Raw genomic sequence first — 144,179 nt, 5'->3', positions numbered from 1 at the left:
GCCCAGAGACTCGAGATCTTTGGGCCCAGAGCTCGGAAAAACCGACGTAACGGACTTTTAACATAGTAAACCAGTGAGTTGTTTGTTATGTCTCCCCTCTTACTATGAAACAGAGGCACCTCTTTCTCCCTTATTAGGAAGAGAGCGAGCCTGTGGTATGTCGAATGCCGGGTGAACAACGTAGTCTTCGGAGTAACTGCAAATCTGTGTCTTTACTGTTGCTTTGCTCACACTTGAGTGCTCGGTGGTGGGTGCCAATGTTTCTTTTTTGCTGATAGGGGGAGGGGGGGATTGTTGTTTCCTGCCACTTGCATATGGTAGGGAGGGGAGCTGGGGGGGACTTTGGGGTTCTAACATTTAACTGTCATTCATTCTTTGTAGCACTCCTCTGTTTTCATGGATGATTGCGAAGAAAAAGCATTTCAGGATGTATATTGTATACATTTCTCTGACATTAAATATACCTTTGAAACCTTTGAAAATACAAGGAAAAGTCCAATTAATGATGGACATCATTAGATTCTTTCCATCAGAAATATTTGACCATTTAATCCAGTTAAATTTGAGCATTTACACTTGCAATAAATTCTAAATTAGGCTACGAACCAAAGACTTGAAGATTCCAAAGTGTCGAGATAATTTGAGTTCCAGTCATCTGCACTAAGTATAAAAGATCAATAATGACAACAGCCACCTGGTTCCTTAATTAATTAGTTGCTCATTTTTAATGAATGATCTTTTGCAGGAGGCATGAAAACTGAACATCTGGTTTAATTTGCCTGAAAGTTCGGTGACAGACCATCTGTTATACATTGTAAGAATCAATCGAAAAATGTACTGCTAAGCCTGTCTACGAGTGTGTATCATATCACTAACTATATTCTATAGCAATGGCATGGCACAGGAATGAAAGATTAAACAAGTTGTTAAATAAAGATCTTAATGTCAGGAAATGTTGAGGCTTGGGCTAAAAGCAGAGCAGCAGAGATGATTAAATGATATTTTACTAATAAACTGCAAATTAACAAGCCACAAGAGGCCAATAAACAAGATACTTAACATGACAAGGCAACGACGTAATTGAAAGCTAAGAGCAACTGGCTGAGGCTGGCTGGTTCGATGAGTGAAGCAAGGACTGTGGATCAGAGCTGGGTTTAAATTGGCTGCAGGTGATGAGTTAGAAACGAGTGATAGGTGACTCCTTTAGCTGAGTGGGGACTGGCTGGTGTCTGCCTGACACTTAGTCTAAAAGTCCAAATAATCAGTACCGAGAAAAGGCAAATATCTAAAACGGTCTACTGTTAAATAGACTTGTGCCCTGTACTCCCCACTCATTGCTTTCAGCTCAAATCATTTTTAACAGTCTGCTCAACAAAGTGCAGTGAAAGAACCAAGAAGTGGAACCTCTATGTACAGTGTGACAGTAGTGTGTCTATTTAACCAAATAAGCTTGTTGAAAATAACCAAGCAAAGGGATATTTTGCTAGTAAACCTGTTCTACATTTCCAACTGGATCATTACTAGAACCCATCTCCATTGTCTGGAAAGTGATTGGCACCTAGAAATACACATCAGCCAGTTGTTTTTTTTTTGTGTGGACAATCAGACATTTTGTTCATTTTGTTTGCGGACCTGCTGCTCGGAAACTCAATGAAACTTGAAATCTGATTATATCCATTGATGTATTTTCATTGATTCTTTCAGCAATGTTTTAAGTGTTAACTATTATTGTATCATTTGAAGATCCTGGATATTTGGCCTTTTCTATTGTCAGGAGATGTAGAGGAGGCATGATCCTAAAGCAGAGCAGTGGGGATGGTATAGCGGTGAGTGATAACTTTAATAATAAACCACAAAATATCAAGACACAGGGGCCACAAAACAAGAGAGAACAGATACTTAACACAACAAGGCAACAAGTTAATCAAAGCAGTAACTGGTAGAGGTTAGCTGGTTTGATGAGTGAACAAGGTCTGTGGATGAGAGCTGGGTTTAAGTAGACTGCTGGTGATGAGTTGGAAATGAGTGGCAGGTAATCCCTGTTAGCTGGGTAGAGACTGGGAAGTGCCTGCCTATGTAGGCCTGGCAGGACCCCTCTCCTTTGGCTGAGCAATACAGTTGGATCTGGTGAAACTCTGATGAGTGATGGATCCAAGGTGCAACTGGATGGCACACAAGACCTCTCCTTCAGGCTGTGCCCTTCCCAGTTAAACAGTTACTGCATGCCTTGTCCACAATGATGTGAATCTATCAACCAGTGAACAGTTTACACTGGACCACCTTCCACTATCCTTGGATCTGGAGGTCCAGGCTCAGGTGGGTTGAGTGGTCCATGGGCAATGGGCTTGAGTCAGTACACGTGGACGGTAGACATAATCTTGAGGGATGGTGGCAACTGGAAATGGTAAGTAACTGGGGTGATGTGATGGGTAATCTTGAAGGAACCGATGAACTGGAACGAGAGCCTGTGGGAGTTGGTGCTCAGGGCCTGGTCTGACACAATGTCCTGAGGGAAGCCGTGGAGGTGAATTTCATGGTGGAGAACCAGGTCCGCTGTCTCAGTAGGTAATGGAAGTTTGGGGAGGGCAATGAAGAAGGCCACCTTGGAGAACGTGTCCAGCACTGTCATGATCACTGTTGCCCCGACCTGTGACGAAATCCATGGCATTGTGGGAACCACAGTCATTGAGGGACCAGTAGGGGCCACAAGAGTCCAGAGGGCTGCTAGTTGAAGGGATTGAACTTGGCACACTGAGGGCAGACAGCAATGAACTGATGTACATCTGCTATCATGTTGGGACACCAGAACCTGATATCGCAGAAAATCCAGAGTCTGTCATGCACCTGGATGGCCGGAGAGTGGTGAGGAGTGGGTCCACTGGACAGCCTCAGACCACACGGCTGCTGGAACATACATGCAGTTGTCAGGTGTGTTGGCCAGAGCAGGCTCATGCTGTAGAGCCTGGCAGATCTGGTTCTCATGGTCCCACATAATCAGGAAGGGGATTTGCAAGGATGGAATGATGGGCTGAGGGTCAGTCTCGGTTTCAACTGGATTGAACTGCTTTGATAGGGTGTCTGCCTTAGTGTTCTTGGAGCTGGGTTGAATTGCTTGAAGAAGATGGTGCCATGTATGGGAGCCGTGTTGCGAGCTCCATTCCAAACCTACAGTATACTACTAATTTCGACAATTTTCTTAGCATTTTCTGTTCAAGTAGCTCATGGTCACATCAGATATGATAGACTGGCCCTTCTGAACATCGGAAAGATGGCATTTACCCACTATGTGCCACCTTTCCCACACTGGGAACCCCTGTTTGCGCGATCCATGGGAGACTCATCTCTTACACCACCACTGCCTCGGATGAAGCACCGGAGGTGAGGGAGAAGGGCCAGCCTCCTGGTGAGGCTAAGACGGCGTGCAAATCAGCCGCCGCTCCCTAGCATACTCCTGGCTAACATTCAGTCCCTGGACAACAAGCTTTGTGAACTGAGAGTCAGACTCTCCTATCAGCAGGGAACAAAGGAATGTAATGTTTTGTGCTACGTGGAGACCTGGCTGACAGAGGAGATACTGAATCCTGCCATCGAGCCCTCTGGGTTCTCCCTGTTCTGGGCAGACAGGTCAAGAAACCTCGCTGGGAAGAGTAAAGGAGGAGGGGTATGCCTCATGGTCAACAATGCTTGGTGCATGTGCATGCCCTCAAATCCTTTTGTTCCCCAGACCTGGAATACCTGGTGCTGCTGTGCAGACCCTACTGGCTGCCTAGGGAGTTCACGGCTGTTATCACCACAGAGGTGTACATTCTGCCTTAGGCTGATACTGACCTGGCTCTCAAGGAACTGTACGAGGCCATCAACACGCTGGAGACTGCACATCCAGAGGCTGCCTCCATCATTGCTGATGACTTTACTTGAGTGTTGCTGACGAAAGTCTCGCTGAAGTTTTGTCAGCACATCCAGGTGAGCACTCATGGAGATAACACACCTGACCACTGCTACACTCCCTTCGGCAACGCTTACAAAGCTCTCCTTCGCCCAGCTTTCGGAAAATCAGATCACTCTTTGATTCTGCTTCGCCCAACGCCCACCAGGCAGAAGGTGAAACAAGAGGCGGCCATAGTTAAAACCATCCACTGTTGGTCCGACCAATCGGACTCCATGCAGCAGGACTGCTTCGATGACGTCGACTGGGATGTCTTCCATGATGAGGATGTGTCTGAGTTCACGGATGGAATCACATGCTTCATCTGGAAGTGCCTCGATGATGTTGTCCCCCAGAAGTCGGTCAGGGTCTTCCTGAACCAGAAACCCTGGATCAATAGTTCCGTGCGAGCAGCACTTACTGTGTGACACAGAGCTTACACTGTCAGCAATCAGCAGGAGCTCAGGAAAAGCAGCTATGATCTGCGCAAAGCTATCGAGGCTGTGAAACAATACAGGGCCAAGATTGAGTCAAGATTCACAACAAATAGCACACATGACTTGTGGCGAAGGTTGCATACCGTCGCAGACTTCAAAGCAAAACGTCGTTGTGCTGCCAACATCTCCTCCTCTCTCCCAAATGAGCTCAATTGCTTTTACGCTTGGTTCGATATCACTAACTGTGAGCCTCCGAGGAAAGCCACCGCTACAACCTGGTCATCTCTGAGGCTGAGGTACACAGGTGTTTCCAACGAGTGGACAGTCGCAAGGCTGCAGGACCAGATGGCATCCCAGGGCAGGTACTCAGGATGTACGCAGCACAACTGGCAGGTGTGTTTACAGGCATTTTTAATCTCTCCCTCTCTCAGTGCAGAGTGCCCTCCTGCTTCACCATTGTCCCTGTACCAAAAAAGACCAAGGTAACATAACTGAATGACTGCTGTCCTGTTGCACACACCTCAATGATAAGCAAATACTTTGAGAGGCTGGTCAAGGACTATACCTACAGCATGCTACCACCCAAACCGGACCCCCTACAATCCACTCACCGACACAACCAATCGACAGATGATGCAATAGTCACTGCTCTACATAACATCCTTACACACCTGGAGAAGCAGGACGCTTAAGTGAGAATGCTGTTCTTGGACAACAGTTCAGCATTCAACACCATAATTCCATCCAGGCTTGACAGGAAGCTGAGACCTCGGCCTTCACCCTACCTTGTGCAGCTGGATCCTGGACTTCCTGTCAGATCACTGGCAGGTGGAAAGAATGGTCTCCCTTACCTCTGCTTCTCATATCCTCAACACAGGAGTCCCTCAGGGCTGTGTACTGAGTCCCCTCCTTTACTCTCTGTATACCCATGACTGTGTCGCCATCCATAGCTCTAATCTGCTAATTAACTTTGTCAACGACACAACATTGATTAGCCTAATCTCAAAACAATAACAAGGTGGTTTACAAGGAAGAAGTTATCTCTCTGACACAGTGGTGTCAAGAAAGCAACCTCTCCCTTAATGTCGCAAAAACAAAGGAGCTGGTTATAGATTATAGGAGGAATGGAGATGGGCTGACCCTATTGACATCAATGGATCTGGGGTTCAGAGGGTAAACAGCTTTAAGTTCCCTGGCATCCACATCACCGAGGACAGCTCATGGTCTGTACATGTCAGCTGTGTGGTGAAAAAGGCACAACAGCGCCTCTTTCACCTCAGACGGTTGAGGAAGTTTGGTATGGACCCCAAAATCCAAGAACTTTCTACAGGGGCACAATTGACAGCATTCTGACTGGTTGCATCACTGCCTGGTTTGGGAACTGTACCTTCCTTAATTGCAGGACTCTGCAGTGAGAGTTGCGGACAGCCCAGCGCGTCTGCACTTGTGAACTTCCCATGATTCAGGACATTTACAAAGACAGATATGCAAAAAGGGCCTGAAGGATCATTGGGGACCTGAGTCACCCAACCACAGTCTATTCCAGCTGCTACTATCTGGGAAACAGTACCACAGCATAAAAGCCAGCACCAAAAGGCTCTGGGACAGCTTCCTCCGCCAGGCCATCAGACGTTTAACTCACGCTGAGTTGAGTGTATTTCTGTCACATTGACTGTTCTATTTATTATAAATTACTACGATTGCACGTTGCACATTTTTACTCCTCAAATATGTGAAGGATGTAAGAAATAAAGTCAATTCAAGAGGGCCCAGCAAGCTTGATGTGGGTTGAGTTGGGTGGGTAGGTATGTTATATGGATATGAGTTCTGGTGATCAGTCCAGATCAGGAAGAGCTCGGCATTTCCCATCAGCCAATGCCTCCATTCCTCCAAAGCCCATTTGAGGGCATGTAGCTCCCTGTATCCTCCTCCATAATGGCACAGTTTACTCATCCTACTGGTGGATGCAGATCAGGTTGTATGAGATCCATAGTTCCAGTTTGCTGAAGAGCTAGACCCTTCTCAGTGCTTCAAATGTGCTATCCATCAAGAGGACACACATACAAAAAATGCCTCCCCCCTCCAGATGACTGGTGGACCACTTAGTCTGGCCTCTACCCTTTGACCTGTTTGGCATGGGTGATACTACCAAGAACAAAGCTGCCAGCATAGCTCTCCAGGCCTTTGAGGCACGCAAGCCTCCAAATCACGACAAGGTTGTGGTCTTCCTGGAGGTTATCTCTACTTGGTGGTGCCATTTCCCCCCAAAACAGTAGGCATTTGATCCTTGGGTGATCAGCAGCTCCACCATAAGTGTTCCTCCACTGGCACTCATCCTGTTGGAGGGTTAAGGATGCTCTCCCTAACTGCCTGGGTTCTGGAGGCATTGCTGATTGAAATGCTTCTGGGAATGGAACTGGGGTTCTGCCTGATGATCTGGAGGGTTTTCCCTAAGACACTTCTCAATTCAGAGGGCCAGAGTGATGAGGCTTTCAGGTCTGGGCATCTCCCGGATAGACAGTTCACCTTTCAAGTGCTCTGAGAGGCCATGAAGTGCTTCTGTATTCCAACTGTAAGGGTCCTGAATTCCACTGCACTGACTATGAGCCTTGATGCAGGTGAAGTACCCAATCCACTGCCTCCCACCCACTTTCCAGATGGTTGAAATCCCAGCACATCTCTGCAGGAAAATCTTCATTTTTATTGCAATTGGTGGTTTTATTGTCCCAGTTAGTGGTGGTCCAGGTCAGAACTCATACAGTCAAAGGAGAGGTGACGTAGACAATCTTGGCTCGGTCTGCAGAATACAGAGATGGCTCAGCCTCGAAGTGTAAGATGCACTGGGTCAGGAAGTTGTGACATCAGGGTGGGGATCTATTGATGCATTCTGGCACTGGAATCCAGGGCTCCAAGGGAGGTTGACTGTAATGAGATGGAGAGTTGGTTGAGAGTGGTGAGCATATAGTCAATTGCTTCCTGCTGCTTTTGAATCATGTACCCATGTCAGTGGACGACTTCCTTAAGGCAAACGAACTCTGCTGGGTCAATTGCTGGTTCACCCATGCTGTCAGGAATGTAGAAGAGGCTTGACCCAAACACAGATCAGCAGAGACAATTTAGCAGTGAGCAATAAGCTTAATAATAAACTGCAAAATAACAAGCCACAAAACAAGAGAGAACAGATACTTAAAATAGCAAGGTAATTGAAAGCTAGGAACAACTGGTTGAGGCTACCTGGTTTGTATGAGTGAACCAGGATTGTGGATGAGAGCTGGGTTTAAATAGGCTTCAGGTGACGAGTTGGAAATGAGTGGCAGGTGACTCCTGTTAGCTGGGTGAAGATTGGGAGACACCTGTCCGTGCAGGCCTGCTATCGTTTCCATCCTTTATAAATGCAGTAAGCTGTTATGGCTCCAAAAGGGAACTTTACATGAAATAGCTAAACACATTATGCTGGTCAAAGTACCTGGCTTTATCTCTACTCCCCATGTCAGACAATTTCCTAACCAGGTCATGTTTGTATTTTCAAATCCAACAGCTTTCACTTCAGCTATAACAATCTCTTATTAAGTGCCCTCTGGGAGGGTAGATAAATTACATTCATAGACATCTAATTTAATCAGCTCTTCATAAATTAATGATTGGATTTTTCAGGCATGACCCAGCCTTTACAAATACAAATTGGCCTCTCTGCTGCATGGAAACTTCCAAGGTGTCCAGTCACCCTATTTTTAAATGCAGACTATGTACTTTCTTGACAATAAATTCCTTTGCTTCTGTTGCTCACTACACATAAATATTTTGTAATGTAGCAAATAGCTCTGTAAATCAGCAGCACTTCAAAAATTATGGTTAAGGCATGACACATAACTCCCACCAACTTGGTAGAGCCCTGGAATGAAGGGCATTTGACCTCGGTATATCAACCATAGGTCTCAAAGTTATTTTCTACAGTTAATTTGTTGAGCCCCATCACTGATACACTCTTTATTTCCTTGGCATTCTTACCTTTTCTCTACTGGAAATACTACTGCAAAGTAATTATTCAACATATCAGACGTTTCCTTCTTTATATCTACTGTATAATATGTTTTCAAACCACATCTAGTATTGCTGAATCATTTTGTTGATTTAAATTGCAAATTCCTTTCAAAACAAAATTTTGCAGTTTTTCCAGCTACCTTGCCTACTTCAATTAGTTAGTGTATCTATAATACTTTACCCTTTTAAAAAATTTTCTTTTGCAGTTTCATAATAAAAATCATAAACATTGAAAATACACCAGGTGGTCAAAACCTCAAGGATGCATGCTTAGCCCACTGCCAGACTCCCTTTACACTCATGACTATATGGCTAGGCACAGCTCAAACACTAACTATAAATTTGCTGATGACACCACTGTTGTTGGCAGAGTCTCTGATGGCAATGAGGAACTGTACAGGAGTGAGATAGATCAGATAGTTGAGTGTTATCACAACAACACCCTTGCACTCAATGCCATCAAGACCAAGGTATTTAATATGGACTTCTGGAAAGGGAGGTCAGGAGAGCACACACTAGTCCTAGTTGAGGGGTCAGCAATGGAAAGGGTGAGCAGCTTTAAGTTTCTATCTGTCAACATTTCAAAGGATCTATTCTGGACCTAACACATTGATGCAATCAGGAAGAAGACACACCAGTGGCTAAATCTCATTTGGAGTTTGAGGAAACTTGTTATGTCACCAAAGACTCTCGCAAATTTTTACAGATGTACTGTGGAGAGCATCTTGACTGGTTGCATCACTGGCTGGTGTGGAAGCTCCAATGCACAGGATCGAAAGAGGCTGCAGAAGGCCAATGACTCAGCCAGTTCCGTTATGGGCACAACCCCATCATCAAGGGCATCTTCAAGGCGTGGTTCCTCAAGAAGGCAGTATCCATTATTAAGGACACTTAGCATCTGGGACGTGCCATCTTTTCATTACTAGCATCAGAGGTACAAGAGCCTGAAGACCCTCAATCAATATTATAGGAACAGCTTCTTCCCCTCTACGATCAGATTTGTTTATGATCCATGAACACTATCACACTATTCCTCTTTTGCACTATTTATTGACTTATTGATTTATTTATTATTGCAACTTATTTATTTATTTAGAGATACAGCATGAAACAAGCCCTTCTGGCCCTTTGAGCCACACCACCCAGCAATCCCCCAATTTAACCCTAGCTTAATCATGGGACAATTTACAATGACCAACCAGTATGTCTTTGGGCTGTGAGAGGAAACCGGAGCACCTGGAGAAAACCAACGTGGTCACGGGGAGAACATACAAACTCCTTACAGGCAGGAACGGGAATTGAACCCAGGTCACCTGTACTATAAAGCGTTGTGCTAGCCACTACCCTATCACGCTGCCCCTTATAGTAATTTTTTTTTATGCCTTTCACTGTACTCCTGCCACAAAACACCAAATTTCACAACATACGTCAATGATAATAAACATGATTCTGATTTCAATAGAGCACACAAGAAAACAATTTCAGTTGGGATCTATCCAGGGAGAAAGAAACAGAGTCAACAGGTCAATGGTCTTGCATCATAAATGAGAAAAGTTAAAGAAAACTCCTTTTAAGGTGGAACCCAAGTGGGAAGGGCAGGAGAGAAGTATTGATTTGTGATAGGCTGGAAGGTGAGAGAGAGGGAAGAGCATTTAACTACTTTAACTACTTTACTGATCTCCTGTGCTTTTGACTATCTGCAGAAAGAAGAAAGAAAGAATAGCTTTATTTGTCAAATGCGCATTGAAGCATCCAGTGAACTGTGTCACGCTTCCGCTGTTAACATAGCATGCACGCAACTCACTAACCCAGGAGTTCCCAACCTGGGGTCCACGGGCCCCTCGGTTAATGGTAAGGCTCCCTGCACTAACCCGAACTGTGCACCTTTGGAATGTGGGAGGAAACCAGAACACCCCGAGGAAACCTAAGTGGTAGGTTTGGGGAGAATGCACAAACTCCGAACAGACAGTGGGGGGGGGGGGGGGGGGGGGGGAATCTAATCTCATTCGGTGATCGGAGGTGCTGTAAAGGAATTATGCTAACCACAACACCACCATGCCGCCTCAGGGCTATAATGTTCACAATTCTGCCAGTAAACAGAGACTCCATGCTTCAAGTTCTGTTCAAGAGCTTTCACTAATACTGAGTGAAACTTTGTGCTAACTAAAACCTTGTAGTAACCATTGGCAATACTTATAATAGGCACCGCCTCAAGAAGCAAATATCTATCATCAAAGATTCCCACCATCCAGACCATGCCATGTTTTCATGGCGATCATTTGGCAGAAGGTACAGAAGCTTTAAAGTCCCACATCACCAGATTCAAGAATGGCTACTGCCCTTCAACCACTCGCTTGTTTTTGTTCAATTTGTGCCATTTTTTGGAAAAATTGAGTCGTGTTTATATTTAATTTACATTTTTCGTGTGAACGCTGTGTATGCAGTGTGATGTGCCTGTGATGCTGTTGCAAGTATGTTTTCTCCAGTCTTGTGAGAACAAAATAGTTGTTCTCCAATCTTGGCAATCCATTTGCAAATGTTTCATCACCAAACGAGGAGACACCATCAGTCTCTTCCCTTTTCGGTTATTTATGGTCCTTTGTTTGCAAGTAGATTCTTTGCTTCTTTAGGGTATAAATTTGTTCTTATTAAATTCTTTTTGAATACCTTTCTCAGATCTGTCATTTTCCAATATGCTCTGGTTTATTGCACCAAAGATGACCTTGTCCAAATCTAGACTCTTAATAGCTGTTTCATGTTTTCTATTGAACTTAATCCAGCTATTCCATTGCACCATGTATACCTGTACTTTTGCATATGGCAATAAACTGGATTTTCACTGTGACTTTAGAAAGAATGCTGAAAGTCATGTTTATTTTCATGTGGCATTTCATGTCAATACGTGGTTAGCTAAATTTGAACAGAAAGGAGTGCTAGAAAATTCTAATTTTTTTTCCTCACCTGACAAATAGCCCTACTGTAAATGTGCAATTACATCAGAATTGCTTTCTCACTTGCTCCAGTGAAGCTGAGGAACTCCATACTGAAATTGTGTTTGATCGCCTGAGGTACAATTCAGAATTTACTTTGTAAAATATTCTAACTTGTACAAAATCAATACAGGCACACAGACAAGTGCATGAATAGAAACAATTTACAACAGGGGGTTCTCAACCACTTTTATGCCATGGACCAATACCATCAAGCAAGGGGTCCATGAATCCCAAGTTGGGAACCCATTTGTTCCATATTTCTCTAAACTTTAGAGAAATATAGAACCAAGGCAAGCAAATGAGGCTACTTCAGGAAAGCACCTTGGTCATCATGGACAGTTTGGCTGAAGGGCCTGTTTCTGTGTTGTATAATTCTATGACTCTAAAGATACCAAGCAGGGGAGAAGAGATTAGATTAGATTAGATTCAACTTTATTGTCATTGTGCCGAGTACAGATACAAAGCCAATGAAATGCAGTTAGCATCTAACCAGAAATGCAAAGAATAGTGTTATTTACAAAATAACTGCAAATAAAAAGTAAGTGCTACAGCACACAAATATAAAAGTACTGAGACAGTACAATATGGGTGCAATACTGCTTAGCGCTGTGATGTGAGGTTCAGCAGGGTCACAGCCTCAGGGAAGAAGCTCTTCCTGTGCCTGCTGGTGCGGGAGCGGAGGCTCCTGTAGCACCTACCGGATGGGAGGAGAGTAAAAGGTCCATGGTTAGGGTGAGATGTATCTTTGATAATGGTTTTCGCCCTGCCCAGGCAGTGTTTATGGTAGATGTTCTTAATAGGGGGCAATTGGATGCCGATAATTCACTGGGCAGTTTTCACCACACGCTGGAGTGCTTTGCGGTCTGACATGGGACAATTGCCATAACACACTGAGATGCAGTTGGTGAGTATGCTCTCAATGGTACAGCAGTAAAAGTCCGTCAGTATCTTGTGACAGAGGTGAGCTTTCTTGATGCTCCACAGGAAATAAAGGTGCTGTTGCACCTTTTTGATCAGGATGGAGGAGTTCAGGGACCAGGTGAGATCCTCGGAAATGTGGACACCAAGGAATTTGAAGCTTGATACACACTCCACTACAGCTCCATTGATGTAGATGGGGATGTGACTGTGTCTCCTAGCATGCCTGGAGCCCACAATGATCTCCTTGGTCTTCTGGGTGTTAAGAGCCAGGTTGTTGTCAGCACACCACATGGCCAGGTGCTGGATCTCGTCCCTGAGTCAAGTCCAATTTGCTCAGACCAAGAAGAGAGGAGAAATGTTTCAAACTAAGCTAGATCAAACGGAAAGCTACAATTTTAATTGTTTATGTCTCCGGTGTTTTACTTTAAAGCTGAGGCTACTCAGCCAATATGGTTCTGGGAATTGTGGCCTGGTCAGTCACCAGAAATCATTCCTCATTGATGCAGTGGATTAACCATTGCATCATCACAAGTACATGGAGGAATCAGTTCCAATTAAAGAGAGGTAATGAGAAAGGGAATCATCTCCTGATGTCAGCTGTTGCATTGATTTCAATCTAAAAAATAACAGGTATTTCACCCCAAAATAGAGATTTTTGTTTTTGAGACATTTAGTAAACATTTCTAAACAGGACTTCTGTACAATTGACAGTAATATCTTCACTGACCCATTATTAAGGACAGTGGGAGACAACAGTCCTTCACAAAATTTGAAATTAAAATACTAGATTCTGATTAATTGAACCCTAGAAATACTTTGGAAAATGTATAGCTCAAGTGGTTGATTGTTGGGTTGAGTTGATCTCCAATCTTGGCAATCCATTTGCAAATGTTTCGTCACCAAACATGGACACATCATCAGCCTCTTCCCTCTTATTTATGGTTCTTTTTGGCAAGTAGATACCTTGCTTCTTTGAGGTATAAATTTGTTCTTATTAAGTTCTTTTTGAATACCTTTCTCAGATCTGTCATTTTCCAATATGCCCTGGGCATGCTATGTTTTATTGCACCAAAGATGGCTTTGTCCAAATCTAGACTCTTAATAGCTGTTTCATGTTTTCTTTTAAACATTATGTTGGACTTAATCCAACTATGATCGTAATTAGACAAATGTTCACACATTGTTAAACCATTAACTAAATCTGATGCCTTACTCACCATTAAGCTCACCCCAACCACAATCTGTTCCAGCTGTTACCATCCGGGAAACAGTACCGCAGCATAAAAGCCAGGACCAACAGGCTCCGGGTCAGCTTCTTCCTCCAGGCCATCAGACTGATTAACTCATGTTAATCAGAGTGTATTTCTATGTTACATTGACTGTTCTATTTATTATAAATTATTATAAATTACTATGATTGCACGTTGCACATTTAGATGGAGATGTAATTTAAAGATTTTTACTCCTCATGTATGTGAAGGATGTAAGAAATAGTCAATTCAATTTACATCTAACATGACCTGCCACATTGTTGTTCTGGAATGTACTGTCGTAGAAAATTAGGCCGAACCATGTCCAAAAACATCATCAGGTTTGTGAAACAATCTGGTCTGCTTATCTCAAATAAAATGGAAACAACTTTACCAGAACTATACGACAAAACTACAAACATCAGTTTTTAGAAGCAAAAAACTAGGGTAATTCCTGTTTGTTTCAATGACTAGCAATAATATTGATAGCAACAGAACAGAAACTTATTTCAAGTGCACCTGTGAAATATGCAGTATGGTAATAGTATTTTACATACGTAAATTCTTTTCCTTTGACTATAGGGAAAAAAAGTCAAATTTGGAGGCTGAAACAATGTGCAGAGAATTCCAATGTGTTGTTGTAAGAATAATTTTAACAAAAATACTTCTGTATGGTACATAGTAAATATCTTAAGTAGTTCAATTTACAAAGGAAAACAAAATGTTCAACATTAATTGTCATGAATGCTACACTGACAGAAGATTTCATCCAAGATTACGGTAGATGCTTGGAAACAGATGTAAGGAACACTATTAAGGAAAGCGTAGCTGTCTTGAAAAACACTTTTTGCAGGCATTTGTTCATTGGAAAAGGTGAAGAAACTCATTCTGACTCAAAGGCAATTTGAGCAGATTCTTATAGGAATTGCAATAGCAGCAGAACAACTCATTTGTAGGTTATAGATGTTACTGTCAATAATTCAGTCGGGTGTGCTTGATGCTGTAAGAATAATGAATAGGAATCATAAGGTTGTGTTACCTAGTGCAGAATTCTAAGATTCCTCAGAAATGTCTATCTGCACACTAATAAATTTTAAAGAGCTATTTGTTTACACTTCACAAAACCTGCACCTCCAATGGCATAAGTTTAGAGATGAGCTTTCTGAGAGTAATGATGGTTTGCAGCTTTTGATGAATCAAATGAATTTAATCAAAACTGCACATGAATCTAAACTCTTATTGTCACATGATGTGTTATTTTTAATCTTGTTCCAGAAATAAATAAATTTTGATCCAATTCTATCTCATTTTTCAAATTACATAAGACTGAAATGAGTTCAAATATTAAAATGGGTGCACGTGATTTTCCAGTGTAGCTTCAATCAGGCAGATATACCCAGATCAGGCATAAAACTGGTTATCTGGTGAGAAACTAGATCGCATGAATACCATGTTAAATTTTACTGGTGAGTTAAACAAACAAAAAAAAATGAAGGATTTTAAGCGTGAAGTGTGAATTCCCATTTCACATATCTGAGTGTAGTTGTCATGCAACTTGTTTAATTGTAAAAGTATTTCTTGTCATGCGTTCACTTGGCGGATACATAACCTAACAATAATACAGAGAGGGAATAAAGATCTATTAAAGTGAGATTGAAGACCAAATGAATTGGCCATCATCCAATAAATATTTTGGTTTAATGATGATCCTGAACTTTAATTTTGCCAGCATTAAAGGCTGCCGAGGTCTCAACCTCGAGAATTTTTTCCCTATATTTATCACCTCTCTTTCCTCTTTAAATACATTCCTTAATACCTACAAATTCTGCCAAATTCATAACCATCTCATTTAATGTATTTTGTTTTATAATACTTGGCAGGTTGAAGAGTAGGGTTGGTGAGCTGGCTAATTTTAGACATGCTAATTTGTTTACGGTGATGATAATTTAAAAAAAATACAGATTTTTTGAAAAGCTAGGTTTAAATGGTTATCCTTTTAAATTCATTCAAAGATATAAAGAGTTTAAAATCAGTTTCAGTTAAACAAACATGAAACCAATGTCCTAGTCAAATTGGATAGAAGCATTGTGAGGACAGTTCTAATGGGTTTCAGAACTGTATGCCGGAGATTAGAAATCAATATACTTCTGCATAAAGGCCAAGTAATTTTTCAGATGCTTGTATGACAGCCAATTATTTTTAAATTTGAGCTACAAATATGATAATTCGGAGAATCCATGGCAACCCAACAAAACACTAACTAAATATTGAACCTGCTTATTAACCAAGAATGCTGGAAAATAGTCAAATCATTTGGAATCTTATTTTTCTCAGTTGGAATGAATTACAAGTAGCAGAAGTATAAAATACATGACAACTCTGTCTAGGTCTTTCAATATTCGATAGGGTTCGATGAGATATCCCTCATTCTTCTAAACTCCAGTGAGTACAGGTCCAGAGCCTTCAAATGCATAAAAATAGATTATTAGCTTGAGTGTTTATATTTTCTATTCAGAATGAGATAATAGGTTTTCTACTACATCTGTGCATAATTGTTACATTATGTTTCTGGATGTTGGTTTTATATGCCATGTATTGTTTCCAAGGTCAGCTTAATCCCACAGTAGCACCAGGGAAATTCTATACCAAACATTAATTTTCAGGTAACGTGCTATTCATTAACCTGAGCAAGTCATTGAGAGTTTAATGGGATGTCACGACAAGGATAGGCATTACAGATGGTACAATGAACTGAGACACCAATAAGAAATGAGACAAAAATAATAATGCATTATATCAGAAAAGAAACCTAATATATAACAAATGCCACATTAGAAATTACTCATAAGAACATAAGACCATAAGACATAGGAGCAGAACTAGTCCATTTAGCCCATCGAGTCTGCTCTGGCATTCTATCATGGCTGATTTATTTTCCCTCTCGACACCATTCTCCTGCTTTCTCCCCGTAACCTTTCACACCTTTAATAATCAAGAAATTATCAATCTCTGCTTTAAGTTTACCCAGTGGCTCGCCTCCACAGCCATCATTGGCAAGGAATTCCTCAGATTCACCACACTCTAGCTCAAGAATTTCTCCTCATCTCTCTTCTAAAGGGATATCCTTCTGTTCTGAGGCTGTTCCCTCTGGTCCCTCTGGGTCTTTCAATATTCGATAGTGTTCAATGAGATCCCCCTCATTCTTCTAAACTCCAGCAAGTACAGGTCCAGAGCTGTCAAACACTCCTATTACGTTAACCCTTTCATTCCTGAGATCATTCTCATAAGCCTCCTCTGGACCCTCTCCAATGCCAGAAAATCCTTTCATAGATATAGGGCCCAAAACTGCTCACAATACTCTAAGTGTGGTTTGACCAATGCCTTATTCAGATTCAGATTCAGATTCAGTTTATTTGTCATTTAGAAACCACAAATGCAATGCAGTTAAAAAATGAGACCACGTTCCTCCAGAATGATATCACAAAAGCATATGACAAAACAGACTACACCAGAAAATCCACATAACGTTTGGCAATCCCCAATCCAGAGTCCGGAGAGGCTGCTGCGTATTAATATCGCACTACCGTCTTAGTGCGTTCCCTGGAAAGGAGCTCCAAATCCATCAGACAAAACAAGACCAAAAACTAAAGCTACAAGACCCACACAAAACCACATAGTTACAACATATAGTTACAACAGTGCAAATAATAGCATAATTGATAAAAAACAAACCACGGGCACAGTAAAAATAGTCCAAAGATGTTAAAAGACTATAAGTTCAAAAGAAATCACCATAAAGCATTATATCCTTGCATTTTGATTCTAGTCCTCTCAGAGGTAATGCTATCATTGCATTTGCCTTCCTTACTAACAACTCAACCTTCATGTTAACCTTCGGGGAATCCTGCACAAGGACTCCTAAGTCCCTTTAAAACTCTGATTGCTGAATTTGTTCCCTCTATAGAAGATGGTGTATGCCTTTATCCCTTCTACCAAAATGCATGACCATACACTTCCCTACACTGTATTTTATCTCCCATCTCTTTGTCCATTGTCTTAGTCTGTCCAAGTTCTTCTGCAGATTCCATGCTTCCTCAACACTATCTGCCCCTCTACTTTTCTTTGTATCATCCGCAAGCTTGGCCAAAAAACCATCAATTCTGTCATCTAGATCATTAACATATAATGTTAAGGAGCAGACCCAACATCAACCCCTGCGGAATAACACTGGTCACCGGCAGCCAACCAGAATAGGTTCCCTTTATTTCCACACTTTGTCTTCCACCAGTTAACCAATCTTCCATCCATGCTAGCATTTTTCCTGTAAACCATGGGCTCTTATCTTGTTTGGAAGCCTCATGTGTGGCATCTTCCAACAGATTTGTCAGGCCCTCTCCTTAGTAATAGCATCTACACTCACTTCTGTCCCCTTGTGGATTTCTGGCATGGTGCCTCCAACAGAAAAGACTGACACAAAATACTTATTCAGTGTGACCGCCATTTCTTTGTCACCCATTGACAAAACTTGTCAGGCAAGATATCCCCTGACTTGTCACTTTATCTCAATGTGTAGAACTTCAAGAAAACAGCAGGGGAATGGGCTAGACAGGGGTACTCTAATAGGAGCCAATGAAAGCTCAATGTCCTCCTTCGATGTCATAAATAGTCTGAGATTCAATAAAGTTTGAAAATGAGGATGAAATACCTTGCACTCATTGCAGTCTAAGTTAGTCAGATTTTGCTCTCCATCTTTGAATATTGTGATTTATAATTCAGAATCTGCTGTATAGAGATTAATCCTAAAAAGTATACATCTTTTGAAGGGACTGATTTGATAAATCATTCTTTGAAGGTACAATATCCTGGTGTTTCAAAAAAATTATTCTGTTTTGAGCAAAGAAAAAGCAATTAGGCAATGAAAACAAAATATTACAAGAATAACTCCTAGTAAATTGATTACTTCATTGAATGATTCTAATCTCTTTGTTGAAAATTTATTCTCCCCATGCTAGCTATGCATTCAATATTTGCTTCAAAACAGAAAGAAACTTACTTTTTAAGGAAAATCTCCAAACAAGAAACATCTTCCAGATGCTATCCTGGTTGACATCTCCAGATGCCATTGAGGATAATGTCAATGTATCGCTTTTTTCCCTCATATTTCTGCTAGTGACCTTGAATTTTTCCCTGATTTATTATTTATGCAGCTTCATCATTATTTCCCAGAATTAAAGATCTGATCAGAATTCTGATAATGTATATTTTCTGTTTTATTTTCACTGTTAATTTTTTTTTGCATGATCAAAACAGGCCAGGGAAAGGAAGAAAGATTTTCTATCACAAAAAAAACCTACCGTACTTTAAAATGCTGTTCTGGTATAACATGCACATTTACTCAGTAAAGATTTCTTTCTGGTGAGCTCTACAAACATAACCAAATTTAATTCACTACAACATGCAGAACCTATGTATGCTCAGATGCCATCTGTTGAATTGCTGTGCTAAGTTTTACACAAGAGAAAAAGTTTTACCCAAGAAAAGGATATCTTTCTCTCTGATCTGATCTAGGAGATAAAGGAACTAAGCCTATTCTTCATGAAGGCCCACTTTTGATGGCACTTATTTATTTGACTTTCTACTTTTTGATGTGTAAGAAAACCACCCAGCCCAGTGAGTCCAAGGTGGTTCTCAAGAAACAATCTATTCACTTTAATGAATTCAATCTACTTCACTTTTTCCCTTCACTTTTACTCCTCATTTTCAGTCTGTGGACAATTTGCTGCTGGGAACATTTTCTCTCTGCTTGCTCTATTTAAACTCACCATGACCTTGTACATGCTATCTGCTCGAAGTAGAACAAACTCAGCTTCTACAGAGTAAGTTTTTCACTGAAATCCCTCATCCTGGAAACATTCTCGCAAAGCTCATCTACTTCCTCCCCAGAATTTTCACATCCCCTTCTAAGTGTGATCAGCAGAGTTCGACACAGTATTCTAGTTCTGCCTTGAAATTAATTCATTACATTCTCTCTGCTTTATTCTTTATGTCTCTTTTTAGAATTCCCAGGAACCCACATGCTTTGATTAACCACTCTCATTAATTCTTCTGCTACTTGGAAAGAAATCTGAACCTGCACTTTTCGGTCCCAGTCCATGCACACCCTTTAGTGAGTAGCTATAATTATCATTCCTCATTTTCACTCTGCCAAAATACTACAACATTAAATTTATCTGCCTTGCCATTTTTCAAACTGATAGTGTAAGTGATTTTTTTTAACCTGTATTGTATTACAATAATAATAAAGGCATCTTTCCTTAGCTAATCTGTTGCAAGAATTATTACCTTTACCCTTTCCTCACTCTAGACTTCACAATCCCAATACACTCCTATCCTACTTCCCTTAGTTCACTCTCTATAAAGACAAGGTCAGTCAATGATTTACTGCCTGTACCCTAACTTTCATCAGATCACCTTTTCAAACTATAGCGCTCACATTCTCAAACGACATAGTCTCTAACATAGGCAACACCTCAAAACTTTGTTTTGAACCCACCATGTGCACACTCACATGACCTTACATCTCTATAGCTTCCTCCAGCTCAAAACCTGTGTCTTCCTTCAATTCCAAGCACCTGTCCTTCATCACAATGGCAGAAATATTAAAACTTTAACCCCTCTCCTAACTTCATTGCCTTTCTTTCTTCTTTTAAGCTTGTTTTTAGAAACTACCTTACTGAATAGGCATTTGCTCATTTGCCTGTTTGTTTCCTCTGTATGTTAGTGTGAAACAACTTCGATGATAGTCCTGTGCAGAGCCTTGAAATGTTTTGGTCCGTTGCTTCTTTAAATCTGCCAGATAACAAGTTTCTGTTGCTTTTTCATAACCAATTAAAGCCAATGACTTGATGTTCAGGCTTGTACTCATTCTATCACTCATTTCTTCTACTTCTACAGTAAATCCGGGCTGAGGTCCCATTTTTCATTTGTTACAATCAAAGTAGCAATGATTCATGAAATAGCTTTATACCTCTTTCTGATGAAGCAACTGATCTAGTTGGTGCATTGGTCTGAAGAGAGCTACAACACTGAAAATGCCAAGAGTGCTTCGCTGCTACTGGAACCATGTGATTAACAAAGGATGGTAACCAAACTCCGGTAACTATTCATATGGCTCATGTCGAATATAATTGTAAAAGGTTAATTCCAATAATAGTTCTTGAATTGAATTGATTTGAATTGACTTTATTTCTTACATCCTTCACATACATGAGGAGTAAAAATGTTTACATTACGTCTCCATCTAAATGTGCAATGTGCAATCATAATAATTTATAATAAATAGAACAGTCAATGTAACATAGAAATTAAATTCAAATCAGTGTGAGCTAATCAGTCTGATGGCCTGGTGGAAGAAGCTGTCCCGGAGCCTGTTGGTCCTGGCTTTTATGATGCGGTACCACTTCCCGGATGGTAGCAGCTGGTTGGGGTGACTCAGGTCCTTTTCTCACACCTGTCTTTGTAAATGTCCTGAATCATGGGAAGTTCACAACTACAGATATGCTGGGCTGTCTGCACCACCCTCTGCAGAATTAAGGGAGGTACAGTTCCATACCAGGCAGTGATGCGGCCAGTCAGAATGCTCTCAATTGTGCCCCTGTAGAAAGTTCTGAGGATAGAGTAATCAATGAAATACAGTCTACTTTTCCTAAAGGATGTTATTTTTATATTTCAATGGAACAATTAGACTGGGAAATGCTTATAAAGTGACACTTTTGAATGGTAATGCAAAACTGATAGCACATTTTCACACTTGTGTGTGTACACTGTGTACTATGTGAAATGGCTTGACTTGCTTCCATCGGTGTGACACCCACGTGCACAGGCCCAAGCAGCAGCAATGTCAATCTGTATACAACAGCATTTTTCATGGTGCTAGGCCACATAAACATGCTGAAGAAATGATGTGGGCCTTGATGATGAAAGCAGGCCATAACAAACAGACTAGGATCTAATTGAGCACAAAGTAAAGCCTTGTCCTTACTGGACATGCAATTAGGGAAGTCACTAGAAAATTCTTCTTTGGTGGATCAGATAAGTATCAGGTAGCCACTTTGCAGGAGACTTAGATCATCTTTATGCCTCCATAAGATATCCATTACACAACCATGATACTTGAATTCTTGTCAGACCATGCTAACACAAAGTTTGGTCCTTATCACTCTTGTTTGGGTCACAGATTTGACCCAGTGCTTGAAAAAACAATTGTCATAAGATCTTATGATAAGATTTCTCTGTAACTTCCACCATCTCCAATGGGATCTCCCCACCAAGCACATCTTTCCCTCCCCTCCCCCCAACTTTCCGCTTTCCACAGGGATCGCTGCCTATGCAACTCCCTTGTCCATTCGTCCCTCCCTACTGATCTCCCTCTTGGTACTTATCCTTGCAAGCAGAACAAGTGCCATACCTGCCCCCACACCTCTTCCCTCACTACCATTCAGGGCCCCAAACAGTTCATCCAGGTGAGGTGACATTTCACCTTTGAGTCTGATGGGGTCATCTACTGTCTCCGGTGCTCCCAGTGCGGCCTCTTGTATATCAGAGAGACCAAACATAGATTGGTAGACCACTTCGCTGAGCACCTACACTCGGTCTGCCAGAAAAAATGGGTTCTCCCGTGGCCATCCATTTCAATTCTACTTCTCATTCCCATTCTGACGTGTTTTCTACTGTCACGAAGAGACCACACTCAGGTTGGAAGAGCAACACCTTATATTCTGTCTGGGTAGCCTCCAACTTGATGTTATGAACATTGATTTCTCAAACTTCTGGTAATTGCACCTTCCCCTTCACAATTACCCCATTCCCAATTCCCTCTCTCACTGTATCTCCTTACCTGCCTATCACCTCCCTCTGGTGCTCCTCCCCTTCCCTTTCTTCCATCATCTTCTACCCTCTCCTATCAGATTTCCCCTTCTCCAGCCCTTTATCTCTTTCACTAATGGACTTCCCAGCTCTTTACTTCACCCCTGCCCCTCCCCGTTTCACCTATCACCTGCCACCTTGTACTTCTTCCTCCCCTCCTCCCACCTTCTTGCTCTGACTTTGCATCTTCTTTTCCAGTCCTGATGAAGGGTCTTGGCCCAAAATGTCAACAGTTTACTCTTTTCTATAGATGCTGCCTGACTTGCCTCCAGAATTTTGTGTGTTTTGCTTGAATTTTCAACATCTACAGATACTTTCATACCATAAAATCATATTTGTTCATTCAGGCTTCCATTTTATTTCTTTGAAATTGTGCATAGTTTCCCATGTGCAATAGTGAAGAAATTTGGAACTCACATTGCCCGCGTGCACGGCTCTTTGCATGTTGTGCTTCTATGAAATCCTTCTGAGGCTGCAAAGAAAGAACTAATAGTGGCCGACAGCACAATACATTCCTACCTGCCTTTCAACACACATTGGAATTTACAGCCCTTGATCTCAAGTTTGTGCATAACCATTTATTGCTGTGAAGGATGAATTAAAATTCTTATCTTTAATATACTTTTTAGAATATCAACTTGAGTTCATAAAGTAGCAGACATATTATGTTCCAATACAGGCAAACAGATTAGTGCAAGCACAAATGTACTATCAGGTAAAACCATCCTGTAGTCCTCAAGGCCAGAGATACATAAGAGGAATGAAGATTAAAAGATACAATGATAGCACTCTAAAGTAAATCTATGTATCCCATGCTTCCAACGTTGCAAGGGAAAAGATTAAACTGTGTATTGATCTGCTTTCAAAACCACCCCCTCAGCAAGTGTATGGGATCACTGACTTACCTTAGAGTGCTTTTCTCTGAGCTCTGTGCCATTTAAATGTATCCTCCTGCTGAGAGACTAATTATCGAATTTGTGTTTGAAGCTGCCAGTTTCTCAATACTTTCCAGAACCTCGTATGGTAAATGCATGTGGCAGTAAATTGTGGCGCATTAGTGCGATAACAGAAGTCCACAGTACACAGGGCATGAATATTTTAAGAATAAAATTCAGGCAGTATCCTTTCAGTTTATGTGTTACAGGCAGTTTATCAAAATGGTATCAGATGAAAGAAATTAAAAATTTCTTGATTAATTTAGCAACATTAAAATCTCTTTTTAGAGAAGAAGCTTTCTTTGTTTGTGTTCATTTTCTTTGTCTATTAGCTGTGCATTGGTCATCAGAAACCACCCCAAAATAAATACAAAGACCATTACAAAGAGAGCAATTCATTTTATTACAAATAACAGCCCAAGAGCAGAGAAAAATGAAATGTTTAACATAACATTTACCTGAGATGGACCATAACACTGGAATGTTACTTCAAATGTCAAAATGTCATTAATTAACACCCTACTTAACTAATCCTGCTAGGTTTGAACTGTTGATAGAACAATGACGGTAAAATGCTCTTGTAATCCTACTTAGCCCACAAAGGCCATAAAGTTAGCTTTCAATTCACTGAGTTATGTGGTCACTCATTATTCTGGGAAATTCTTTCCAGTCAGCAAGCACATAAAAGAATACAGAATCCTGTTAAAAAACAGCAATGCAAGAAGGCACATGGAGAGAAACCAATTCAAAAACAATTGAGATTCATTTATATAACTATCTGAGTTGTCTCAAGTAATAATAGCTTAATAGGTTATCACCAGTCATAGACTGAAGCTTTCAACAGACTGGTGCCCAGTTACATCTGACAGCATTGTCCAGGAATAGGTTACTTAGTCAGTCACTATATTTTGATGGCTGTCAATATTTTCACCACAACTACAGAAAACACAAGTTAATTCCTTTCTAAATTTGTCCCTGTTGCAAATTGCAAGGTCTGCAGTGCAAAGTCAACTCTAAAGAATAAATTATGTGAAGCCTCTAATTGTAGAACAGCTGGAGCTGAACATAATCAATATCTTGAACATGACACTTCAAAACAGCCTATGCAGTTAAATAAAACTCCAATCCTATTAGCTAATGATGCTTCCATAGTTAATAAAACAATACGATGAACAGTAAACAGATGAGGCAGCAAGAAAACCAGTAAAGGAGTGCAAATCATTTTGAAGATTAACCCATCAAAAGTGCTATCTGACAGATGTTAAAAAAGTTTAAGAGCAGGCTGCGTTTAACTTAAAAATGACTGTAGTTCACATCTTGGTCAAGCTTGGTAACAGTATTGGCAAGATTGATTTTAGAATTTATTTTTCACTCAATGAATTTACTTCTCTGAAAAAATTCCCTTGCTTTTATTGGACAAAGTTGTTAGTTCTGATTTTTCTGATCTTTTAGCAAACTATATTTTCTGAATAAATTGACCTCTATTTGCTTTTCAATAGACACTTTCCTGACAGGTCAAAACAAAAAAAAAACATACTGATAAAGAAGCCAAACTGTGTAACCTTTATAAAAATCAATAATCTCTTCTCACCATTTAGGATACCCAAAAAGCATTCTTTAATCTGGTCACCCTTCATCTATAGGGAGGCATGTAGATATCCAGACCACCTAATCTTCTTCATCTGCCTATTGATTTGGTTGACATCTTATCTCCAATTTAACAGTTCATATGGCACAATCATTGTTGGCTTTGAAATGAGAATTGTACTCTGTTTGAACACTTTGCCTTTAGTTCATACTGATGAGAGTGGATTCAGGCAAGTACGCATCTGTAGAACAAACCACCTTCCACATATTATACTGACATACATAACAGTACTGGTCATTTACAAGATAGGTTTTACTGGTCTAATTAGCTGGAGAAATAATTTCCCTTGACTGCGTGGAGTCTTATAGTTAATTATTTCTGAATAGTGTCATAGAGCACTACAGCACAGAAAGAGGCCCTTCAGCCCATCTAGTCTGTGTTGAATTTTTAATCTACCTAGTCCCATTGTCCTGCACCAGGACTATAGCCTTCCATACCTCTCCCATCCAATAATCTACCTTAAATGTTAAAATTGAGTTTGCATACACCACTTGTGCTGGCAGCTCATTCCACTCTCTCACAACCCTCTGAGTGAAGAAGTTCCCCCTCATGTTCCCCTTAAACATTTCACATTTCACCCTTAACCCATGACCTCTGGTCCTCCCACATGAGGTCCTGTGAAGTAATAATGCCCAGGAACCTTAACCCAACCTCAATGGAAAAACACGAGGAAATCTGCAGATGCTGGAAATTCAAACAACACACACAAAACGCTGGTGGAACGCAGCAGGCCAGGCAGCATCTATAGGGAGAAGCACTGTCGATGTTTCAGGCCGAGACCCTTCGTCAGGACTTGACGAATGGAAAAAGCCTGCTTTCAATTATCCTATCTATATGCCTCATAATTTTGTATACCTCTATCAAATCCCCCCTCATTCCCCTACGCTCCAGGGAATAAAGTCCTAACCTATTTAACCTTTTCCTATAATTCAGATCCTCAAGTCCCAGCAACATCCTTGTAAACTTTCTCTGCACTCTTTCAATCTTATTGATAGCTTTCCTGCTGGTAATTGTGTATACTTGGTAGGGTGTGAAGGCAATTTCATTGGCAGCACAGTGTAATGCTGCATCCTACAACTCTGGTGAACCAGGCACAGTCCTGAAATTGGATGCTGTCTTTATGGAGTTTGCTTGCACTTTCTGTAATTGTGTATGTTTCTTCTCTGATTTACTCCCGTTCTTAAAGACATAGATTGGTAGCTTAAATGGCAATTACAACTTACGTGCCAGGTCCCATCTGCAGGTTGATCGCAAGCTTCCTCTGTGACAGGAGGCAGGATGTGAGACTGAGCATGTCTCCACATTCCGCTCAGCCAGCTTTCTCCCCTCTCCTATTTTTGCTGCACACCAATCAGTGTCTCTCTAGTGATCCATCAGTTAAACTGATGAGGCTTGTGGACGACACCACTGACATTGGACTCCAGATGTGATGAATCCAAGTACCACCAGGAAGTAAACAAGCTAGTGTCCTGCTGCAGTCACTATAACTTGGAGCTGAATGCCTTTAAAACCATGGACATGTATATTAACTTCAGGAGAAAAGTGTCTCCTCTCAGACTATATAAAAATGACAGCAAACTGTCAGGTGAACTGTAAAGGTTACTGCAGTCTACCATCACTGCAGGACTCGTATGTGCCTGGGAAAAAGAGGTGGGTGGGAAAGAGCATCATGGACACTACCCAACCTGCAAACTGTCTTCTCCAAAAGTTCCCTTCGGAAAGCACTATCGGGTGATTGACACAGAAACTTCATCTTAAAAGTTCCTTGCCCTGGTAGTTAATCTGATCAACCAGCCTAGTCAGCCCGTCCCCACCCCTGTCTCTGCACTACATCATAAACACTTTAAACCACTTTTTATAATGTTTACATTGCAAATACATGTTGGTATTTATGTATTTATGCACATTTTATTCCACATCCATACTTTAACTTCTAACTTTATATTTTATACAATTCTTTACTCTTTATGATTGTTGAATGCTGTTTTTTGTTGTGTGTCACACCAACACAGCACAGCAAATTCCTAATATATGTAAATGTACTGTATATGGCGAATAAAGTTGATCCCTGATCCTTACTTCTGGTTCAGGGTAATCAGGGTGCAGTTGGTGGTAACAGGAGAGATATACTGCAGGTTACAGGCAGATAATTTAGGAGATGGGATCAGTGGGAGTATACTAATTGCTTTCACAGACTTAATGGGCCGTTCAACATCCTATTGAGCACTGGATATTGGAGCTTGTTTTTACACTTCCAGGACCTACTTTCTCCTTTCCTCCTTTGGAACAGAGTTCCAGAGGGCTTCCTGACTCCCTGTAGATACTGCAAAACAGAACAAATAATTATCTGAAGTATAGCATGAGGTTAAAAAACACCAGTCCCAACTTTGTTGATTTACAATTTACAGTACATATTATTCCAGGAGTTTGTCCAAAAATGCTAAAGAGAGGACCCAGGGTTTGCTTTGGAGAGAGGACTCTGACATATGAGGCAATGTGAAGGTCAAGGTGACACATGTGAATGTGGAATGTGATTTATGATCCATTGATATTGTTAATCGACAGATGAACTGAATGGATTAATGAAGCTGTATCATAGACTAGCTCTGTGATTTGTAGAACATGGCATATTAGGATACATACGGTGACCTTGACTACATGTGATTAAATTTATTTTTACAGCACTGAATTCTGGATATTGGGGCTTGATTTTGCACTTGCTGGAGCTACTTTCTCTTTTTCTCCTTTTGAATAGAGTTCTCTTGGGATTCCTGACTCCCTGTAGAGAGAGGGTAACTCTTCCGCATTATACACCTAAAAAAATGCTCCAGAACAACCTTGAATCTTGTCCTTTTCATATTGTGTCACATTTCATTTTTTCTAAGGTCATGTTCATTTTCAGCATCTCTGCTACAGCCATTGTCCATTGTCTCTTTAAAAGGTCTGGGCTGACTGTAAATGGCACTAGCAAGCTATGATTTTCTTCCTCATGGGTTGATCCTCGCTGAACACAGAAATCAATATATTTAACAGTCAGCATCAAGCTGGTCTGCTGGCTGCATTGCAATTAACAGGCACAATGAAACGAGGCTTACAGGTCCTCGTGTCGATTTCAAGGGGCTTTCCAATATAGCCAAAGCTTTGTACAATGGACGGGCAGAAGATTTCTTCTTAGTTAAGTGTTGTGTGGCTCTTCTTGCTGCAACATCAGTATTTGTTTACTTTACAGGAAATTGCTTTATATCCAGCTTTGCTTCACATTTGACAGACTCTTTGTTGATGTTGATAAACCACATAGGTACACCTTGCACTAGTGAAGGATCAGATAGCACCAGTTACATGTTTTGTTAACTTTTTGCAGTGTCCTGATCAATAAGCTATTGTTTTGGCCATTAAAAGGCAACTTTAATTTAAACCAGAGGTTTATCAGAACATGCTCATGAAAGAATCTACTCTAAACGATTTGGTTAAAGATGCTTGTTTCAGATGAATGAACTGGAACTAACATCTGTGCAAACAATTCCACCTCTTTGAACTAAAATTGTCCTTTGAAAGTTATGGATTTCTGAAACAACGTGTGCAAGTAGGTTCAATTACATGGGACTGATTTTCACAGGGATTACAGGAGCACGGTGGATGACTACTTCATTTGCCTAATTTTTCATTTTCACAATATTGCAGGTGATAAAGTTTATCTGTTCATCTTTCAGCAAGAATTAAAATGAAATTAAGTGTTTTGCGCGTGATAGATATTCAGTTTCCAGGGTCCGTAAGGCTTGTTGCTAATCTCAGCTTTCTAGCACAGCAGCATGACCTTTCCAAAAGGTTAGAGTTGTTTGCGACAAAGTTAAACTTCTAACTGATATTCCTTGTTCAGCTTCTTTTTATAAACAAGAACCTGTCTCCAGTTCTTAATGTAAATTACAAGCAGCAACCAGTTTGAAGTTAAAAGAACATCTTTGCAAACAGCATTGTTAGAGAGCACAAGCTGCTGGTCTACATCAGGAGGCTGGCTGCTCAAAAGATGTGGCTTGCAAAGAGAAGTGACCGTGATAATTCTTGGACTGCATTAGCTAAACACAAGACAATGGGGGTTATGTCACTTTGCACGTCCCACATGATCATGGATATGATCTATCAATGGTTAGGATATTTGTGTACTCATAGAGTCAGCCCTCATTAATATAATAATATAAGGCATTATATTAATATAATATAAGGCATTAATATAAGGTATTTGGGCTCTCTGTCCCAAGAAGTTTTTAGACGAGTGGTTCCCAACCTGGGGTCCACAGACCCCTTGGTTAATGGTATTGGTCCATGGCAAAAAAAAAATTGGGAACCCCTGTTTTTGACCATCTGTGTGAATTACTTTGTCCCAGTAAAGGTATCAAAGAAACATCACATGCAAATAATGTCAACCAGCAGCAAAATGTTAGAAAGCATTGGGATTGTTAGGAATGACAAGGACAATGACAGAGAGACAGTATGACAGAAGAAAGAACTAGAATTCATTCCACAACCTTCAGTTTCTGTGGCGGATGGCTCATTCATCTGCAACTCATTGGTATGTTCCTTTTGTTCATAAGAGTTTAACCTGTGTTTGGAAATCCTTTGTAGTTTATAAATCTTTTGTAATTTGGAAATCTTTTATAAATCAGAAAACCTCTGTGACTGTTAAATGTGTGTTAAGAACGATTTGCCTAAATTTAAAGGTGTATCATTAAAAATAAAATAAACTGTGTTTAAACAATTTCGTTAGCTAGAAGTATCGCTTCCTTGATAGGGAGGGGGGACCCACCACACAACCAGTGGATATTGGATGCTAGACCTGCCACAGAGACTAGACAGAGAACTAAGCTGGTCTTTGAAGAGAAGCTGGGTGCAGTATAATGTCCCTATAGTGAGGCTACCTGTAAATATCTATATCGGATAGAGCTTAAAATTTTCTTTTGAAGGTAGAGCTTTGCAGAGTGAACACAATAACATCACAGCAGCTTGTATGCAAATATCAAAAGTCAATATGAGTTCATCATCAAGCAATCAGCCTTTATCAGTAAATGGATTTATTATATTGCAAAATGGGATAATTGTGCAAGAAAATATTACCAGATTGAAATTGAGAACGTAGGAATGACAGAAAACTGTTTAGCCCCTTGAATTTCAGAATGTGATTTTGGCTGATCTGTGACTTGCCCATATCTTGATATCTTTGGTGAATGAATATCCTTCAGTCTCAGATTTAAAAGTAAGTTCTGATTTCACATCAAATGCAGAGTACAGAGGAGATTTACAAGGATGTTGCCTGGATTGGAGGGCATACCTTATGAGAATAGGTTGAGTGTAATTGGCCTTTTCTCCTTGGAGTGACGAAGGATGAGAGGTGACCTGATAGAGGTGAAATAGATGATGAGGGGCATTGATCATGTGGATAGTCAGAGGCTTTTTCCCAGGTCTGAAATCACTAACACGGGGCGGGGGGGGGGGGGGGTATATAGTTTTAAGGTGCTTGGAAATGGGTACTGAGGGGATGTCAGGAGTAAGCTTTTCACACGGGGAGTGGTGAGTGCGTGCCAGCAGCGGTGGTGGAAGTGGATACAATAGGGTCTTTTAAGAGCCTCTTAGATAGGTACATGGAGCTTAGAAAAATAGAGGGCTATGCACTAGGGAAATTCTGGCAGTCTCTAGAGTAGGTTACATGGTTGGCACAACATAATGGGCCGAAGGGCCTGTAATGTGTTATAAATTTCTATGTTCTCTGTAAGTTCTTAAATGCCATTTGGGATGAGGATTTCTACCACTGTCTGCATGTAGAAATAGTTCCTAACTGATTCCTGAAATTTTTACTGGTAATTTATTAGTCCATACCCACTAGGCCTGGAGTCCCAAATGAGCAGAAATAATTTCTTCTCATCTGCCTCTTTTACCCTTTAGCTTTCCAAAAAATTTTGAGAAAATTACACTTTAATCTCCAAAAATCCACTAAATGCAACTTAATATATTTAGGGCACAGGAACAGGCCTGTTGGCCTAATTGTTTTGCTGAACTAATTAAACTAATAATTAAATGCCTAACTAAACTACTGCCTGTAGAATACCCATATCCCTCCTTACCCTGCATATTCGCGCTGATCTAAGAGCCTCTTGTGTCTTTATTATACTTGCCCCCACTACCACTCCCGCACATTCCGGATACCTGTCACCAAAAAAGAACTTGTCCTGCAAATCTTCTTTGAACTTACTCTCCTCACCTTAAATGCATGACCTCTAGTATTAGACATTTCAACTCAGAGTAACAGCTAACGGCTATCTGCTTTATCAATGCCTCACATAATTATATAAACTGCTATCAAGTTTACCCTCATTAAGCTTATCTTTGCAATTTAGCAAGGCATCATTCCAGTAAATCTATGCTGCTTGGGAGGAAGCTTAATTAGCATGACAATTGCATAATACTAGCTATGATTTTATAGATATTAACATTTTGGATTCTTTGAAAGGTTAGGTAGAGTTACTCATGCTAATGTAAAGATAGCCATTCATTCACTCCTTGTTGAATGGAATGCCGAGTATTTACATCAAAGGTATAAAGGTTTACTTGGAACTGACATATGGGATTGTTCATTGATACATGAATTTGACATATCCTCTAATTTGTACAGGATCAAATCAGAATCAGATTTAATATCACTGGTACAAGTTGAAATTCATTGTATGGTGACAGCAGTACAATGTAATAATAAATCAATAAATGTACTGTAGCCCCTCCACACCAGATGTTGATGCAACCAGATAGAACGTTCTCCATGGTACATCTGTAGAAATTGGTCTTTGGTGACATACCAATTCTCCTCTCTGTAACACAACCTTCTTGAAGGTTTAGCATATTAATAGGGATGTCTTTTGCAACTGAGCTCTTGTTGTTTTTCACTTGCAATTTGCCTTTACTGACACCATCAACTGAAGGGGACTCTGAACCATCTTCTCAAATTTGACTCCCAGTAGAAACCCGCCTCACAATGGCTTGTAACTCATGATCTTAACCAACACAGCTGGACAAAAGATCAGAAGATCCAATCTTAGTGCAGATTGGCATTAAGCAAGGCAGCTTGATTGCTTAATTCACAATCTCTCTTGCTATACTTCTAAATCACTTCCTGCTGTAATGGAAAAGATTAACATGAAACTATTCTATCTCTGATACTTCCACTCCAGAATCAAGATCATTGCAACCCCAGTTATTGAGGTGAATTGCACAAATACACTTGTCCATTGAAACATCCACAGAATAATGGGCCTCTACTCAGTACGTCCTCATGAAGAAACACTGCTCACTGACAATAAAAGGTCCACTCTGATCTCATGAAAAACATAGGCTGCTTCCCATATCTTGGGAGCTAACTATGAAGGAATGTACAATTGATATCATTGATGAAACTCACTGTCACCTTTTAGCACAGTAGAGGGCCTGTGGCTTTCTGAGAAGAAGAGTGAAGATGAATAGCTCAAACCTAGAATAAAGTTTATGTCCTGTTGGGCTGTGGTGATCCCTTTCTTGCTGTGTTCCTCAGAGATATGGATACACACAGTAGTTAGTTCAAGCACTAGAGATGTACCACCAATGAAATCACTGCAAAATTCCTCAATTTTGGGTATTGTTATGTCAAGAGACCAATGGAAAGATAGAGTAAAAGATTCAAAGATATTCCCAACTACTATTGGATATGATTCCTATTAGTATTCATGATTGTTAAAAATGGAGAGAAAACAATTCCATTAGCATTGAGAACCTGACACGCACTCATTGGGTTCACAGAGAAGATGAGCGACAACCACAGGAGGATGTCAGTTCCCAAACCATTGCCATTCCATTCATATCCATTACCACCTGGCCCAAAGTCTGCACGTTTCATATTGATCTCATCTGCTATCTTAAATCCACAGAACTAGAATGGAAAAATAGTCATCCTCAATCTTGGGAAGAGAGGATTACCATCAAATTATTGCCTTTACTATAGACTCACATAAATACTTTGAAGCAATGGAGAATGAAGGGAAATCTGGTAGATGTATACAAAATTATGAGGGGTATAGATAGGGTGAATGCATGCAGGCTTTTCCCCTTCACATTGGGCAAGGTTAGAGCTAGAGGTCAAAGGTTTAGGGTGAAAGGTGAAATATTTAAGGGGAATCTGAGGGGGAACTTCGTCACTTAGAGGGCGGTGCAAGTGTGAAATGAGCTCCAGTGGAAGTGATAGATGCGGATTTGATTGTTACATTTAAGAGAAATTTGGATAGGTACATAGATAGGAGAGGTATGGAAGACTATGGGCTGGGTGCAGGTAAATAGGACTTGGTAGAAAACTAGGTCAGCACAAACTAGATGGGTGAAGGGACTATTTCTCTGTTGTAATGCTCTATAATTAAATTATTTTTATGAACTAAACAACTTGAAAGCAGAGTGAAGTCAAATCTGTCATGGTCCAGCTGATTTGTTGTCAAAAGCTCTCACAAACAATAGCCAGATTGTCAATTTTATTGATGTTGATTGAGAGTTGAATATTAGCTAGGACACTATTCGGACTTTCTTCAAAACACAGCGCCAAGTCGATACTGTAATGGAGTGTCAGAATGGATTGCAGCTCTATGCAGATCTCCTGAATTAGATGAACACACAGCATCTTCAATTGCTAGTGCCCACTGCCACTGGTCGAGCAATCAAAATTCAGAATGGAACAGGTAGGTAGTATTTCAAGAAAGAAGCCTGCCTCTATGGTTTTGCAATAACATCCAAGCAGGAAATTAGATTTGATTAATTCAAACCAGCTAATTACCACCCCATCAGTGTACACTTAGTCATTAGCAAAATGAAGGATGGTGTCATCAAATGTGCTAACGTTAAGAATGAATTTTAAAAAGCTAGTTTCATTAGCTGTTATTGATCCAAATCTTTTAAGAGAGCTTTAATTGCCTTTTATTCTTCCAGAATTTTATTCTGACAATGTTCCATTTATTTTGAAAATTATGTTATTTTTCTACCTGGTCTACAAAGTTCTTTCCTCAAGATAACTTGTGTGAATGCTGGATAAATTATTTCGAATTATTTTGGATTATATTGTGCTCCTTAATTAATACCGACACCAGCAGTACCATATGCCAAACACAGACTTATTAAATTGTGAATATTTCTTAATAATTTCATTGAAATTCCAACACGTTCACAGAATAGGGACAGGGTCACAGCCCCAAGAGCTGGTATTGCCCTACAATAAGATTATGGCTGATCTGTTAACTAATTCCACATGCATACAGTAGCTCTGCGCCCTCTGGCTTGCAGCAGTCAAACAATATCAGATCTAAAGTTAATTGAGTTATCATCTGCAGTGGGTGAAAGGTTCTAATGTGATCCATCATTAGCATGAATTATGTGCTTCTTAAGTTTTGTCCAGAATGACTCTGATTTTATCTGTTAATCTTCCATTCTCCTACATGTTGACGATGATTTTCACCAGCGACAATGCCAATTAATTTCTAGGTCATCAAAACATGCTTAAATTTTTTATCCTTAATTATACATGCTCAGATTGTAAAGTTTTTCCTCATAATTGAACTCTGCATCCCATGGCATATCTCCATTACACACTTCAAGGCCAATGTCACTTCTATAAATCCAATGAGTTCTTTTGAAGGTGCAGTCTCCATACATGAGCTGACTAAGCTTTGGTATAGCTATAGTAAACCTTTTCCCCACCGTCTGCCGCTTCAGTTCTCTAGATGTGAAACCGAACATCACAATAGTATTTTTTATTCTCTTTATTCACTCGGCCACCATACTTTAGTGATTAGCAGATAACTTCTCTCTCCACAAATGATGCCTGAGTCTTCCTAGCATCTGCAATTGTACATTTTAATGATCTTTTCTCATGGCCTCTAACTCTGTTTGAAACTTTACAATTCCAAACTTCAAAATAAAATCATTACAAGAATGATTAAGCTGCAAACTCAATATCTTCAAGGACAATTTCAGTTGAGAGGAATTTGCCTGTCCCAAAATCCAAAGATTTGAGTTTACCAGATTATTTCTTAATTTTTTCTTTAAAACTCATTCTCTGAAAATAAAATGACCAGATTTCACACAATGAAGACAGCTTTAGACAAAATTATGTTATGTTTACTCCAGATATATATTAAAATTTTAATAAGCTAGAATAAGTAGCAAAGCAAAAGATTAATCTTCAATCTGCATTTAAAAAATCTATTGGTTAAAAATTGGAAGCTATAATCTGATTAATGTGGTTTCATTTACGTGGTACAGATCCAATCAAATGTTTATGAGGTTTTCCCTGGTACTAATGCAGTTGATAGCTGGCCCTAATCAGAGGGATGACAGAGAGAAAGATATTTCAGTGATAACAAATACATACAGGTAAGGTGATAATGGAATGTGATATGGGCAAATCTGCAATGGTGCACTCTGAAGTAAATTTGGCAGCATGGACATAGTTCTGTATGTTTACCGCACTGTATTAATTGTTTAATTTACTAAAGGCCATTATTGTAGTTGTTGACACTTTCTAATGTTTTGTCCATGAACAGGAGCATATTTTATCAAATCTTAACAGAGGGAGAATGGCCTGATGAAGCAGTTAAGACCATAAGAGCACAAGACTTGGGAACAGAATTAGGCTATTCGGCCCTTTGAGTCTGCTCCGTCATTCCATCGTGGCTGATTTATTATCCCTTTCAGCCTCATTCTCCTGCCTTCACCCCATAACATTTGATGCCTTGAGTAATCAAGATCTTCCTATTTAAATACACCCAGTGATTAGGCCTCCATAACCATCTGTGGCAATGAATTCCAAAGATTCCCCACCTTCAGGCTAAAGAAGTTCCTCCACAACTTTGTTCTAAATGATGTCCCTCTGGTCCTAAACTCTCCCACTGTACAAAACACCCTCTCCATATCCATTCTATCTAGGCCTTTCAATATTCAATAGGTTTCAATGAGATTCTCCATTCATCCGCCAGGACTTAAGAACTTTTTAAAAGCTATTATTAATGCTTTTTGGGATAGTGATTTAGATGCATATCATATTTTTTTTACTGAGTTAAGTATTGTATGTAAGTAGTTTTGCTACAACAAGTGTATGGGACATTGGAAAAAAAGTTGAATTTCCCCATTGGGATGAATAAAGTATCTATCTATCTATCTATCTATCTATCTAAACTCTAGTGTGCATAGGCCCAGAGCCATCAAATGCTCCTCATATGTTAACCCTTTCATTCCCAGGGTTATTTTTGTGAACATCCTCTGTACCTTCTCCAATTCCAGCACATCTTCCCTTAGATAAGGAGCCCAAAACTGTCCGCAGTACTCAAGTGCGGTCTGACCAATGCCTTATAAAGCCTCAGCATCATATCCTTGCTCTTAAATTCTATTCCTCTCGAAATGAATGCTAACATTGCTTTTGCCTTCTTTACCATTGACTCAGCCTGCAAGTTAACCTTGAGGGAATCTTGCACAAGGAATCCCAAGACCCTTTGCACCTCTGATTTTTGAATTTTCTCCCAATTTAGAAAATTGTGTACACCTTTATTCCTTCTACCAAAATGCATGACCATATACTTCCCTACACTATATTCCACCTGCCACTTTCTTGCCTATTCTCCCAATCTGTCTCAGTATTTCTGCAAACTCCCTGCTTCCTAAACACTACCCTTTATCTATCTTACTATCATCTGCAAACTTGGCCACAGAGCCATCATCCAAATCATTGACATATAATGTGAAAAGAAGCAGTCCATTACCAACACCTGCAGAACACTACTAGTCACTGGCAGGCAATCACAATAGGCCCTCTTTTAACCCACATTTCACCTTCTGCCAGTCAGCCAGTCTTCTACCCATGCTCATATCTTTCCTGTAATACCATGGGCTCTTACCTTGTTAAGCAGCCTCATGTGTGACACCTTATCAAAGGCCTTCTGTAAATCCAAGTAAACAACATCCCCTGACTCTCCTTTGACTATCCTACCTGTTACTTCCTCAAAGAATTGCAACAGATTGTCAGACAAGAGTTCCCCTTAAGGAAACCATGCTGACTTTGGCCTACTTTATCATATGGCTCCAAGTATCCTGTAACCTTGTCCTTGTGGAATATATTCAATCTGGCCCAGGTGACTTATCTACCTTCAGACATTTCAGCAACTATCTCATTAGTAATAGCAACTTCTGTCCCCTGACGCTCTTGAATTTCTGGCATATTGTTAGTGTCTTCCACAGTGAAGATTAATGCAAAATACTTATTAAGTTTGCTGCCAGTTCTCTGTGGCCCACTGGCACCTCGCCAGTGTCATTTTCCAATGGTTCAATATCTGCTCTCGCCTCCCTTTTACTCTTTATATGCAGTATCTGTATATCACTGGAGTTTCTGGGGGCAACTGGGAAGATGAAATGTGCAGGTATATTTTTGGCTAGCTTACCTGCACATTTCCTTTTTTCTCTCTTTATGGGTTTTTTAAGTTGCCCTCTGTTGGTTTTTAAAAGCTTCCCAATCCTCTAACTTCCCACTAATTTTTGCTATATTATACACCCCCTCTTTTGCTTTTATGCTGTCTTTGACTTCCTTTGTCAGCCACAGTTGCCTCATCTTACCTTTAGAATACTTCTTCAACTTTGGGATGTGTCTATCCTGCATCTTCCCAGTTGCCTCCAGAAACTCCAGCTATTGCTGTTCTGCCACCATCCCTGAGAGTGTCCCCTTCCAATCAACTTTGGGCAGCTTGTCTCTCATGCCTCTGTTACTCCACTGTAATACTGATACATCTGACTTTATCTTCTCCCTCTCAAACTATAGTGTGGATTCTTTCATATTAGGACCACTGTCTCTGAGTGGTTCCTTTACCCTAAACTCCCTAATCAAATCTGGTTCAGTACTCAACACCTAATCCAGAATTCCCTTTTCCCCTAGTGGTCTTAACCACAATTTGCGCTAAAAAGCCATCGCATATGCATTCTACCAGTTCCCTCACTTGGGATCCAGCACCAACCTGATTTCCCCAATCTGCTTGCATATTGAAAACAGGTTTGGCAATTGCACTCATGAGTATGCACACCAGCTAATTAGTGTTTCAATTATAGGGGGTATTTAACTCCCTTCTTTTCATTCTAACCTTGTAGGAACTTGATCAAAAGCACAGTAACATTTATGCTTCCTGCTTACCCTTGGCCTTGTTCAAGAAAGAGGACTGTTATTTTGGCTGATGCTGGAAAGGAGCAGTATTCATTTAGTTATTGCTTTCAGCTGTGGTGTTAGCATTTAACTTTCAGTTTGAGAATTTTAGTTAACTGCCCTGTTGGACTAGTGTTTATTGCTTTTCTTTTCCTTTAAAGTCTGCAACAGTTCTTATTAAACTCAGTGAACTGTTGACCTGCTCAGTGTCTCTCTCTCTCTCTGTGCACTTGGCCATATCTGAACACTTTGATGTCTGACTTGCTGAGTTCCTCTAGCATCTTGTGTGTGTTACACACACCTCCCAAATCTGATGTTCTACTTGGCAGTATTGATCTCTACTCTCCTTTGTCTCTGAGGCTTGCTATACTTGCATCAAGGCCACAAAGTACTGGAGAGTGAAGCAACTACCAGCTGTGCTATTGTGCCACTCTTTATTTTGAATCTGAACTAGGTTAATAAAATGTCTGGAGTTGAGGTGGACCATTCATCCCTTCAGCTGTGCCCTAGGTTTCAACTCAATTATATTGCTCAGCTTTATTAATTCACCTTTGCTTCTTGCTGTTAGATACTGTTACCCAAAGTAATTACAAGATTCCTGACAAAAAAGGTTATTACAATCATGTACTAATCTTACATTTTAATAAATGTATACTAATGAAAGTAATGACATTTGTAAAGTAACCAAAATATTCTCATTGCTTCACTGATCGTATCTGTCTCATGAATCCACTTTTCCAGTTATCTCTTATCCAGTGGAGTTAACCCCAACTCCACTGAGGTTTTGGAAGGTAATCAGGTTCAAATCATTCCCCAGTGAAAGAAAGGTATGGTGCACCATTGAAGGATATTCCCCAAGTCCCTGTCTGCTGCCTGCCAAAGGGAAAAGTGGCATTTCTCATGGGAGCGGATTTGATTTTAAGTCAGCCAACCATCAGACAGTCAAACGAGAACAATCCCAGGCTACCAAATGTTGCAATGACAATCATTTTAACCCTCCCCTCCCCCACATAGTCTTGTACAATCTACTAAATGAAATAATAAAGCATCAAGATGTATATTTTATTTATTTCCTTGGTTCACTCTCATTCTGAATGTATTAATTCCTCCAGCGCTGTTTCATTTTTACATAATGTGTATAATTATGTCCATATAAAATCAGTTACACATGGTGCTCATTGTCACTGAAGATTACTATGCAATTTTATGACTCTAGTACCAAATGTCTTTAAAAATTAATGATGAAGCTGAGCTACAGTTAGGGGAAATGCAGGAGAGGAGGTTTATATTCAAAAGGCATATTCTGATGGATATGGTATTGGTCATAAAAGGTTAATTGCTGTCACAAGGTTCTGAGGATTGATGGAACTCTGGATTGAAAAATTATAAATGCTTTTAGGTGCAATCTGGAGGAGCCATACAAATTCATCAAAACTGTTGGAGCTCTTGAGATTTGAGTTGATTCGTTGACCGATGGCCAGAGGACCTAGATAGTACGAACACAAAAGAACAATCACACGTAATATTCCAATCTGTCCTGTTGCTCCTTTGTTACTGGACCATCATTTGGACACTTTAATCACTTGATTTAAGCATGTGATTAAAAGGGACATTGAAGAGCAAATAAGTAGGCAGACTTTGGAAAGGTGTAAAAATGTTCTATGTTTTAACAGTGCCTTTTATCTTCAGTGTAAACAGCAGTTGGGCAAGCGTCATGTTGTGAGAAAGCGATTAAGGTGTTCTTGAGATTATATTATGATGGAAAATTCTGAAAATATCCTGGCTTTTAATATTAACAAAGATTAATGGAGTTGAATGAGGAGATGTTTGAGCTAGAAACTACATGTGCTGGAAATCTGAGCCCAAAACATGCAAGTATAGAAGTTCAGTTCAAGGGATATTGAAAGATGGATGTGATGTTTCAGAGTGAGGACCTTCCATCAGAACTGAGGAGTATTGGGGGATATCAGGTGGGGGGATTGGTGATTGGCTGGGTGGGATCTGATGAGGCTTTCAGAAATACTTGGTTGATACCAATGAAGAAGAAATAGTTGGCTTGGATAGGTGGTCAAGACAGAGTCAAGTATGTAAATAACTTAAAGAGGACTGACCCAAGCTGGAGTCTCAGCATTAGCTTGGGACCTGTTAAGGGAGATATCTTTTAAGAGAGGTGAAATAGCCCTCATACCCACCAATGAAAGCCATCTTGAACAGTTGTGCACAAACTGAATTGTGTAGACATAACTGAAAGTTACAGAAGGGGCCTTCAGAAGCAGATTCCACATCCATGTCCATATCTAATGTCCTCAGAGCATTAAGTAACAGCGGATCTTGAATGAGAAATCAAAGATTTTTTTTTAAGAAAAATTCCTATTAAGTCCCTGATTTTCAATCACATTTCAATCACATTTTTCTTTTGAGAAATTCACACAGTCTGGGAGAGGACAGGTAACATCAATTATCTACTTCAGTTATGGAAAAAAAATTAGTCAAACTATTCATTTCCTTATGCTAAATTATGGCTGTCTATAATTGTCTGAACTCTGCATTGTGGCCGTGCTGTTTTATTTCAGTATAGAACCATCAACAAAGAGCATTTGGGTCAAACAATTTCTGTTGAATTTGCAATCAGGGCACAGAAATAAAGGAATAATATTCCAGCCTACAACGCAATGGAAATACTTAACAAGAAATATCTTCAAACCAGTAATTTTCATCACAAATGCATGTCTAAGGATGAAAAATGGTAACTCAAAATGTTGCTAAAACAGATCATAGTAAGTCTCCTTGTTTGATGCAAAAGGCAAGTCTGCTCATCCAAGAAAGGAGAGAACAAAGATCTTTTGACATAACTGTGCCTGGGGACAGCACATATCAGAAGTAGCAGTAATGATAATTATGGCAATCAGTAGTTAAAAAACATTAACTTAATTACATGTCAATTTTATAAATCAGAATATTTCTACTGGGTGTTGGAGGAAGGTACCCGCCAAATTTTTCTTTGGTTATGGATGTCTACAGCAGATGGGTATAGAATTGAGCTGATTCTTTGTTTGTGCTGTGAATTTGCAAGGCAACTTTTAATGTATAGATGTGTTATTGACTTTGATGGTAGAAGTCAACTGGGAACAAAAGGAACTAGCATTTGTTTAGGGTGGCTTTCCAAATGGGCAAATATGACATAAATTTCAAGGCACAAGAGATGGCCAGTTACCCACGCAGCTAACCAACAGCCCATCCAAGATGGACAACCATGCAGAAATGGGAAAAATCCTTCAGAATAAATCTTGAATAAAATGGATGAGGGAAAGTTTGCAGTCTCCTTTCCATCCTTCCTGTTATTTCTTCCTGAGGTTGCTAATATTGATCGAATACGATCATCTACCACTGTTGCTGCTACAGCAACATTGAACTTTTGTAACACATTTAATCCTCTTCTGTAACAATTTTAATATTGGAATATGTGGTTGAAGTGTATCATCAAACAAAATCTGACATTATACCGAGAGAGAGAAAGAACAAGTGCTACAATGTTAGTGAGGGCAGCATTATGGTTTCACAAATATAAGAATTTTCTAGACCAGGAAGCAGCAATGAGAATTTTACAACGGAGACATGTTGAACCAAAAGATAATACTGCCAAACAGTGACATATAAAAGGGAACTGCAAGACTGATGAAGTGGAGGCAGTTTTTGATTACATTTTCCTAAAATAGTGTAGAAATACGGAGTAGATTCAAGAGATAGGTAGGAACACATCAGACTTTTTTGTCTGTGTATTTTGAAGTTGTCACCTGCAGCTGAGAAAGGCAGCAACAAAGTCTTCTTAGCAGATAAAGACAAGAAGGCAAGATCCATCCCATTTAGCTTATGGAAAAGATAGTTTGAAAACTAAAGAGAAATACAGCAATTACTTTTGTGAGCTTTTGGTCTGAATTTTGACATTAAAGTGTTATATGCTGTGAAATACAGCAGATAGAAGTAAATCAGTTTAATATGGGCTATTGTTTACTTACAAAGTTGTCATTTAAATGTACTTTTATGCAGAAATAGAGTACCAAAATTGAAATAATAGTGAATAAAGAACATATTGCAACAGCCTTCCTGATACTTTGAAAATGTAATCTTGGGGCTGTGGAAAATAATGAGTTTACTACCAAAGTGATGTGCCAAAGTTGTTAATATCTGTCAGTTTTGGCAGAAAAAGTCACTCATTGAAAGCTATTTATTTTGTTCAGGATCCCTCAGGTTTTAAATCAAATACTCAGGCAGCTGCTCTGACTGGTTCAGTTGCGAGAAAAGTGTTTTATTGTGGCAGTTTGCTCATTAAGATTTCATTGTTTCAGTGTCAATGCTAATTAAACTTTTAAACATCTTGCAGTGGGTTTCTAGGGGAAACAGACCTGTGAAGTCAGTGACTGCATTTAATCAAAGCAGTTTATCAATCCATGAGGAAGGAGTGGGTGGACAGCAAAATAAAGTCATGCAGAACATCCAGGAGCACTTGCCTTCGGGAATTTTATTCAGCAACAATCAAGCTCCTGAAGGAAATTAGTGGGTTGTGGAGGGTCCAGATGCAGGGCATCTACCTGAAATGCTGACAATTCTTTTCATCCCTCAAATGCTGCTCGGCCCATTGAATTCCTTCAGCAGATTGTTGGTTGCTTCAGATTACAACATTTGCAGTCTTGCACGTGTCCAGGAAATACTTTTAATAAATTGTTACCATTTAGACTGAGATTCCTTTGATGTAATCCCATCCTGAAAGATTAAAACATACAAAAGATTGGGAAGAGAACTAGAGCAATAATATAGCCTTTCTTTACTCCTGTTTGCAATGAGATTGTGTCAGTGTTCAAGATCAAAGCTTGTATATGTAGAATGATAACGCCTTCCTGATAAGAGTCAAATTTGTGAAGGATTCTCCACAATGTCACTTGGCTAATGGAGTCCAAGGCTCCTGAGAAGTCAAGAAAATACCTGCATGGCAATTGGTTCTACATTTCTCTCCACATATTGTACATTGGAATAGTCAACTCCAGAGACACAGGCACAGGTGAAGGGAAACCCATCTCTGTAGTTCTTTCCAGAATGTCCATTCTCTCACAAACAAGATTCCTGCCATCTCTGTCCTTACTTAGATGACGTCATTCACAATTGACTTTGGCTGAGACATGCCTCACCACTGAATAGTATTTGTCTGTAGCAACTCCTTAGCTACAAAGTTAAAATCAGCATGACTTAATATTATCTTAGATTCGGTTCACATGCCTCTATTCTCCCCCTAGTCCTAACTCCCTTCTGAACCCTCTAATCCTCTAACTTTGAGCATATTATCTAGTATGAAATACTCAGAATTCATTTTCTCCCAGAAAGTTCAGTGCTTAAGCAGGAAAAAAAACTACAGATGGTAGTAATCTGAAACAAAAACAGAAACAGAAAATGCTGGAAGTACTCAACAGGTCAGAGAACATCTGTGGAAAGGGAAGGAGAAATATTTAAATGTCAGGATCATTCCCTGCATGGTTTTGAAGCAGCTTTGATGTACCTCCTTTTGAAGAAATACAGCTTTTCATAAAGTGTTGTTGGGCTAGCTGAAATGGAACTTACCACTTAGAATAAGGAAAGGTATGTGAGCAAGACTTGATATGTTTACTGCAAATCAATAATCTGGTAGTCAGGGGGTGCATCCTAGATTGCTGAGAGAAATGTGAAGAAAATGATCATAATTGTCCACTAGGTGTAGGGAGGTCCAAGGACTGGAAAATGACAACCGTCACACCCTTATTCAACATGAGGTATAAGGACATCACTGATAATTATAGATCTACACAAAATGCTGGAGGACCTCAGCAGGTCAGGCAGCATCTATGGAAAGCAATAAAGAGTTGATATTTCAGGCTGAGACCCTTCATCAGACTGAGTCCTTACTGTGCTGCACTGGTTTTCCTGCATCCACAGAACCTCTTGTGCTTTTCAAGTACAAATCCAATACTTTAATTGTGATGGTAAGAAAGCTTCAAGAAACCATAATGAAAAAGTAGTTAATTTAAACATTTTGAGTTAATACAGAAGAGCCATGATGGATATGTTATAAAGAAATTGTGCTTGATGTCATTTATTTGGATTTTCAGAAGGCATTTGATGAAGTCCCAGAAAAGACAACTTAATAATATTGAGGAGATAGCAGACAGAATTAAAAGAAAAATACTTAAGACAGAAAGCAGAAAGCCACAGTGGATATTTCAACAAGTACAAACAAGCTGGATGAATTCAGCAGGTCGGGCAGCATCCGTGGAAATGAGCAGTCAACATTTCGGGCCGAGACCCTTTGTCAGGACTGAAGAGGGAGGGGGCAGGGGCCCCATAAAGAAGGTGGGGGGAGGATGGAAAACCAATCAGAGGAAAGATCAAGGGGTGGGGGAGGGGAAGCAGGGAGGGGATAGGCAGGAGAGGTGAAGAAGGAATCTAAGGGGAAAGCACTATGGGTAGTAGAAGAAGGCAGAATCATGAGAGAGGTGATAGGCAGCTAGAAGAGGAGACAGAGTGAAGGTGGGATGGTGGAAGGGAGAGGGAGGGAATTACCGGAAGTTGGAGAATTCGATGTTCATACCAAGGGGCTGGAGACTACCCAGACGGTATATGAGGTGTTGCTCCTCCAACCTGAGTTTGGCCTCATCATGGCAGTAGAGGACGCCATGTATGGACATATCCAAATGGGAATGTGAAGCAGAGTTGAAGTGGGTGGTAACCAGGAGATCCTGTCTGTTGTGGTGGACGGAGTGGAGGTGCTCGACGAAGCGGTCCCCCAATCTGCGTCGGGTCTCGCCGATGTAGAGGAGGCCGCACCGGGAGCACCGGATGCAATAGATTACCCCTCACAAGTGAAGTGTTTCCTCACCTGAAAGAACTGTTTGGGGCCCTGAATGGTGGTAAGAGAGGAGGTGTAGGGACAGGTGTAGCACTTGTGCTTGCAGGGATAAGTGCCAGGTGGGAGATCTGTGGGGAGGGACATGTGGACCAGGCAGTCGTGGAGGGAACGATCCCTGCGAAAAGCAGAGAGGGGTAGAGAGGGAAATATGTCCTTAGTGGTGGGGTCCTGTTGAAGGTGGCGGAAGTTGTGGAGGATAATGTGCTGGATCCGGAGGCTGGTGGGATGGTAGGTGAGGACAAGGGGGACACGGTCCCTGTTGTGGTGACGGGAGGATGGGGTGAGGGCTGAAGTGCGGGAAATGGAGGAGATGCGGGTGAGGGCATCGTTGATGATGGCAGAAGGGAAACCATGATACTTAAAGAAAGAAGACATTTGGGATGTCCTGGAATGGAAAGCCTCATCCTGGGAACAGATACGGTGGAGACGGAGGGACTGGGAATAGGGAACAGCATTTTTACATTTGGCAGGGTGTGACAAGGTATAATCAGGGTAGTTATGGGAGTCAGTGGGTTTATAGAAGATGTCAGTGGACAGTCTATTTCCAGAGATGGAGACCAAGAGATCGAGAAAGGGGAGAGAAGTGTCCGAGATGAACCAAGTGAATTTGAGGGCTGGGTGAAAGTTAGAGGCAAAGTCGATGAAATTGACAAGCTCAGCATGGGTGCAGGAAGCAGCACCAATGTAGTCATCAATGTAGCGAAGGAAAAGTTGGGGAGCAGTACCAGTATAGATTTGGAGCATAGACTGTTCCACATAACCCACAAAGAGGCAGGCATAGCTGGGGCCCATGCAAGTGCCCATAGCTATACCCTTTGTTCTGAAGAAAGTGGGAAGAGCCAAAAGAGAAGTTATTAAGTGTGAGTACCAGTTCTGCCAACCGGAGGAGTGTGGTGGTGTTGGGGAACTGGTGAGGTCTATTGTCAAGAAAGTAGTGGAGGGCTTTGAGGCCTTCTTGATGAGGAATTGAAGTGTATAAGGATTGGACATCCATGGTGAAAATGAAGCGGTCGGTTCCGGGGAACTGGAAGTTGTTGATGAGGTGGAGGGCATGGGATGTATCCTGGATGTAGGTAGGGAGTGACTGAACTATGGGTGACAAAATGGAGTCCAGGTAGGCAGATACAAGTTTGGTGGGGCAGGAGCAGGACAAAACTATGGGCCTACCAGGACAGTCAGGCTTATGAATCTTGGGGAGGAGGTAAAACCGAGCAGTGCAGGGTGTGGGAATTATGAGTTTTTTGGCTGAGGTTGGAAGCTCTCCGGAGTTGATAAGGGCAGTGATGGTACGGGAGACAATGGTTTGATGTGTGGCCTCCTCTACATCGGCGAGACCCGACGTAGATTGGGGGGACCACTTCGTCGAGCACCTCCACTCCGTCCGCAACAACAGACAGGATCTCCCGGTTACCACCCACTTCAACTCTGCTTCACATTCTCATTCAGATATGTCCATACATGGCCTTCTCTACTGTCATGATGAGGCTAAACTCAGGTTGGAGGAGCAACACCTCATATACCGTCTGGGTAGTCTCCAGCCCCTTGGTATTAACATCGAATTCTCCAACTTCCGGTAATTCCCTCCCTCTCCCTTCCACCATCCCACCTTCACTCTGTCTCCTCTTCTAGTTGCCTATCACCTCCCTCATGACTCTGCCTTCTTCTGCTACCCATAGTGCTTTCCCCTTAGATTCCTTCTTCACCTCTCCTGCCTATCCCCTCCCTGCTTCCCCTCCCCCACCCCTTGATCTTTCCTCTGATTGGTTTTCCACCCTCCCCCCACCTTCTTTATGGGGCCCTTGCCCCTTCCTTCTTCAGTCCTGATGAAGGGTCTTGGCCTGAAACGTTGACTGCTCCTTTCAACGGATGCTGCCCGACCTGCTGAGTTCATCCAGCTTGTTTGTACGTGTTGATTTGACCACAGCATCTGCAGTGTACTTTGTGTTCACAGTGGATATTTGTTTCTTGAGACTGGTGGCTAATAGACAGTGATATTTCCCAAAAGTCAGTGATTTTTAATATGTCATGTTGGGTAATATTTTGAACTTTGCTAATGATACCGAACATGGAAGTGGTTGTGAACAGTGACGAGGGTAGTCATAGACTGCAGGAGAACATACATTGACTGGCAAAATGGGCAAACACGTGAGTACAGGGCATTAAAGTTAAGTTATTGGACAAACAACTAGCTTGGACTTATTTATTTCAAACTTCAGTCGATGAGCATATTTTTCATGCCTCATTATTGTTACTAATAGCTTGCCCCTCACAGAATTAAACTATAGGGCCTGTAGTTGGCAAATATGACTCAATGTTCCCTTATGCATAAGGTTATGACCTTTGCCATTTTCCAGTCATTGGGCACTTCCTTTGCATCAAGTGTGGATTAGAAGATTAAGATAAGCCCCTCTACAACCTCTGAACCATTGATACAGGAGTATGAATCTGAATCCCAATGAGGCAGTGGGGCAATTTAAGTTCAAGTAACTAAATAAATCTATAGTTTAAAAAAGTTGGTTCCAATAACAGTAACCATGGCACTACCAAATTCTTGATTAAATCATCTCTCCTCAGCTCGTCTAATGTACATGTTGACTCTTAACTGACTCCCCACTCAAAAGGTAATTAGAGACGGTCAATAAATGGCAAGATACTTGAAACCTCCACATCCTATGGATAAATAGAACAAATATGGAACTTATTACAAAGAATTTTGGAGTGATTTTGTTAGAAAGGAGAGATGAGAGAGATTTAGTGAGATAATTCTAAATGGCGTGCAAAAACAGAGAGCTCTGAATACATTGAAGGTGCCATGACACTTTGAGAGACTATAAGGAGGTTGTTGTACATATTGTCGCGTCACATCTTTCTGAGCCATGATGAAGCTATAATTCCAGGTTCACCTTTTCACTAAATGCAGCACAACACTGAGTTTGCCCTGTGGATATGAATTAACTAAATAGTAATTGCCAGTAGTACATTAATAAGTGGCTGCTGTGTGTAATTCAAAACAGAAAAAAAACTGGATTTTTCCAGTAAGTAAATAACTTTTTATTATTTTTTTCCATGCATTGATACATTAGAGAGCAACAATTTTGTCACACTACAGGTTAGAGTGCGCATATATTCTGTTTAAATGATTTCCCAGTGATCTTAAATTGGACAAAGCACGAATATGCAATCAGAACAACACAACTATTTCATAGATAGTGGCAGGAAAATTCAAGTGCAGGGAAGTGGCATTTCTAATGCAAGTTTTGGTGTGCAAAGTATATTTGAAGAATAGTGGAGTCACTTCTTCAAGGTTTGAATATTTCTGCAAAAAGCTTTGAGATCATTTCTTGAAGCATTCAAATCGCTGTTCTGTTTGCTCGCCAATTTCCTGTATCACAAAAGTCATTGCATTTTAATATGTATAAATTAAATTTATTCAGTTTTATATGAAACCCAAAATTCCAGTTAAACTTCTTATTTAAATATAATTTTCTTCTGGTTTGTTGTTGCACTTCTCCTTATTTCTCCCCATTTTCTCCTCACAGCATTGGTTGAAGCTCCAAATTTTAATAAGATTTCCAATGATATCATTGCAATAGTACTGAACAAATCTGATGATTCTCCTATCCCTCAAGGACATAAAATAGTTACAGGTGATTTTTGTTTTGTTTTGTTATAAAAGACAGGGTAACTGAACAGTATACAGGCATCAAAACACAAATATGTTCCAATGATGATGGGTAGCAGTTGGTGTATTAACAGATTTGGGAAAGAATATCTGTTTCTATATTTGACAGATTCTCAAGATCAGAGCATCCATTGGCCTAAGTTTCAATTATTCTTCTGAAAATTATTTTTTAAAGTAATTTATAAGTTGCATATTTCTAAAGGCTCACTGAGATTGGAGGCATGCTAATTGGAACAGTTTTAAGGAAAGTTGATAAAAGAAGATTTTTTTTGTAGTCTAAGTTCCTAATCCTCTCATTTACTCATTTTCAGAGGTTTTACTCAAGATTCTTTATTTTAAAAACATGAGTTAGAAGTGATATTGCCCGGAAATTCAATAGTTACTCTAGGTCAGGGGTGGCCAACCTTTTACATTCCATGCATCAATTGTTTTCACGCAGGAGTTCAGATGCGCCATACAACTCTTGTACTCCCATTCAATTCTTGTAAAAATATGTTAATATAGACATATTTTGCATTTTACATGATATATTGATTTAATATAAAAATGAGATAAACATTACTTACCTGAATGAGACTTTTAAGAAATATATTTTATCTTCTTTTGATTTGTTCCTTTTTCTTAATCACATATTCTTTCTGTAACTCAGACCCAAGCACTAGCTTCAGTTTTCCTTCTATTTCAGTCTGATGTTGTGTTTTATAGTGTCTATTAAGATCATGTCTTCTATTATGTGAGAAAGTGTTTTCACAAACAATGCACAACGGTTTTCCTGACGGACCCGCCATTAATAAGAGCTCATTTTCCCACTGTTCATTGCGCCACTTCCAATCATCCAATGCGCCATAGGTTGGCCAGCCCTGTTCTAGGTGGTTATTTTTTTCAGAACCAGAGTGTACATGCAATGAATTCCAAATTGAACGATGCCAATCCAGAACCTCAACCAGGCACGTCACCAACACTGAATACATTTGAACAAATGAGATACATGTGTATAACTCACTGCCATTCTCTGGGCAATACTCATTTAGAACATTACCACTAAATAGTAATCCTTGTGGTTTGATATACACCATTATTTGAGCAGTTTTATATTAAGCAGGGTTTTATAGCATTGCTCGTGGGTTAAAGGGTCCTCCCCGACCAGATCCAAACCTAGCACTGTGAACTTAAAACAGCAAGGATCCAATCAATTTACTTACTTACCTGATCTCTTCCAGACCTTCCCAATCACCAATCATCTCTTCATGGTACCCAGTTTTCATAAACCTGTTACCCTTATCCTATACATATTGATTTTGAAACCTCTTCTGAACATGTGCCTCTAAATCATCAGCCTCCCCCAACTCACATCATTCACATCAATCCCCCGTCTGCCTGAAAACAAATCCCCCATCGCCACAGATGGCTAGCAACAAGGCCTTGCTCTAATCCCCCGTTACACTCCCTCTCTGCTCTTGCCACTTCACATTTAGCTATGGTCTTGGACTTATTCAAGCCCCCTTTGAAGAACTTACATAATACTCTATTCAATCATACTAAACAACTTAAGGACTGAGTGGTACTGAACTTACAAGCAGAGAGCCCACATCCAAACTGATCCTTGGTGTATGGTTTGGTTGTGCATTATCCCATTATAGGCTCCAGTGAATTGCTAGGCCTGTATTCTTCTGATACACTCAGAAAAATAAACCCGGTCAATTTTCCAACATCAGCCCTGACAAGAATTTTGGACCAAAGCTCACCTGTCTAAGACTGTATCTAAACTGAAATGTACATAATGTCCTCAAGGCTTCTATAAATCTGTTAAGGGCAAAAGGATAACTTGGGGGAAATTTGGTCCCCCAATGGTCAGTGTGATCATCTCTGTGTGGTGAAGCGCAGCCTTAAATGAATACTTAATGTCTGTATTTACCATGAAGAAGGACATGGAAGACAGTGAGTTCAGGAGAAGGAGCAATGATAAGCTGGAGCACATCAACATTATGAAGGAGGTGGTGTTGGTGGTCTTGAAGTGCATGAAAGCAGGGCTTGGCCAGGTTTATCCTAGGGTGTTATTGGTAGCAAGGTTGGGGCTTTGGCAAAATTTTTTATATTTTTGTTAGCTACAGTTGAGGTTCAAGAAGACTGGATTATAGCTAATATTGTGTTTTTATAAAGAAAGGGAACATGAATAAACAGGCATGCCAGTGAGCCTTATATCACTGTTGGGAAAGTTAATGGAAAGGATTCTAAGGGAAGGGATTTATTTGCAGGAAAAGTAATGACTGATTATGGAATAGTTATCAAGGTTCTGTGCATGGGAAATCATGTGTGGTGACCAAGGTGATTAGCAAGGCCTTTGAGAAGGTCCATCATGGTAGGTTTGTCCAGAAGGTTAGGACACATGGAATCCAAGGTGAACTAGGAAATTAAAGTCAAAGTCGAGTTTATTGTCGTATTCATAAGTACAAGTATGCACAGGTGCCATGATAAACTTACTTGCAGCAGCACCACAGGCACATAGTATCATGTAAGCAGCATTCACAAAGCATAAACATAAATTAAGCACGATTTTACAAGAGAAATCACAATTAGAACTACATCCATTTTAGTGCAAAGTGATCAAAACATTCATGGTGTTGCTAAAGTCCAGTGATCCAGGTGTGATTGAAGGAAAGTAGCTGTTCTTGAACCTGCTGATTTAAGACTTTGGGCTTCTGTACTTATTGCCCAATGGTAGCTATGAGAAGATGGTGGTGATCTTTGATGATAGATGTTGCCTTCTTGAAGCAGCACCTCCTGTAGATACTACTGATGGTGGCACCGGTATAGTCAGCAGAGGCCACTCCTGGATTAAATTCAATACAAAATTGTCTTGGTGCTATGAGGCAGAAGGTGGTGGTGTTGGAGAGTTGTTTTTCAGATTGGAAGCTATAATGAGTGGTGTGCTACCTGGATTGATGCTGTGTCTTTTGGTTATTTGTCATGTATGTTAATAATTTAGATGACAGATTTTTAAATGATTTATTGAGATACAGTGTAGAATAGGCCCTTCAACTTCTCCAGTATTATGTTTATGAATATTTATTTGCTTCATTTCCTCCAGTACAAAACTACTTTGTACATGGCTTTGAAATTACTTTTTTGAATACATAATGTTCCAGATCCTCAGATCCTACAACTCGGAGTACTGCAAATTTCCCAGCAGTTATACTGCGCCCACTTGTACCAGTCCCAGGTTATGCCCACAACAACCGAGCAAATTCATTCATCTGAAATCCCAGAAACGTTGCAAGCGAGGGGAGCAGGACAGCTTACCTTTATACTTTTTGAATTTCATTGTTAGGTGTACCTCACTGAGTTCCTTTTAGTACATGCAATTGTTTTCAAACATTTCTTATGGTTTAGCTTTTTTACCATTAAAAACATTGTGTTTGGTATTGAATACCTTCAAATATTGTTAAACGTTGTGGAAAAAGCCATTCTGTGGTGAGGTTTACCTCTTCTGATAGGAAAGGCTCCGTACTGCACCAGGCTGAGACAATCATCAGACTGGCGTCTGAAGACTGACTCCAAATAGGAGCAAAGAAGACAACCTATTAGGGATTTTGCATGAATTTCTATAAGATGAAAGATTTCTTTAAAAATTAATTTATCTTCTAAGGTCTAGGCATTTGTGATAAAACTGGTATTTCTTACCCATCCCTAAATGCTCTAGAGAAACAGAAGTGAAGATACTTCCAGAGTGCTGTTGTGTTTGGGTCACTGTTTTAATCAATTTGAACACTTCACTAAGCATACACATAAATGAAATATTGCTCTAAAGACATGAGTAAATTCAGTAGAATAAATTAATGTACATTTTCTTTTGAAAATATTGCTTTAATCCATTTAATTTCCTGTAAAACTAATACTGGCTTCAATGACAACCTGAGGCACTGCCTAATGGATATCATCAGCCTGTAGCTTCACTCCAATTATTGCTTCTATTCAAATATAAGAAGAAGAAAGCCCTTAACTCTGAGTGGAGTCATCGGGACGCTGTCGTGATGGCGTTTGTTAGCAGGCTTTCTTGTTTTTACGAGGCCGAGTTGCTAGCTCGACGCTTAACCCAGCACGGATGGAAAGCATGCAAGGGAGCCGGATGGATTCGAACTCAGGAGCCTTCGCTCTGAAGTCCGGCGCTGATGCCACTACGCCACCAGCCGGCATTCAAATATAATGCAGGCAAATATTTCTGATGAGTGTTCAAGTATTCACCATTTGTGAAAAAAAATCATTTGGTTTTCTTTGCTAACGCTCACAGAGAAGTCTTCCAATTGATGAATTTGGTGTTTGATACTCTTCCTAGTTTCCCTCTTTGCTTTAGAATATACTGCAAGTCATAGAAACAGAGACCAGAAAATCCCTGGAGTGTGCTCTGATGTTCAAAAAGTTGATGGCTAATTACCTCAAGACCACTTTCTTTTCTGAACACATGCTTCCTTGTCTAAAATTTAATCCATCTTAGCCTTGACACTCAACAATAAAATACCACATCACTCAGAGATGTAGAAATACAATAACTTACAAATCTTTGCAAAAATAGTATTTTCCTCATCTTGGCCCTAAATGGCTAACACATTATCCAGATCTGTGCCCTTGGTTTTGGGTTGTCCACCTAGAGGAAATAACTTCTGAACTTCTTTGCGGTCAATTCTCCTCAGACTCTTTTATGATTAATGAGATAGCCTCTCATTTTCTCAACTACAGTGAGTATAGAGCAAATTGAATCAATGCTTAAGCACGGAGATCAAAACTGTACACTATGTTCCAAATAAGGTTTTATCAAAGCTGCGTAAGATCTCAACAAGACATTTGGAGTTTTGTAATCCAGCTTTCTTGCAGTAAATGCCAACAAATTACTTGCCTCCCTAATTGTTTGAAGAAGCTGATTGTTTACTTGCAGCACTTCCAAGAACCTGCACAGTCATAGTCGATTATAAATTAATAATTATTAGTCTCTTATCATTTAAAAAGAGTTCTATTTTTCTCAACTCTATGATAATTAATTTCCTTGAAACTCAATTCCATAACATTATTTTTTCAATGCGATGCAAATAAGCATCATTTTGTTTCAGTGAAATACAATAATCAACATTTCTGAGATGTTTCAGCTCACTCTAGAAATGTGATCAGGCATCCCCTGTTGGGAGTTCTGTGTTTTTGGAAATTTGGAGAGGAACTTAACCTGTTATTATTCCAAGGCCAAGCATTAATGGGCTCTCCAGACACAGCCATGCCCTAGTGTTGCAGAGGTGTATTGTGAATTGACTTAACCAAATGCATTATTCACTTTTCCTCCTTGTGCTGTCCCCATAAAACACAGCATTCAATGTCATCTACCAGTCTTGTCCCTGATTCCTCACTATTCACTTTCACAACCTGAAATTCCAATCCTTCTGTCCTTTTCTGACCTCTTGGCCCTCTGAACCACAACTATCCGATCTTGTCAACCCCTGACTCCACCCCCCTGAACCATTAACCCAATGATCCTCTCGACCTCTCATCCATAAACCGCCATTTCCTGATTACGTAGTGTTCACGTCCACTCAAAACCTGACTCCCATGAACACCAACCCCTCCCCCCCCCACCATATGCACCAGGGATCTTGATGGAAGCCCAGATAGCCACCTCCCAACCAATGCCCTTATGCAGGCTTGGTTAACGGATGCAGGGTTTTAACCCCATATTTCAATGATGCATTCCCCCCACCCTCAGAGATGCTGCTTGACCCACTGTTTTCCTCCAGTAAGTTGCCCTGTTGCTTTGGATCAGTTCAGACCCTTGATACCCACATTAATCACTGCAGAACCCCCCTGGCTCCAGGCCAATCACCCATTTATTTCTTTATAATTGGATGGAGTCCGGTATTTCCAGCAGCAGGAGGAACTCACTCAGTCCCTTGACATTGCTCCATCATTTAATAAGAATATGGCTCCTCCAATTGTAACTTCAACTCCATGTCCCCATTTATTTTTGTTAACCTTGCATCCCCTTTGTTATCAAGGATCAATCAATTTTACCCTTAAAAAGTTTCAAATCCTCTGCTTCTAACTCTCCTTCAGGAAGCAAGGTCCAAAGATTCATGATTCTCTGAGAGAAAAGCTTTTCTTCATGTTAAATTGACTTATTTGGCTGCAACAATAGGGTAGTGATTAGCTCGGGGCATCAGAGTTTGGAGTTCAATTCCGGCATGCTCCTTAAGAAAGCTTGCATGTTCTTCCTGTGAGTGAGTGGGTTTGCTCCAGGTGCTCTGGCTTCCTCCCACATTCCAAAGACACACCGGTTAGTAGGTTAATTGGTCATTATAAGTTCTCCTGTGATTAGGCTAGTGTTAAGTAGGTGTGCTGCTGGGCGGTGCAGCTCGTTAGGTCGGAAGGGCCTGTTCCACGCTGTATCTCTAAGTTAATAAATAACGATGCATGTATTTGGATTTAGTTTCTTCCACAAGAGTAAGCATCTTCTCCAGATCAAAACTATCAGCAAGCTGTTATATTGAAGGATTTTTGCATTGAATATATGAAACTATCAAAGATAGTTTCACGGTTTCCATCTTTACCTTATTCACAAATGATTTTTTTTTGTTATTAAGGGGTTCTCCTCTTCTCCCTTTCCACTATAAGCCAAGCTTTGGAGTAGGAAGGAGCGTCAATTAGAGTGGGCCAACAAAGTGACCTCACTTCTGTTGCTGCTGACTGACTCTCGCTGCTTCCACCTCTTAGTTTCTTGCAGTTTAGTAAAGGAAAGGTACAAGTGGGAAGATGAAAGAGGGAAAAGATAGAAATAAATGTAGAAGGAAAGAAACAATTGTTGAAGGACACGACAGGAAAACTTTTTTAAAAAACAGGATAAAAAAGAAGTGGGAGGTACTGGTAAAAGGGAAAGGGATAAACTGAAGAGGACAAAGTATAACAGTTACAGTCAAATTGAAAGAAATAGGATTTGAGTCTGTGTGTTGGCCAGTGATTTTATATTGATATCAATGGCAATTTAATCAGATATTGATTGTAGCAAAATATACAAAGCTCTGCTTTGAAGGGTTATACTCATTAACAGTAATATATTTTCTTCTGAGGTAAGCACTGATGAAGTTTTAATGCAGTTTTTATGAACAGTATGTTTGATGCAAACATTGGGTCTTCAATATGGGAGGAGCATTAGGAGCACAGAAATGTGTGGCATTGTATTGGCTAATCATGTCCACAGTAGTCTGACAAAGAGATAATGAGCCAAACCCACATGCCAGCTCTTGGTCCTCAGCCATACAGATGAAAACTCAAAATACTTTTCAATTATGGTGAGGAATTCTGCCTTTGTCACCTTACAGGCACTGAATTCCCCACTGCTCACACTTCTGGAGTGAAAATAATATACCTCAAATTCTATCAGTTATTCATTATACTAATATACACTCTACTCTAATAATTCTCACTGCTGATGGTATGAAGTCCCTTCTTTCCACTCCACCACTGCACTTTTGTTTACTAGATCTAAACCTAGTGTCTAAGTTTCCATGGATAGCAAGCCCAGCCTGTCTAATCTACCCTTATAACATTTGTTACACCTTCACAACTATTGTCTGCACTCTCTTTGGTGCTAACATCCCGAATATAGTAACCAAAATATTCCTCAGTCCATAGTTCCTATATGACTTCCGTGCTCTTAAAATTTCAGTTTAAGCAAACAAAACTCTCCTGAGTTTTACTAATTACACTTTTTACCTCTCCAGTAACCTTCTGGAATCAATGAACACACATTCCAAAGCCTCTATGTTTGCCTGAACATCTTGATATACTATCAGTTATGTGTATTATCTCGTACCTTCCCAGTTTGAAGTCATACATCACATTTCATCCCACTGACCAATCCATTGATACCTTCCTGCATTGTACAACTTATTTCCCCATCATCAGCCTTGGCAGAAATTTGATCATCTTGAATCTGCATTCAAAACTAGACCATTGATACATACGACAGAATGGATGCAATCTAGCAGTAAACAATTCAGAAAATATTGCAAAAATCTTCTAGTCATTTAAACAACCCTCAACCTCTACCAATTTCTGAAACAATTTTGTATCCAGCATTCCAAGGATCCCACGGGATTTTATTTTTCTGACTAATTTATCATATGGGATCTTAGCAAAACCATACTAAAACCCTTGTAGATTACATCAACAGCACAATATTCAACTCTTTGTTACCTTCTCGATCAATAATTCATTAGTTAGACATGACCTTCCTTCACCAATCCATGCTGACATTCATGGTCAATCTATGCCTACCTAAACAATGAAGTCATCCGAGATATTTACCAGAGCACTACACATTCAAGATATTTAGCATTGTCAATGTGTCTTCCCGTCCATCTAACAATCTCTTTGACCCCCTACCATCAGGTAGGAGGTACTGTAGCAATAGCACAAGAACTGTTATAATGGGAAATAGCTACTGAACTACCACCACCACCTAGGTCTCACTACCTATGAAGCACCAGTAGTGTTATACTCTTTACTTTTTTAACTTGTGTTGTAAATGCACCTTATTATTTGTTAATTTATTTGTGGTAATATTACTTTATGTGTTGTGTGTGAGTTGTATGTACTGTGTTTTGCACCTTGGTCTAGAGGAATATTGTTTTGTTTGGCGGTGTACATGTTCTGTATACAGATGAAATGCCAATAAACTTACACTTGAACTTGAACTTGAATGTTTTCTTTTCCACATTTTGAAACATTTTACCCAGAAATAATATTAGGCTGATTGTGTTAGGGTGCAGAGGAGATTTACAAGGATGTTGCCTGGATTGGGGAGCATGCCTTATGAGAATAGATTAAGTGAACTCGACCTTTTCTCCTTGGAGCGACGGAGGATGAGAGGTGACCTGATAGAGGTGTATAAGATGATGAGAGGCATTGATCGTGTGGATAGTCAGAGGCTTTTCCCCAGGGCTGAAATGGCTAGCATGAGAGGGCACAGTTTTAAGGTGCTTGGAAGCAGGTACAGAGGAGATGTCAGGGGTAAGTTTTTTTACGCAGAGCGTGGTGAGTGCATGGAATGGGCTGCCGGCGACGGTGGTGGAGGCAGATACGATAGGGTCTTTTAAGAGGCTCCTGGACAGGTACATGGAGCTCAGAAAAATAGAGGGCTATTTCTAAGTAATTTCTAAGGTAAGGACATGTTCGGCACAACTTTGTGGGCTGAAGGGCCTGTATTGTGCGGTCAGTTTTCTATGTTTCTAATAGCAAACATTTTCTTATTTTTTTAAATGATGGTACTACATTAACATTATGTAACTTCACAGCTGGACTCAGAGAGGATTGAAAAATGATAGTCATATCGTTCTTCTTTGCTTCTCTTAACATTATATCTGGGCTTGGAATTATGCACTTTTAAAGACATTAAACTCTTAGTATTCCCCCTCTGTCCACATTTATTCTGCTTATTGACCTCTTTAAATATTTGCATTGCTCTTTCTTTTTGAAGACAAACACAATGTATTTAGTGAGAGCCATGCCTATGTCTCCACAGGTTTTCTTTTTAGTCTCAAGTCAATGCCTTTCTTCATTTTGTATTCTTTCATGGGGGTGGCTGCTCATTATGTGCTGTGTTGTATGACGTGGGTGATTATGGTCTTCCATCTGTTCATGACCATGATTGTTCTTGACAATTTTTTTCTACAGAAGTTGTTTGGCATTGCTTTCATCTAGACAGTGTCTTTACAAGATGGGAGGCCCTGGCTATTGTCAATACTGTTCATAGATCGTCTGCCTGGCGTCAGTTGTCACATAACCAGGACGTGATGTGCTCCAGTTGCTCATACGACCATCCACCACCTATCCAATGGCTTCACATGACCCTGATTAGGGGGTGGCGGGGGGTCTAAGCAGGTGCTACACCTTGCCTAAGGGTGACCTGCAGGGTAGCAGAGGGAAGGAGTGCCTTACACCTCCTTTGGTGGAGACGTATCTCCACCCCGCCATTCAATTCTCCTCATGAAATATCTTCCACTGACAAGACACTTTCAATGGATCACATCTTGTTCCAGATGAGATGGCTTTATTTTCCCAGTTTTGGGTGAACAATTCAATCTATTTGAACTCTCCTGTTCTCATAACCTCCATCATTTCTCATTACTGCTATGAGGGAGGAGGTACAGGAGCCTGAAGATCAACACTCAATGTTTTAAGAACAGCTTCTTCCACTTCACCATCAGATTTCTGAATGATTCATCAACACTCTCTAAATATTCCTCTTTTGCACTATTTATTTATATATTTTATTGTAACTTATAGTAATTTTTTATGTCTTGCACTGTACTGATGCCACAGAACAACATATTTCACAACATATACCGCTGTTAATAATAATAATGATGATGATGATAATAATAATAATAATAACAACAACAATAATAAAAGTTATTATTTAGAAATGTTATTCTACTTTCTGATTAGAAAGTGGAATGTGCTGCCTGAAGAGGTGGTGGAGGCAGATACTTTCAAACTCTTTAAGAAACATTTGGGTAAGTACATGAGGCATGTACTGAGGCATAGATAGCTGTAGACCTATTGTGGATAAATGGGATTGGTGCAGATAGGTTCAACAGACAGCATAGTCATGTTAGGCCAATGGGCCTGTTTCTGTGTTGTAAGATTCTATGACTACATCAAGCATTATCATACATTGTAAGCGCTTTCCATATTGTGCCTTACATGAGGAATAGTTACCAGTAGGTTCTGTCACTATTAAAATCAGGAGCATTATCACAAATGACTGAAGCTGAACTTGAATGACCATTAATTCCTTCACATACACACTGGTCAATTTTGCTGCACGGGGCTTCATATGGTTACAAGTCCAATTTAATTTAAATAAACATATTCTAGGCAACTACAAACTGGTGGACAGCTTTGCTTTGTCTTTTTTTTTGCTTTTCATTGATGGAAATGCCACAGGTACAATCAACCCCATTGAAAGATTGAAGAATGAAACCAATATGGATTCAGTTTCAAATTAATACAGTAAAACTAATCCAAACTCTTGCATTGTATAACTATGGATTTGTTTTTATTTCAGTAAAGACCTTTAAAAATATTTTATTTTTCTCTCTTACAATATTGATTTACAGCTCAGTGGAGCTGCCATTGGTTAACTTGGCTACCCTGGATGGAAAAATCTCTTTAGTGAATTCTGCCCTGTAATTTGCTCAGGCTACAGCAGAGCCACCCCTTTTTGGATCACTTGTCAAATTGATGAGTATCAATAGAGCCATTCATCTCAATGCAACCTCATTATCTCCTATACTAAGCCCTAGCTTGTGTCCTTTCTCCAATTCTTCTTTCAAAATTGGAATTAAATCTGCCTGTTCAGCTCTTTCTGGCATCACATTCCATGGAGTGAGAAAAAAGCAATACATTAAGAAAAATGTTTTCCTTAAATCATCGCTGGTTTCTGGTCAGGATGGCACCAGCATACAACGATTCCTCTGGCGACATCTTACAGATAGCCAATCTTTTCAATTATTTCACTTTTTATATGCCTTCTGCTTGCTCTTTTTGTTTGATGGTGTTTTGGAGACTGTTGGAGCCTGTGACATGCATTTTGGAGTTTGATCAAGTGATCTGCTGTCCTTGGATAGGATCGTGGGCACAGGCAGCCTTGTGCAGAAGACCAGAGACCAAGGCCAGTATTGGCTCCATTTTGAAGTGTCGAAGAAGACTGAAGCATCGAGGTGAATGCAGAGGAGATCAGCGGTCACTCTCCATGGGTACGCTATGGGTAGGAGGTGTTTGAAGACTGCAGATCAGCTGTGTGACAGTCACTCTTTGCAGAAGGACTGAGTTTGAACGACTGCTCTCCTCATTTCTGGCAGGAGGATGTTTTTGAATTTCTGAGATTTATGTGATTGTTGGACTGCAGTTTATATCGCTTTTGTTCAGTTTTCTGTGTTTTCTTTGTTGTTGCTGATTGGCAGCTTGGGGTTCTGGGTGGGTGATGTGTTGATTTTTGTGCTAGGGAGCAATAGGGGATTTGAGGCTGAATGTTCTTGTTGGTGTTTCAGTCTGGGCGATCGGTTGTTTTTTTTTGTGTGGGAGGGGGGGTTGGGGTTTGCTGCTGGAGGGGCTGCTCTTTTTGTGGGGGAGGAGGATGGGGATTTGATACTATTGCTGTTTTTTGTGGGGGGGTTGGGTGTTTGGGGTTTTTGATGTTTTGGCTGCAGTCTTCTGGGTGGGTGATCTATTGGTTTTTTGTGTGAAGGAGGGGTTTGGTTTGGTGTTCCAACCGCTTTTTACCGTGTTGGCAGTCTGCTAGATTTTTGTGTGAGGGAGAGGGTGGGGGGGGGGGTTGTGATTTGTGAGTTTTGTTTCTTTTTCCTTTTCGTGTGGGGGAGGGGGTGTTGATGTCTTTTTTTCAACAACTCCCGTGTTTTTTTCTGTATTTCATGGCTATCTGGAGAAGACGAATTTCAGAGTTTGTATGTACATGCATACTTTGATAATAAAACGAACCTTTAAACCTTTGAACCTTTGGTTCATTGCCAGTTAGTTTAGATTTGTGTCCTCCATTTACCAAGCCTGATATGACTGGAATATTTATCTTTACATTATCCAATAACATCCTCTACGATTTTGAAAACTTCAAACAGACACTCTTTTAGCCTTCTCTGTTCTAAGGAAAGCAACCCCACATTCTCCGATCTCAGGACACCATTGTGATAAATCTATTCAGCATTTTCTCAGAGGAAAGTGACATTCTCCCTAAAGATAGGCAACCAGAAACTTCCTGAATATTCTTATTGGTTTCTTTAAAGATTTGGTCTAGCCTTCATAACATAAGCAATGATGGATGTTCATGTCTTACCTATGCTTATCTATTTGTTTTGTCAATTATGTTTCAATTAGTTGACCAGCTTAGAGAAAATAGCTCTGGGTAGGGCACAATGTGCTGCTGGTTTGTTACGGTTAAATTACAACAGTAATATGGGTTTTAAAGACCTTTTCGTTTTACCGCAGATCACGAAAAACATTGAACCTAGTCGACAGTAAGAACAATACATGAAAAACTGGAGGTCAGAACTCAAAATGAAGATCAAATTGACTTTTCTCCCTAGCAATGGGATGCTAAAGTCATTTTTAAGCTTTGACTTTCAGGCAGTTGAGATAGGCTAACTTGGCATAGGATAAACATCAATCCTAGGACCCTCTGCATCAGTGTGACTCAGACTGATGACAGATGATACTTTCATTAATGAATTCACTAGATCAACTCTACTGAGTAGCTTTACTCAAGACTCTAACCTTGGTTAAAACTCGATTGGGCTGCTCTAGAAAGACGATGGATCCTCTTCCACGTTTATGCTCAATTTAGGCTAAGTTAGTATTTTGGCTCTGAAGCATGAACAAAACACAAGCTCATATTTTTCCTTCAACTTAAAACATTGTAATCACGTGATTTTGCAAGCAAAATCAGCTGCAGCTATGTGTATATAACGCTAAAGCAGCTCAATCCACTTCAGTTAGAGTCTTAAGTCTCGGATATTTTACAGATCACCTTCATAAAAGGTTACACTTCTAAATGAGGCGATCAGAATTCATTTTTCTCAATTTGGCGGGTAAATTGTCCTCCATTCGTGAACCGGTAGGTTGCAAGCCATATGCCCTCTGTGGCAGATCCCCCGTTGACTGAGTGATGGATTCAGAATTGGCATTGAAGGCCTTCAGAGGGAGTCTTTCCTCAGCACAGGAATTGTTGGCAATTGAACTTATCCGCTGCACTTTTAAAGGGAGGTCCCCAGTGCTGCAGGTTTTTTCTCCTATATCTGCATTCATTCTGAGAACTTTCTTCTGCAGCTCATCCTTGCAGGTGCTCATCTTCTGAAGCTTGGCTGGCAGTTTGCTGCCCTTTTCCTCTGGGGTATCGATGCAATCCAGGGAGAAGATTCTTTCCTTTCTGTTTTTGCTGTTGCCGATGGAAGGAGTGGCGCAGAGTGAGGTAAGTGACAGCTTCTCATCCTGTTCCTTTACACTGTATGGAGAAGTGGGGACTTCAAATGTGGAGTGGAACTGGGAATAGTCCACGCGGAAAAATCCTTCTTCCAGCGACATAACTGGAAGAAACCTATGGCCCCAAAGAACTTCGTCTTCTGTGTATGAGGTCCTTGCTTGGCATGTCATTCCTGCAAAGCAAAATAACAGAAAGCTTTTAAAATTTTCTAGGTAGATTGGAATTACAAAAATAGTTAAAAAAATCATAAAGTCAAGAAAATTGTCATAGTTAAACCTAAGTGACTGAAGCTGTCTCATCATTGATCTCATTACAGCAATGGCAGGTATTCTTGGGAATAATGCACAAGGTGCAAAATCAGTTCATCCCCCGGAGAAGGAAGGATTCAAAGGGGGGAAAGGGGCCACAGTGGTTGACAAAGGAAGTCAGAGATTGCATAGCATTAAAAAAAAAGGAAGTATGACAGAGCTAAAGTGAGTGGGAGGACAAATGATTGCGAAGTTTTTAAGGAACAACAGAACTTGACTAAAAAGACAATACGGGGAGAAAAAATGAGGTACGAACGCAAGCTAGCCAGGAATATAAAGGAAGATAGCAAAAGCTTTTTTAGGTATGTGAAGAGAAAGAACAATGTTGGGCCCTTGAAGAATGAATTGGGTGAAATTGTTATGGGAAACAGAGAAATGACAGAAGAATTTAATGAGTACTTTAGATCTGTTTTCACTAAGGAAGACACAAGCAATCTCCCAGATGTTTGGATGGGCCAAGGACATAGGGTAACAGAGGAATTGAAACAGATTGACATTAGGAAGGAAACGGTGATGAGAAGACTGATGGGACTGAAGGCTGACAAATCCCCAGGTCCAGATGGTCTGCATCCTAGGGTACTAAAGGAGGTGGCTCTGGAAATTGCGGATGCATTGGTAATCATTTTCCAATGTTCCTCAGATTCAGGATCAGTTCCTGAGGATTGGATGTTATCCCACTTTTTAAGAAAGGAGGGAGGGAGAAAACAGAGAACTATCAACCTGTCAGCCTGACATCGGTGGTGGGGAAGATGCTAGAGTCCATTATTAAGGATGAAATAGTGGCATATCTAGATAGCAGTGATAGGATTGGGCCGAGCCAGCATGGATTTACCAAGGGTAAATCATGCTTGACTAATCTGTTGGAGTTTTTCGAGGATGTAACCAGGAAGTTAGACGGGGGAGATCCAGTGGATGTAGTGTACCTCGATTTTCAGAAGGCATTTGATAAGGTCCCACATAGGAGATTGGTGGGTAAAATCAAAGCTCAGGGCATCGGGGGAAGACATTGACATGGATAGAAAATTGGTTGGCAGATAGAAAGCAAAGGGTAGCGGTGAATGGGTGTTTCTTGGAATGGCAGGTGGTGACTAATGCTCTTGCATTTGTACAGAGCCCTGGTGAGACCACACCTGGAGTATTGTGTACAGTTTTGGTCTCCAGGGTTAAGGAAGGACATCCTGGCTGTAGAGGAAGTGCAGCGTAGATTCACGAGGTTAATTCCTGGGATGTCTGGACTGTCTTACGCAGAGAGGTTAGAGAGACTGGGCTTGTATATGCTGGAATTAAGGAGATTGAGAGGGGATCTGATTGAAACATATAAGATTATTAAGGGATTGGACAAGATAGAGGCAGGAAATATGTTCCAGATGCTGGGAGAGTCCAGTACCAGAGGGCATGGTTTGTGAATAAGGGGTAGGTCATTTAGGACAGAGTTAAGGAAAAACTTCTTCTCCCAGAGAATTGTGGGGCTCTGGAATGCACTGCCTCTGAAGGCAGTGGAGGCCAATTCTCTGGATGCTTTCAAGAAGGAGCTAGATAGGTATCTTATGGATAGGGGAATCAAGGGATATGGGGACAAGGCAGGAACCGGGTATTGATAGTAGTTGATCAGCCATGATCTCAAAATGGCGGTGCAGGCTCGAAGGGCCGAATGGTCTACTTCTGCACCTATTGTCTATTGTCTATTATAAAATTAAAGTTTCTGTTTAGCATAGGAAAGTTCACAACATGACAAAATATGATAAATTCTGCTTTCATCTTCACCAATCATCATAGCAATCATACATACAGAATAAATACAGGATTTAAGTTGACAAAAGATACCCAGAATTTGGCTCATACGTTTTATGAATTGCAAATATATAAACACTTAGACTATATTAACTAGAACCTTAAAAATTTCAGCTGGAGAATCCTAAATGGTGAGCAGGTGTGTGAGAATAAACATTGCCCAGATGATTACCCATGGCTGCTGAATCAGTAACAACAGACCATAAGTTTAGCATTAGTATAGGAAGCATAATGAGGGGATTAGAAGAAATCCTTTCATGCATTACCAAAGTTGACTTAAATCAATTCAATCACTAAAGTTTGGATGGAATTAGGTAAATACATGAAGCAGGAAAATAAGAAAATAATGCAGAGGAAAAGCAATTAAGTGAGATTGCTTCTCTGTTTATTCACATTTACATTTTGATTCAAACACGAGGAGTAATATATATTCAACACTGCCAATATCTGATCCTTTATCAAGCAATACATCCCCTAATTAACACATCTCCTGTATTATACGTAGGTTCCCAACCTGAGGGAGGGTCCTGAGGAGAAATTTTCCCTCCTTGATAGCAATACCCATTCTATGCTGCAGATTAAATGATAAATCAGTCTTGCCTCTGTGTGAGAAAGTTATGGGTTCAAAATAGATTCTACATATCCGGGCACAAACGTCCAACAATGTTCAGAATCAGATTTAGTATCACTGGCATATGTTGTGAAATTTGTTGTTATGCGGCAGAAGTACAGAATAATAAAAACTGTAAATTACAGGGAGTATATACATTAAAAAAGTTAAATTAAATTAATAGTGCAAAAAGAGAGAAAAAATAGTAGTGAGGCAGTGTTCATGGGTTCAATGTCCATTCAGAAATCTTGAAGATGCTAAGGAGGCTAGTGCCCATAATGGAGCTGAGTTCACACCTTTCTGCAGCTTATTTCAATCCTGTGCAGTCTCCCCTCTCCCCATACCAGATGGTGATGCTCTCCATGGTACATCTTCAGAAATTTCAAGTGTCTTTGGTGACATACCAAATCTCCTCAAACACCAAATGAAATATAGCCACAGTTGTGCTGGACCTGGGATAGATCCTCAGAGATGTTGACACCCAGGAACTTGAAATTGCTCACTCCTGCCACAACTGATCACCCAATGAGGACTGGTGTGTATGCCCTTATCTTACTCTTTCTGAAGTCCACAATCAATTCTTTGGTCTTATTGACATCAAGTGTAAGGTTGTTTCTGCGGCACCACTCACTCAGTTGATCTACCTCACTCCTGTATATCTTCTCATCACCATCTGAATTTCTGACAACTATAGTTGTGTCATCAGCAAATTTATAGATTGCATTTTGAGCTGTGCCTATCCACAGAGTCATGGGCGTAGAGAGAGTAGAGCAGTGGGCTAAGCACATACCCTTGAGCACACCAGATTGATTATCAGCAAAGTGGAGATGCTATTTCCAGTCCACACAGACTGTGGTCTTCTGTGAGGAAATAGAGGATCCAGTTGCAGAGGGAGGTACACAGGCCCAGGTTTTAGGCATTTTGATCAGGCCTGTAGGAATTATTGTGTTAAATGCAGAGCTGTAGTCATGTTTAACATCCTGACCTAAGTGCTGGTATTGTCCAGGTGATTCAAGGCCAAATAAAGAGCCAATAAGATTGTGTTTGCTGCAGACCTATTGTGGTGATAGGCAAATTGCAGTGGGTCTAGGTCCTTGCTGAGACAAGAGTCGATTCTAGCCAACCTCTCAAAGCACTAAGTTAGCCTAAGATGTGAGTGCTACTGAACGATAGTTGTTAGGCAGATCACCCTGCTCTTCTTAGGCACTGGCATGATTGTTGCCCTTTTGAAGTATGTGGGACTTACTGATTGTAGCAATGAGGGACTGAAAATGTCTTTGAACACCTCTGTCAGTTGGTTGGCACAGATTTTCTGAGCCCTACCAGGTACTCCATCGGGGCCAGTCGTATTGCGAGGGTTCACCCTCTTGAAAGACAGCCTGATGTCGGCCTCCAAGACAGAGATCAGAGGGTTACTGAATGCTGCAGGGGTCCTCATAGCTGAGTTTTATTCTCCCTTTCAAAGCATGCATAAAAGACGTAGAGCTCATTTGGGAGTGAAGCATCAGAGCCATTTATGATGTTAGGTTTCACTTTGTAGAAAATAATGGCCTGCAAACCCTGCCAGACTTGACGTGCGTCTGATTCTGCCTCTACCCCCAATCAGAATTTTTATTTTGCTCTTGAGGTAGCTCTCTGTGAGTAGTACCTGGCCTTCTTGTATAATCTTGGGTCACCAGACTTGAATGCCACAGATCTAGCCCTCAGCAGATTACAAATCTCCTGGTTCATCCGTGGCTTTTGATTCAGGTATGTACAGTATGTTCTCACAGGCACACCCACACCCACACAGGTTTTAATGAAATCACTGACAACTGTGGCATATTCATTCAGACGAAGATGAATCCCTGAATACCGACCAGTCCACCAATTCAAAGCAGTCCTGTAAGTACTCCTCTGTCTCCCTTGACCACGCCTTCTTGGTCCTCAGCACTGGTGCTGTGGCCTTCAGTCTCTGCCTATACGCTGGGAGCAGAAGTACAGCCAGATGATCAGACTTTCCAAAGCGTGGACGTGGAATGGCACGGTATGTGTTCTTGATGGCAGTATAGCAGTGGTCCAGTGCGTTGGTTCCTCTGGTTCCACAAGTGATATGCTGGTGATAATTATTTATTGCCTCTGTCAAGTTGACCTGGTTAAAATGCCCCAAAATAATGGGGAAGACATTAGGGCACACTGTTTAATGGTGCTTGATTATGTTACTCAGTTTGTCTCTAGAGCCTGTTTGATATGAGTGTGAGGTAGAATATACATCGCTACCAAAACGATGGCTGAAAACTCACTACATGGATTCCACTGAGGGAGCATGAAGTCGAGATGAGGTGATAATTTGCATTTATATGAAAAGCGGAGACAATGGGATGCTTGAATGGTCACTGTAAAACAGAGTCACCAGTGTGACAAATACTGCCGCACTTGTAGATCAGCTTTGCATCACATAGAAGTTTAAAGGTGGATGAAATCTGTGCAAACAAAGTCATGCAAACATTTGGAAATATGGAGCTACAGTATTTATTTATATTTATTGTGTGCTTTATTATTACTATTTTTGTGTTCTTTATCTTTTGTTGGTTTTTTTGTGCTGCATCAAATCCAGAGCAACAATTATTTCATTCTTCTTACACTGGTGTACTGGAAATGACAATCTTGAAGCTAGAATCTCAGTGGATTTTAAATGTCAACTATAATAAGAATTGTTACTTTTCCAACTGATTTTGTACTTCAAATTTATCTTTGAATAAACCTGCATCGGGTTTGTCAAAGGACAGTCGTATACTACAAATCCTTCAACAAAAACAGGTTCAGTTGAGTATAAAGATCACAATGAAGCTCTGAAATATTATTCTGCCTTTTTCCTTTATCCAATCTGCTTTCAAATATCTGCCATAGATTTCTGCAATTTTCCATCTTTAATCCAAATTAACAACAGGCTTTCCTTTTGACCTTATTCATTGCCGTATCATTTGATGTGTTTGCATGCCAAGTCATGTGTGCTTCAAGAACATTGACAGGTACTGGTTTCTCTGTCAAACATTTCATAAAAATATTCTGCAAGTATCTGCTTCATTGTACATTTCTAAAGAAGCTTTGATTCACACACTAATCACACTGCCAAGATTATCCTCTTCAGCAAAAGGAAAATATGCAGCAATCTCATCATCTGTAAAGGCAATTAGCAAGTTAGCCAAATTAGCAAATTCTAAGAGTCCCCAATGCTGGCCATTGCTTGGCACAGCATGAATGAATTTGCCTACCATTGCTCCAGAAGGGCAATGCCTGGCCACTGATGTTATTGATGAATGATGCTCAAGTGCTGCTGCTGAAATTTCCAGAATGAAGAGAAATAATCTGGAAATGGTCATGATTTTATTTTAGTCTAGTAAAAGTATATTTTCGACCACATACCACTGAAATAAATACTGTTAGATGGCTTACATACATAGATCGATTGTACGCCTATAAAGGGTACATAAGATGACTGTCAGGAAATAATATAGTTGTGGTGGAGTTAGTGGGTGGAGATGCTGATCAGTCTTACTGCTTGGGGAAAGTAATTGTTTTTATGCCTGGCAGGGATGTTATGTAGCCTCATCCCTGATGGGAGTGGGACAGTCTGTGAGCAGGCTGTGTGGGATCCTTTATGGTGTTACTGGTCCTTTTCTACATCCTTTCTGTATATATGTCCTTGATGGCAGGTAGAACATCAGGCACATTAAACTGGTCTGCACCCTTCCATAGTGCTATCAGTACTATTCTGGATTCAAAGATTTGACATGACAGCTGACGGGAAATTGCTTGAGAATAGGATATTTATAGAGCCATATAGCATGGAAACTAGTCATTGGGCCCAACACATCCACACTGACCACTGAGCACCCATCCACACTAATCCAGTCTCCCAGTGCTTGGCCATACCATTCAGTCCCTAACTTAAATCCCAAATAAAAGTGATTCAAGTGCTCATCTAGACTCTTTTTAAATACTGTGAGTGACCCTGTCTCCACTACTCCTTTGGGCAGTGCATTCTAGGTACTCACGACTCTGGGTGAAAAAGGTTCCCCTCATATGACCTCTGAACCGCTTGCCCTGTTATCCTAAACCTATATCCTCTTGTTTTGTCCATCTCTGATTATGGGAAAAGTTCTCTGCAGTCCACCCTATTTAAAGCCCTATAATTTTGCATACTGTAGCTCAAACAGGCCCTAACTTAACCTTCTGTACTCCTGAGGGAACAGAGCAAGTCTCTTCAGTCTCTCCTCATAACTGAAGCACTCCATCCCAAACAATATCCTGGTGAACCTTCTCTGCATTCTCTCCAGCACTGTCACATCCTTCCCAAAATATGATGCCAACTTTTATAAATTTGGAGCACAAACACTCTGCCAGTTATGTTCAATGCCACAACTAATAAATCCTTGCCTGAAAATAAAATCATGGAATCACATAAATCACAAGATGTTCATTTGGCCAATCATATCAATACTGATTCTGAAAGTGCCATTCAGTTATCTCATCTTCTTACTCTTTCTTTCAAAAATGCATAGTCCTTTTAAAAATATTTTCAACTTTTTGCACAACACCCTTTTAAAAACACTATTTTATGCAAAATTCTGTCATTTAAAATAATCTATGTTCATCCTGTTTGTAATGTACTGGGCTACTGCTGCAAAAACCTAATTTTCATGGCACTTATACCCTGGGTATGTATGACTATGACAATATACGTGAACTTGAATTTGAAAGTCACTGACCCTTCAAGCAGTACGTCCCTGATAGTAATAGTTCATTGTGTAAAAATAAAATCACTTGTTTTATTTCTCTGTAAATCTGTGTCCAAACATTCAACCCAGTACATCTTCAATTAAAATATGGAATGCCTTAATCTCCTCTGTTCTTAGGAGAACAATCTCCATTTCTCTTGTCTCTCTCCATCCCTGGCACAATTCTGCTAAATCTTCTCTATAGCCTTACAAAGGTGTTGACATCTCACCTAAAGTGATAGTCTATTTTATACTTATTATATACAGAAAGAGGCCATTTGGTCCATTGCATCTACATTGGATCCCAAAGGAACACGCTCTCTCCATATTTTCCTGTATCTCTTCAACTTATTGACTCTCACACACCCATCAACTCTTTTTTGATTTTTTTTTCCCATGAGAAATTGATGGTATGCCCTGACTAAGTGAAGCAGGGAATGGTCTTTCTTGATGTAATCCCTGCTCTTCTATCTCAACAATATTCAGTTTGATGAAGTAGAAGAGAGGGCCAAGACCACAGAACTGCTGTAGATGTGAATCCTTTCTGCAAGTGGTATGTGTTGCTGAAGTAGTTAATACAAACAAGCAGAAGAAAACACTTCATACATAATCATAATGAGCTTCCTGTTCTTGTAGAAATCCATTGCTGTAAGTCCAAAACTATAGCTATGAACTGAAACAGAACTTGAGCATGCCAGATTTTATATACGGGGTTGTAATAAAAATTGCTGAAATGTTAACACTGCAATTAAAATTAATGGTAGAAGGGGCATCCAAAACCAAATTAAAATCCCAGTAATTAGAACCCCGACCTACTCTGAAGTTAATGTTAATCGTTCCAGCTAAATTACTACAGGATATATTTTTGGAATGGATCATATAAATTTGCAGCAATACCCACACACCATCCCCACTGCCTTTCCTTGCAATGTTAACATGCTTTGAATCATCTTCCTGTGAAAGACCCCTCTCTGGGCTTTATTTAAATGCACATCCTCTTTAAACCATCTCCCACTGCTCCCTTCCTTCTGCTGAAGCAGAGGGATGCTCGGCAGTACTTCATAACCTGCCTCCGTGCCAACTTGCTGTCACCAGCTGCCTCCCTGACTGGTTGCGACAGGATTTATACCCCATGTGAGATGAAGCACTTCACTGCCACCAGTGAAATGGCAAACAACAGATGAAAACAGTCTAGTGGGAATTCTGAGATGGTGGAGAGAGAGACAGAGAGGTTCAAGCAACAAATATGTCAACAACAATCACCTCATGTTATTTCCAACAAAAGATGCACATTTGATCTTCATGGAAACACCATCATAAACTTGTTTGTCAGCATCAGTTAGCTGCATTATAAAGAAAGATTAGAAGCTCAAATGCTTTTTTACTTTGTAAGTAAATGATAAATGACCTTGTGGAGGTATCAGTTGAAGGAAGATATGTGTATATTGTTTTTCCCCAGGGTTGAAATGTCTAACAATAGAGGGCATGTATTTAAGGTGAGAGGGAGGGGAAATTTCAAAGGTTCAAAGGAGGAGGGTAGGTTTCAGATGGAGGCAGACATGATAAAGGATTTTATATAGGCACATAAATATGCAGAGAATGGAGGGATATGGACCGTGTTCAGGTAGAAGGAATTAGATGTCATTTGTTTAATTAGTTGTCTTATTCTAATGATAAGGAGGAGGAGTATAGGAAACTGATACAGGACTTTGTGATATGGTGCAACTCAAACTACCTGCGTCTCAATGTCACCAAGACCAAGGAGATGGTGGTGGACTTTAGGAGATCTAGGCCTCATATGGAGCCAGTGATCATTAATGGAGAATGTGTGGAGCAGGTTAAGACCTACAAGTATCTGGGAGTACAGTTGGACGAGAAGCTAGACTGGACTGCCAACACAGATGCCTTGTGCAGGAAGGCACAGAGTCGACTGTACTTCCTTAGAAGGTTGGCGTCATTCAATGTCTGCAGTGAGATGCTGAAGATGTTCTATAGGTCAGTTGTTGAGAGCGCCCTCTTCTTTGTGGTGGCGTGTTGGGGAGGAAGCATTAAGAAGAAGGACGCCTCACGTCTTAATAAGCTGATAAGGAAGGCGGGCTCTGTCGTGGGCAAAGTACTGGAGAGTTTAACATCGGTAGCTGAGCGAAGGGCGCTGAGTAGGCTACGGTCAATTATGGAAAACCCTGAACATCCTCTACATAGCACCATCCAGAGACAGAGAAGCAGTTTCAGCGACAGGTTACTGTCGATGCAATGCTCCTCAGACAGGATGAAGAGGTCAATACTCCCCAATGCCATTAGGCTTTACAATTCAACTGCCAGGACTTAAGAACTTTTTTAAAGCTATTATTAATGCTTTTTGAGTTAGTGATTTAGATGCATATCATATTATTACTGAGTTAAGTATTGTATGTAATGAGTTTTTGCTATAACAAGTGTATGGGACATTGGAAAAAATGTTGAATTTCCCCATGGGGATGAATAAAGTATCTATCTATCTATCTATCTATCTATCTATCTATCTATCTATCTATCTATCTATCTAAACAGGCAAATTGAACTGAATTGAATTGACCTTATTTCTTACATCCTTCAAATACATGAGGTGTAAAAATCTTTATGTTACATCTCCATCTGAATGTGCAATGTGCAATTTATAGTAATTTATAATAAATAGTATGTACAACAACGTAACAGAGATACAGTTGTGTCAGCATGAATTAATCAGTCTGATGGCCTGGTGGAAGAAGCTGTCCCGGAGCCTGTTGGTCCTGGCTTTTATGCTGCAGTACCATTTCCCGGATGGTAGCAGCTGGAACAGGTTGTGATTGGGGTGATTCGGATCCCCAATGATCCTTCGGGCCTTTCTTTGTAAATGTCCTGAATAGTGGGAAGTTCACATCTACTGATACGCTGGGCTGTCCACACCACTCTCTGCAGAGTCCTGCGATTGAGGGAAGTACAGTTCCCATGCCAGGCAGTGATGCAGCCAGTCAGGATGCTCTCAATCATGCCTTCATAGAAATTTCTTAGAATTTGGGGGGCCATACCAAACTTTTTCAACTGTCTGAGGTGAAAGAGGTGCTGTTGTGCCTTTTTCACCACACAGCCGATATGTACAGACCACGTGAGATCCTCAGTGATGTTTATGCCGAGGAACTTAAAGCTGTTCACCCCCTCAGCGCTGACATGAAGGGGCCATTGGCTTATATTGATGGATGACTTAGAATGGCCAGTCATAAATTAGGTTGACAAATGAGAAAAAATATATGCACAGCATAGAATAATTGATCTAATTCATATTGTTCAGAATAGTTATTTCATTCGTTCATTTTGATACGTAGTGATCAGCCTAAAAAGACCTGATCAATAGACATTATAGAAATAAATTGCTTTGACCAGCAGCCTAGTGAAGCTGAATCTGTTATAAAAGAACGTTGTGAACGATACTTTCATTAGCAGTGCTTTGGTCTACTGGCATTCAGAAACCAGCCTGAAGCTGGGAACCCTGCAGCTTCACCATTAGAGCTTTGACTTCATGTCTAAAATATTTATTACTTGCTGGAAGTGCGGGCCGGGAGCAGCAAAGCATCTAGGACACAAGAGATTCTGCTGATGCTGCAAATCATGGGCAACATGCAAAACTTTCTGGATTCTGCCCCTTTCCTTTCCAGTTCTGGTGAAGGGCCTCTGCCTGAAGCGCCAACTGTTTATAGGTGCTGCCTGACCTGCTGAGTTCCTCCAGCATCTGTATATGTTGATCAAGGTGTCTAGGGCCTTGGTGAAAGTGAAACCACTTGGCAATGAGGCTTAATTTTAACTGAATATTCAGCTATGAAAGTTTGCCTGAGAGCATTCCGGAGGCTTGAGTTGAAATGGTGCGTTGGCCTATGTTGAACACAAGCAGTTAAAATATTCTGGGAAGAGCTGCCTGAAGGCTTGTTAAGTTTATCTCCTTTCACACTTATTAAAGCTGTGGGTCTAGAAATTTTCCTACACATCTAAATAATGTTGTACACATCTAAATACTGTTGGAACAGTACTTGTGAAAGATACTTGTGAGGGAACTTCAGTTCTGAGTTCCCCAGAGCAACATTATTGGGTTTTCTGTGCAACATTGTGCTAAAACTGACTTTGACAGTCTTAGTGAGGTGTTCCATATTGATGTACTATAATTTCTCACAGTTCCTAGCATGTCAAACAGCAGATGTTATCTTAAATTGAGCACATAACATTCTTCCAACAACTGTGACAGAGGAAGCTGTATAGGCTAATAAAGAATAATGGTCATCGGAGGTACGTTTCTCCTTGTCCTTGGAGAAAATGTAGATATCAGGCACTCCTTACCAGAATTTGCCAGGGTGGGCATGCGTAGTCTCTGATGACTGCACTTTGGGAAGCATTAAATCCCAGCAAATGCTTGCATTGCTGTTTGATTTGTTGAAAATTTACAGCATTTTCTGTGTTTTTTTTCAGACATTTAGCATCTGCAGTTCTTTGCTTTTCAAATATTCTGTAATTCCTGACACTTTTTTTTGAGAATTTAGCACCTTGAAGAAATTCTATTCCTCTCTCTCTCCAATGTGCTTTCTGTCCATCTCTTTTAATATAATTATCTAAATGGTTTCTACTTCCTTCTTTAATAAGATCTTGACCAAAATGTACCTCCATAGTTATATCAGAGGGACCTTGGGGTCTGAGTCCATAGGACACTCAAAGTTGCTGAGCAGGTTGACTCTGTGGTTAAGAAGGCATACGGTGCATTGACCTTCATCAAACATGGGATTGAGTTTAAGAGCCAAGAGGTAATGTCGCAGTTATATAGGAACCTGGTCAGACCCCACTTGGAGTACTGTGCTCAGTTCTGGTCGCCTTACTACAGGAAGGCTATGGAAACCATAGAAAGAGTGCAGAGGAGATTTACAAGGATGTGGTCTGGATTGGGGAGCATGCCTTATGAGAATAGGTTGAGGGAATTTGGCCTTTTCTCCTTGGAGCAAAAGAGAATGAGAGGTGACCTGATAGAGGTATACAAGATGATGAGAGGCATTGATCGTGTGGATAGTCAGAGGCTTTTTCCCAGGGCTGAAATGGCTAGCACAAGAGGGCACAGTTTTAAGGTGCTTGGAAGTAGGTACAGGGGAGATGTCAGGGGTAAGTTTTTTACGCAGAGAGTGGTGAGTGTGTGGAATGGGCTGCCGGCAACGGTGGTGGAGGCGGAAACAATAGGGTCTTTTAAGAGACTCCTGGATGGATACATGGATCTTAGAAAAATAGAGGGCTATGGGTAAGCCTAGGTAATTTTTAAGGTAAGGACATGTTTGGCACAGCTTTGTGGGCCAAAGGGCCTGTATTGTGCTGTAGGTTTTCTATGTTTCTATCTCTTTCCTTCACATATATCTCCAGCTCCAACTCACTGCACACGGATTCCAACTGAAATTCCAGCTTTCATAGTTCCAATCCAAACAAAAATGCAGGAATGCATTTCTTGAATCACTATTCTTGGTGCAGCCTGAGGTCCAAACATAATGCCATGCATTAATCATTCTTTGCAACTGCATTGACTCACTTGATTTCAAGGCTCTTCTGTTGAATAGTTTACCTTTACTCTTTATCAACAGACTATTTTTATCCTTCCTTTTGCACATTATAGATCACAAATTTCAACTGCTCTGGAGTTTGTTTAGTCCTGCAGATCTGTCCTCCCTTCACTTTCCTCTGAACTCATCTCTCCCTCCTGTCCCAACATTTGCTGTATTTACACTCCCTCTCCTGATCCTCCACTCTCTGATCCTGAATGTTCAGCCCTTAGAAGAAGCCTTAGCTTCATTCTCCAATGCCCCTACTTTAATGAATTTCAAACTCAACATTGCAATGAGCTCTTGTTCTGACTTCTTCACCTTCATGTCCGTCTCTTTGGCCCATAGTCTTCACCCCAGACTGTGGGACATAGAACATAGAACACTGCAGAACTGTACAGGCCCTTCAGCCCATAATGTTGTTCCAACCTTTTAACCTACTCTAAGATCAATCCCTCCCACAAAGACCTCCATTTATTTATCATCCATGTGCACATCTAAGAGTTTCTTAAATGTCCCTAATGTATCTGCCTCTACTACCATTTCACACACTCACCATTCTCTGGGTAAACAACTTACTTCTGACATCCCCCGCCACCCCCATAGTTTCCTCCAATCACATTAAAATTATGCCCCCTGGTATTAGTCATTTCCACCCTGGGAACTGTCTCTGGCTGCCCACTCTATCTATGCCTCCTATCATCTTGTACACCTCTATCAAGTCATCCCTCATCCTCCTTCACTCCAAAGACAAAAGCCCAAGCTCACTCAACATTTTCTCATAAGACATACTCACTAATCAGGCAGCATCCTAGTAAATATCCTCTGTACCTTCGATAAACCTTTTGCATCCTTCCTATAATGAGGTGATCAGAACAAAGCACAATATTGCAAGTGTGGTCTAACAGGGGTTTTATAAAGCTGCAACATTACCTCGCAACTCTTGAACTCAATCCCCCGACAAACGAAGGTCAACACACCATGTGCCTTATTAATCACAACATCATCTTGTATGGCAACTTTCAGGACATGGACCTGTTGCTCCATGCTGCCAAGAATCTTGCTATTAAACCTGTATCCTGCCTTCAAATTTGACCTTCCAAAGTGAATCACTTCACACTCCTCCAGGTTGAACTCCATCTGTCACTTCTCAGCCGGCTTTACACCCTGTCAATGTCCCGTTATACCTGTGGGCATCTGAGATATTGCAGACATTCGAAGAATAAAGTCCGAGGTAGAGTTCTATAGAACAAGAACAGGCCAAAGGAATTAATCAGGATGACCTATCTTGCAGATCTTGGGGAGGAGGGGGAGGCAGGTTGTCCCTTCTCAGTCACAGCCACTGCAGGAGAGTAAAAGAGAAAGGTGAGATGGCATCACTTACCTTTTATCCACTAGATCCCTACTGCTAAGACTTCTGGGGAACTCCTGCGAACTGTGCACTGCTTCCCTAGTCCCCAAAACCGAACTGCAATGTGCAGCCAGTGCTGCCCACAGTCACACTTGGAAGTGTATGGAGGAATCCACATCAGACTGTGACAGCTTAGTGCTACACATCTGCAGGACAAGTTCGATGATCGTCAGTAGGAATTATCCAAGATTTTGTGTTAAACGCAAACCTTCAAATTCTCTTATTTTCCAGCACCAATCCAGCAACTATTTTCCCCATTTGGCCAGAACAAACTCCTAATTTTACTTGATGAGATGCCATATTTGGAAAAAGGTGGGGGAAGGATTAGAATTAAATCAGGTACAAAACAGAAGTGGGATGGAGAAAATAAGACAAACTACCAGCTAAAATTTAAACTAAAATGAGGAATGGTAAAATGGCACAAGAAGGCCTCACCTCCAGAGTCTGTATTTACATTTAGCTTGGTCTTTTGGGATGAAAATCTTCTCACTGTGAAATTAGTCTGACTCCCCTCAAACTAATTGTATTCTAAACCAGCTCAAACCTGTAGTTTAAATCTTTTGGCATTTGATTATTTCCAGGCCTGTAATTGCCACTCACTCAGAGAAGCTGTAAAGATATCCGGCACGGGAAATGGAAAAAAGATGAAGACACTAATACAGTATAGAATCTGGTTTTGATATTATCTTTAAATTACTTTGTTGAGGTGACGCAAATGGAAATTCTCCCTATCTCTTGTGTCTCAGTCTGCCTGATATGTTGAAACTGGTGTCCAAATAATTAGAAAGGTGTTCTGTACTCAGCAATATATGGGCAGCTCCCCCAAGTTAAATTATTTTACTGTATTATATTTGAATTTTATGTTTGATTTAACTATCATCAGTTATACTTTAAACAGATGTATAGCTCGTTATATTGATAAGAATATTCGTAATGGAAGAGGACACTTAGCCCACCAAATCTCATCCCATGGGGATGCTAATCTCCTAAACACAAGGGATTTCTACTGCTTTAGTGGCAGATTAATCTAACATTTATTTTTCAGTAATACAGAAGTCTCTCTGGATATCTATTCAAAATATGCTTGTCAAAAACTTCCATTTATATACTTTGATCCTAACACCTTGGTGTACTTTGATATATAGGGCCATTTTATATCTGACATTTCATCTTCCGTATATTTATGTGACCATAAGACTACAAGACATGGGAGCAGAATTAGGCCATTCAGCCCATCGAGTCTGCTCCACCATTTCTTCATGGCTGACTCATTACCCCTCTCAACCTCATTCTCCACCTTCTCCCTGTAACCTTCAATGTCCTGACTAATCAAAAACCTATCAACTTCTGCTTTAAATATACCCTATGACTTGGCCACCACAGCGACAGTGAATTCCACAGACTTACCATCCTCTGGTTAAAGAAATTCCTTCTCATCTCTGTTCTAAAGGGACGCCCCTCGAGATGCTCTGGTCCTAGACTCCTCCACTATAGGAAACATCCTTTTTACATCCACTCTGTCTAGGCCTTTCAATAGTTGAAATGTTTCAATGAGATATCCTCATACTATATATTATATATTCTCTTCCTAGACCATAAAGTTTAAACACTTTTATATAACTATTTTTAGCATCTTCTGTGTATGATACCAGATTGGCATTATTTTGCATGTCATTAGTGTATGACAACATAATGCACCCCTTTTAAGTATTCATTTCTGCTACCTAAGTACATAAAGGCCTGAGTATTGGACTGGTTCTTTTGTTTTACCGACTAAAAAGTAAGACTTTTTAGTACAGTACAGTACAGTAAAGTACGGTGTCCTTCAAATTAATGACAATACAAATTATGCATCAGTTAGGTGTCAGGAATTTAGTTAAAACATTTGATTTGAAAGTTTCATCTTCACTTTCATTGCAAACCTGCAGGTAAACTTTACTAACCGCGTATCAGCACTTCAGTCTCATTACAGAATCAAAGCTCATGCCTACAAACACAAGAGATTCTGCAAATGCTGGAAATCCAGGGCAACACACACAAAATACCGGAGAATCTCAGCAGGTCAGGAAGTATCTACAGAAAGGAATAAACAGTTGACGTTTTGGGCTGATTTTGGGCTGTGACCCTTCATCCCTTTTGGAGCTTGCCAGTGTACAAAAAATGTACCATATCATTCTGGTGGAAATCAGCAAGATGTACAATCCCAACTCAGGAACCAGGTGGATAATTTTATAGCACCTGCTGATGGAATCTAATCAGGGCATATATGTCTTCTTCTTCTTCTTCTTCTTCTTCTTCTTAAACCCATCACCCTACTGGGCCATAGGCCACCGACAGCCTCTCACCAGAGTTCTCTGTCCTGGGCCAAAGGTTGATCAGCCCTATCGCTTCCATTTTCGCCATACAACTTCATATGACTTCTAAGCAAAGACTGTTCCTCTACCAGGAATGAAGACTTTGGAGCTTCTGTTGCCATTTCTGTAGCTCTGGGTTTTTATGGTTGTTAGCCCTATGCCCAACCTTCCTTTTGCAGCTGGGCTTGGGACTGTCCTTGGTAAAGTTAGGGCATGTATGCGTGTCAGAAGACCAATATCATGATAATCGTTGGGGATTTTTACATGAAAGTGGATTGGGAAAGTCAGGCCAGTACTGGACCTCAAGAGAGAGAATTTGTAGAATGTCTAAGGGATGGCTTGTTAGAACAGCTAGTTGTTGCACCCACTAGGGGATCGGCTGTGCTGGATTGGGTGTTGTGCAATGATCCAGAGGTGATAAGAGAGCTTATGGTTAAGAAACCCTTAGGGAACAGTGATCACAATATGATTGAGTTCACTTTGAAATTTGTGAAGGAGAAACTAAATTCCAATGTGTTGGTATTTCAGTGGAATAAAGGAAATTACAATGGCATGAGAGGGGAACTGGCAGAAGTTGACTGGAAAGGGACACTAGCAGGAAGGATAGTAGAGCAGCAATGACTGGAGTTTCTACGAAAAATGAAGGAAGTGCAAGACAGATATATAACAAATAAGAAAAATTTTTCGCATGGAAGGACACTACCGTGGCTGACAAATGAAATCAGAGCCAAAGTAAAAGCAAAAGAGAGGGCATTCAAGGAAACCAGAGCTAGTGGGAAGATAGAAGATTGGGGAGCTTTTAAAAACTTGCAGAATGAAGCTAAGAAGGTCAATCAGAAGGAAAAGATGAATTATGAAAGGAAGCTGGTGACTAATATCAAAGAAGTTACTACAAGCTTTTTTAAGTATATAAAGGGTAAAAGAGAGTTAAGGGTAGATATAGGTCCAATAGAAAATGATGCTGGAGATATTGTAATGAGAGATACAGAGATGGCAGAGGAACTGAATGCATATTTTGCATCAGTCTTCATAGTAGAAGACACCTGCAGTATACTGGACATTCAAGAGTGTCAGGGAAGTGAAATATGTGCAGTGAAAATTACGACTGAGAAAGTGCTCAGGAAGCTTAATGGTCTGAGGGTGGATAAATCTCCTGGACCTGATGGAATGTACCCTCAGGTTCTGAAAGAAGTAGCTGGAGAGATTGTGGAGGCATTAACAATGATCTTTCAAGAAGCGATAGATTCTGGCATTGATATGGATAACTGGAAAATTGCAAATGTTGCTCCACTATTTAAGAAGGGTGGGAGGCAGCAGAAAGGAAACTATAGACCTGTTAGCCTGACATCAGTGGTTGGGAAGTTGTTGGAATAGATTTTTAAGGATGAGATTACGGAGTACCTGGAGGCACATGACAAGATAGGCCAAAGCCAGCATGGTTTCCTGCAAAGGAATTTTTTGAGTAAATTACAAGCAGGGTAGACAAAGGAAATGCAGTAGATGTGGTGTACTTGGATTTTCAGAAGGCCTTTGGCAAGGTGCCGTACATGAGGCTGCTTAGTAAGATAAGAACCCATGGAATTACAGGGAAGTTACTAGCATGGATGGAGCATTAGTTGATCAGCAGAAAACAGAGAGTGGGAATAAAGGGAACCTATCCTGGCTGGCTGCCAGTTACTAGTGGAGTTCCACGGGGGGTCGGTGTTGCGACCGCTGCTTTTTACAATGTATGACAATGATTTGGATGATGGGATTAATGGATTTGTGGCTAAATTTGCTGATGATACAAAGATAGGTGGAGGAGCGGGTAGTGTTGAGGAAACAGAGAGCCTGCAGAGAGACTTAGATAGTTTAGGGGAATGGGCAAAGAAGTAGCAAATGAAATACAATGTTGGAAAGTGTATGGTCATGCACTTTGGTGAAAGAAATAAACGGGCAGACTATTATTTAGATGGGGAGAGAATTCAAAATGCAGAGATGCAAAGGGACTTGGGAGTCCTTGGGCAGGATACCCTAAAGGTTAACCTCCAGGCTGAGTCGGTGATGAAGAAGGCGAATGCAATGTTGGCATTCATTTCTAGAAATATAGAATATAAGAGCAGGGATGTGATGTTGAGGCTCTATAAGGCACTCGTGAGACCACACTTAGAGAATTGTTGGAGTTTTGGGCTCCTTATTTTAGAAAAGGTATACTGGCGTTGGAGAGGGTTCAGACAATGATTCCAGGAATGAAAGGGTTACCGTATGAGGAATATCTGGCAGCTCTTGGGCTGTATTCCCTGGAGTTCAGGAGAATGAGGGGTTTCTTATAGAAGTAATCTGAATGCTGAAAGGCCTGAACAGTTTAGATAAGGCAAAGTTATTTCCCATGATAGGGGAGTCTAGGACTAGAGGGCATGACTTCAGGATTGAAAGACGTCCATTTAGAACAGAGATGTGGAGAAATTACTTTAGTCAGAGGGTGGTAAATCTGTGAAACTTGTTGCCATGTGTGGCTATGGAGGCCAAGTCATTAGGTGCATTTAAGGCAGAGATAGATAGGTTCTTGATTAGCCAGAGCATCAAACGGTATGGGGTGAAGGCAGGAGAGTGGGGATGACTGGAAGAATTGGATCAGCCCATGATTGAATGGCGGAGCAGACTCGATGGGCCGAATGGCCTACTTCTGCTCCTATATCCTATGGTTATGGTACTATCTACAAATTTTGGGAGGATATATCTTCCTGACTCTTTTCAAGGTTTTAGTTAAATAACAACATTGCTCAAGATCAAGGAGAGCTTCCATGCCACTGTTATCAGACACTTGAATGGATCTCTTCTATGCTAAAGGTGAATTCATTTCCTCCTAACCTACCTCCTTGTTGCCATTGCACACTATTTATCACTTTCTCTGTATCTGATACACTACATTCTGCATTCTAGTTTTTTTATTTCCTCAAAGTGACATGACATGTCCTGCCTGGATGGTATACATGACAATAATAAAACAATTCCAATTCCAACTCCAAGGTTCCTGGTCTGGGAGTTTTAAAGTACTCATTTTCATTTACAAATCCTTCTCTAACATTGTTTTTTTTTCTCTATCTCTGCAATCTTTTTCAAGCTTACAACCTTCTGCAATATCTTTGCTCCTTTAATTCTGGCGTGAGTAATGATATATTCCTTGGAGAAATAGAAATACAATGAGAAGCATGTTCTATCCATGGCTAAGTAAATTAAAGATGCTATCAACTTGAAAGAAAAGGCATATTACATTGTAAAGATTAATAGTAGGCCAGAAAATTGGAAAAGTTTAAAAATAAGAAAGGTATGACTAAAACAAAAGAGAAAATAGATTATGTGAGTAGCCTAATTACAAAAATATAACAAGAAATACACAAGAATGTTAAAAGGAAGAGGGTAGCTTGTACTTCACAAGATGAGGCCAAAGAATTAATGATAGGAAGTAAGAAGACAGGGGATTTAAAATATTTTCTTTTCATCTCTTCTGAACATTCTAAAAGCATCTTAACAATCATAGAAAATGAGGAGCAAAAGCAGTGGATGGGGAGTAGCTAGCAGGGTTATCTTAAAGCAATGTCTATCACCGAGGGAAAGTGGCTGTGAAAATACAGAGACTAAAGGCTAACAAGTCTCCTGGAACTGATGGCCTTTGTTTGAAAATGTTAAAGGAGAGGCTGCAAGATGATAGTTGCATTTCTTCTGATGAGCTGGTGGCACTCTTTTCCACTCTGAAGAAGCTCAGCTTTACAAGGAGCTGGCCCTTGCAGAAGCTATACAGCAAATGACTGGGGAGCTGGAACATAAGACACTAAGACCATATGACATAAGAGCAGAATTAGGCCATTCAGCCCATCAAGCCTGCTCCACCATTTGGTCATGGTTGGTTTGTTATCCCTCTCAATCCCATTTTCCTGCCTTCTCCCAATAACCCTTGACACCTTTACTAATCACAAACCTATGAGCCTCCACTTTAAATATACTTAATGACTTGGCCTCTACACCCATCTGTGGCAATGAATTCCACAGATTCACTACCCCCTAACTAAAGGAATTCCTTCTCATCTCTGTCCTTCCATTCTGAGGCTGCACCCTCTGGTCCTAGACTTTTCCACTGAGCATCTGAAGAAAGAGTAAGTTGAGAGAGAAGAAAAATTTCAACATGAGATCCAACTTAGACAGCCCCTTTCAGCATGGAAGTAACTTCATTGTAACATCAATAACTCCAAACTTGATCAGACACCAGAATAGTGAACGATTCCACACTGTTGTGATTGACTAAAGCTGAGCTACACGGAAGTTGTAACTGGAAAATATAAATGTCTTGATTCACACAGCGAGCCTCCAAGAGAGAAACTCATTCTCCTGACTGAATGTTTTATACTTCTTCAACACAAAGATAACAAGAAATGATTAACAACATTTTTGATTGTTATAATCACCTACTTAACTTTAACGTTTTGAATATAGCCAGGTGAATGTACAGAATTAAATATTTACATTGGTAACACATCCCAACTAACAGAGCCTCCTTGAATGTCCAATGCTGGTGTCTGTTCCAAAAACCTCTTGAGTACCCAAAAGCCTCGGACACCCAAAATATACCCCTTTTGTTACGTGTTGAGGGATAGCTCCATGAATATACAACTAACGAGAAGGTTAAGTGCAAATCAGATCTGTCCTGAATTGTTCATTAAGTGCGATACACCTATAACAATGTGTTAATCACTAGAACATTCATCTAATGCAACACACGTAAAGTACTGGAGGCACTCCGCAGGTCAGGCAGCATCTGTGGAGAGAAACAGTCAATGTTTTGGGCCAAGAATCTTCATAGAGACTGAATCATCCATTCCTCTCCATAGATGCTGCCTGATTTGCTGAGTTCCTCCAGCACTTTGTGTGTTGCTCTGGCAGAATCTCTTGCGTTAATATTCATCTATTGTCTTCCCCTATGTAGTTGCAATGGGAACAAAATCAGAATGTCGCACACCCAATGATTTGTTTTGTATCAGTTGGAAGTTAAATTGTGTGCAGGTTTTATTTCCTGAAGACGGGTTATGCTATACATAATTTCATAAATACAGAATGATCCCTAACACACACCAAAGCCTACAAAAGCCCAGAGAATAGTAGATTGTGAGCACAGTTCCCTTGTTCCAGTGAGACAGGACGGCTCTACAATGGGCCTAACGCATCATCGGTACCAACTTAGCTGCCATCGAGGACATACTGTATATCCAGAAAAGTGTGGGAAAAAGGCTCGTAATATCATGAAGGATCCTATCCATCCTGCTTATGGATTGTTTGTCCCATTTCCATTAGGGAATAGGCAATGCAGAATTCGTGCCAGAACCATGAGACTCAAAATCAGTTACTACCCCCAAGTTGTAAGACTGATCAACACCTCCACCCATTAACCCACCTCACTGACACCCAATACCACCACGTACACATCAGCTAGCATCTCTTGATGCACTGGCAATCAGTCCCACATCATGAAGACCCTGGAGAGACTTGTTCTAGAGCAGCTCCGGCCTATGGTTAGGCCACACTTAGACCCCCTCCAGTTCGCCTATGAGCCCCGACTAGGAGTTGAGGATGCCATCGTCTACCTGATGAACCGCGTCTATGCCCACCTGGACAAGCCGGCGAGCACTGTGAGGGCCATGTTTTTTGACTTCTCCAGTGCGTTCAACACCATCCGCCCTGCTCTGCTGGGTGAGAAGCTGACAGTGATGCAGGTGGATGCTTCCCTGGTGTCATGGATGATTGATTACCTGACTGGCAGACCACAGTACGTGCGCTTGCAACACTGTGTGTCAGACAGAGTGGTCAGCAGCACTGGGGCTCCACAGGGGACTGTCCTGTCTCCCTTTCTCTTCACCATCTACACCTCGGACTTCAACTACAACACAGAGTCTCGCCATCTTCAGAAGTTTTCTGATGACTCTGCCATAGTTGGATGCATCAGCAAGGGAGATGAGGCTGAGTACAGGGCGATGATGGGAAACTTTGTCACATGGTGCGAGCAGAATCATCTGCAGCTTAATGTGAAAAAGACTAAGGAGCTGGTGGTGGACCTGAGGAGGGCTAAGGCACCAGTGACCCCTGTTTCCACCCAAGGGGTCAGTGTGGACATGGTGGAGGATTACAAATACCTGGGGATACGAATGGACAATAAACTGGACTGGTCAAAGAACACTGAGGCTGTCTACAAGAAGGGTCAGAGCCGTCTCTATTTCCTGAGGAGACTGAGGTCCTTTAACATCTGCCAGACGATGCTGAGGATGTTCTACGAGGCTGTTGCTATCATGTTTGCTGTTGTGTGCTGGGGCAGCAGGCTGAGGGTAGCAGACACCAACAGAATCAACAGACTTATTCATAAGGCCAGAGATGTTGTGGATGTGTAACTGGACTCTCTGACGGTGGTGTCTGAAAAGAGGATGCTGTCCAAGTTGCATGCCATCTTGGACAATGTCTCCCATCCACTCCATAATGTACTGGTTAGGCACAGGAATACATTCAGCCAGCGACTCATTCCACTGAGATGTAACACTGGGCATCATAGGAAGTCATTCCTGCCTGTGGCCATCAAACTTTACAACTCCTCCCTTGGAGTGTCAGACACCCTGTGCCAGTAGGCTGGTCCTGGACTTATTTCCACTTGGCAAGATTAACTTATTATTTAATTATTTATGGTTTTATATTGCTATATTTTTTCACTATTCTTGGTTGGTGCAGCTGTAATGAAACCCAATTTCCCTCGGGATCAATAAAGTATGTCTGTCTGTCTGTCTGTCCATGTATACAATTTGTAATTGCTTTTATATTTATTGTTTTACATTGTTTTATTAGTTTTATTGTTTTTTTTCCTTTTTGTGTTCTTTATTCTTATTCTGCTTTTCTATGCAGCATCAGATCTGGAGTAACAATCATTCTGTTCTCCTCTACACTTGTTTACTGAAGAATGACAATAAACATATTGAACCTTAAATCTTGAATCTTTAGACACCAAATTCCCATGCTTCTGTCTTTCAGATAAGCTTGAATGACTATGGTCACTTGAGCAATTGACATAGAAAGTGCTTTATTAGCCAACAGAAATAATTTTCTATTTAGACATGGATGCCTCATCAATACCTACTGAGGTGATCTGATTTAATTCAGAGATGTATACATGGTAAACAACTTGCACAATTTCTATGTGAACCTTGATCTGCAAGCTGTTCGTGCGAGTTAACAGACAATCTTTATCAGAGGCATTCTTCATTAGTAATGCCCAAATTTTGGATAAAACCATAGTTGATCAGAACAGTCACAGCATATCTTTACAAATGGACTGCCCTGCAGATAGTTAGTGCCTGCCTTTAATTCAAAGAGGTCTAAGACCAGCAATGAAGGACAGCATTGATGTAAGATGGTTCCTGCAGTTTCAATGTATCTTCATCAATGATCTGGTGGGTGGTTAAGTGAAGTCTATTCTCCAAAACAGTTATGCATAATTAGTATTCATTTTGAAGCAACAAGGATGTCTTAGACAATTTTAAATGCCTGTTTAAATAGAAGCAACAGTTTCATACAAAGTAATCAGCTTTTTCACACAGTCTTGCCTCAGTTGTCATTTCTTGTGGCCGTCAAGTGAAACAATGCAAAATCAGCCACCTGCCTTTGGGACCTCAGCTCCCACTGCTATATATTTTTACACTTCATCCACTGGGAATGTTTTTTTATATAAACAGGATAAGGGTAGCTGCTGTCAAGACCAGCATTTACTGTAAAATCTAATTGCCTCATAATAAAATTAATGCCTCATAAAGGAGGTGGTGATGATATACTTCCAACTTAAGATCGTGTCCTTTGCTGAACAATGGATTTCAAAAGTACATTCAACCAGAGAATCACTTCTTCATGTGATCCAAGCCTAATTTTAGAAGTAGATTAATATCAATATTCTTCAAGATTCATTTTCTGGATCAATAATAGATTGCAATGCTAATCTTAGCTAGGGTACTTTGAATGCTGTATAAGTTTATTTTATAAGCAGCTGTGAAGCATAGATATGGAAAGATCCCCAGTTCAATTCTTCACCTGTGTTTGAGCTAAATTGGCTGGAGAACCAAAGAAAGTGATGGAAGAGAAAAGATCCCTTTTCAGATTCACGCTTAGCCAGGATATGGATTATTCAGGATCAAGTGCAGGATTGGGCTGTATTATACAGTAATGTCCCTACTATTGAATTATTTAACAGCTACCACAGTCAAGGTTCAATGGTGCATGGGGATAGCACAGTGGTGAAGCAGATAGATCTGTTGCCTCATAGTGCCAGAGCTATAGGGGGCTCTGGATAGAAGTAGTACTTTTGATAACACAAAGTATACTACAGTCCTGATGAAGGGTCTCGGCCCGAAACATTGACCGCTCATTTCAACGGATGCTGCCCGACCTGCTGAGTTCGTCCAGCTTGTTTGTACGTCTTGTACTTTTGATGCCTGGCAACTGCTCCCTACCAGACAGGGTGGACAGGCATCACCAGTCCTCATCCATCTCCTAAATCTCTCATGTGTTGGCTCCAAGCGCCATACCGCGGTAAAGCGCTTCAGCTGGCGGGCCAAACAATGTGACGGGGTTGTGTTAACATGGCACCACTGGGTGAATGACTTCCATGACGAAGTCACCAGTCGGGGCAGAGAGGTTCTCAGACGAACTATGATGGCCACGTGTTTACGACCAAGGCGAGCCACCTAGTTGGAGGAAATCGGCTGTGGTCGAACCTGGAGAGGGATGGGCTCTGGTAGGTTTCAGATGCCCAAGACACGCCGCACGATGAGCAATCACCAAAAAGCTTGTCATGACGGCGCCCCGACGACTCCACCAGGAGTTAAGAGCGCAAGAAAAAGAAGATGAAGAGTAAGTGCCAGTAACCCCGGTTCAATCCTGTCCTTTGGTGTCACTGAGTGGAGTTCCAACATTCTCCTTGTGACCCTGTGGGTTTACTTCCTGTACTTTTGTTTTCTCCCAAACACTAAGAAAATGCAGGTTGATTGACCTGGTAAATTGCACCTGGTAAGTAGGCAAGTGCTAGAATCAGGAAGGAACAATAATCATACTCTTATGCAAACAATAATTATGATAATCATAAGAATATAAATGGGATTAGTTTGAGATGTGTATAAATGGGTGCTTGATAGTTGATAGGGAATCAGTGAGCCAAAGCGCCAGTTTTAATTATGCTGACGTGATGATTCTATGACTACATATCAGGTATAGCCACCCGGGTGAAGCATTAGGGACTAAATGATTTGCATGGGCCATGCCCTGAAAGAAGTTAGTGCTTTCTATAATGGTAATGATGAGAGAATACCAGCTCAGGGGAGAAAAGGGGAAATCTCAATGGCAATCAGAAAGGCTATTTTATTTGCAGTGATTTATCCAACATTGGACCCTTCAAATGAGAATGATCAGACTAACGCCAGTGACAACTCATATCAAGAGACTGGTGCAAAAGAGAACCAAAACATTTGTGCAAAATTTAAATAGGCTTTGTCAACTTTTATATCCGAATAAAATAATTAGCATCAGTCAAGTACTTAACATATGCTTGAAATATTGTGTTTTTTCATAATGATAAAATTGAACCAAATTGTTAACTGAAGTGGTTGAAATTTGATCGAGTGTTCACTTATAAAGACTGACACTTGGATATTTTTGGAGAAAACTGTCTGTCTAAATATGATGTAAACTACATATAGTGTTATTCATGCACAAAATATGTCCCTCTGATGTTTAGCACAGTTCATGATTTTGCACAATCAAAGCAGCATAAGGAAGGCCAGAAAGTTGATGCATGTGCACGGCTGGAACAATAATGTCTAACCGAAATAGGACACGTGTTCTTCTTTTTTACTGAGTTTAGTGAAAAGCCTGATCTCCCAGAGTTCATGAGGGAGGATCTCATTGAAACCTCCCAGATAATGAAAGGCCTCAATAGTGTGGATGAGCAAAGGATTAGTGTGACAGCCTAGGATCCAAAGGCACACACTCCAAATAAAGAGACATTCTTTTAAAACTGGAATGCAGAGGACGGAGGAATTTCTTCAGCTAGAGGGTGGTGAATCTGCGAAATTCTTTGCCATAGAGGATTGTGTCGGCCAATCATTGGGTGCACTTAAGACAGAGATTAATAGGTTCTTGATTGATAAGGGAGTTATGAGTTATGAAGAGAAGGCTGGAGAATGGAGTTGAAAAACAATCAGCTGTGATTGAATGGCGGAACAGACACAATAGGTTGGATGACCTAATCCTGCTCCTCTATCTTATGGTCTTACATTTAAGAAACTAAAACGAACAAAAAGAAATGTGTGGAAGTGTTGTATTTATTGGCTGGAAGGGAGGCAAAGGGTCTAGATTCACTCCAGACCTCTAGTGAAGATACACTAATGGAGGGATTACTGCCTCTATGATTTGTTCAGAAAATAGGACATTCTCTTTCTCCAGCACTATCAAACCTCATTAAAAGGAAAAGAAAACAGATCTTAACTAAACACTGTTTTCTCTGGGGCTTAATCACAAGAATTTCAAAATGGTCAGGCAACACAGTGAAGCAGCAAATAGCTGATAAAAATCTTTTATTAATGTAAAATTTAATAAATGGATTTCAGTCCTTTTACCTGAAAAAAACCAAGGGAGCAGAGTTTACAGGCACTGATGACAGATAACAGAGCTGAGCAGAATGTTAGCTAAAGGCAAATAGTGCGATTTTAAGATTTCACACCAAGATTTTAGTCTTCAGTGTTCCCTCTTCCAGATACTTGAGCTGTCAGAATTCATCCAAATCATGAAATTAACTCAAACAAATACGGAAAATTCCCTTTGAATCAGCAAAGCAGTCAGAACATGTCTCTATAATGTTAACAAAAGAGGATATATAAACTGGCATCCGGCTGCAAGGAAACTTTTGGTGACCCTCAGTGGGATTGCTGAACTTGAAAAACTCTCTAACAACTAGTCTTCTCTCGTCGTTTACACATAGCTTCTGCTGCCCTGAGATGGCCGGTCACGTGCTGTGGGCCATTGCATTTGTCTCAGCAGGGCTCTTAGCTCAGTCTTCCCCAGTAATGCAGCTAGTGGACCATATTTTCAGCATAATGCATCATGACATAGGAAGAGGACATTTCGGCCCATATGGTCTATGCCAGCTCACTGAACAAACCTAACATCCCACCCACCCCACAAGTAATCTTTGCTGTTCCCGATTCTTCCCACCTTCATATCAACAGTGTTCCCTCCTCTCCCCCAACACACCAGATTCAACCTCCCACCTACACAACAGGAGCAATTTACTTGGTAATTAACCCACCAAGGCACATGTCTATGGGGTGTGAATGGGAATGAGGACACCCAAAGGCATGCAGGTTGGCATGCTAATTGCCACTCTAAGTTGCCCCTTGTGACAGAAGTACGTGGTAGTAGCCAGGGAGAAATGTAGGGAAAATAGGTTATGGAGGAATGGGGTTGCTCTGTGAGATAGCATTGACCTGATGGGCCAAGTGATTGTCCTTCTATGTTGAAAGGAAATAAGAAGACGATTTCCCAGCTCATCATGCAATCCAAAGTCTCTCCTAGTGTCAGTGCAATGACCTGAAATGTCAATGATCCTTTACCAAAAGTGGAAAAGAATCATAAAGTAAATATGGTTTAAGTTAGAAGAGGAGAAGAGATGGAAGGGATAAAGGAATAGTATGTGATGGGAGTAAAGCAAAGTTGACCACCCAAGAGAGGGTGATGAATTCTTGTTCATCACATATTTTATTAATCCTGCTTAATAGGAGGAGTATAAATGGAAGATGAATAAGGACAGCGGGGGGGGGGGGGGGAGGTGGGGAACACATGCTAGGACTGTGAGAGGCAGATCACAGCAAGTTATGGAAATCTAAAATAAACATGAATGTGAGAAACACTCAGCCGATCAGGTGACGTCTGTGGAGTGAGAACAAAATGCCTTTCTGCTGCAGGTGGATGACTGTGAATCAGAACCTTGCCTGTCTGTGTCAGAACTGCTGGTCCTGATATATAGTCACCGACTGGTAATGTTATTGCAGTTCACTTCTCTCTCCAGAGCTGTTACTTGATCTGATGAGGATTTCCATTATTATGTTGAATTACACATGTACGGTATCTCACAGTTCCAGTACATTACCTGTGCTCTTTTAACAGTCCTTATTCATCTTCCTGTATTTTCACTCCTCGGGGTTGTGATTAACGAGCATTCATCACCCTCTCTAAGAGAGCACCAATAGCATTTGTGTCACTTGTACAACCTTGAATTTCACCCCATCACAGACCTAGTTCCTCACAGCCCACCTCACTCTGCAACTTAAAATATACTTCTTTCTGACTTTTCCAGTTCTGATGAAAGTTCATCAACCTGAAACATGAGTTTCAGCAGAGTTGCAACAACACTGAGAACAAGATACAATGCTTCAAACTCTACTAATCAATACTGTAAATGCAACAAGGCAGCGCAGAAGCACAGTAATTAAAGCCGTTGCTATACAGTTCCAGGTAACCAGTTTGATTCTGGCCTTGGGTGCTTCCTCTGTGGGGTTCATCTCCCTCCTGTGTGTGTTTCTTTTTTCTCAGGTTCCACAGTTTCCTTCCACACCTCAAAGACAAATTGGTTAGTTGAATGACTATGTAGTGTAAGTGGGTGTTTATATTCCTTTGCTTTTATGTTCTAGTCCTCTTGAAATGAATGCCTTCTAAAGCTTCAGTATTTCACCTTTGCTTTTACATTCTAGACTTCTTAAGCTGAATGCTAACATTGCATTTGCCTTCCTTACCACCAGCTCAAGTGGTGGCATCTGTTAGTCTCGCGAGACCATGGATCTGCACCTGGAAAGTCTGCTGGAGTATCCTCTCCAGGGCACAGGCCTGGGCAAGGTTGTATGGAAGACTGGCTGTTGCCCAAGCAGCAAGTCTCCCCTCTCCATGCCACCGATGTTGTCCAAGAGAAGGGCAAGGGCCGATACAGCTTGGTACCAGTGACGTCGCAGGAGTTCCCAGAATGACATTGAAGGCAACGTCGGACTGCCTTAGGGACTCCAGCTCCGGATTTGTCCCCAGGGTTTAGTCCCGAAGCCTTTCCCATGAGTGGGTATGGCCGCAAGGCAGCGGAGGTTTGAAATCAGAGTTTTCCCTCTCTTAGATGGACTGCCTTTCCAGGCTGACAAGCTCCATCTACCTGACCAACTCAACTTGCAAGATAAATGTTCAGGAATCCTGCACGAGGACTTCCAAGTCCCTTTGCACTCCTGATTTTTGATTTTTTTTGCCATTTAGAAAGTCTATGCCTTTATTCCTTCTACCAAAGCACATGACCATTCATTTCCTAACACCATATTCCATCTGCCACTTCTTTGCCCCTTCTCCCAATCTGTCTAAGTTCTCCTGCAGACTCCCTGCTTCTTTAGTACTACCAGCCCCTCCACCTAATCTTTGTATCATCTGTAAACTTGGCTGCAAAGCTATCAAAATTATTAACTTATAACATGAAAGAAGCGGTCCCAACACTGACCCCTGAGGAATACCACTAGTCACCAGCAACCAACCAGAAAGGCCCCCTTTATTCCCATTCTTTGCCTCCTTCAAGTCAGGCAATCTTCTGTCCTTGCTGTTACGAATGCAGCAGCAATGAATATGAAACTGAGACAGGATTTAAAACAAATCCCAAGATTTATTAACCTCTACTCAAAACTTAGAAAAGTAAACAAACGATTGACTTAACTGGAAGTTAACAGTTGGGCGGCAATATCTAACAAATGGTCAAACGCAGAAACTGTTCTTAATGAGTTCTCATTCAAGCACAGACTTAAAGTGATAAATTTAAAAGTCCATGTGATTTATACAGTCATTAAGGAGAGACTTCCCTGAAACAACGATTGCTTCGAAGTATCGACAAATCTGCAGACCCCACAGCCGGGAGATGCCTTGTTCAAAGAAATCACAAGGAAATAAAAGGAACTGCCCTTTTGACTGGAGGGTGGTCACTGCACAAACCTTCCCCACCTTGCAGGGGTTTAACTCAAATGTGCATGCCACACTTCCTGAACAAAGTCACAAAGGTCTATCCGTTCCCCAAGACACTGAACGACATTAACTTTACCCAATCCTTTGAACTCAGATTACTCCGGTAATGTCTTCACTCTCCGATACTGGACTGTACGGGAAAAATAAACATGCAACAAACAAAACTGATGGAGCCTCCACACCTCCGACCGGCAACAACAATGTTGTACCAAAAATAAAAATGAGAACTGCGTCACAGATCGCGGGCTTGGTTTAAATACCGTTTGGAACATGCCATCATGTGATATAACATCACCCCACGGTCATGAGACAATTACGTCATCCCACTCACAAGACCATTACATCATCCGACTGTCCTGTGTTCAAACTGTGAGCATGTAACATTGCTCCTATCTTTCCTGTAATACCATGGGCTCTTATCTTGTTCAGCAGCCTCATGTGTGGCACTTTCTAAAAGGGCCTTCTGAAAATCTAAGTAAACAATATCCACAGACTCTCCTTTGTCTTTCCTGCTTGTTATTTTCTCAAAGAATTCCAATAGATTTGTCAGGCCAGATTTCCCCTGAAGGAAACCATGCTGACTTTTGCTCATGTGCTTCCAAGTACCCTGAAACCTAATCTTTAACAATCGACTCCAACATCTTCCCAACCACTGAAGTCAGGCTAACTGGCCGATAATTTCCTTTCTTCTGCTTTCCTTCTTAAACAATAGCGAGACATCTGCAATTTTCCAGTCCTCCAGAACCATTCAAGAATCTAGTGTTCCTTGAAGGATCACTGCTAATACCTCCACAATCTTTTCAGCTACTTTCAGAACCCTGGAATGTAGTCCATCTGGTCCAGGTGGCTTTACTACCTTCAGAACTTAAAGCTTCACAAGTATCTTCTTCTTTGTAAAAGCAATGATACTCACTTCTGCCCCCTGCTACTCTCAAGTTTCTGGCATACTGCTGGTATCTTCCACAGTTGATGACTGATGCAAAATACTTCATAAGTTCATCCACCATTTCTTTGTCCCCCATTGCTACCTCTTCAGCGTCATTTTCCAGCAATCCGATATCCACCCTCACCTTTCTTTTACTCTTCATATAACTGAAAAAAAAAACTTTTGGTATTATCATTTATATTATTGACTAGCTTACTTTCATATTTCATCTTTTCTCTCCTTGTAGCATTTTTGGTTGCCTCCTGCTGGTTTTTAAAAGCTTCTCGGTCCTCTAACTTCCCATTAATTTTTGTTATATTATACAGCCTCATTTTTGCTGTTATGCTGATAAGAGAAAATATTAAAGCATGGCTGTTGCAAAACTGATTTTCTTTTTATTGCTATTAGAAAAGCCTGGCACATTGGCATTTACTTCCCTTTTTTTTGGTGGTCCTTCAACTGCAGTCATTGTGTTGAAATGTGTTGCTAGTCAGCAGTTAAGGCTGATTTATACTTGTGCGTCGCATCTACCCTACACCATAGCCCTGATTTTCACTTCTATGTAGGAGGAAATGTGATGCTACCAAGCGGACCAATCACAGTTGTGGTCTGCATCGCCACAACACGTGAGTTACATTTTTGAGGAGGTGCACATCGCCCTACGGTGTAGGGTGCGCGGTACCTACGGCATAGATGCGACGCACAAGTATAAATCAGTCTTAAGTCCCACAATAAACCATGGTACAGCTGCAGTGTGCTTACAGAATGCTGTGGACTTGTGTAGTAACCAGAGCAAAGGGGCACTGTAAATGAAGGTTATGTGATTAGCACCTTGTCATTCTCAATTGAAAGCATAGCTGAGGCTATGTCCATACTAGACCGGAAACGCCAGTTTCACGTAAAAATGGTAGGCGTCCACACCAAGCATTTTTAAAAATACCTCCGTCCACATTAAAATGGGTATTTGGGCGATCTCTTCCTACTGGGCACGCACAGGACACATCTAGAGAAAACAAGCAACATATTTGGTGTCGAATCTCGCTATGAAATTGCGAGTTTGTGCAGTTACAGACTAGAAACACTGAAAAGAAAAATGCCAAACGACAGACAGCTGTTCGCTCTCACGCAGGAGGACTTAAAACTGAAAAAAAATTAAAAAATTCTGGAATGTATGGAGGCAACCGACAGGGAGTTCACGGACAGTATGACCCGGCTGATGACAAACATTGAAAAACTGACTAACTTTGTTGCATTAATAAAGCCCCTTGTTAAATGTATAAAACATGTCTGCATTAGTGTTATCTTGTATTTCCATACAATGTTACATTAGGCTGTTACACATCTATTGTCAGAGAAGTACTTGCATAAATAGGTAAACCACCTTCATACAAGCAAGGACAGAAAACAGGGCAAAGTGAGTATACTTATTTATTCAGTAAGTTATGGGTCAAAGTATTTGGTGAGTACATTTCTAACTCTTCTGGCTTTAGTCTCGTTGCCGTCTGTTCTGAAATTGTTAGGTTGTGTGTGGGGTTGCATTCAAGAAAACAATTAAATGTCGCGCTGCCGCCACCATCTGTTCTGGCGCGTCATGACTGCGTTTTTAAAAATCTCCGGTTACTCCGTCCACACTACTTTGCCCAACTGGCATTAAATTTACACACTCTGGAGGGTGTTTTAGAAAAGCTCCGTTTTCGGGGTAGGAAAATGCCGTTTCAGCGTGGACGGAGGGTCAAAGCAAAGAGAAAAAGCTTCGGTTATGGATTTACCTGGTCTAGTGTGGACGTAGCCTGAGACAGCTTTACAGCACTTTGCTCTATCCAATTGTAAACATCCCACCGTGAGCTATCCGGAGGATAGAACAAGCAAATGGGGCCCTTACATCTTGTGGAAAAGTGCATTTGCCAGATTACAAAAGCTCAAATAAAGCCTTCATTTTTACTCTAAACATTCCACTTCCACCAGCTTTTTTAGGACCTGGTCGTGCTGCCATCAGTAGTGCCCTTGGGACTGGGCCAACTTGTATCCTGCCAGGATGTGTTGGAGGTTGGCACTGATGGTATCACACAGGGGGCAGCTATCCTCACTGCCGAATCACTGGCGAAGATTTCGGGGGCACAGAATGTTGTCATGGGTTGCCCTGATGAGGAAGCTGAGTCTGGCTTGTTGGACCTTCTACAGGTTAGACCAGCTGAATGCCTGTTGATGGTGCCTCCCATGTTGTGCCCTTCCCTGGTGCCCTGCTTTCACCCTGTAGTGCTCCTCCTCTGTTCTTGACATTAAGTGGTCATTTCCTGTACGAACACATTGTGAAAGACATACCCTTACCGCTTAAAACACAATTCAGTTCATGTCTGTTTTATATCCCTGGAGTCATCCCTCAACACTGTACCAAAAGAGTATACTTTGGATGTCTAGAGTTTTGTTTTAGAATCCTTCAGACCAGCCCCTGGGTTTGAATATTCAGAAGTGTTTAGTCAGTTGTGCTTCCATTGTAAATGCGTAATTCTGCAGAATTACATGTTTGTACTTAAAATGCTAAAATTATTTCAACCACTGAAATAGCAGTTAATTGTTTATGTTCTTTTTGTGTTAAAAGAAATTACTGTACTGTTTGCTGTCAGGAGAGTAGAAATAGATTTTCCAAAAGATCTGCTGTGTTGAATAAAGACTTCTTGTATCTATCAACTTTTATCTCCAGTGACTTGTCACAGTCACAACAAAATCAAGGCATATTCCACAGTGAAAAATGTCTGGGTGATTACAAGGGCACAGGAGGTAGATGGAAATATTATGAACTGTTTATAAAGTAAAGAAATAAGATATTTTAATGACACACAGAAATAAAAACAGACTTACCAGTAGTCTCGACAATTCCTTCCAGTATTACCACAATTTCAAATTGATCATTTCTGAGAGATCGTTGAGATAGATCAAAGAATGGGCTGTTAGGATTTATTTCATGGCAAATAGTCAGAGGTGAAACAAGGAACAGTTGGTCTGCACCTGTGCCAAATCCGACGTCCAACTCACACTGATCTAAGGGCAAGAACTCGCCTTCTGGAGTCTGTCGGGACTAAACACAAGAGAGAGAAAAATATTGTCATTGCAGTTAATTCCTCGTAGCTTTTCCTGCTTCAAAAGACTCAGTAGCCTTGGTATACCACATCAAACTGCATCTCATATATTTACCTTCATGACTGTCAGAAATAAAATTAAAATAGTCAGTTGATTTTTGTTTTAAACTTAAGATGATTTGCTTGAATGTTACAATCCATAACTTCTGGAACAGCCTTTTTCCAGGATCTGCATATCCTAACATGCCTTTAGTATTTAAAAGTGAGCAGAAGTTGAACAGTATGTATGGCTGTGGTTAATAGATACAGTATGTCCAATATTTTACTTACATCTAGGGTGTGGGGAAAAGGAGGGAGCATTCCTTGTAGGATCTAAAAGGAAAGAATGAGCAGGGGAAAACATCTATCAAAATGGAGAAAATAAGAGGTAAGATAAGAATAAGATAAAAACAAGAGGCACAATTAGCAGGAGAGAAGGAATAGGTATTTTCTATTTGTAAATGATCAAGTAAAAAAAAACATCTACCTGCAAGTTCCAGTGAACTCATGCAGGTGTGCAAAGCAGGCACTGAGAAACGGTATTGACAACAACTTTGGTTGCAGTAATTTCAGAAAATGAATGAGCGTTGCACATGCTCAAGATAAACATTATGCCACTTGGGACTGAGGCTGTGTTCAGAGAGTAGGGGTGGAGGACGATAGAGAAGAATATTGGAAGAGCATTGGAAACATTTGGAGATTAGGTGGATGGAGAAACCTTGAAGGATATGGGTTAAGGAGTTGGAAAGATCAGAGTCTTTGGCAGAAGGAGAAAGGAGGGAATGAGGCCAGGTGGAATATGAGTTTGGAGCCTATACTTCATGGGGCCAGAAGTGACATTAATGGGTCAGGCCAGATCTGGTTGGGGAGGGAACCAAAATCAACTAGAGGACTTCATTTATCGGGGTCCCAATTTGGGTGCCTCCTCTAAGATATGTGAGTCCCACAATTGCCCAATGATGGTCATTCCCCAGCATAACTCTCCCAACATTCTCCATAAGGAAATAATATGAGAAAGAACATGATCTCACACAGATATCTGAGAAAATGGATCACTTCGTTACAATGCAAATCAAATTTTCATGATCAGTTTAAGTGAAACTAACTACTGACACAACTAGAAATAGAGGCCTTGGTGCAATTCATCTTTCATTTCTTCCTTTCTTAATTATTCCTTCATTCTCTTATCCATTATCCTGTTTCATATTCTTAATGCATTCTGTTCATTCTGCCTTTCCGCTTCCATCATTTTAAAGTTTCATCTCAACAAATTGCATTTTACCCAATTTGTTCTCTTTCTGCAACATCAATTTCTTTCCTTCAGAGCTGATTACAGAATCAATTAGAATGCATCCATACCACATTACTGTCATCCAATCCCGTGTTTCACCATATCACAGTGAAAAATTGACGAAAGTAAATTGTCACTATTCCTACTACTTGACGCAGTTAATTCAAACCCATCACAACCAGTTAATTTTAGATGCACTTCATTAGTATATCTATACTAAAGAAAAATATCAAGTGAGTGTTACGTTTGAAGACATGTTTATATGTTCTATTAATGATCTATCGTCAAGGATTCCCACCACCTGAGTCTTCTTACTATGACTGTCAGGAAGGAGGTACAGAAGACTGAAGTTCCACATCCTAGCTCTACTTCAGTAATGGAGCACTACAGATCAGCTCTTACACTACTCTAACCCTAATGCACTAATATCTTGTTTTTGCAGTCTTTTTTTCTTTCCCTCTCTTCACTACCTTGTATACCATGTAAAATTTACAGCACTGTGCAAAAGTCTTTAGGCACATTTAAAAGCTATAGTGCCTAAGAATTTTGCACAGTGCTGTATTGTCAATGTGGAGTGGAGTGAGAGTTTGTAACTCTGACAGAAGCAAAGGATACTGGGAATGGCGAGGGTGAGGTGCCAAGGGTGGCTGTGTGATGTGGATACAGACACACGCACCCCTGAGACACCAGACAAGGTCATTTGATTCCAAACAATTGATTTATTGATCATTACAGAATGTCTCTCTGGTGCTTCCCTCTCTCTCCCCTTTTCCTTCCCCCTTTTCCAACCATGATTCCCCTGTGCCCTTCCTATTCTCAGTCCACAATAGAGGCCTATATCAGAATCAGTTTATTGTCAGTCGCATATGTCATGAAAATTGTTTTTGTTTTGCAGCAGTACAGTGCAATACATAAAATTACTACAGTACTGTGCAAAAGTCTTAGGCCTATACATATGTATATATGTACCGAAGAGTTTTGAACAGTGCTGTATATATAGTTTATATTCTTTGTGTAGTCTATACTTAGATGATTGTGATGCTGCTGCAAGTTTATCATTGTACTTGTTCCTCACTGTGCAGGCACATGACAATAAACTCAACCTGATTCAAAAAACTGTTTCCCTTGAGACATTAATTGCACTTATAATAAATTTGTCCAAATAGGCATTGAATGAAGATTGTGAGAAAGTAATAACTTATGTTTAACTTATCACCCAACCAGTTCATGATGGAATCCCAAAAGTTGGTTAGGAACTCAGAAATGAAATAAGTTTGAACTTTTGGTTGTGGGAGTGTAGTGGTTATGTTACTTGTAAAACCAACAGGTAGGAACATAGAGGCCTTATTACACGTGTTAAGCTGCTACAATTACTTAATAAAGCACGGTGATAATGGGGTAGAATAACCTGATGGTTATGATACCAGACTTGTAACTCAGACATGTGTATGCAAATTTATCATGAAGGTAATTTAACTGGAAACCCAACAACTAATCCCACAAAGGAAGGTTCAGAATTTGAATTCAGTTTTAAAATACTGGTGTTTGTGAAATTGACACCAAGACAACAAAACTATCAGTTTATTGTCAAAAACCCACCTGACTTAGCTTTAAGAAATAGAGTTGAGTCTTCATTGCCACCTGAAAGAGCCCAGTAATCCATTTAATTCCATCAAACTCTCTCTATCTGGTCCATCAGGCAGCCCACTATCAACTTTAACCAGGGTCAGACCTCATAAAAATGACATCCAGAAGCTGACAGTGAAAAAAACGAAGTGTTCTAATTTTAAATGCAAAGGAGATTTGGAAATCGCAACATAATAAATAATAAAAGTTTATGGACAACCTTTTCAGATCTGATGTAGGAAACAGTGCAGTTGTGGCATGGATGCCTCAGTCTGCTGCCTCTGCCTCCACCACCACCACCAGTGGAGGCCTGGCTTTGCTAGTTTCAACCCAAAAAGTGACTTACTTCTTACGATACCTTATGATACTTGTTTTGGTGTAATGGCATTTCGTTCACTGTCTGAAAAACCCTGAACTCCAAAGAAGATTTTAAGCCCCATCTGATAGTGGTAAATAGATACACAGCAGGTATCTACAGGTACCTTCACTATTGGTAGGTTATATTTTTTCGAGGACTAGCTACTTCCCCTATTTAGCTGCAGATACCCTTCACTTATGTGGTGTGTTTCCCTCTCCCTACAATGAGGAGATACTTCCAGCTAATGAAGTAGTTTAAGCACAGTTTATTTTATTTTTAATGATACACTTTTAAATATAGACGGATAGTTCTCAACACACATTTAACACTCACAGAGGTTTTCTGATTTTGAAAGGATTTCCAAATTACAAAAGATTTATAAACTACAAAGGATTTCCCAACACAGGTTAAAAACTTATGAACTAAAATAACATACCAAAGAGTTGCAGAGGAACAAGTCATACATCACAGGAACTGAAGGTTGAGGAATGAATTCTCGTTCCTCTTTCTGTCACCCTGTCTTTCTGTTATTCTCCTTGTCAGTCCGGACAATCCCCAATGCTTTCTAATATTAATACTGCTTTATTACTAATTGGCATTATTTGCATGTAACCTTTCTCAGATGCCTTTGCTGGATCCAAGTTATTCACACAGATGGTTAAAAGCTTCTGAGGGACAGAGATCCCAGACACCTAAAATTAATGCTGTGAGGGCTGACTCTCTGAGTACACAAATATCCCCACCATTGATAGATAGCTATGCCTGTGATCATGTTTGATGTGCAAAGTAACCCTATTGTCTTATGTTTGGATAATGCAGACAAACATTCTTCCTTCACTTTGTAAACTACAGTTCTTAGTAACCAGCCCCCCCCCCCCCCCGATGTGGACCAACATCATATCCTGTGTTTTGCAACAATGCTGTTTGCAAAGCTGTGCTTTTACCTTCAAGCTGATTGCTGCTTGTAATTTACATTAAGAACTGAAGACTGGTTTTTGCTTACATCAAAAAGCTGAGCAAGGAGTATTGGTTAGAAGCTTAACTTTGTGAAAAACAACTCTGACCTTTTGGAAAGGTCATGCTGCTGTGCTAGAAAGCTGAGATTAGCAAGAAGCCTTTTGGGCTCTGGAAAGTGAATATCCATCATATGTCAACATCCGCTTTAGAAAATGTATTGATAACAAACACATAAAGTGACCAAATAACCCAAACACCACTAAAGATGTTACTCATTTTAATTCACTTTATTTCTTTGTGGATATCTCCTTGGGACTATCATTAGGGCTTTAGCAAATGAGTCGTTTAACCTACTGACTTTCAATCCAAAATAAGTGTTTATATTTTCGAAGGAAATAGTTTTAGAATAAGTCATTCAACTACCTACCTTGTCCCCACCCCTCCATCCTGTTTCTTCCAACATTTAAATAAGTCATGGCTGACTTACATCTTAACACTAATTGCTCATATTCCAACATCACTAATCACCCTATTTAATAAAAGCAAGAAAAGATCAAAATAATGCAGATCCCTGGAATCTAAAATAGAAGCCAAAAACAATGGCAATGTTTTGCAGGTCAACCAGCATCTGTGGAAAGAGAAGTGAGGTTAATATTTCATGTTGATAATCTTTCATCAGAATTGAGAGCTGTCAGAGCTGAAGCAAATTTTAGCAGAGAAAGGGTTGGGGAGACAGAGTGGTGAGAACACAAGGGAGGGCTGTAATTAATAGTGAGTGACAAGAGGAATGTCAACACAAGATGAAAGAGGCTGGAAGGTCATCAACCCGAAGCATTATTTTGCACCTCTCTTCACAGATGTTACCTGACCTGCTGAGTATTTCCAACATATTCCATATCCATACATGAATGAAGGAAGATTTGCAGCAGGTTCTCAAGACAAGATCTAATCAGAGCTTTGTACAGATACAGCAAAACTCCCATCTCTTCAAACCCATGGCTAAATTAAATACATTTTCTTGATTTATACCTTTAAATCAGTTCATTAAAACTCTCTTGCTTACTTTCAGCACACCACTATTAAGATTGAAATTCAGAGATTAAAATGTTATTTTACATCCTTCGATCATTTTGTTAATGAACTGGGATTTATTCCCTACAAGAAAACCATGCAATAAAAACAAAATAGAATGTAATAGTACAGCACAGGAACAGGCCCTTTGGCCCATGATGCTGTGCCAAACTAATTAAACTAATTAAAAGCCTACAAAACGATTCCCTTTTGCCTAAACAAGACTATATCCCTCCATTCTCTGCATACTCATGCACATCCATGCATTCTCTGCATCTCTCTTGCATCTAAGAGATTTTTAAATGTCCCTATCATATTTGCCTCCATTACTACATTTGGCAGCACATTCCAGGCAGCTGCCACTCTCTGTGTAAAAACTTGCCACACACATTTCCTTTGAATTTGCCCCCTTAACTGTATGCCCTCTAATATTAGACATTTCAAACCTGGAAATGATACTAGCTGTCTATCTGTTTCCCTCAGAACCTTAGAAATTTCTATCAGATCTCCCCTCAGCCTCTGTTGCTCTAGAGAAAACAACCCTAGCTTTTCCAAACTCTCGTCATGATACTTGCCCTCTAATCTAAGCAACATCCTGCAAAACTTAGTGTTGTGATGATTACAGCTCCAGGCATTCGGAGTTTGGAATTCAATTCCAGCGCTGCTCTGTAAGGAGACTCTACATCCTCGCCTTGCAATGCCCTGGTTTCCTCCTGCAGTCCAAAGATGGACTAGGTAGGTTAATTGTCCGTTGTAAGTTGTCCTATGATTAGGCTAGGGTGAATTGGGGCTGTGGGGTCGCTGGGATAGTGCGGTTCATTGGGCCGAAGGGCCTACGCTATATCACTAAATAAATAAAAACGAACCTCATTTGCACCCTTTTCAAAGTCTCCACATCCTTCCTATAATGCGACAACCAGAACTGAAGGCAATACTCCAGGTGCAGCTTAACCAGAGTTTTATAACACTGTAACATTACTTCATGACTCTAAAACTCAGTACCTTGACTAATAAAGACAAGCATACTATACACCTTCTTTATCACACTGTCAACTTGTGCAGCCACTTTCAGGTACAGTAGGTGTGGAATTGGACCCCAGGATCACTCTGTACATCAATGCTGTTAAGGGCCCTGCCATCAAATGTATATTGTTTACTGTGTGAATAAGGATTTTGTTACCAAATTTATGAAGTTAAACATCATCATAATCATCAACAGCATAATGAATACGCCATAGTTGACACCGACTTCATCAAGATCTGTGAGAATGAGTGTGCGCCTTCGAGAACACACCGGACATACACAAACCAAAATCTGTGGATGAACCAGGAGACTTGTATTCTGCTGGCCCTGGCATTCCTTCTCTGTCACCTGTCACACTCCACCCTCACCATTCTCAACATCCTTTACTCCCGCCAGATTTACAAACTCGCAAAAGTACTGTGCAAAAGTTTTAGGCACCCTATTGTAATTCACCTTCTTATAATTTATAGCTTTTTATTATTATGTTTTGCAATGTACTGCTGTCGTAAAACAACAAATTCCACGACATATGCCAGTGATATTCAACCTAACTCTGATTCTGAATTATTTCATCGCAAAGTAGATCTTGTTCTAAGTTACAATATTCTATCTTGGAATCTGTAATGGATATGCAGGCATTCTATTTACGTATTCACAGTCTCAAATTTAATGAAGCAGTCGAAATACCTTGAACAAAATAACTATAGTTGCCAAGTAAGTCACAATGCATTCTGTTGCCTAATGCTGAATGTTTCAGTTCATCACATACATCCGTATTAGAATCTGTTTATTTGTACCATTTTGACCCAATAAACAGTGCCATTTTCATGTCTACACAGTCTTGTTTAAACCTCAGACAAGGGCAAGAGGCAAAAGTAAAGTAAAAGTTAATTTTAACAGTGAACAAGAGTTGATCTTCAAGAAGACCTTCAGTGTTCAAAAGAATTATCAGCAGCATCTCATTTCCAGTGATAAAAAATAAGGCTGGTGCTTATTTGCAACACCATTAGCCACTAAGAACTGGTGTCTGAACCACAGTAAACAAATCATACTGTAAACAAAGTAAATTAACTGTGAGGTAATGTTGCAGCTCTACAAAACTCTAGCTAGACCACGCTTGGAATAACAAAGGGGCTTCCCTTCTTCCAGCATCAACTCTGCTCTCAGACGCATCTCTCCCATTTCCCGCACGTCTGCCCTCACCCTATCCTCCCACCACCCCACTCGGGATAGGGTTCCCCTTGTCCTCACCTACCACCCCACCAGCCTCCAGGTCCAACATATAATTCTCCGTAACTTCCGTCACCTCCAACGGGATCCCACTACCAAGCACATCTTTCCCTCCCCCTTTCTTTCTGCTTTCCGCAGGGATCGCTCCCTACGCGACTCCCTTGTAACATTGACTTCCCTAACTTCCATTAATGCCCCTCCTCCCCTTCTTACCCCATCCCTGATTTATTTATTTTTCCCCCTTCCCTTTTTGTTCTCTCTCTGCTGTTCACTCTGCCTGTTCTCCATCTCCCTCTGGTGCTCCCTCCCCCTTTCTTTCTCCCTAGGCCTCCCGTCCCATGATCCTTTCCCTTCTCCAGCTCTGTATCCCTTTCGCCAATCACCTTTCCAGTTCTTAGCTTCATCCCACCACCTCTGGTCTTCTCCTATCATTTCGCATTTCCCCCTCCCCCCACTACTTTCAAATCTCTTACTATCTTTCCTTTCAGTTAGTCCTGACGAAGGGTCTCAGCTCAAAACGTCGACTGTACTTCTCCCTATAGATGCTGCCTGGCCTGCTGTGTTCCACCAGCATTTTGTGTGTGTTGCTTGAATTTCCAGCATCTGCAGATTTCCTCGTGTTTGGAGTATTGTGTTCAGTTCTGGTTGCTTCATTATAGGAAGATTGTGAAAGCTTTAGATAGGGCACAGAGGAGATTTACCAAGATGTGGCTAGTTCTGAGGACATATTTCATGAAGATTGCTTGAGCGGGCTAGAACTTTTCTCATTGGATCAAAGGAGGATGAGAGGTGACTTGATAGAGGTGTATAAGATGATAAGAGGCAAAGACTGAGTGGACAGCCAGAGACTTGTTCCCGGGGCAGAAGGACGCATAAATTTAAGGTGATTGGAGGAAAGAATAGGGGGGATGTCAGAGGAAATTTCTTTACACAGAGAGTGGGGGGTGTGTGGAATGTTCTGTCAGGGGCATTTAATAAACTCTTAGATAGGCACGTGGATGATAGAAAATGGAGGGCTATGTGGGAGGGAGGGTTTAGATTGATCTTAGAGTTGGCTAAAAGGTTGGCACAACATTGTGGGCTGAATGGTCTGTACTGTGCTGTAATGTTCTACGTTCAGACTTCACTCAGAAAATAGTCTATTTAAAGAAAGAAACTGCGGACATGAAAGAAATTGCTGCAGCTTCACCCATTAACATGAGTAAATCTCCTTCAGAAAAAATGCAGTGAGCAGCTACATATAAAATAGGTGCATGAAATCAATCTCAGTAAATTTACAGCGGTGTTGTCTGCAGGATTAATTGACAGGGTAATTAATCATCTTTACACTGGTTGGGGGTATCTTGCACTTACAGGGAGAATGTTCTAAAAGCTGAGAATGCAACTCCTCAATCAAATATAGTTGAGACTTCCTTACGTACCCAAGTAGGTGTACAAGAAAGGCAATGCAGCAATTTTTTGGTTAAGGGTTCCCTGTTACAAATGTTCATTGAGTTGAGAGAGGCAGGGTTAGAACTACCAGGGCCTGGATCCCTGGTAGGAGGGCAGTTGGAGGTAATTATTGGTAGGGACTGAAGAGTGGGGTTACTATAGGTGACCCCATGGGATCATTGGATGGTGGGGGGTTGATCAAGAGAGTTAAAGGCATGTTTTTATTTTGAGCTACCTGAGGGATTGAGAGCAACATCAGAGAGCCTGGGGGATTCTTGCAATGATGCAGACTTTGAAAGGTTGAAAGCTGAGGTAGACTTACATGAAGAGCCTCCTAATCCAGCTTTGATTTGTGAAGACCTGATTGTCCCAGGAGTGACCAATGATACTCCAAAAGAACTATTACATGGGGAATGATTTTGGCAAATATTCTGCAAAAAACAAAAGCCCTAAAAATAGCCCTTGTCTCATTGAACTCTGAAATAAAATATTTCTTTACACTGAAATCCACAGCGACTTCATTTTGTTCATGTACCTATGCACTTTAAAATCAGGAAGTTGAATGCAAGGACTTTCCTTCTTTAACACATAATTTCTAATATCCTTTGGGCCTAGGGACATGGATTAGGAGGCTGTTACTTCCAACCATGTAGAAAATGAAAATCTTCCATTTCTATAGTAGCTTTCACATTTTAGATAATCTAAAAGCTTTTTTAGAGCCAATGGCAGTGTTGAGAAATTGTCACTGTTATAAGTTAGAACATACAGTAAAAAGTTTGTGCAGTGGAAGCTCCCATAGATAGACCTTGACTAGATAATCTATTTCTATGATTTTGGCTAAGGTGTAGTTTGTATATGATAAATAAAACTAAGTCTTCAGCTGCTCAATCTGGCACCTGGATATTTTTGTGACCAGCTGAAAATTAGGCATAGGGTAAATGGCACATTTATCAGTGCAACTTTCCTTTAATCTCACTTGAAGTGTCAATCTGAACTGACAGTCAAGAAGTTATAGAACACATTTAAATACTTAGCAGGTTGGGCAGCATCTGTGGAAAGAGAAATAGGCTTAAGAAATAGGTTTTAAGTCCATAACCATCCATCAAATTGCAAGTACATTGTACATATTCTGGAGCACAACTTGAACTACAAGCATTTAACTCATATACAGTATAAGAATGCTAATAACTGGGCCATGATTGAAATTAAAGTGAAATGACACTCACTCTCAGTTTAAAGACAAAATAGGTTTGGGCAGATGTGATGCATTTTTTACTTAGATCATTTCTTTGCACGTGGTTGTTACAGGGTTTCCTGAATTAAGTGAGCACTTTGTACTCCCTGGGGTCCTTCTAACAATTCCGTCCCAGCCAGAGCTGCCCAAAGCAGGAAAGTCAGCAGATGATAAAGGGAAACACAACTGAAAACAGATAATATGAGAGCTTCTCAAAGAAACACTTTCTGGCCCAACAGAGCTTTAAATGTTGGATCGCACAGACTGAACACAACATTAGTTTTTTTCCGGCAATTTTGTCAATGTCTGTTCAGATATGAAATTTAACCTAACCCGCCAATGTTCAGTCTGAGCTGTATACTAATAATCTTTACCATAGCCATATCAATCCAGATGCATTTTCAGGAAAGTGAAATCACAGACTTTGTGTGCCATTGATCAAATCGATACACAATTGATCCTGTCCTGAAAAGTGTACTGAACTAGACTGACACAACCAAACTGATACCTAAAACTTTATCTAAAGTCATGTCCTGTCAGGCCTAGGTAGGGTTGTTGGACTCTCATGGTTACCACATAAGGGAACTATGTGCCTGCAAGAGGGCTCTCACAGAGTTGTATCTCTGCCTGCAGTCAGCTTGCTATCAGCTTGCCACAGCAAGCCTGTTTGCAGTCAAAGTCACTGAAGCTTTCATTTTCTATGCTTTGCAGACTGCTATAGGGAATATCTGTGAAAGGTCAATACGCTTGCAATTGCTGACTGATGTCATGTTTACTAGGGCATTATGTGATGTTTTCATCTTACATCTGCATATCCACCCTCACTAGCTTTTTACCCCAACAGATTTAATGAGAGAGCAGCTGCTTGAGGTTGGGCTAATCCAAAAATATTCTTCAGCTGAAATGTGTGACAAGCTGGTCATTGGTTGTTCATCAGTCAAACAAAGCCCGAGAGAGTCTGGCAGTCAAGGCCCGCAGGTCAAACTACTGATCGGCGAGTCCTGGGGGTCGATACCCAGTCATCGATGAAGTCCTGAGGACAAAGCAGAAGGTCAAAGTTCAAAGCATAGTAAGTCCGGAATTATAAGGCTGAAAGTCGAAGACCAAAGGTGGAGACCAAAGGAGTCACAAATGCCCAGGTCACCGGGGTCAGAGGTCTGTGTGAGTCCGGAAATCAAAGCCTGAAGGTCAAGCCTGAAGTTGGAGGTCTGGTATCTGTGAATTTGAGAATCTACAGCCAGGAACTGAAGGCCCAGAGGTGGCCTGCCTTGAGATTGAAGGTCTCTATATGTGTGAGGGTGTGGGTGGGCGGGAAAGGAGTTTGTTTTGCTGCTGTTGTCTTGCTTTGTTTTTTTCTTGTTGTTGCTTATGTTGTTCTGATGAACATTGTGGGCATGCTATGTTGGCATCAGAATGTGTGGTGACACTTGCAGGCTTCCCTCAGCACAACCTTGTTGGTTGTTAAGGCAAACAACATGTTTCATCTCTATGTTTCAATGTACACATGATAAATAAATCTGAATCTAATGCAGGGACTTCAGGTAGGGAGACCATCAGAAGGAGAGCTTCACCTAATCTCATATAAAACCTGGTTCATCTCACCCTCTTCCAATCACAATCCTCTCCAACGCCCTCCAAACGATTGCTATCCAAAACATTGTCTCCACACAGAAGTCCTCAGTAAATGTGATTGGGAGATCACAGGAATTCTCTTACTCTTTGCACAGCAAGTACACTTTATGTAATTTTGATCTGGTTCCTCAGCTCATCATGGTCAGCATAAACATCATAGACGAAGGGCCTGTTCCTGTGTTGCCTCCCTTTCTCCCATGGTCCACTCTCCTCTCCTATCAGCTTCCTTCTTCTTCAGCGCTATACCTTTTCCACCTATCACCTCCTAGCTTTTAACTTCATCATCCTTCCCCCATCCACCTACCTTCCCCCTCACCTGGTTTCACCCATCACCTCCAAACTTGTTCTCTTCCCTTCTTCCCAACATCTTATTCTGCCTTCATCCCCTTTTCCTTTCCAGTCTTGGTGAAGGGTCTCGGCCCAAAACATCAACTCATTTTTTCCCTTCCATAGATGCTGCCTGACCTGCTGAGTTCCTCCAGCATTTTGTGTGTGTTGCTCCTGCATTGTGCTATGTTCTATTTAGTTAATAGCTGCTGTAAAACCTATTTGAAGAGTTGTTTGAACAGATGTATCAAATCCTATTTCTACTGTACGTGAGAATTGGAAACGAGCATTGGTTTCCTCATTACTAGATGCAAATGACACAACAACTGTTGGAAGCAGCTGTTAGGGGTAAAAAAAAGTTACCATAATGCAATTTTTTTCACCAGACTTTATTGCATTTTACCCTTCATGTTTTTTTTCTAAAATATAAGCAAAAGCAATGACAGCTTTATAAAAGTAAGACATTTCAATGCTATCCAGATCTTATAGCAACCACCAGAATCATAAATTCTCAGGTTGAGTTACAGGCATTTACTCTACCTTACATGTTTCCCAGCCTTCTGCAGTCATTGAATTATTTCCTGAAGTACAGTGACTATGATAATGTAGGAAGTGGATAAAACCAGTGAATAGCTAGATTTAATGACCAGATAATTAGTTTTAATTATAATAACTGAAGGATAATTATTAGCCAGAACATTAGGGCTGGTTCCCCTGCTGTTTCCCTGAAATAATTCCACATTGACTCGTGGGAGCATGTTTGGTTTAATGTGTCATCTGAAAGGAGGCACCCTAATATTGCGACTCCCTCTCAGCAATTCTCTGCAGCATCAATCCAGTATTTTGTGTTCAAGTCTCTAGTGTTTACCTTAGACCCAGGAATTTCTGGCTTAGAGGCAGTAATACTAAACAGCAAGTTGAAGCCAAGGAAAGATCAAGTAAAATTGTTAAACAGATCTAAATAAATCCTTGTCACATCCTTTGACAACTGGTCTCAGTGGCACCAGCAGAATACTAAAAGAAAATGATTTATCCACTTCCTTGGCTCTTGGTTCACGTGGCAGTGTAAATGCAAAGGCAAGAAAAATGAGTACACACTTGGTAATGTTGGAAAGAAGAAAGTGTCTGATTCCAATGGGACATCATAAAGTACATTCTACTATAGATCATACAAACTCCAAAGACATTGAAGTCACTTCTGTAGTGCACTGCCAAATAGCAGTCAATCTGAGGCTTTTTCCTCTTTCAGGAAATGCTATCATAGGTGTCAAAGTATGAACAATGTATTGTTTCATAGTGCAAGCAATAAAAACAGAAGTATTAGCATTTGAACTCAGATCTGAAAAAGTCTTTGTTGCTATAGCTACTAAATGATTGTTCTATACAGATCTGCTGAACAAATCACAGAGAAGACCGAACCCTTATAAAGTAAGAGATTTCAGTGAAACTTCCATCAGCACTTATGTGAACAATAAAAGAGCAATTCCTTTGTTATCAGTGGACGAATGGAGACAATATTCTAAATTAATTAAGTGTTATGTCATGTCAATTATATTTCACAAGCTAATAAAGAGTCACAGAGCACTACAACACAGAGACAGACACTTCAGCTCATCTAGTCCATGCTGACCTGTCTTTCTGCCCAGTCCCATCCACCCACACCCTCTGTAACCCTCTCATCCATGTGTCTATCGAAACTTCTGTTAGATGTTGCAATTGGACCTGCATCCATCACTTCCATTGGAATCAGACACTCATCTTTCCAACATTACCATACGAGTACTCAATCCACACGAGCACTGCCCTCTGAGTGAAGAAGTTCTCCTTCAGAATCCCCTTAAATATTTCACCTTTCACCCTAAATCTATAACCTTTAGTTCTATTGTCACCCAATTTCAAGGGAAAATGCCTGCATGTGTTTGCCCTATCTACATTCCTCATAATTTTGTATATCTCCATAAGAACTCTCCTCATTTCTCCTACACTCAATGGAATAAAGTCCTAACCTATTCAACCTTTCCCTATAACTCAGGTGCTTAAGTCTCAGGAGCATCCTTAGAAATTTTCTCCGCACTCATCCAAGCTTATTCGTATCTTTCCTGTAGGTAGATGACCAGAACTGCACACAATGCTCTAAGTCCAGTCTCACCAAAAGCTCTCATCATAGGCAGCTAGGGTCATGAAGAGAGCTTTAGGCAGATTAGCATTCACAAATCAGGGCATTGAGTACAGGATGTGTGCTGTCATGTTGAAGTTGTATAAGATAATGGTGAGGCTGCTGACTATTACGAGGTCAAAAATATAATCCCATTAATGAGGCAAAAAACAGGACACACAGAAAAAACACTTTTACATACAAAAACTGAAGGAACTCAGTATATCGGGCAGCATCTATAGAGGGAAATGAACAGTTGACATTTTGGTTGAGATCCTTTATCTGGATTTAAGGTGAAGTACCTCGACCTGAAAAGCCAACTGTCCATTTTGTTCCATAGCTGCTGCCTAATCTACTGAGATCCTCCAACTTCAGATTGCAGCATCTCTTTTGTTTTCATAATATGAAAACTGGTTGCCACATGCTGTTCTCAGATTTGCAACCTTTTATTCATTTCAACATAAAGATTGTTGGAAAAGCCAGAATTTATTGTCCTTCTCTTTTGCACCTGGAGAAAGGAGAGTGATTTTCATTCTTAACTATTTCCTGTCTTTGTAAAGGAGGCACTTCCTCCTGGTAGTTTCTGGTAGAAGGGGTTCTTGATTAGTAAGATCAGCAAAGGATACAGAGAGAAGGCAGGAGAATAGTGTTGAGAGGGAGAATAAATTAGCATGATGAAATGGTGGAGCAGACTGGTCTAACTCTGCTGTTATGTCTTATGTTCTTATGGTCTATGGTCTAGTAATTTTATCTCCATGTCAGGATATTGCTTTGGAAAAGGATGGGAACATGCAGATGGTCTATTGCCCTTAACCTTTGAGAACTGGCATTCAGGAGATGCTTTGCTGTGAACGTCTTTGAGCAGCCTGGAGTTGATACTGACTCCCGGTGCTGCCTGGATGCATGATTCCCTGCACCCTGTTCCCTGTGTGCTCCAGTTTCCTCCTGCATCCCATTTACATGCAGATTTATAGGTTCATTCGCTACTGTTGGTGACTCCTTCTGTAAGTGGGTGGCAGGAGGATCAGGGAAGGTTTTCTGTTGTGCAAAGATAGCTGAGTTATTGACTCAGAAACTGTCAAGACAACCAGAACACTGACGACATATCACCCACAATGTACGCTGCCCTTAGGATGGCTGAGGTGGGAAAGAGATGGTCTCCCACCTCATTGCAGAACATGGATTTGTTAAGAGGGTGTGGAGAAGGATGCAAGGGTGCACGTCCCAGTTCAATCCCCAGCAACAGTTTCAGAGGACTCTCTGATCTACGGACTATTCCATGGAACACACACTCAGAGGCATCCAGTGCTGCTGAACGGTGATCAGCTTGGTGAAGGACGCCCTTTGCTCTGCCCAAAACTTGTTGGTCTTTCAGCACAGCGAGGTGTCTGTAAGGGAATGGTGCTGACTGGCACAGTCCAGGCTGCAGGAGTACGTGCTGAAGGACACACTGAAGCTCACTGCAGCCAATGTTAAGGCTTTGTGGGGAAGGCCTACAGTGCAGGTCTCTTCCTCTACAGCACCTGGAGGAGCAGATTTGGGTGGGGAAACCCCTCAAACAATGAAAGGGGTATCACCTCAGGAAGTCATGTGAGTGGGAATGCTGTTTGTTTGTGTTTTTTTTAATCTCCTTTAAGTCTATACTGCTGAATGTACCAACCACAAATGTTAAGGTTTTTTCACACGGTTTCTTCTGTTGAATTATGTTAAGTGCTGGAGCTTCTTAAAAACATCAAGATTGATAAATCCCCAGGACCGGGTATGATACCTCCCAGGTTGTTGTAGGAATTGAGAGAAGAGATCGCTGGAGCATAAGCTATGATCTTTGATTCCTCTTTGGCTACAGGGGAAGTGCTGGAGGACGGCAAATGTAGTTCCCTTGTTGAAGAAAGGTAATAGGGAGAAACCTGGGAACTATAGACCGGTGAGTCTTACGTCGGTGGTCTGCAAACTACTGAAAAGAGTTCTTAAGGATAGGATCTACGAGCATTTGGAGAAGTACAGTCTACTCATGGGTAGTCAACATGACTTTGTGAAGAGAAGGTCGTGCCTCACAAGCCTGATTGAGTTTTTTGAAGAGGTAACAAAAGAAATTGATGAGGGTAGGGCAGTGGATGTGGTCTACATGGACTTCAGCAAAGCATTTGACAAGGTCCTTCACGAGAGACTCATCCAGAAAGTCATGAGGCATGGGATATGTGGAACCTTGGCTGTTTGGATAAAAAATTGGCTTAAAGGAAGAAAGCAGAGGGTAGTTGTGGAGGAAAGTATTCTGCCTGGAGGTCGGTGACTAGTGAAGTGCCGCAGGGATCTGTCCTGGGACCCTGCTATTTGTGATTTTTATAAATGACCTGGAACTAGAGGCAGAAGGATGGGTGAGTAAGTTTGCAGATGACACAAAGATTGGAGGAGTTGTGGATGGAGCTGCAGGTTGTCGAAGGTTACAAGAGGATATAGACAGGCTACAGAGTTGGGCAGAAAAATGGCAGATGGAGTTCAATCTGGATGTGTGAGGTGATGCATTTTGGAAGGACAAACCAGAAGACCGAGTACAGGATTAATAGTCAGTTACTTAAGAGTGTGGATAAACAAAGGGACCTTGAGGTTCAAATCCATACATCCCTCAAGGTCACTACGCAGGTTGATAGGATAGTTAAGAAGGCCTATGGGATGCTAGGCTTCATTAACAGGGAGATTGAGTTTAAGAGTAGAGAGGTCATGTTGCTACTCTACAAATCTCTGGTGAGACTGCACTTCGAGTATTGTGTTCAGTTCTGGTCACCTCATTATAGGAAGGATGTGGAAGCTATGGAGAGGGTGCAGAGGAGATTTACCAGGAAGTTGCCTGGTTTGGAGAACAAGTCATATGAAGCAAGGTTAGCAGAGCTGGGACTTTTCTCTTTGGAGCGTAGAAGACTGAGAGGGGACTTGATAGAGGTCTACAAGATTATGAGAGGCATAGATAGGGTGGATAGTCAGTACCTGTTTCCCAGGGCACCGAGAGCAAACACCAGAGGGCATATGTACAAAATTAAGGGAGGGAAGTTTAGGGGGAGACATCGGGGGTAAGTTTTTTACACAGAGGGTTGTGAGTGCCTGGAATGACTTGCCAGGGATGGTGGTGGAGGCTAAAACATTAGGGGTATTTAAGAGCCTCTTGGACAGGCTCATGGATGAAAGAAAACTAGAGGGTTATGGGGTAGTGTGGGTTTAGTACTTTTTTTTAAGGATTATATGGGTCGGCACAACATGGAGAGCTGAAGGGCCTGTACTGTGCTGTAATGTTCTATGGTTCTATGGAATGTATATATATATATTTTCTCACCCCTTGTTGGTGGTGTGTATGTGTATTTTTCCCTCAATCTCGGGTCGTCTACCAGAGGGCTGGGAGCTTGAGCGTTCAGCACAGTGTCCTTGCTGTTCCTAGTAATCCACTCTTCTGGACCGAGATCTCAGACATTGTTCCCAGGATTTGTTGGAGCCACTTGGTTATGCCGTTTGGTGTATGCTGTCCCTGCATGCATCTTGCACCCTCTACTATGTTCTGGATATTTTCAGCAAATTCCTTGCACAGTCTGCATTTTGGGTATAATGTTTAATAATATCTATGTTATACAATATATAATTCAAGTATAGTATATACAGTGAAATAAGTACAGTATAGTATATAAAGGAGATACTCCGTTACAACTTGGGCCTTTTCCATATCCATAGAGGATTTGGCTGAACAGCACCCTTTTTCAGAAAGGCCTAATGTGTCACATAGGCAGTGAAGTCATTGTGAAGTGTCAGATACAGTAGTACTGTCAGTGATATGGAAGTTGAACTGAGCACAGAAAGCTCCCACAAACAGCAAAATGATAATGATCAGAATTAATTAATTATTAGAAGTGTTTATTGATTTGGACACCTGCGATTAGTTCTGTGCTTCTTTTAAAATGGAGAGATGAGAATTCTTATACTCCCGTGAGAGAATAGACAGTGTCCCCATTTAACATACCATTCAAAAGGCAGAACCCCCAATAAATAGTGCAGCACTCCTTCAATACTTCTCTGGAATGTCAGTCCAATGATCTTGACAAAAAATGATCTAGAGCAGAACTTGAATCCATAACATTCTGACAGAAGGAGTATGGTACTTTCTGAGCCATTGCAGGCTCTTGGATGTAAATCCCGGAGAGCATTATTTTCTCAGGATACGGGATTGAAAACTTCATTATAAAACATTCCAGTAGCATATCTAAGCCCATTAAGCAGGTTATCTTTTACCACCCTGCATTCTCTGTTCTTTGCTATTCAGCATGATTTGGCTGTCCTACTTACAGTGGTAAGGCAAGAAAATCAGACAAGATTGAAATACTCAACTTATCAAACAAACAGAACAGAAACACTAAACCCAGGAGATCTTCCCTGCTCTTCAGCATTGCAGTAGAAGATGTGACAGACAGACAAAGATTATTCTGTAATGTTCATGTTTCCATTCCACTGGTGTGTGAAGAATTTTTGACACACAGGACTCAACAGCTCCAGGATGTGTACAATTACCACTGGGTGACACTTATAGGTCCTAAACCCCAGAATACAGCACAAGAGTCAGTCTTCTGCACTTGCAACAGTGCATTCAACCTCAGCACCCTCATCTCCAGAATTTTTTGTATCACTCTATTGAACTAGGTGACCAAAACTGTACACAATCCTGTAAATGCAGCTTCACCTACATCCTGTGCGACTACTCCTATACTTCATGCCACCAATCCAAATGCCTTCTTCACCACCCTGTTGACCTGTGAGACCAGTTTCAGTGAACTATGTACCAGTAAAGGTGTTGCCTGCTTTACAAATGTTCACTTTACACCACTTCGCTTTTACAAAAGACTTACATCAGTAACCTATTTTCACATTACAAAGAGGATTTTCGCTTTTACGAAAATTTTTCCGATAAAAATTAATGGTTCTTTGCTTTATGCCATTTCGGCTTAAGAAAGGTTTCATAGGAATGCTCTACCATTGTAAAGGGGGGGACACCTGTATTGCCAGGTCCTTCTGTTCCACAGCACTCTCCAGGGTCTGGTCATTTGCTGTACAAGTCCTACCCTGGCTTGACTTCCCAAAATTCAACACTTTGCTCTTAGCTAAACTGAAAGTTATTTGTCAACCTTCAGTCCACTTACCTAATTGATCGAGACCCCCCTGTAATTTTTGATATCCTTTTTCACTGTTTACAATTATAATATCATCTGCAAACTTGCAAATCGTACTGTGTACATTCTCATCCAGATCATTTATAAAAATAACGAATTCTGGTGAAAGCAAGGGAGTTCCAGGATTTAGGGTCCAGTGACAATAAAGAACTGGCAATATATTTTCAAGTCACAATGCTGTGCAGCCTGTGGGGAAACTTATAGGTAGTGCTACTCCCATGCTCCTGAAACCTTTGCCCTTTCTGATGATGTACTGTAGAATGTGGATTTGGGAGCTGTTGTAAGAGTACTCCAGGTAAATAACAGATGGTGCACTTTGCACTCTCAATCCCAATTATGGATGGGTGGCAATTAAGTGAGCTGCTTAATCCTGCATGAAATCAAATTTCTTGAGTACCTGGCTTGGGCTGAAGTAGTTTATAGCTACCATTGGGCAGGAGGTACAGAAGCCTGAAGCCCCACACCACTAAGTTCAGGAACAGCTACTTAAATCTCCACAAACCTAATCACCACCTCAGTATAACATTACTATCACCATTTTGCACTGCAATGGACTTTGCTTTCATTTTTTTTGTTCTAATTGTGTTCATTCTTGTATAGTTTTGTGTAATTTATGTTGCTATGTTATGTTTTTCTTTTTGTGTTTATATTAATTTATGTTTTCTTGTTGAATTTTCTGTCTCTGATGCTATGTTTCTGTGATGCTGCTGCAAGTAATTTTTTCATTATACCCAAGCATACATGTACTTGTTCATATGACAATAAATACTGCTTTGACTCTGATTGAAAAGCAGGCAAATGGAGAATATTCCAGCATACACCTGTCTTGTGCCTTGTACGTAGTTGAAAGGTTACAGGATTCAGGAGCTGAGTCGCTCAGGATAGTGTGCCAGCCTTTGATCTACGTGGTATTAATGCAGAAGGCCTAGCTGAGTTTCTAATCAGTCTTGACCACCATATTGTTCATCATCCAGGACAGTCACCACCCAGGGCCATGCTCTATTCTCACTGCCACCTTCAGGAAGGCGGTACAAGAACCTCAGGACTCACACCGTTAGGTTCAAGAACAGTTATTACCCCTCAATCATCAGGCTCCTGAATCAAAGGGGATAACTTCACTTGCCTCATCACTGAAATGTTCCCACAATCTATGGACTCACTTTCAAGGACTCTTCATCTCATGTTCTCGATATTTATTGCATATTTAGATATTAGTAATATTTTTTCTTTTTGTATTTTATTGTCTTTTGTACATTGGTGGTACACCCAGTTAGTGTAGTCTTTCATTGATTCTATTATGGTTATTGGATCTATTGAGTATGCTGGCAAGAAAATGAACTCAGGGTTGTGTATGGTGACATATATGTACTTTGGTACTTGTACCTTTTGAACTTTGAACTCTATAATATTTATATCACTGAATGCTAAAGGGAATGTAGCTAGACAGCATGCAATGCCAACATCAAGAGAACAATGCTAAACAAACTGCTAATTATTCTTGAGGCCGAGTATTTTCAACCCTAATTAGAACATGTAACATAGAACAGACCCGTCAGCCCATGATGTCTGTGTGAACCATGATGTCAAGTAAAACTCATCCCATCTGCTTGTACCTGTCTTATATCCCTCCATCTCCAGCATGTTTCTGTGTCTGTTTAAATGCCTCATGTCAGCTTCTACCATTACCACTGGCAGCACATTCGAAGCACCTACCACTGTGAGTGAAAGAAATAGTACCCCCACTCCCTCCCCACATCTCCTTCAAACCTCTGCCCCCATCTTAAAGCTATGCGACCTTTTATTTGATATTTCTACCTTGGGAAAAACAACCGATTTTTGCCTCTCTATCAGGTCTCCTCACAGCCTCCAATTCTCCAGAGAAAATGATCAAAGTTTGTCCAAATTCTCCTTGTGCTGATACTTTCTAATCCAAACAACATCCAAATGAAATTCTTCTGCACCCTCGCCAATGACTCCACCTCCTTACTGTAATGTGGAACGCAGAAAACACGCCAAATGTGGCCAGACCAAATTAAGAAGGGTTTGCGTCTGAAGTGGGCTCCAGTTCAACATTGAACCTTATATTATTCAGGCTTGCTGCCACATTTACTTGGTGAGGAGATAATGTTGAATGCACTTGTCTCATTCGCTTCAGTCCTTCAGGACAGAGCATCAGTGTGTGTACTGCAAAAGAACTGGCTATGAGAACTGTGGAATCACAGAACATCCCCAGCAGAGCAGCTCCCCCCCCTTACTCTGCCTGTCCACTGTGGTAGATCAAGCCATAAACAGACCTGCATCCTTTGTTTGCACAGCTGAGGGACCAAACATTTCATTTCAGTGGTTGTCTAGGAGACCTGAAAAGCAACATGAGCAAAGTCCACTCCGATATCTGTTGGGCATCTTCTGGTCATTGCAATTGCCTCTTCTAGCAACAGCTGTACATCAGTAATTGGGGCAAAATCAAGTTTAAATTTGCTGAGTTGTTCATCTGAGGTGATGTCAGGTGAAAATAATTCAGTGATATTAATATTATAGAGTTCAAAATTCTGGTCAATTTTTGCCTCTTACCTATGTTAAAGGATCATTAATATAACTTCTGCTTCACAGACCTTTAAGTGCATACATTGGTAAGCTGTGTCTGACTGCATTACAACAATGATTACATTTCATTGGCTTTGAAATGTTTAAAGGAATCCCTGAGGTCTTCATAAGTACTATATACAGTAAATGTCTTGGGGGGGTAATTTGCCTTTGGTTAGCAGTCAACTAACTAAACACCTAAAGTTCCATGAGCTCAAGGAATGAAACATTCACAGCCAATACCCCTTCATGTATTTTGAACTGACAATTAAAACCGAATTCCTCTCAGTTTCTGTCTCCTGGATGGCATCAAGTTTGAGTATTGTAGCTGCACTCATTGAGGCAAATGGAGAAAATGACATTTCCTTCCTCACATGTGTGCTATAAATAATTGCAAATTCTTGTGTGTTAGGAGACAATTTTTGTCTGGTATTGGTATTGTCTGTGTCACAATTAGGAAATAACAGATTTAGAAAAAAAAGTCTTTTTTCAATTGCTTTACTGTGATGTGCACTCCAAATAGTACTAAGAAAGGTCATTTCAGCAAATCATTTCAAATAGTTAGAACAGCACCTTGAATCAACTCCCCCCTCCAAGTCACACGCTGTATCCTGACTTGGAAGTACAGTACTGTGAAAAAGTCTTAGGCACACATATGTAGTATTTGTCAACATGGAGCAGCGAGCAAGTTTGTAAATCTGGCAGGAGCAAAGGATGTTAGGCATTGTGAGGGCGGAGCTCCGCAGGAAGATTCTGAGACACGTGGCAGAGAAGGACTGCCAGACCAGGGGGGTGTGGTGTGGGTGCAGACACATCCAGCTCTGAGACACCAAGCAAGGTCATTTTATTCCAAACAATTGGTTTATTGATCATTACAGAATGTCTCTGATGCTTCTGCTCCCTATCCTCTCCCTTCCCCTTTTCCCAACCACGATTCCACTCTCCCTGTCCTCTTCCCACTCTCAGACTATGATAGAGATCTATATCTGATTCAGGTTTATCATTACTCACATACGTCATGAAATTGGTTTTTCTGTGGCAGCAGTGCGGTGCAATACATACAATTACTACAGTACTGTGCAAAAGTCTTAGGCGCCCTAGATATATATATATATATATATATATGTGGTATGTGACTAAGACTTCTGCACAGTACTGTACATTGCCTGTTCTTCATTGTCATTCAGTCTAAATTCAGAAACTCCCTACCTAACAACCTTCACCAAAAGGACTTCAGCAATTCAAGGAGGTAATACACCACATCTTTGTTTTTAAAGTAAATTTGAGATGGCCATTTGATGTTAGCCTTCCCAGCAACATTCACACCCTAAAAAATTAGTAAATAAACTATCCCTAAATTTGGCATGAAATAGAATATTTCTGAATGTGCAAGAGAGATCAAAGTGCCATTGACAGGGTAGCTTGGGAATTGATGTTTCTTCTGTTTGGAAATGCCTGGAATAAAAAGTCACAGTCTTAAATAAAGGGTTGTTCATTCAAATCAGAGCTGAGAAGTAATTCTTCAGTCAGCGGGTGCAAAATTCACTATGTCAGAGGGCTGTGGAGGGTTCGTCACTCCATTGAGATGTTCAAAGCAGAGCTTGATGAGGTTATTGTCATATGCACAAGTACAGGTGCACACAGGTGTAATAAAAAGTTTACTTGCAGCAACATCATTAGCACGTGGCATCATGTAAGCAGCATTTACAAGAAAACACATAAGTTAAACAAAATTATACATAATTTTTTTGCAAGAAACTTAGAACAAAAAGGAAGATGTCCATTTTAGGTCAATGTTGTGAAAGTGCTCAGAGAGTTGCTAAATTGTTCTGATGGGTGTTCAAGAAACAAATGGTTCAAGGGAGGTACTTGTTTTTGAGCTTTGTGGTGTGGGACTTCTGTTCCTCCTGCCCAATGGTAGCTGCGAGTAGATGGCATGGCCTATATGGAGTGGATCTTTGACGATAGATGTGGCATTCTGGAAGCAGTATTTCCTGTAGATACTACTGATGGTGAGTAGGGATGTGCCTGTGATATATTGGGCAGTGCCCACTACTTTCTGCAGATTCCTATATTTCTGTACATTCAAATTGCCTTACCTGATGTAACCAAGACCCTGATGTAACCAGCCAGGTTTGATAGATTTTAAAGTATTAAGGGAATCAAGTATTATTTGGTTAGAACAGGAAATTGGCACTGAGATAGAAGATCAGCCATGATGTTATTGAATCACAGAGTAGCACAAGGGTCAGAAATCCCTATTCCTGATTTAATGTTTTACGCTCCTTTGAAGAACTGCCCCCCTACATGACATTACTAATTGAAAGTAAAGGGACAGGTTTATGATTTATAGGCAATGCTTTTATTTGAAAAGCAGAATGGATGTTAGTTTGAAATCATTGTTTTCTTGATGTATTGTATACTTGGAAACAGATTCTAAGAAATAAATGTTTACACAAATTATATTTTCTTCTGCACAAAACATTACAATGCACATTTGGGAAGTAAATATGGAGAAGTGGAAATGGTTCAATTCATGAGGCAATAAGAAAGTAATAGGAAATGCCATTTTTGATTAGTAGCCAGAAATGTCAATGTAAGCTTTGAAAAGGTTAAATAGGTTACATTACCTTGCCAATAAAAAGCTTAGAATCTTGTGGGTGAAATTACAGTGCCAATTCAGAGGTAACTGACCATGAATCTCATTGCAATTGTTACCATAAACTAAGTTTTCCATCTTGACCTAACATTACCTTTAATTGTTCAAAAACAAGTTTGATAAAAGTAGCAATGTGTTCATGAACAAACAATGAGGAATGGCTTTGAACAATTTTGATCAGCTTTATTTCAAAGTCTTATGGCAATGATTCATTTTATGTATGTAAATAATTTGACACAGAAAAAGTTTTAAATGTGAGTGTATGAGTCTTACAGATACAGTAAAATTGTTCAAAGTAAAACATTTTAGTTAAAAATCCCAAGTGTTTTGTTAAAAATTCTAAAATAGATTACAAGAATGTTACAAAATACATCAAAACAACATATAACTACCTTTGTAGATACTATTTTATGCTTATATAGAGATCTGCACAAATTAATTTTAGATCAATGATTAATATATATTTTGTGCTGGCATTAGTTTTGAAGCTTTTCATTCATAAAAGTGAATAGAGACGTGAAACTACTTTTATGCCCTCTGCAACATAGTACACACCAAATTAGCTGCACATCTTGCCATAAAACTGATTGAACAAATATACTTCAAAATCATACGCATTTTATTATAAAATGATTTACAACAGATTGAAACTAGAAATGTCAACAGACAGTTGCAAAAAGATTTTATTAGTCATTGCTTTTTTGGATTCTGTTTGTTTAGACATATAATTATCATGCTAATCATGTTACATTCTATTATACTGACAGTGTAATGCAAACACTAATCGAGTATTTATTTGTTGCTTGCTATTCATTATCATCTTCATTTAGGTTTAGGAGTTATTCTGTGTTTCTGTCGCACAGTAAGGGGGAGCCAGAAAAGGACATAGCTACAAAATAAAGGGCTGGTCTTTCAAAAATGAGGTTTGTTGAAACTTCTTCTCTCAAATGACAGCAAATTCCCTGTCTCTGAGAGTGGTAGAGGACAGGTTATTAGGGATGCTATTGATGAAAACTGCCAAATATATGAAAGGTCATAGGGAACTGGCACAGAAGAGGAGTTGAAACCAGCATAGCTGAGGCATGATTAGATTGCATGTCATGGCAGGCTTGAGGGGGGTCTGGTGGACTATTCCTTTTGTCTTGTGTTTTAAAATGCTTACCTCCTCTCTCCTAATTTGTATTTGTCACTTTCTTAACATAACATTTTTATATTAGCTAATATTTGAAACTTCAATTCAATTATTGACACAATAATTACTTACTAGCCTTCTTCCCAACTAACTTGATTTGGAGACTGTAAGGTGTGCAATTTTCTCTACAAGTGCAGTAAATATATTTACACCTTTGAGCAATACAAAATAGGACTTGCTCACGATTCTGAGGGAAGAGATCAGCCAAGTGTAAATGAAATTTTAAAAAAAATGCAGATGCTGGAAATGAAAAAAACAGAAAATACTGGAAAAAAACTCAGCAGATCAGGCAGCGTTTGTGGAAAAAAGACAGTCAACTTTTCAAGTCTGCAGCCCCACATCAGAATTGGTAGCTGGCAAAAGGTCGCAGACCCAAAACATTGACTGTTTTCTATCCACACATCCTGCATAACCTGCTGAGTTTTTCCAGCATTTTCTGTTTTTGTATCAGTTAAATATTTTGAATTTTGTGGCCCAGAAGTTGTACTGATTCCACCAGATTTGCACAAGAGCCCTAACAGAGGTCAGCAGCCCTCTCAACCATGAATACAATGCAGAGCTTCCATCTGCCCCATACATGAGATAAGTGATTGAGCTTATGTTGGGGTGGTAGACCTCCACATGTCAGATGTTCCTGCTACTGCTGCCTCCATTTAGCTGTGCAGTCATTAGTGATACACCCAATTCTGGTGCGATGTATCAGCCTTGATTTAGTGGCTGTACACTTGTCTTCTGAGATAGGTGGTTGTGGGTTTATTTCAATTGATGTTTCAGAGCAGATCTGAAGTCAGGTTGCATTGGTGGAAGTACTGAGCAACACAAACAAAATGCTGGAGGAACTCAGCAAGGCGGGCAGCATCTATGGAGGGAAGGGAGTAAACAGCCGACATCGTGGGCTGAGACTCAAAGGGCCAAAACATCAACTGTTTACTCCACCCAGGGGTTTCCAACCTGGGCTCCACGGATCCCATGCTTAATGGTATTGGTCCATGGCATAAAAAAGCTTGGGAACCTCTGCCATAGATGTTGCCTGGCTTGCTAAGTTCCAAAAACCCTTGTGTTGGTGGAAGTACTAACTATTATATGGTGCAATAATATGTACTGTATAATGATCTGACCTATATGAACAGTTTGCAAGACAAACTTTTCACTCTATCTTGGTACATGTGACAATAATAAACCAATTCCAATTCCAATGCTTGGTCCATCCATTTCAGCTGGGAAAAAACCCTGTAGAATGATTAAGAAAATTCTCTAATTGCGTAGCCAACATTTGTTTCTCAAATAAAGCCACCAACATTACCTTAAATGGTGATTTGCCTCATTACTGTGTGTAGGAAATTGCAATGCATCCATTTCCTAGTGTGTTACTCTACAATACTGATTGCATTTTAGACTCATAAGGCCTTTCGAGTGATCAGAAGCTGCAACATGAATGCACACTTGTGTGGGTTTTACATGTTGGTTGGTTAGGCTACTCAACTGGCCCAGTTCCCTAAACATTTCCCATGTCTCCCTTGTTTAGAGTTATCACTAGGAGAGGTAACCTACCCCCCATCGTGGTATCCTTCAGTGTCGTCCTACTCCCATTGCTCCTAACTAACACCTGCTAGCAGGCACTGGAGTTCCCAGCAGTCATGGTCAAGTCACTGGCCAAAGACACACTTAGTGGTCACTGTTTTAGGTACACCTGCCCGTTAATGCAAATATCTAATCAGCCAATCACGTGGCAGCATTTCAATGAAAAAAAAAACATGCAAACATGGTTAAGGGGTTCAGTTGTTGTCAGAATAGGGGAGACTTTGACCGTGGAATGACTGTTGGTGTCAGACGGGGTGGTTTGAGTATCTCAAAAACTGCTGATCTCCTGGGAGTTTCACACACAACGGTCTCTAGAGATTACAGAGAATGGTGCGAGAAACAAAAAAACATCCAGTGAGTGGCAGTTCTGTGGACAAAAACACCTTGTTAATGGGAGAGGTCAGCGAAGAATGGTCAGACTGGGTCAAGCTGACAGGAAGGTGACAGACACTCCAATAACCACTCATTACAACAGTGGTGTGTAGAAGAGGGTCTCTCAACACACAACAGGTCAAACCTTGAAGTGGATGGGCTACAGCAGCAGAAGACCACAAACATACACTTAGTAGCCACTTTATTAGGCACAGGAGGTACCCGTAAAGTAGCTATTGAGCGTATGTCCCAATAGCTCTTGTATTTGACTTGGAAATGAGGACATCTCTCACTCACATTTCAGTTGCTGGGATTTTATTTTGCGCAGTGCCTTAAATAATGATTAAAATTATGTATTGACAATGTTTAGTGAACAGCAGTGTAAAATGCTCGTCATGAAATATCATTATTGCCCGCACCATAGCAGGAACAAAAAACTGTTAACAAATGAGTTACTGGTGTGTTAATGATGGCAGTAGTAATTCTAGTCTACTGCCCTATCATTTCTCTATCAATCCAGATATTCAAATACTTGTAGTATTTGAACATATTCTGATGGAGTCTTTGCAGGAAGAAGCACAAGTGTTAGATTTACTTATTGTGCCCACACTGACTTTATTAACTCCTCCATTGCTGAATTGCCTTGGGAACAATATTTCTCTTGTTTGAGCTTCATTTTATTTTCCAGATAGTTAATGCTAAATGCTTTCAAATTAAATTTTCAACAATCTTCACTACTGAAGGCAACGATATCTTGCAATAAAACAGGTTTGTTTTAAATGAACCAGTACAGTATAACAAATTATCTACAAAGCCAAATCTAGTTAGGGTGCCTGGTTTGACTTAAATACATTTAGGAGACTATTACGGGCAAATTAGTTAATATTTGACAGCGCTTACCTTTATCACTTTGCATCTCATCTGAGCAGAGACCATATGGCTGTTTCTAAGATTCCCTACTCGAAACATCAGGCACATTTTGCCATCACGCTGAGAGATGACTGCGCTGTGGCTGAACATCAAAGTCTCTGCCCTTTTCTTTGGCTGGGACATTTTGATGAACATACACCCGATCAAAAAGGCATCCACAATGGAGCCAAGCAAAGACTGGAACAAGAAGAGGATGATACCCTCTGGGCATTTTTCAGTGATGTATCTGAAGCCATAACCAATAGTGGCTTCTGTTTCTATGAAGAAAAGAAAAGCTGATGGAAAATTGTAGACATTAGCCACACACGGAGTGTAGTTCTCCCCATGGGTTTGATCTATGTCTCCACGGATGTAGGCTATGATCCACCACATTGAAGCCATCACCAGCCAGGCTATTGTGTAAGTCAGAATGAAAATTAGAAGGTTCCATCTCCACTTCAGATCCACTAAAGTAGTGAACAGATCAGAAATGTACCTACTTGTCTCTCCGCCTAAGTTCCCATGCTGTACGTTACAACGACCATTCTTGTCAACAAACCTTTGTCTTTTCTTTTTTATGGGAGCTTTGTAGGTAGAACCCCTGGAAGTATTGACAACTTGATAGTCTTCACCGAATTTTCGACGGAGTGCAGACATCCTTTCAGCTCTAGACCGGTACCATTAATCTTTGTCCAGTGTTGTTTTATCCTTGAAGCAGCCTCAGTCTTTGTGTAATGACACAGGTCTCCTTTCAAATCTGGAAGTTGGAAAGGCACTAAATAACATTGTTTAGTTGCTAGGTAGCTTAGGATTTTTACTTTAAAAGATGTTTTCCCGTTGCTAGGGAGTTTAATGTCTCTCGACAACGAAGGGAAGTGGGGACTCTCCTCGATTCAGCTGCTTTTGTGATGATCAGAAGAGGTAGAAGGCTCGGGAGCATGTGCAGCTTTGTTACAGGAATGCTGCTGTGGTCTTGGAGACTCCCTGGGAACTGTTATCCAGCATCATGATGTTTCTAGAGATAGGAGCTGTACACGGCAGCTGACTGACCAATTGGAGCACACTGCTGCCTTGCAATCATCCCTCAGAGAAGTGATGAACAGAATGAGTGAACAGAAAGAAAGAGGCAGGCAAATAAAAATGGTATAAAAATAAGATTGACAAACAACTGTGAAGCAGAATAACAGAGAAAGGGACACCAAAACACTGACAGAAATAATATCAGTGAGACCATAGATAATTTTAGCAATGCAAAGTTCAGACATCCAGAACATTAATGTAATATTACTACATTAACCATTTTCCATTAAACTAATATACTAGAAGAAATCATGGTGACAATACAAATAAAAACTTACTCCAACTTGAATAATTTTAATAGTTCAAATGTTCAGAAAGATCTTGAAAATGTTAAAATGTTGATAGAAGCTAAAAAATAAAGAAGAGAAATCTGAGTTTGTGCATTATAATAGCTGTATCATTTACAAAATTTCAGTTTCTCAAGGGTTACAATGAAAATGTGAATGAGATATGATGCTGCCCCCTACAGCTAAACATTACCCTGTAAAATCAAACAAAGCCAGAGCCCCAATATTACATGGTTTGATCAGCTTATGGTTTTGGAAAAAGTTTTAAAATTGGTTAATGTCTCCAACAAAATAGCACTGAGGAGTTCCACACACATTCAGTAAGTATATCCTTCAGAGTAACTTACAATATCAAACATTGCAGATTCAGCATTTTATGAATAGATACTTTGCTACCTAGCATCACCTTATGGACATACAATCAATCTCTATATATAAGCTAATCTTATGTATTTATATTTATTGTGTTTTTATTGTTTAACACCCTGGGAAAGGTTTCACTGCTAATGTAATGGTTTTTCTGTAGCAGCAGTGTTTGGGTTATGGTTAGAGATACGGGGCTTTGGAATGTGTGCTGTCCAATGAAAGGAGTGATTTTTCTTGCTGTGTGCCTGCGACCGAAGTGATCTGGGTCTTTTATTCGGCGGAAGATGAAGAGAGAAGATGCCAGAAAGGAGAGGTCATAGACAGCAGGACAGAGTGGACTCGGAGTGGGGCCGGGAGTCGATGAAGCCTGGAGAAATCGATGGGGGACCAGCGGAAGGGAAGCTGTGAGCTCCAACTTGTGCACATTAGACTGTTTCATTAAAATGGGCCCTTTTCTTTTTGTTTTACTTTACTAACCCTTTAGTCAAATTAAGAATAATGAAGCTAAATCGTTTAATTGCCTATGGTGCACTGTCTGTTACTTCGTGGTACTGATGTGTAACAGGGGAAAAATATCACACAGCATCCACACAGACAGGAGGTTTGGCATCTCAATCTCACACGTTTGGTGGGGCCAGAGACTTACACAGCCGACAGAACCTGAGGGTTACAATTGTGTTTTTTATATTTATTGTGCCTTTTCTTTGCAGCATCAGACCCAGAGTAACAGTCATTTTGTTCTCTTTACATTCGTGTACTGAAGAATGACAATAAACAATCTTGAATCTTGAATCTAATCTACACGCGACTGCAGATGCAATAATGTGGGTGACTCTTAATTGCCCTGTGATCTCAGTGATGTTCACACCTTATGATCAAATAAGTAAAACCAAATCTCATCACAGATGTCTCATCAAGAACTATATGCAGACAGAGAAAGTGATGCTGAAGCACAGATGGATATTGAGTCTCCTTGAATTTAACTTCTCATGTAGTTGCATTACAACAAACTTAGAGTGTTCAAAGAACCCCTTATATTGTTCACATTTATACCTTTGCTATTTTCATACATCAAGCTAGGTGCCTATATATTCATGTTTGGTCTCTGAACAAATAGCATTTTATATTTTATGTGACAAAGGATGATAGTCTGGAAGTTATAGTAACGGCAAATTATTTTTTATTATAATTAGAGCAGTGACTCTGCTGATGGACTTTAATTATTTATTTGCCACATTTGCTAGCTTGTGCGTCATGAATTTTCCACAATAATTGCGGAGGTGCTTGACAACTAAGTGCTCCTCTGCTGAAAAATGGGTTGGTGGCTGCATAAGTGATGAGGGAAGTGCAGGAAACTGCATACTGCATCTGAATCCCACATCTGAAGACATGGGCTACTTTTCGTGCATCTGAAATATGCCTGATTTTTCAGGCATTGGTCTCTCTGGGCCTCACCCAATTTTTTTCTATGGTATTGCATTTGTGGAAAATTTCCTAAAGCAAATATCTGCTAAGTTCTCTGAAAAGCATTTAGACAAAATCATTACAATAGACTTTCTAATTCTGTACTGGTTATAATAGAATGAGGGTCGGTGATCCCCAAGGTCAGTGAATCCTGGGGTCAGATGTCTGAGGTCAGCGAGTCCCAGGATTGGAGCCCCAAGATCAATTGGCAGGTTCTGAGGTCAAAGGCCTGTGATCCAGGAGTCCCGAGGCCAAAGCCCCAAGGTCAGTGAGTCCGAAGCCCAAGGCTGGCAAATCTGAAGGTTAAAGACCTGTTGAAGCTCCTAAATTGGTGAGTCTGGAAGTCGGAGGCCAAGTAACTGCAGGTCTGGGGCCACGGTCTGGAGGTTAAAGGCCCAGAGGTGACTTTCCTGGGGGTTAGAAGCCCATCTGCGTGTGTGGGTGGGGGTGGGAAAGGGATTTGTGTTGTTGTTGATGATTGTTGTATGTTGGATGCATGTTCTACTGAACTTTGTGGCCATGCGATGTTGAAACCAGAATGTTAACACCTGCAGGCTGCCCCCAGCACAACTCCAGACTGTGTTGGCTGTTAAGACAAACAACACATTTCACTGTATGTTTCAATGTACACGTGATAAATAAGTAAGTACATCTAATTCTAAATCTGTCTAATTGGGTTGGTGGAAGTTCAGGGAGGTGTGAATGGAAAGAGATCACTGAGAGATTGTAGAGAGGATTGCAGTGGAGAGGAGATCGCAAGAGGAGCAAGATGCTTTGTGGTGAACTACATATACCTGTCTGGACACACTCCCCCCCGCTGACTGCTCCTGTGGCTCCTCCCACAGACCCCTGTATAAAGGCGATTGGAGGCACTGCTCCTCCCTCAGTCTCCAGGATGCTGTGTGGTGGTCTCTTGCTGCTGATGGTGCTTTCTTCCAGCTAATAAAAGCCTATCTCTACTCACATCTCCGAGAGTTATTGATGGTGCATCATGCTTGTAAAGGGGTGAGAGAGGCAAGGTATTCATGTGGCAGAGAAGTTGGGGACACAGAGCTCCAGAAAGCCATTCTGGAGATGATTACAGAAGAGGAGTGGAGAGGGTTAGGAGGGACCAAGGGATTTTGACTACAAGCAGATTTGAATGGTAGTGAGTGAACATCAACTGGCATATGACAAGATTCTGATGAAGGATCTCAGCCCAAACCATCAATTCTTTATTCCTCTCCATAGATGCTGTCTGACCTGCTGAGTTCCTCCAGCGTTTTTGCGTGTCTTACTCTGGATTTCCAGCATCTGCAGAGTCTCTTGTATTTTTATGTTGGTCCATACTGGGACTTGCAATAATGGTATGACCAGATTTGAAATCTGTCACCAAGAATATCATATATATCAAAATGCATAGCCACAAATATTCCTTAACAATGTACCGTGCCATATCCAAATTTAATTTATCAGCAGCCAGTAGTGATACCATCAGTCTTGTTGCATTCCCTCCCTGTCATTGTGATGGTGGCACTTCAATGTACAATTTGCTGAATTTTCAACAGCCTTTGTAGTAGACATCATAATTATTCAAGCAATTAATATATTGCATAGCAAATGTTTCCATTATTCAATACTGGTATTCATCTTCATCATCATACTGTTCATAGCTTGCCTTATCCAGAAACCCAGTGTTAAACTTTTATAAAGAATACTGCAACTGCAAAGGAATAGCTTTAATTCTAGAATTAAAGAACACCACTATCTAGATTAAAAAAACAATTCTCCATATGCAAAATACCAAAATCAAACTAAATTTAATTTTATTTTAAAATGTTCTTTTAACTATTGAGTCAATTGGCAATTAGTCATCTAGTCTACCTGATACTGATTCCTCTGAACTCCCTGTAGATACAAAATGAAACTATGAAATTGTGCCTCCACCCTCTGTTTTGCAGCCTGCCCAGACATCATAGAATCATAGAAATTTGTCTCACTGCAAGAGGCCACTCAGCCTATCCAGTCCATGCCAGCTGGAGGTTTCTATCTGGCTTAATCCTATTCCCAGCTTTTAGACCATTGCCTTATTTGTTATTGTGTATACTTCACATAAAATACATATCTTGTAAGTGCTATGAAAGTTCCTGCCTCCATCAACTTTCAGCCAGTGAATTCCAGATCCTATCGCTCTTGCATGAAAGCTATTTACTCAATTCTGTTCTAATGCTATCAGTTAGTCTGTGTCCCTTAACTACTTGTCTTTCTGCTGAGGGAAAACGATCCCTGAATCCACGCCTCGCTAAGTGTTAATTGCAGTCTGTTCATTGCTAGCCAACTCACATAAATGTGGTGGCCACCACAAGATAGCAGATGTGGTAGTTCAATTGTAATCTATTTTGGAACTAGTGGATCTGCCATGACTTACTCAATGTACTATTGTAAAAGTATAAAGAGCAGAAATGAAGGGAAAAATTATGTGCATATATTTTTGGTGCTCGGATACAAGAACATGAAATAAATACTGTAAAGAATTTTTAGTTTCCATTCCCAGCAATTTTCAACATTGATTTTGTTTTGTATCATTGATTAGTAAGATAGCGGGGTAATCTTATGTCTTTGTTTCTGTAGGGCAGAGCAGTCCCTGCCAGGGACTGTGGGATGTGGGAGTATCTGGCCTGGTGGATCAGGCTACTGATAAACTACTTCACTTTGCATGAAACTGTAAAACATTTAAAACTGGGCATCATATTAGACATTGTCGTGTTTTATTCCTGCTATTTCATATCTATTCTGGCACTCTGTGTGTCCACTGGATAAGTAAAAGTCTTCAGTGCTCTTCTCTAGAAACAAGTGTAATGTTGCCTTGGGTGCACTGAAGCTTAGTGTGATAAATGGCCTGTCTTTAATTTCCTTACAGCACAGTAAAAGAAAGAAAAACCAAGTAAGTTTCCCCACTGGAGTGAGGAAGGAAATCAAAAGGCTAATTAACTCATTTCATTGTCAATCAGTTCCAGGAATCGGATTGTGAAGCATAACTGGTAAAGAAGTTTCATTTAGCTGCTTAATATAATGTGCTGTATATTAATATTATTACTCAGAAGAACCTTTTTCAGAATCATTACTTTCTATTTTGTTGAAATACTAACACAACAGGAACCAGAAAAGTACCATTAATGGACTGAGTGCAGGAGAAACAGACAGAAGACACATTGACACATTTGAGCTTCTTATATAACAACACTCCATAAAAACCACAAATGAATACACACATTATATTTGATTACCCAATAGCTACATGTGAAATATGGTTGAATAAAAAGGGGGAGACTTTATTTTTTAAAAAAATGAGTGCAGACTCTTATCTCATTCATTGCTTAAAGAATATAAATTATGGAGACCAACACTCATTTAATGTCATATCTTTTCCTGATGTTTTAAGTTTTCCATTGCTGACACCAGTTATGCTAGATTATTTTGATAATTATCTGCTTAGTAGGGATAGGTCATTGTGGATGGCTTTGGGCAATTCTGTGAATTTAATGTAAAAATTAATTATCACTCCAGGCATGCTAGCACAAGTATGCTTGACACATTAAATTGTTCAGAGCCCACTTTATTTAACATCATGTGTTTCTTCATTCCCAAGACTGGAAACACCCGAATAATATTGGAAAAGAAGGAGAAGGTTATTCAGGTGAAACTCTTAAGCAGTAATAAATGTCAATGTGTCTACTTTTGGGTGGAAGTCTTAGAAGAAAAAGGCCAGAATTTCCAGGCATCAGTGGTATTATCATTTTAGTAAAAGCAGCTTCTTGATTAACGCTTGCATTTGTTAATAAGGAATCTAGCTAATCTGAGGTAACAAAAGAAATTGATGAGGGTAGGGCAGTGGATGTGGTCTACATGGACTTTAGCAAGGCATTTGACAAGGTCCCTCATGAGAGCCTCATGAGAGACTCATCCAGAAAGTCATGAGGCATGGGATAAGTGGAACCTTGGCTGTTGGATAAAAAATTGGCTTAAAGGAAGAAAGCAGAGGGTAGTTGTGGAAGGAAGTATTCTGCCTGGAGGTTGGTGACTAGTGGAGTGTCACAGGGATCTGTCTTGGGACCCCTGCTATTTGTGAATTTTATAAATGACCTGGATGTAGAGGCGGAAGGATGGCTGAGTAAGTTTGCGGATGACACGAAGATTGGAGGAGTTGTGGATGGAACTGTAGGTTGTCGAAGGTTATAAGAGGATATAGACCGGCTACAGAGTTGGGCAGAAAAATGGCAGATGGAGTTCAATCTGGACAAGTGTGAGGTGATGCATTTTGGAAGGACAAACCAGAAGACTGAGTACAGGATTAATGGTCAGTTACTTAAGAGTGTGGATGAACAAAGGGACCTTGGGGTTCAAGTCCATACATCCCTCAAGGTCGCTGCACAGGTTGATAGGGTAGTTAAGAAGGCCTATGGGATGTAAGGCTTCATTAACAGGGAGATTGAGTTCAAGAGTAGAGAGGTCATGTTGCAACTCTACAAATCTCTGGTGAGACTGCACTTCGAGTATTGTGTTCAGTTCTGGTCACCTCATTATAGGAAGGATGTGGAAGCTATGGAGAGGGTGCAGAGGAGATTTACCAGGAAGTTGCCTGGTTTGGAGAACAAGTCATATGAAGCAAGGTTAGCAGAGCTGGGACTTTTCTCTTTGGAGCATAGAAGAATGAGAGGGGACTTGATAGAGGTCTACAAGATTATGAGAGGCATAGATAGGGTGGATAGTCAGTACCTGTTTCCCAGGGCACCAAGAGCAAACACCAGAGGGCATATGTACAAAATTAAGGGAGGGAAGTTTAGGGGAGACATCAGGGGTAAGTTTTTTTACACAGAGGGTTGTGAGTGCCTGGAATGACTTGCCAGGGATGGTGGTGGAGGCTAAAACATTAAGGGTATTTAAGAGCCTCTTGGACAGGCACATGGATGAAAGAAAAACTGAGGGTTATGGGGTAGTGTGGGTTTAGTATTTTTTTTAAAGGATTATATGGGTCGGCACAACATGGAGGGCTGAAGGGCCTGTACTGTGCTGTAGTGTTCTATGGTTCTATTCATCAAACTTCATCAGCTCTGATTAGAATATGTATGTAGCATTTCTGAGCTGAGTAGATCATGGGATTGGATTTGTCTTATGCATGCAGGATGAAGCGTGTCACAAAAGAAACAAAAGAGAATTCAATTAGGTTAGGGTCAGGGTTAGCCCACACACTTAATAGTGGAGACTGATGGTATTAAAGATAAAACCAGGCTATCTGTGCCTGATGAGATGGGATATATTTACACAGATATGTCCATCTAGTAACAGCAAAGGAAAGCTATGGCATGTCCTCACACATCAGTTCCTGTTATTATTTACTCGAGGGTTATCAGGACATAGAAGCATCTATAAAGTAGAAATTATATAGCCTCAAATTTGCTTTATTATTTTTAATTGTGCTAAATGTCACCCTAAATTTATTTATGGAAATACCACAAAGATCCAAACCTTCAAATGTAGGATTCACAGAACAGTGTAATCATGTTTCCTCGTGTAATACCATGCTGGATCAGTGTCAGCAGTGTTCTCTACTAATGTATTGGTTTGTTGGCGTGGTCATGGGAGCCTGCTCTTAAAGGGGATACATGTTTATTCAGGTAGATGTTGCTACTTAATAGGTAGATACTGTAATGATGAGGTAGGAATGGAAGAGTATTCATAAGGTTGAAGAATAATGCCTGCAAGGGGTCTATTCTTTTGGCAAGGGCTAATTCAAGAATTTTTAAAACTCCAGACACTGTTCAGAATCAGAATCAGAATCAGATTTATTATCACTGACGTACGATGTGAAATTTGTTGTTTTGTGGCAGCAGTACAGTGCAAAGTCATAGAAATCTATAAATTTCAAAAGTAACTAGTATAAAACAAGGAATAACATGGTAGTAAATCATAAACACAAGAGATTTTGCAGGTGCTGGAAATTCAGAGTAATACACACAAAATACTGGAGGAACAGAGCAGGTCAGGCAGCATCTGCGGGGAGGAATAAACAGTCAACGTTTTGGGCCGAGACACTTCGTCAGGACTGGATTCTTTATTGCAACTGTAAGTTTTAGAAATACTAAAGGATAACCTCTAGTCTTAATTTATACAAGCTGTGTCTTCCCTTTTCCTTAAATTCGCCATTTTGTTGTCTTCTATACTGCTAAATATTTTCTTACTATGTTACACCCATGTAATTTGAAAGAGCATTTACATTCTTCTTTACCACTGACTACATCAATCTAGAACACAGCTGTGCGGCCATTCTATGATTCAATCCCTGAACCCTATTCTAGACTCTCAGTCAAATCTTGAAGAATGCTAGGAAAGAACGTAGAACAAAGAACACCTGATTTATGTCACATACCTTGTTCATCTTGGCTTTGACATTTGTATATCTCTTTGATAAGGTAGGCCACAGTGTGATTTTGAAGACTGAACTAGATAATGAACCACTGTAGTCCTCTCTCCTTCAGCAGAAGACTAGCAAACTGCGACCTACAGAATGACCTTCAAGGACACTTTACAATTCATGTTCTCAGTATTATTTTTTACTTACACAGTTTGTCTTCTTTTGCACATTGGTTATTAGACAGCCTATATATGTTTTCTTTTGTAATATTCTATTGTATTCCCTTTTTCCTGTACATCTGGTGGAGTAACAATTGGACTGGAGGCACAAGAAAGAGCACATGGGGGTGTTGGTGGAGGTTTCAAGGGAAACCTACCAAGAGGATTTTTTTAAATTTTGAGAATAAATTTTATTCATAAAAGTATACAAAAATACAATAACAACATTCTATTACTTTTATAAGAAGTAGTACAGTCGACGTTTCAGACTGAGACCCTTCGTCAGGACTAACTGAAAGAAGAGATAGCAAGAGATTTGAAAGTGGGAGGGGAGGGGAAATGTGAAATGATAGGAGAAGATCGGAGGGGGTGGGGTGAAGTTAAGAGCTGGAAAGGTGATTGGCAAAAGAGATACACAGCTGGAGAAGGGAAAGGATCATGGGACAGGAGGCCTGGGGAGAAGGAAAGGGGGACGGGAGCTCCAGAGGAAGATAGAGAGCAGGCAAGGAGTGTTTGTGATAGGGACAGAGAGAGAAAAAAAGAGAGAGAGGAAAAAAAGGGGAAAATTAATTAATAAATAAATTTGCCTACAACTTTCACCCTGCCCTCAAATTTACCTGGTCCATTTCCGACACCTCCCTCCCCTTTTTTGATCTTTCTGTCTCTATCTCTGGAGACAGCTTATCTACTGATATCTACTATAAGTGTACAGACTCTCACAGCTACCTGGACTATTCCTCTTCCCACCCTGTCTCTTGCAAAAATGCCATCCCCTTCTCGCAATTCCTCTGTCTCCGCTGCATCTGCTCTCAGGATGAGGCTTTTCATTCCAGGATGAAGGAGATGTCTTCCTTTTTTAAACAAAGGGGCTTCCCTTTTTCCACCGTTAACTCTGCTCTCAAACGCATCTCTCCCATTTCCCGCACATCTGCCCTCACCCCATCCGCCCACCACCCCACTCCGGATAGGGTTCCCCTTGTCCTCACCTACCACCCCACCAGCCTCCGGGTCCAATGTATAATTCTCCGTAACTTCTGCCACCTCCAACGGGATCCCACTACCAAGCACATCTTTCCCTCCCCCTCTTTCTGCTTTCTGCAGAGGTCGCTCCCTGCACGACTCCCTTGTCCATTTGTCCCTCCCATCCCTTCCCACCGATCTCCCTGCTGGCACTTATCCTTGTAAACGGAACAAGTGCTACACCTGCCCTTACACTTCCTCCCTCACTACCATTCAGGACCCCAGACAGTCCTTCCAGGTGAGGCGACACTTCATCTGTGAGTCGGCTGGTGTTGTATACTGCATCCGGTGCTCCCGGTGTGGCCTTTTATATATTGGTGAGACCCGACGCAGACTGGGAGACCGTTTTGCTGAACACCTATGCTCTGTCCGCCAGAAAAAGCAGGATCTCCCAGTGGCCACACATTTTAATTCCACGTCCCATTCCCATTCTGATATGTCTATCCATGGCCTCCTCTACTGTCAAGATGAAGTCACACTCAGGTTGGAGGAACAACACATTATATTCTGTCTAGGTAGCCTCCAACCTGATGGCATGAACATTGATTTCTCTAACTTTCGTTAATGCCCCTCCTCCCCTTCTTACTCCATCCCTTATTTATTTATTACTTTTTCCCTTTTTTTCTCTCTCTCTTTTTTCTCTCTGCTCCTCTCACATTCACTCCTTGCCCGTTCTCCATCTCCCTCTGGTGCTCCCCTCCCCCTTTCTTTCTCCCTAGGCCTCCCATCCCATGATCCTTTCCCTTCTCCAGCTCTGTATCCCTTTTGCCAATCAAATTTCCAGCTTCATCCTTCCCCCTCCTGTCTGCTCCTATCATTTCAGATCTCCCCCTCCCCCTTTCAAATCTCTTACTATCTTTCCTTTCAGTTAGTCCTGACGAAGGGTCTCGGCCCGAAACATCGACTGTGCTTCTCCCTATAGATGCTGCCTAGCCTGCTGCGTTCTACCAGCATTTTGTGTGTGTTGCTTGAATTTCCAGCATCTGCAGATTTCCACATGTTTGCAGTTCTATCATTTTTATTAGCTTTTAATGATTTTGTGCCTGAATGTAATGAATTAATTGTGCACTAATGAATAAAATCTTTTATTGGTTTTCTTGGGGAAGTAGAGTAAATAATTCTAATTCTAATGAAAACAGAGATGACAGGAACTGAGAAAATATTTTCTCAAGTATTCTGGTGTAGGTGGCAGCTAACAAATTCAATAATGATGATTTTTAGACAGCGCTGATGTAGGTCTGCAGAGAAATAATTTTAATTTTATTGCGAGAAGTTCAAATGTAAATTTAATTTTCTATTTTTCAATTGTTTTCAGAATTTTCATAACGGAGTTTCAAAATCGTTCTCTTTTCTTAAACAGATGATGACCCCTTGTGGAAAGATGTATTTTCTTCACATAAAATATCGTGGCTGGGTTTAATTTGAAACGAAGCTTTGTAGATTGATAACTTGAAATATAGTAAGCTACTGCCAAAAATAATAACAGTCATTCTGACATAGTACTAGTCCATTTATGATAATTGAAGCCCTTCTGGTAAACATGATTTGAGAGCTCTAGTGTCAATCTTTATTCATCCAATGCAATGTTTGAGAGATATTCTTCAGTGCTATCAAGTCTGTATCAAGAAACTTATGGTATGGCAGGAATTAATCTAACATTGAATAAAAATTGACCAAAATGTTTATCACAGCACATCCAATCACAGGATTTATTTAAAGAAACAGACTTCAAGTGAAGAATCTGAGAAAGCAGTTAGTTGCACACACTAAGTCAAGGACACAATTTATCTACTTTCTCAACAGATCATCTGTGGTATGACTGTCCATAGAGTTTTCTAGAGTCAATTGATAAGTATTTATAAGAAAAATAACTTTTCATTACAGAAATGCCCTGTGAAATCTGATCAATAGGTAAATAGAGCACTTGCAGAAGCTACAGTCAAAACACAATCAATTGCATTGAACTGATTTATTCTTCTGTTATGAAGAGTGTATCTGGGGGCAAACTTTGAGAAACTTGCAAAGGACAGCAGAATTGATCATGGGAGCAGTTCTATTGTGCAACCAATGAAGTAAATTGTTTGAAGATCAAAGTCAGAGAGAAACATGCAAGTTAAGAATTAAAACAGTGTAATATTATTAAGAGTATAAAAGCTATCATATTGCACAGATTTTGCAGTATTTTATGTCTTTTTTGTAGTTCTGTAGTGTTTTAATTAAAATAAAATAGCATGAAATATTTTTATTTCTATCTTATTTGCACTATTTACTTTTTTGAAGAACTCTGGATTGTGCTATTCTGTGTATCATGATCCAGCCAAACAGTTGAAACAAAACACAAAGAAATGACTCCATAAATTATTCTTTCTGGTATTATTGCTGGTGTCAGATTAATTATCCTTTCAATAGGTCTCAAAAAGAATCATCTGAAGTTACAAGTTCAATATTGCTGAGGATTTTGTTGAAAGTTTACGAGAAGAGCTGGAAGATTCATCTTGGTAAATAATATAAAAATAAAGTGAATTAAGGAAAAATAAGCAAATAGAAACTTGGCTCTCCTCACGTTTTTTGTTGATTTGAGTTGTACTCCATTGAACTCCAGCTGATGTAAAGCTGAGCAGGTAAATACAAAGTCCACTCGGGCCATCTTTTCAGAACATTTTGGAATTGCCTCTGGACCCATTCGGAGAAGTGAAAGGTGTGCAGATCATCAGATGGCTGCCAATATCAAAGCTTGACCCAGCCTGCTAATGATCATGAGTAAAAATTTTTTGCTTTGACGAAGCCTGGAACCACAGTTGATTATCTATGTTGTTCTGGAATTACCCCAGTTTTCATAAAGTTCTCTCTTAAAAAAGAGAGAATTGGTGGAGATGGATTTGTACAGATGTCATGAAGGATTTCAGTACTATCTCGGCCTCTGTTTGATTGAGCAATTCTGGATGCCATTTTAAAACTGCACTGCACATTGTTAGGTGAGAAATAATGTGAAATGATCAAGGAAATGATATATGCATATAGTGAGTGTTTGGTGTCCCAATCCTTATTTTCTTCTCTGCAAGCTCACAACTATTTCTGTCTCTTCATGATTCTTGAGAGAAAAACATTAAAGCAAAGAACTTCTCCAAAGAATCAGGCTTTGAAAGATAAATGTGAAAATGATAGCTTGCTCCTCAGTTCCACTGTGATGTTACTATGACTTGGAATTTTCCGTCAACCATTTGTTACTTGCCTTGTAGTAAACTACCCGGAAAGATCTAGTGAATATCATAAATAATTTTTTAGAAAAAAATTATCAGCAGAAACAGGCCTGTTCCTCCCTCCCTCCCATGCACTTGCACAGTACTTTAACACCGGGACAGGCCTAGAGAATTGTAGGCTTAGGCTCTGGCCAGTGGGCCTCGACTTCCAGACTTCCGAACTTCCGATTTTGTCATCTGGCCTCGACCTCTGGACTTCCAGACTTCCAGTTCATCCTCAGGCCTCGATCGTTGGAATTGATTCCAGGTCACGACAATCACTGAACAACAAGCCTCAAAATCCAGAATCGCCAACGTAGGGTAACCGAACACCAGATTTCAAACTTCAATCTCATCGATTCACAAACCCAAGGGGGGGGGGGGGGGGTCCAGGATGATGATTATGATGATGATGATGTTAATGTAACTTCATGATCAACAGTTGTGGGACTACAGTTTTGCTGTTGGTAGTGATCCTGTTGAAAGCTGCTACTCAATAGGGCAATCACAATGATGAGACTGTATTGCACCACACTGCTTTCATTTTGCACAGCTCTTTGCAATGATGCACATGCCAAAAAACTATGAATTAAATCGAGAGAAATATGAGGCCATGGACCAGGCAAGCTACAAATGCTCTGTTGTTTATTTACAAAAGAGTTCTGTATGGAACGAACCAGCCAATCGCCCAGGAGTTTATCCACAGACTATAATGCTAACTGTGCTGCATAGCCGTGCCAACACTCTCAATTTTGGTCCTGAAATTCACTGCCTTGATAAATCTCAGACTTAGCAAAAATGAGCAGTAATAACCGTACAACACATTTAGTGTTGCAATTGAGTTTAGAGTTTGAAGTGTTGCAAACTGACAGCAGTGCAAAAGTCACTGGGCCCTATAGCACAGAAACACACCTACTGGCCACCAAGTCTATATATTGTTTACAATAAATCTATATTAACTATTTTCTGTTCTTCTCACACTCTCAGTGACTCTCCCCCCCAATTCTACCACTCACCTACACACTCAGGACAATTTACAGTAGTGAGCTAAATGATCAACCTATGTCTCTTTGGAAGGTGGGAGAAATCTAAGCACCTGGAGGAAGCCCAGGCGATCACAGGGAGAACTTCAATACTCCATCCAGGCAGCACCATTATCATGCCTCAGAGCTCTGACTGTGATGGTCTTCATGATTCCCCTTGGGGTGTTACCTGTTAAGTAGAGCCTCTGACATGATGAATATCTTATAAAAGATTTAACAAAGTTTATCACAAAAAGAAAGCTCACAGAGAAGGAAGTCAGGACAGAAGACAAACAGATGAGTTTTCAGGGGAAGAAAAGTCAGAGATTCAAAGAAGAAATTCCAGAAATAAAGGGGAAAGTACCCGAAGACATTGTTGTCAATGTTGAGCCAATAAATCAGAGGAGAGAGGACATAGAAGGACAGTAGGTTTCAAAGAGGTTGCACAAAGGAAGGCCTATGCCAAGAGGCACTTTATAAAAGGAAGATTTTATAAATCAGTTCCCAGAAAAGTAATCACAAGCTGATTGATACATGGAGTAACGTTAAGAGAAGAAGGATAAAAGTACCGTAAGTGAATATAAATCTGGTTGATCTTCAGAAATGACAGTTACATGTTGTTTGATCATGATAATTTCCTACACTGCAGCATTTTCCAATGTGAACGTGTGACTGCTGATAAGTACACAAACCCTGTGTTCGAGTCTTATTAGGCACTGTTGTGCATTTAATATTTTAGTATTTGAGTAATATTGCAAATAAGTTGTTTGATTAAGCATTCTTGTTCATTTTAATAATTCATTATGGATTCTCTCTAAAAATAAGTGAATCTCATACGTCATGATACTGCCATGTGATAGGAGTGTGCCTTGCTCCTATCTTAGGAGAAAAAAGAATCTTAGAAAGTAAAAAAAAAGAACATACACGAGTTATCTCTCATCTCCTTGTTTTTCTTTCAATTAATTTTTTATGCTTTGGGAGTTACTAAACATAACAGTGGTGATGAGGTATTTTTAAACTGAACCCAAGATGACTGTTCAACCCTACCTGTTGAAGCCCAGCAAGACTTATGAGTTTAAGAGAAGCGCGGATTCGGAGCAGCACATTTTCCTTGCAAAAGGAAAAATGACTGAGTAATAAAAGAAAATAGAAGAGTTCGCAGATTCATAAACAGTGAGTACCGGCTGATACTAATCATAAAAAAAGAGCAGAAATGGCAGGCTGCATTGGAAAGATTGACGCATTTGATTATACAATAGATAACTGGATATTGTATACTGAGCAAATTGGACAGTATTTTAAAGCAAATGAAATAGCCAATGAGAAGTGAGTGCCAAATTTGCTGAGTGTATTGTGCACAAAGGCTTACAGTTTGCTTTGAAGTTTAACAGCTCCAACCAAACCAGCCTAAATGAGTTTTGCTGATATTGTGAAAGTAATGCAGATGGAGTAGTGGCATCAGCACTGGACTTCAATGCAGATGGTCCTGAGTTCAAACCCAGCAGGATCCCCACATGGGCAGCAGTAGTATGTGTGCAGAAGAAAGGCCTGGCAATCTACTTCCATACCTTGTCGTGAAAGCCCTATGGAACCTATGGTCCATGAGGTCACGAAGAGTCGGACACGACTTAATGACTAAACAACAAGAACTGCAGGAACATTTAATACTGAAACTATTGTTGATTGCAGAATGCCTTTGGTTTCATGTGGAATCAAAAGAAAGTGGAGTCAATTCAGCATATGAGGCCTAATTGGAGAAGTTGTCCAATCATTACTAGTTCAGTAATGGACTTAATGATGCACTGAGAGATCATTAACTTGATTTAACAGATTTAAAGGTGAAACTTGCAGAAAATGCAACGGAGTAGGTCACATACAAAAAGCATGTTAGGCAGACAAAAATAAATGGAAGAGAGAAAGATAAAAGCTCAAACTGCAGTTTCAAAAAGAGCACTAAATTGCATGCTGTTGCTGAAAACTCTGATAATGATAAGAATGCCACACGACTGTGTAGCCTTGAGATTTACAATGTGAGAACTAACGATCAACAAGCAATATGACTTCCAACAGAAGTGAACAGCAAATTAATTTAAATGGAATTGGACTGGCTCGGCCATTTCAGTCATTCCACAAAATGAATCCGAACAGCATTTCAAAGATACTAAACTAAAGCCTGCAGATATCCAACTAAGAATTTATACTGGAAAAAAGATCATTCCTGGAGGAATGACATTTGTGACAGTAAAATACAGCAACCAAAAAGCCACATTGGGCTTGTATGTGGTAAAAACCTGAGGGCCAGCATTGTGGAGTCATGATTGGCTGAGACAACTACATTTTGATTGGAGATCCATCCACAATTTGCA

General features: G+C 40.5%; 1 protein-coding gene across 1 annotated transcript; it reads right to left on the bottom strand.

Moving 5' to 3' along the window:
* Nucleotides 1–59,069: 59,069 nt before the first annotated feature.
* LOC140741425 (G protein-activated inward rectifier potassium channel 1-like) lies at nucleotides 59,070–127,677 on the bottom strand. Its single transcript, XM_073071602.1, has 3 exons — nucleotides 126,718–127,677; nucleotides 97,637–97,853; nucleotides 59,070–63,123 (listed from the first exon to the last, which is right to left on the bottom strand). The coding sequence occupies exons 1-3, from the start codon at nucleotides 127,381–127,383 to the stop codon at nucleotides 62,519–62,521; spliced, it is 1,488 nt and encodes a 495-aa protein (XP_072927703.1). The 5' UTR covers nucleotides 127,384–127,677; the 3' UTR covers nucleotides 59,070–62,518.
* Nucleotides 127,678–144,179: the final 16,502 nt, after the last annotated feature.

The sequence above is a fragment of the Hemitrygon akajei genome, chromosome 18 (assembly GCF_048418815.1).
Source record: "Hemitrygon akajei chromosome 18, sHemAka1.3, whole genome shotgun sequence".
NCBI classification, from domain to species: Eukaryota; Metazoa; Chordata; class Chondrichthyes; order Myliobatiformes; family Dasyatidae; genus Hemitrygon; species Hemitrygon akajei.
Note: the sequence above shows the minus strand (reverse complement) of the source record. Positions and strands in the feature narration are given on the sequence as shown.

Excerpts from the sequence above, each read along its gene's own strand:
- LOC140741425 (XM_073071602.1), bottom strand. The coding sequence starts at position 127,383 with ATGTCTGCACTCCGTCGAAAATTCGGTGAAGACTATCAAGTTGTCAAT. Across the intron at positions 97,854-126,717 it reads TGAGATGCAAAGTGATAAAG|TCCCGACAGACTCCAGAAGG; the intron begins GTAAGCGCTGTC and ends TCTTGTGTTTAG. Across the intron at positions 63,124-97,636 it reads AGGAATTGTCGAGACTACTG|GAATGACATGCCAAGCAAGG; the intron begins GTAAGTCTGTTT and ends TTTGCTTTGCAG.